The sequence below is a fragment of the Paramisgurnus dabryanus genome, chromosome 8 (assembly GCF_030506205.2).
Source record: "Paramisgurnus dabryanus chromosome 8, PD_genome_1.1, whole genome shotgun sequence".
NCBI lineage: Eukaryota > Metazoa > Chordata > Actinopteri > Cypriniformes > Cobitidae > Paramisgurnus > Paramisgurnus dabryanus.
In genome coordinates this window covers 27011823-27128566 of record NC_133344.1, presented here as the reverse complement: position 1 = coordinate 27128566, position 116744 = coordinate 27011823, and the positions used below count along the sequence as shown (strand labels likewise).

At 38.0% G+C, this 116744-nt stretch overlaps 3 protein-coding genes across 11 annotated transcripts; 2 read left to right on the top strand and 1 right to left on the bottom strand.

Annotated features, from left to right (window-relative positions):
* Nucleotides 1-588: 588 nt before the first annotated feature.
* On the top strand, nt 589-3581 carry tnfaip1 (tumor necrosis factor, alpha-induced protein 1 (endothelial)). 3 transcript variants are annotated; one of them, XM_065281302.1, is made up of 7 exons: nt 589-780; nt 1506-1857; nt 1962-2131; nt 2223-2306; nt 2441-2493; nt 2572-2767; nt 2847-3581. In XM_065281302.1, exons 2-7 carry the CDS (start codon nt 1617-1619, stop codon nt 3063-3065), a joined length of 963 nt encoding a protein of 320 aa, XP_065137374.1. In that variant the 5' UTR covers nt 589-780; nt 1506-1616; the 3' UTR covers nt 3066-3581. The 3 variants fall into 3 exon arrangements, with proteins under 3 accessions (XP_065137374.1, XP_065137376.1, XP_065137375.1); XM_065281304.2 differs by having other exon boundaries at nt 590-637; XM_065281303.1 differs by having other exon boundaries at nt 591-680.
* Nucleotides 3582-4936: 1355 nt separating this feature from the next.
* On the top strand, nt 4937-65395 carry sgsm2 (small G protein signaling modulator 2). Of its 6 annotated transcripts, none has more exons than XM_065281299.2 (24): nt 4937-5180; nt 8132-8207; nt 28295-28463; nt 39162-39329; nt 39504-39571; nt 39772-39920; nt 40029-40163; nt 45040-45164; nt 46555-46622; nt 47916-48079; nt 48795-48927; nt 49587-49721; nt 55046-55205; nt 55881-55945; nt 56052-56197; nt 56310-56438; nt 56519-56701; nt 58447-58812; nt 59164-59288; nt 59527-59609; nt 60532-60641; nt 60749-60845; nt 61403-61570; nt 61686-65395. In XM_065281299.2, the coding sequence occupies exons 1-24, from the start codon at nt 5121-5123 to the stop codon at nt 61772-61774; spliced, it is 3171 nt and encodes a 1056-aa protein (XP_065137371.1). In that variant the 5' UTR covers nt 4937-5120; the 3' UTR covers nt 61775-65395. The 6 variants fall into 6 exon arrangements, with proteins under 6 accessions (XP_065137371.1, XP_065137370.1, XP_065137369.1 ...); XM_065281298.2 differs by having other exon boundaries at nt 55043-55205; XM_065281297.2 differs by having other exon boundaries at nt 49584-49721.
* A 1219-nt stretch (nt 65396-66614) lies between these two features.
* Nucleotides 66615-109238, bottom strand: tpst1 (tyrosylprotein sulfotransferase 1). 2 transcript variants are annotated; one of them, XM_065281294.2, is made up of 6 exons: nt 109046-109238; nt 99280-100270; nt 81377-81575; nt 70912-70962; nt 70222-70284; nt 66615-67340 (listed from the first exon to the last, which is right to left on the bottom strand). In XM_065281294.2, exons 2-5 carry the CDS (start codon nt 100110-100112, stop codon nt 70249-70251), a joined length of 1119 nt encoding a protein of 372 aa, XP_065137366.1. In that variant the 5' UTR covers nt 100113-100270; nt 109046-109238; the 3' UTR covers nt 66615-67340; nt 70222-70248. The 2 variants fall into 2 exon arrangements, with proteins under 2 accessions (XP_065137366.1, XP_065137367.1); XM_065281295.2 differs by lacking the exon at nt 70912-70962.
* Nucleotides 109239-116744: the final 7506 nt, after the last annotated feature.

The window sequence follows — 116744 nt, the reverse complement described above, 5'->3', positions numbered from 1 at the left end:
TATCCTACGCTTTATTCTAAAATAATACTAATAGATATTTATAACACTTTACATTGGGGTTGTATTTGTTAACTTCAGTAAATGCGTACTAATGAGCAATATAATTTATCAGCATTTATTAATCTTTGTTTATGTTAGTTGATGGTAAAACAATTAGTCATGTTAGGTTGTAGTGCATTAACTTGTAAAATGTTAACAGTTAACAGTATGAAATGCTAGTAAATGCTGAAATTAACATCAAGAACTAAGATCAATAAATCCTATAGCATTATTGTTTATTGATAGTTTATGCTACCTAATGAATTAACCAATGTAAACAAATACGTCAACAAAAAGTTACGGTTTTTACCAAACAAATATCGAAACCAAAAACAATCCAACTTCCCGCCACTCTCTGTAAAATTATCAAGCTGCTTATCTTAATTTATAATATTATTTTTTTTTATATATTTTAATTAGTGCTATCTATATTTATATGGTTATCAATATGTTATTACAACACTTATTATGGCCTCGGGCAACCTAACTGTACTAAACTAGTATAAGCATCTACAAGCCAATGGGTGGCAGTAAAATCTTGTCATGTTTCAACCTGTTGCATGTGCTTTCCAAGAAGAAGAAACGAAAGCTCAGATGGGTGTGTATCGCTACTAAAAATACGAGTTTTGTTTTTAAATTAGGTAAGATATTTTTACTAGTCAAATGTGATCGAAGTAAAATTGTTTAACTGATCAAGTCTTTGGGTTTGGATAAACTCCCACAAGTTACGGGAGAAGATTGGTAAGTTGTTGATTACTGGAAAGTTTCTTTTTGTTACAACTTTTACATTTTACTGTGTTAGACGTAAAATCCAGCGATGTTCACATTTTAAATTCAGTTTTCATAACCAAAGTCTATAGTAAGGTTCAAAAATACTATAGTAAACTGTAATACTAGAGTATTTTATTTATAGTATAATTACAACTATAGCCCATAGTATTTACTATACTAAGGTTCAAAAACTGTAACATTATACAGTAGTATTTAGGAATTTATTTACTTTATTACAGTTTACTATATTAAAGTATTTTTCATGTAGGTTTATAAACCTCCGTTAACAGAAGTATTTAAAGCTCTGTTATAAGCTTTTTTCTGAATTAATTTTTGTAAAAACCAGGCTAAAGTCTCATAAGTCATAATCTAATTAGTTTGATTTCAACCATTTTAATTTCAGTATTGGACATGGCCTTACTCTGTCAGTTTTAAAGATATCAAGGATATTCTTTACAGATTATTCTTCATGTTATGTAGGATGATTTTATGTAAAAAAAAAACAGTAAATCACAAATAAACGACTTAAGCTGGGTTTAACAGGCAGGGTCACATTTATATATCCATCACATTTATATATCCATACAAAAGTATCCTTTTTATTTTAAATTATATGAGAGTAAAGCATAGTAATATTAATGATACCAGTCTTGAAGTTTAGAATAATTAAAGTAATATTAACATGCTTTTTTAAGGTTATGTGGTACAGGAAGGTTTGGCATCACTAGTCCTGCCAAGCAGCATTCACCACGGCGGGGGAAATTAGACCCATTGTGTGCAGGGTGGTTATCTACCTACAGCGGGATATGTCAGGGGAGAGCTGCCTGCACCAGCTTCAACCACAAACCGGGCCCATCGTGTCAGTGTCCTCCGTGGCCTGTCCCAAGACAAAAACTTGCACCTATCGTGGAGTGACCGGCAGCAAATACGTGCAGCTCAATGTCGGTGGAAATTTGTACTATTCCACTCTTCAAGTGCTCACCCGGCAGGACACCCTGCTGAGGTCCATGTTTAGCGGCAAGATGGAGGTACTCACTGATAAGGAAGGTGAGCTATTTATCCAGTGCAGTCACTTTCAGATAAGATGTAACCTCTTTACCCTTGGCCTGTGTGGTGTCTGTGCAGTTACACTGAGTCCTGTGATCTTTTAGGTTGGATTCTAATCGATCGCTGTGGGAAACACTTTGGTTCAATTCTCAGCTATCTCCGTGATGGATTAGTGACTTTGCCCAAAAGCAGACAAAGTATCATGGAGCTCCAGGCGGAGGCCAAGTATTACCAGATCAAGGGGTTGATAGACTTGTGCCAGAGGGCCCTGCAGGTTAGTAGAGACTTATGATGAAATTGCTTGGTTTTTTTTCAAAAGAAAAATGAGTTAACTCATTTGATGGTTTGCTGCTGGATTTTTTCAGGATAATAAAGAAAAAGCACTGTGTGTTATCCCAGTCATAACATCTCCTAAAGAGGAGGAGAGACTTGTACAAGGCTGTAAGAGAGTAAGGGTTTGACTGCAATGTAACTCTACCCTGATAGTGCTTTGTTGGTTTTTAGGTTTCTTTAAAATTATTTAAGCACAAGATCATCTTTAACTCTAAATGTCTCATGTCAGCTGTTTTGTTTTTACTTGCAGCCAGTCGTGAAACTACTCTACAACCGAGGGAACAACAAATATTCCTATACAAGGTAAATATGAGTTATTTTATGTCGCAGTTGAGATGTTTGACTGTCTATATAGTTTGATCTTAATTCTTGTTTCTAAAGCAACTCGGATGACAACTTACTCAAGAACATTGAGTTGTTCGAGAAGCTGTCACTGAGCTACAGCGGTCGTGTACTCTTCATCAAAGATGTTATTGGAGACGAGATCTGCTGCTGGTCCTTTTACGGTCAGGGTCGCAAGCTAGCGGAAGTCTGCTGCACATCTATCGTTTATGCTACTGAGAAGAAACAGACAAAGGTAAGTGATGCACTTTCATAGGCAGATATAGTCGTCATCTACTAAAATGTATAAAGCAAAACTCTTGTTACGCTCTCAGGTTGAGTTTCCAGAGGCACGGATCTACGAGGAGACGCTAAATGCATTGCTTTACGAGACTCTTCCGGTCCCAGATAACTCTCTGTTGGAGGCCACTCGCAGACGTAACAAATGTTGCTCGCACAGTGAAGAGGAGGAGGCTGTGGAGCTGAGGGAGCGTGTGCGTCGAATTCACATCAAAAGATACAGTACTTATGATGACAGACCACTTGGACATTAGCCTGTAAATTGAGGCTTCCTGTGTGTAAATATAGGGAACACTAAGATACCCGCACAAATCACTGAGAGAACATATCACCACTTTATAATTATTTACCGAAAGAGGTAAAACTGCAAGAGGAAGCTTGACAATCTATGGTTTTGATGAAATGCTATCTTGAGAGTTTTTATATTAATGTGAAGATAACAAACGGTTGACTTAGCATTGCTGTCAGTTCTTTCATTTAATTTACCTCATCTTTTTATGCTTATTTTTTAGAGGAAAACACTTTAGAAATGACTTAACCTAATCAAAGAACTTTTACATTTCATAACGTTTTGCCAAAATGAATCTGTGAAATTAATTAGTGTTTCTAGTAACCTAGAAACTAGATTTATACCTTATGCCTTGCTGAATCACTTATACTGTGATTTAAAATTAAATGGATTGTATATGAAATTGATTTGATAAAATTTAGTTATGCGTAATAAGTGATAATGACTACAAATGTTCGAATTAAATTGACTTGAAATTTTAGTTTGGGACGAGTTGCTCATTCTCCTTTAAAACAGCCAACAGCATTTAGTTTACCTCATGCTCAAACAGCCTGGAAGCCTCGAATGAGAAGCTGAAGTGCAAAGTAATTTTATAAAAAAATAATTAATCTGTGTTGACAGAAGTTAAAAGTTGTTTTAAATGCTTACATCTTCTAAATGTGATTTTTGTCAATAGTTTATAGATATCCTTAAAGGAAAACACCACAGTTTTTTCAATATTTTACTATATTCTTACCTCAACTTGGACAAATTAATACATACCTATCTTTTTTCAATGCGTGCACTTAATTTTTGTACAGCGCATCGTGAATGTGTTAGCATTTAGCCTAGCCCCATTCATTCCTTAGGATCCAAACAGGGATGAATATAGAAGCCAGCAAACACTTCCACGAGTAAGTGTGGTGGCACAAAACAAAACGTGGCGATTTTTTTAAGCGGATAAAAGATAAGAAGAATATTGTTTGGCGGAAGAGCACTTAGTTTGCAGCATTTCGACCTCGGCGTGCATTAACATCATCACTCCTGTGAACTCCCCCTCTTACTCAAACTTCCATTAATATTACTGCGCCAGAGGTCACAGTAATTTTGGATCCTAAAGAATTAATGGGGTTAGGCTAAATGCTAACACATTCACGACGCGCTGTACAAAGATTAAGTGCATGCATTGAAAAAAGATGTATTAATTTGTCTAAGTTGAAATAAGAACATAGTAAATTATTGAAAAACTGTGGTGTTTTCCTTAAAGGCTAACATATTCATACTAAAAGCCAAAAACTTTTGCATTTTAAAGCCTTGTAATGATCTATTGGTTCACTTTTTGTTGTTTACAGAAAAATATATTTTCTTTAACAAAAATGTGTTAGGATCTATAGCAGCTTTGTTTTGTATCTAGCTACCATTAGAGGTAATAGTCTAATTATTATAGACATTTTAAGCTCTATCTATGGTATACCAAAATGGTGCTTTGAAATGTGCTGAGATTTCCTTTTTAGTCTGTGCTATTTTTGTTCAGAAAACATTTTGCACCTTGCATCTGTGCCATTTTTAGATAACAACACACCTTTGTTTTCCTTATATCATGATGTCATTCCCATTTTATGCATCACATATCTTTTGAATCCAATAGTACATACATCATGAAATGCTGAACGTCTGACAATGCACTGATTTCTTAAACCATCACAAGCGCCTCCATATGAGCTGTCAAACGTGGAGAGGAGCTATAAATAAATCCCCGTCACAGCCTGAACAGCCTGTGGCATACGGCGCGTGAAGCGCCCATTGATCAACAATGACGAGGGGGCGGGGCCAGCGGTGATTGCGTCATAAAGGAGCTGAAGATGGCTTCGCGATGCGCTACGGCGGTGCATAGATGCGTCAACGCTCAGCTGTCAGGACACACGTTTATATGAAAAGGAAGGTGGGATAAAGAAATATTTGGAAGAAGACACGCGAACCGTTTAGATTTATGTCTCGCAACGGTGCACAGTGCTCTTTGGTTGTTTAACAGTCAGGGACAATGAGTTCGACCACAGATGAAGAATTTAAAGAGAAATTACTATGGAACGTGAAAAGAGAGGTAAGTGTCATTTATTTCATATGCATTGAGTTTTTATTTTGTTCTGATGTTTGTATGCTGAAACATGAGGGGTTGTACGATTAGTCAACAGTGAGGTAACGTTAATGGCTGCAGATGTGAAGAATGCGTTTTATTTCATGTAACTCACTGTTATATATAAGTTTGTAGTGGTTTGTCAATTTGTAACCAGTTGCAATGACCAGGCGATCCAGTTACACCACAGTTTTCATCTCTTACATTCGTTCACCTGTAGAGCTGATCGGACTCTGAAATTTTCATCCTTATCCGCCTATGTACTGTATCGTGTAGTGGTTTCTGTTGTGATCAATATCTTGCATCCTGTAAACATGACGAAATATAACAAAACGCTTGACCATTAATAAAAATAATAACGTGTTTTTGTCAAGTAATCGTCCTGCTTGTTGTAGTGTAAACGTGACTAATTGACGGCAACATTTCCTTCCCAAGATCCTGGTTGATAAGCCACCAAGAGACCTTTAGGGATCCCACCGACCATGCAAACTTTATAACGTTATTTTAAGAGAGAGGTATAAAAACTTTATAATGCTGAAACACTATACAGTATATTGAGCTTTTAGCCTACATGTCCATATCAAAGAGCTTGTTTTAATTTTGTGTAAATGATACCATTTACAGTATCATACATTTTGAGCATCCCTGCATTAAACAGTGCTAGCTACTGTAGTTTATCGACACTGTTTTTTCACATTACATAGAACTTGTCAGGGCATACTGCATTACACACAACCATAACCAAATTTACACAATTTGACTATTTTTTGAAAAGAATTATACCTGCAAAACATTTTGTTATTATCATACAATGCACGAGAGGAGGAATTAATACTATAGGCTACTTTTCTGTTATAACTAAAAATGTAATGGGTTGATGTTTTTGTCACTAACCCCTTTATAGCTCTAGTTAATAAACAGGGTTGTTGTTGTTTTTGTGCAAAATACACTGATAAGTCAGTGATTGTTTGGTAAGACGTCACATTCACGAAGTTTGGCTGGTTTTCAGTTCAGGAGCTGTGAAATGAAAGAAGCTATTACATTCTTTATCATCACTATAATTAATATCTTTTGCCTCACTTTGTGGAAAAAGGCTATTTTTAAATTTGGTCTCGATGAATAATAGAAATCTTGAATGAATTTGCAGGAAAGAATAGTGACTTTAAATTAGTAGCAGGATGTCTCATCTGTTAGAGCAGACTGCGTCCACATAGATTACCCAGCCTTTTGAACTTTATGCGCATAGTCATGGCAGATGTCATTTCTCGCAATGGTAAAGGCCATCAGAAATAATTTTGAGGAATACAATAATATTTGGCTTAAGTTCTTTACGTTTTAAAAATCATCGTCATTAGCTTCAGTCTTCTCTTTTACCTCCAAACGGAGTCTAACTTCCCCGTTCTTTACTTATTTCACCTAAATAGGGTTCATTGTGGATTATATTTTGTTTGCCCTGGAGACAATTGTACATTATGAATAATTGTTTGTTCCTTAAATGTAGAATGAGAGTTTATTGATATATTCAACAAACTATTTAAATATATACTACACAACACATGAGGTAGGTTTGTCCATTTCTTCACATTAAACTGTTGCGCTCATAGCGAGAAACTAAAAACAAATAAATCTGAAAAATGACTGAATAAGAGCCCCACTGTTTCCACAGAATTAGATTTTTTTGTCCACCATTGACTTTCTTTGTATTACAGCCCAGGTCTCTGTCACTTAAGGCTGCAGTCAGCCTCCTTCTGGTTGCCTAGCAACTGAAAGCATCAGCAGCTACCTAAGAAGTTAAATTGCATCAGTGGACGATTAATACAGCTGCATGAAGCAGGGATGGCTCCAACAAAAGCAAAACAACTTAGTTTCATTTTTTCATTCCTTACTTTTTTTAACCTCAATTTTTATTGGCCATATAATGACATCAATGTGCCACCATCTTGCAATGGTCTATTTAATATTTATGAATCATTTATTTTTATAGCAAAATGCATCCCGTTTATAGGATCCTTTTTTCAGTAAAAACAAGAGCTTTAGGGCTGCTTTTATAGCCGTATCTGTGTGACTGAGTGTTGCATTTCCCAGATGTCCGCTTTGAGAAGCATTAAGAGAATAACACCGCATTTTGCATTGAGTGATAGACAGTAAATTAACTGAGCATCTGAGATATCTGTCTTGTAACGGCCACATATTGCATATATGTGTGTGTGTTTACCCTGACAAGCTCCTCGTCGTCCTCTTTTCAGCTGTAAATGGCCTTGAGTGATGACTTCATTAGTGCCATTGTTAACGCTGTCAGCTTGGCTGGAAACGGGTTTTAATGCCATTGTGTTCGTATGAATACAGTGCATGGCTTACATTAAGCATTTACAATTTTCTGTGTAATATTTCACCATCCAACTGTACTCAATCATTCCAGGCTCATTATGTAACGTGACAGATGTAGACTACTACGGTGTACTCACTCCCAACCGTTTTAATTCCCCCCTTCCGGCCATTGGAAATACATCAGCTTTTCAATATTGCGTCTTGCACTGTATATTGGCCTTGTGTCAAATCTCGTAGCGTAGGGTGCAAACAACTCGGTAATCAGCAGATGCCCGTAATTTGCTGCCTCTCAATGCTACAATTACCCTTCTGCTGTTCTTCAAATTACACAAACAGCCTAAAACAGCCTGCAAGGATTGTTATTAATTAGTCTGGGATTTGCTCTACTACCGACAGCTAGGAGAATTTGACGAAGCCTCATTTGACACAGGTCTATACACTTTTTACTTATCAGTTAATGTCCAATTAAAGCAATTGTGCTCACATTGCCGTGAACAATTAGTTGCTTTTCTGTGCCAGGTTCGAATGTGCCAAAAGATTTTGGCCATTATGTCTTGCCAGATCCTAATTACTTGTCTTTCCATGTTTAGGTGAAGCAGATTATGGAGGAGGCTGTGACCAAGAAGTTTGTGCACGAGGACAGCAGCCACGTCATTGCACTTTGCAGTGAGTACAAAATCAAGAGCTCTTTTGGATATCACATGTACAAAATCTGATAGATTAGGTTGTCAGGCACATCTCATGACATTTGTGACCATGAACATGATTTTACCGCCAGATAATCGATGGGAGACCCTCATCAGGTTCAGCAAAAGGATAGCGGGGCTTAACTGGCATGATAGTTCCGGCTTTGAATCACTGCCAGAAATAGGGTTGATTTGTCCGGTACGGGTGACTGGTAATGGGTGTGTGTGTGTGACTCACTCTCTTTGCTCCAGTAAAACAGAGGCAGGAACATTAGTGCAGGCATGAGTTTGTTACGTCAGCTACTGTGGGATACACCAATGCAGCGTGGCATCATAAAAACACAGATATTGCCATCCATCCATCCATCTAGTACAGTAGTACAGATCCAAAATCCCCTAAAGGGCACCTTTGAAAAAAATAATAATATGTTAATAATGATATTAACAGAATTCGCTCGGCACCTATTATATTCATCAAAAACTTTCACTTCGAATCCACTAACTCCAAGCCTCAAGCCATTCAGAATTATCAGTTTGACAGAATCAGTTTTTCAGCAAAGTCCTCTAAGTACAAATTGGATGAACAGTACCGCATGTCCTTTAACCCGGTTAAAGGTGGTATATCGAATATATTAGAATATTGACATACAGACGCACTTACAGGGTGCATCTCTAAGCTCTTCATATGTTCTTTCCAAATGTTGTTTGATTAATGTTTAAATGCAGCGATTTGCGTACAGAGCTATGTGTGAATGCAAATATGACTTTGCAATGAATTTCTGTTTCACACATAGCAGATTCTTGCACGTTGATATTTACAGTTTATGCGTCTCCGTCAATATGGCGTGTCAGCTTCTGCGCTGAGACTCGGCTGTTGTGTTGTGTGAAGATCAGGACAGCACAAAACATGAGCATGTCACTATAAATACAAAAATTACTGTTTGCCTGCGTAACCTAAACTCTTAATAAACCATGCCATTTTGTCATGTTTGTGCAAAAATGCATATTAATCAGAATGCGTAATATTTTCCCAGTCAGCTCTTGTTAAATAACTAAAATGGAACGGCTTCAATTAGTTAAGGTTAAAGGTCAAATGATGACAAGCAGTGATGTCAGAGTCTGGACTGCACCATGAATCACTCATTTTCTCTCTCTCTCTCTCTCTCTCTCTCTCTCTCTCTCTCTCTCTCTCTCTCTCTCTCTCTCTCTCTCTCTCTCTCTCTCTCTCTCTCTCTCTCTCTCTCTCTCTCTCTCTCTCTCCAGTTTCTTCTGCGCATGTTCAGACTTTTTAATTGTGCAACACATGTTAATAGATTTGAGTTATTGCTTGTTTTTGCTGTGTGGAAATCTTTCTTCTAACCCCTTTTAATAGTTGTTCATTACATTTAGTTTGAATATGACATTTCAGCACCTGCTAATCAACTTCACAGCACGACCAGATCAAATCTTGTCTATGCCATGATATTAATCTGGCTGTGTATTACACTAAGCTTAACTGTAAAGAAGTGTGTTGAGGCAATCAGTGTCTGTGGTTCCATACGATGCATGCTGGGAACCATTTAAGATTTTAATCAGCTGATCATTGCTTTTATGCATTTGCACATTGCTGCTCCTATTCACAGCAGTGATATAAAGATATACGATTTAATATAGCCATATAATATTAAACAGACCACGTAGCAGTCGGTTATAAGATGAGACAAGGCATTCAAATGTCACAAACACACTTACTGTGTGTTTTTAGTTTTGAGCAGTTGTTATCTGGGAATAACAAACCTGCAAGTGTCACGACTGGCCAATCAGAATCAAGCATTCCAACGAGCTGCCCTGTTTACAAGTCTAGTTAAATATTCAGTATATGTTATTTCTTGTAAAATCTTATATCATGTTAAATATTCAGCATATCTTCTCACATATTGTTAAATTAAAGCCAGTGGGTAATTTCACCACGAAATTACGAATGCTAATAGTCGGGACAGTCAAATAAAAAGAGACACATGTTAATGAAAGCACAGAGTCACAGTTTTGACACTTAATAGTAAATTTTGTTTATGTATTGCTTAGTTTTAGTCATTTCTGCATATTAAGCTGGGAAAGAACAAAATATTTTAACAAAAAGATTGCACATATTACACTTAATGTTTGTTTTCTGTCTCTGATAATGTGCTTTTAGATTTGGATGGAGAATTTAGATGTGTGCTACAGTAATAAGAATACAATGTATGAATTCCTTTTGCACATTTTGTTTCCTAGTTTGTATTTTTCTGTCTCCTGATTAGGGACAATAGAGGTATAAAGTGCATGACTGATTTAAAGCGTTTGGGGTGTTAAAGGGTACGAGTGTCCTATAGTCGTGACTGGATGTTTTGAGGATTCATTGTAAATGCTATTCTTCAGAGGAGTTTGTGTGTGTGTGTGTATGTGGGTAGGGATGGGTGGTCTGGGAGCTTTGCCAATCCGTTGTCACCACCGAAAAGCAGAGCAGCTTCCCTCTATTACAGACGAGAGTCTTCAGTCACGGATTCCCCACGCATCCTATCACCCCCTCAATTTCATCCTGGAGCTCTCACGCTCTCGCCCACGTCACGCCAGCGTACGACAGTGCACTTCTCAGCTAAATTATGTTTCAGGCAATGTTTGATCACAAAGAATTGTGCCAGTGAACAAGGATGATGCTTGTTGTTTAGGGTGTGGGATGCTGGTGTATGAAGATGCATTTGAGCGATGTAAAGGCTTTGTACAGACTAAGGTAATCTGGAGGAAACGTTCTGTTAGCATTCCCATTCATTTCAATGGCAGTAGTACACTCCTTTGTGACTAAGGCGGCTATCGGATATATACTAGAAAAGCCTACACTGTCTAAACAAACCAGTCTAATTTCATTACTTTGCAAAATGACCAACATAATGATCAGATGTGAAAACTAATTTGATTTATGTGCAGTGAGAAAAAGCGAAAGTTTCGGAGCATTTGCCATTAGAAAGAAGATGGCAGTAACATTTTATACTGATAGATATTTGCTTTTTAAACTAGTCACTCAGTGGCCTTTCTTCAAAAGTTTCAAAACGCAGTGTTTCCCAGAATTGTAGCATCTGTCAGATGACTCATTTCACTGCTTTCCTTTTTGGTGTGTTTTGATATTGGTGTTTCTTTCGGATCATGTGCCTGTACTGGTACCTGCTGCCTTTCCATAATGCCAAGCACACGCTGTACAGACATGCCCATTCAGATATCGAGCCATTAGGCACATCAGTGCTGATGTCATAATACAGTAGTCTCTGTGTTACTGCCACACCAAAAATGCTTGTTTTAGAATTACACGGCTAAGTGCCTTTACCGATCTCTGTGTAGTGTAGCATACAGAAATTGCACTTTATCTCGTTTTCAATCAGAATAAGGACGTTTCAGTCGTAGTAGGTTGGAAACTAGACATTGGACGATAGCTATACCCTCAAGGATTTCTTTCTTACAAAGATGCAATTAGGATGTTAATTGATTTTGGTTAATTTGATTCCATGTGTCTTTTTTCATTCTGTCAAAGATGTTCATTAGGCGTATAACTGATGCACAATGACTATGCTATGAATCTACGTTTTTATATAAGGGCTCCTGCATGATACTTTAATTCAAACGCCCCCAAAACACCAAGTGGGAGCAATGAGAACCCTGCTCATTTCCCACTTGCAATTATGCCTTTCGTGTGCATTCATCTTGTATATTTGATCATTTTGACATGATTTGATGTCCTAACTGTGTACTGATTCGACTCTTTAAAAATGGTTTGGCCTTTGTGCTCTGACAGCTTCTTCCTCCTTGCATATTTAAAATGAACGAGTAGTGGGTTGTGTAAGGGGTCAGCATGTAGCCTAAGCTGTTAGCCCACTAGCAAATCAATGGGAATCAAATAACAGACCTTGGTTTATCATGTTATTTTTGTTTTTTTGGCTTTACTGTTTTAAAATAAGACAAAAGAGACTAACAGGAAGGGATACGTATGAAGAGAGAGGGTAGGATCGGAAAGGGATTTCACTTTGGCAAAACACTATTGCACTATATTAGAAGACCTACCATGCGGCCAAGGCTTTAATTTGTATGCAATATTAAGCAAAAAAAGGTAATTGGCGAAAATCTAGTCAATATGTGCAATATGAGAAGCTTAGATTTAAAATCTGTTAAATGCTATCTCTGCCAATATTGACCGAATGATCTCGGCATGTATTTTATGTTCATCAAATACATGCGCTTGAATTAAACTTAATCCCGGCTTCAGGCCATTCAGAAATGACAGGGATGACTGCGCATGTCCTTTTTTCAGTGACTTACACTGAAAAAAAAAACAACTTCTGGACATCGGTTGCACATGATTAAATTAGGTTTTCTTAAAATTTAATTAACATTAATTAAAATGAATTTCATTTTGAGAAAAGTTGATTCAATCATGTTGAACTGGTGTACATAATTAAATTACATAGATCCTACAATTTTTTTACGTAAAACTAAATTCAATCATGTGCAACCAGTTTTTTTTAAGTGTAGAGTCATTCATATATTTCTTTTATCAGCTTATGAGTTCCCCGGGATCGAATTCATAACTTTTCCACGGCAAACGCAATGCTCTGCTGGTTGAAGAAAAAGAAGTACACTTTGCTACCACAAAGACCTAAAGGAGATGTTAGATTTGAAATGATGGAGAGCTGTGAGTCGGGCAGATCATTATAGGTTTCCAAAAGTTGTTCCTTATGTTTAAATAGTACTTTATTGTAATTAGTATGTTATTAAAACGTCATAGTTCATACAAAGGGCAATGCCATAATAGCAGCAGGTGTAGTACTGTACAGTATGTGCCTGAATATATTTATACTACACCTGCATACCTACACACACTGTGCTTCATCAGTGTTCCTATTTAAATGTATGATCTCTGAAAGCCAATGGTGACATTTGAAAGCATTCTAAATATAATCTGGACCTTCTTTTGATTGACCCGCCCCACACATATGCAACCCAGGCAACGATGTTGGTTAGTAGACAAGGCCCCTTACTGTTGATTGGCAACAAGTGTGTTTTGGTACTCGGCCCGACTCTCTTTTCCAAAGTGTTTTTCAAAATTCATGCACCCCGCCTTTAAATTAAGATACTGTCCATGAACGCGAATTTGGGCACAATGTCACATCATGTGACATCCGATACTTCCTGAATCCTGGAATGCAAACAAAACTAGAAAGCAAAATATGGGTCTTGTTTTTCCCGTCTTCTTGTACAAATAGCAAACACTTTGGTCTGCAGTTTTAAATCGCTAAGCATCATATTGAGCCGTGATGAAAATTTACAGTTTTTCTCTCCAACACCTGCAACACTGTGAGCTAATTATAAACTAATGAGTGAATGAATAGAGTTATGAGTCATTTCTGTTTACCCAGCGTTCCTCAGCTGATTCTCAAGATGAAACATCTTGTGAATGAGTCTTGCGTGAGATCCACATTCAAATTAGACAGAGCGCAGACTTTATTTGTGAAACACGCAGCTGTTCGCTCTGATGTGGCCAAGACAAATGTGGAATAGTTCGAGTACATTTTCAAGCTTCATTTACCCATTGACTACAATTAGTTTTAATATTTTTGCTACAGACAAGAATTTAACATTTTATTTGGGGCAGGAGCAGATATGGGACACATACTTTTGAAACTAAGGGTTGGTCACACAAGAAAACAATTACAATTTCAACGGCCCATCATCAATTTTTCCTTATGTGGGACATTTATATTTACAAATGATTAAACCAAATAGCGTACTTGTGACATTTGAACATCTTATCTTAAAATCGAAGTAAACGGCAAAATTTGCAGTATCCATTTTTTGTTTTTTACGTTATTGGTCATATGAATATCACACAGAGGGGCGGTAACAGTAATCTTATAATCTGATCACCTCATCTCATATATAGCTGCACCAGTGTCTAATTGCATTGAGTTATTTTTGACAGGCAGTGTTGTGGGCATCATTTAGGGAGACCAGAGAGCCTGCATGAGACCCTGGTGTACCACTGATTAAAGTCTGTCACCATGACAACCCACTGTTTCTATACAGGGATTTGTCCATGTCATAGGCTATTACGTACAAATTTGCTGAAACACAAACACAAATACACACGGTTATGTAACCATTAGCTGCTGAATCTTTTTTAGGTTTACCAAATTTGGTAATATCTGAGCATCGTACTCCTTCAGTTTTGGCCTAAAGTGGCTCCTGGCATATCAGCTGGCAACGTGCTTGATCCCTGACAGCTTTACGCAGGTGCGATTCGCATGAATGACATCACGTGCACTTACAATCCATGTGATTATTCCTGTTATGGAACTGAGGAGCACACAAGACCCCTGCAGTTTCTCTTGTACAATTCGTTCTTCTCGCAAGGACAGGATCAACGCCATATTCTCATTGATTTCATCAGCCTGGAGACTACGCAGAGAGCCGCTCGGTGTTAAATGACAAGGGCCTAGCGGAGTCATCCACGGGGATGATGAGAAGTACTGTCTCAGGTGTCTTTGTAGGTGTTTTTGTTGTTTTTGACTGACAATCTAGATGTTATTTTTGTGTTGTCATTTGGGATTTGTGGCTGATTTTCTGCACCAGGGAATGCAGTCATGTTCAGTGCACCTATCGGAATGATGCGTGTGTGTGTGTGTGCTGGTGTGTGATTGGCTTTATAGAGTGTACAAAATTAACACTTGCAATTAAGTGTTAATTGCAAACTAAAATTAGTAGACTAAATAAAAATCAGTTCATACAGTTGTTTGTCAGAGGATGGTAACTAAGTTCAACAAAACAAATGGATGCCTAACGATTAATCACGATTAATCTATAGCAGAATAAAAGTTTTTGTTTACATCATGTATGTGTGTGAACTGTGTATAATAATTATGTATATATAAATATGCACACATGCATGTATCATTTTAAGATTTTTTTTATATATATAAAGTATTTACATATATATATATATTATACATATATACACTCACCTAAAGGATTATTAGGAACACCATACTAATACTGTGTTTGACCCCGTTTCGCCTTCAGAACTGCTTTAATTCTACATGGCATTGATTCAACAAGGTGCTGAAAGCATTCTTTAGAAATGTTGGCCCATATTGATAGGATAGCATCTTGCAGTTGATGGAGACTTGTTGGATGCACATCTAGGGCACAAAGCTCCCATTCCACCACATCCCAAAGATGCTCTTTTGGGTTGAGATCTGGTGACTGTGGGGGCCATTTTAGTACAGTGAACTCATTATGTTCAAGAAACCATTTGAAATGATTCAAGCTTTGTGCCATGGTGCATTATCCTGCTGGAAGTAGCCAACAGAGGATGGGTACATGGTGGTCATAAAAAGATGGACATGGTCAGAAACAATGCTCAGGTAGGCTACGGCATTTAAACAATGTCCAATTGGCACTAAGGGGCCTAAAGTGTGCCAAGAAAACATCCCCCACACCATTACACCACCAGCAGCCTGCAAAGTGGTAACAAGGCATGATGGATCCATGTTCTCATTCTGTTTACACCAAATTCTGACTCTACCATCTGAATGTCTCAACAGAAATTGAGACTCATCAGACCAGGCAACATTTTTCCAGTCTTCAACTGTCCAATTTTGGTAAGCTTGTGCAAATTGTATCCTCTTTTTTCTATTTGTAGTGGAGATGTGTGGGGTCTTCTGCCGTTGTAGCCCATCCGCCTCAAGGTTGTGCGTGTTGTGGCTTTACAAATACTTTGCTGCATACCTCAGTTGTAACGAGTGGTTATTTCAGTCAAAGTTGCCCTTCTATCAGCTTGAATAAGTCGGCCCATTCTCCTCGGACCTCTAGCATCAACAAGGCATTTTCGCCCACAGTACTGCCGCATATTGGATGTGTTTCCCTTTTTACACCATTCTTTGTAAACCCTAGAAATGGTTGTGCGTGAAAATCCCAGTAACTAAGCATATTATGAAATACTCAGACCGGCCGTCTGGCACCAACAACCATGCCACATTCAAAATTGCTTATATTACCTTTCTAAAATATAAATTACACATACATTTACAAATGTATATACACATATAAACATTTCATAAATGTATACATGCATGTGTGCATATTTATATATACATAATTATTATACACAGTTCACACACATATGTGATGTAAACAAAACTTTTATTCTGCTATAGATTAATTGTGATTAATCGTTAATGCATCCCTACAATCGAATTCATCTCACTGATGGTCTTGTATGTGTGACAAATTACAAAATCATTTGAACTGTTTTGGATGGAGCGCGTTTTGTCACTACATTGCCTGCGTATGAAACCGCATACTGTGACAGTACGTACTGAATGAGATGAAGTACCTACTTACTGACTGTTAAAAAAGTAAGTACTGTATAGTATGAATCCTGGTAGTATGAATGAGATACGGACGTACATCCGCCGTGTTGATACATTACGTGACATACGTCATCATCATGTCATTCCAGTGCGAATACAGCCGCATCGCCGCTTTCCGCCATTTCCTAATATGACGACGCCTCTTCATCTTAGTTGGATAACTCCTCTCTCGGGGCATCATGGTATAGTGAAGGATCCATCGTATGCACACTGCAAAATCTAACTGGAGTAATAGGTCATCCAGGTACTTTCCGCTTATTGTTTTTGGACATACTACTCACCTCACCTACAGCTTTTCGCCTGCTTTATAGTATGGAAGTAGGCGGTTTCGGACGCAGCCATTGTCTCATTCGATAACATGTTTGTCCTGTGTTGGCTACCGTAGCTTCTCTATGCATTTCGAAAGGGAGGGGCAAGCTGTTGTAAATATACAATCTCACCACTGGATGCCGCTAAAAATCTACATGGACCTTTAATAGATAAATATCTAAAAGAAATATCAGCTTAATAATTTTATTGTTTATTATATTTGGCATTATTCATTTTAAATGTTATGTAGAATTATAAAATGATTAGTTCCAGTCCTTGATTCTGATTGGTCAATAGCTGTGTCGTCTTTACGATTAAACGCAGCTGACTGCTGCACCCTGTGATGTTGTGTATCACTGCTGCTCAGCACCCTTAGCAACCACCCTTAGCAACATAATCAAAGTGAAGCATTCTGTTGCCGTTCACAGTCGGTCAGGGACTATTTTTAAGTGGAACGAACATTTTTGGTGATCTTACTTCATGAAAATTGCGTTGATAGCTATTTTTGCTTTACTATTTGTAATGTGTAGCTTTTTATTTAAGCATGTCAACTCCTTCATAACTTATAGCTTATCTATATGGTGTCATGGCACACCCTGCCTGGTAAGAGTTCTTGTAGCTCAGTTGGAAGAGCATTGTGTTAGCAGCACAAAAGTTGTGTTCGAAAGCAAATACTGATACAAAATATTACTATGTAGAAAAATATAGCAAAAAAATAGAAAAAACTATTTAACAACTCTTCAATCTTATTGACACGCATGCTTGCAAATAATTAATTTCTCAAACTATATGGCTCTATCAAAGTTGATCCTGTCTCTCTCTGCTTCTGGAGATGTGATGCTCCCATCCCTCCTCAAATCTCACGTTCCCTCACACCAGCTGCGCACGAGTCTGGATGCTCCTCTGCATCTTTTAGGATTTCAACTCTTTATTCTACTGCTATTCTTGTTCTTTTACTGGTTCTGTACTGCTGGACTAGTTGATGTTGTTTCCCTTAATTAGAGGAGCATGTTAGAGAGGTAAAGCGTAGGATTGATTCCCTGCTGGGAGAGGGGCTTTTTTGGAAGTGAGAAGATGTTGCACATGTATGCCTCCTGTGGAGTGTTAAAAAGAGGGTGCACGAAAATCTCCAGTCTTGTGATCAGGAACATACAGGAGGAAAGAAAATGGAAAAGGTGTTTAATTAAGACACTTATTTAAAACTCAAAACACTGAATCATAGGCTTCACACAAATGCAATTTAATGTATTAACCTGTATTTCCTTTGCTCTAATAATGATGTCACATCATTCCAAAACAGTGACTCCAAAGCAAGTCAAACTCACATGGCTAAATTTAGTAACAGCATTTTTGATTCCCAGATTTCGAATGTGGAAACTGTATGTGTATGCATATTAACATGTTTTACGACCTCAAAAGGTCACTTACTGTTAAATATGCACTTATTTCATCTCGCAATTGGTGATTAAATATTGATTTACTCTAAGGGTCCATCAAACCAGCAATCTTTTCTCTGAAAGGCACAGCGGTGATGGCAGGCTGGAGTTTATCTAATCTTTTTGGACTAAGTCGGACAAGTTGAATGGAAATCAATCTCCTTAAGGCTTCCTCCATCAGCTTTATGAAAGTTTATCTGATCAACAGTTTCTTTGTTTTAGCTATTCGGAAACATACAGATGGTTGGATCTGCTCGGCCACAGTTGCTGAGACTATGAGTTGAGCGGACCAGTCATCAAACATCTGTTTAAGAGAAAAGGAAATGTCAACCATGACAATATTGACATTTATGTGACAGAAACACTTAATGAGATAGACTGGTACCCTATTTTTGTTCTTTTTTTAATATCAGTACTCAGTTTTGTAGTAATGGTGAAGCCTGCATTAGTTTTACAGGTCACTTTATTGGGGCTAAAAGATCTCAGCTTTGCTGGTGCTACTAAAATCTACACATTAAGAGAATAGGTCAACCAAAAATAAAAATGCTCTCAAAGTTTACTCGCCCTTATGCCGATCCAGTTGTATGTGACCTTTCTTTAGCTCAATGGGAAAATGGTTTTTATTTAAAAAAAAATCTATGGTTTAATGTCAATGTAAAGGTCCCAACTTGTTGAAGCTCCAAAAAGCACATACTGTACATGCATCATAAAAGCCATCATTAAAGAAATTCAGATATCTTCAGTGGGTTAATAAATGTCTTCTGAAGAGAAACAATACAGGTGTGGAAAAAGACCACTTTAAGATTATGTTCAGTTTTTTTTTTTTTTTGCTAAGATCATAATTAAAAATATGTTTTTATTTGCATTAAATGTTTTAGATTCAGATATGACAACACATAAGTAATTAAATCTCACTGTTTCTCATGGGCTATAATAAAATACAGTATATTAATGAGTCTCAAACATAATAAGAAACAATGAGATTTAAAATAATATATATATAATATATAAAATAATTAATGTTGTGCCATATTTGGTTTCATTTTCGCTAAATATACATATTTGTTGTTCTTACACATACCATCCCACAAATCTTATACTTTTATTAGTTTTTATTCACTGTTATTAACTTTTAAATTACTTTTATGATGGGTGTTGGTGCTTTTTGGAGCTTTAACATTTTGTGACATATTGTATTTGGATGTAAAGTGACAGATATTTAACAGATATATAACCAAATTTACATTTATCCAAAGCAACGTACAATGTAGAGATGCACTGATAAAAATTTTACCGATGCTGATCGTTTAGTGGTCATATTAACTAAATTCCGAAGATTAATTTTTCATAATATTCACATGATGACCATTAATATTGAACAACTAGGGATGCTTCTTTACCTTTTCTATACACAGAGTTCAAATTCATTGAATTTTCTTGTTCTATTTTGATTGAGAGGAAATATTTGCCATTACAAATTGCTTTATCGTTCAATAGCGATTATTGGCCAATATATCGGTGCAACTCCAGTACAATGTATTGAAATTTGTCTACCTTGTGATGTCAGAAGGGGATAATATTGCCCCTTAACCAGCACCATCCAACCATGGCACTGCCATTTAGTGCAGAGATCAGCTCATTTGCATTTTAAAGGACACACCCAAAAACGGCACATTTTTTGCTCATACCTACAAAGTGGCAATTGCAAATGTTGAGCTAAAACTTCATGTAAATACTCTGGGTACACCAAAGATTTATTTTACTAAAAAAGTCTTGTAAAATGTCCCCAATCCAAGTTTAAGTCCTGGCTCAGCATCCCCTTCTGTTCCTTCCCCTCTCTCCACCCTGTACTTTCCTGTCCTCTCCTTGTCAATAAAAGGCAAAATGCTCCCAAAATTAACCTTAGGGATATTTCACCCAAAAATGAAAATTCTGTCATTGTTTACTCCCATGTTGTTACAAACCTGTATACATTTCGTTGTTCTGATGAACACAAAAGGAAGATATTTTGAGAAGCCCAATTGACTTCCATAGTAGGATAAAAAATACAATGAAAGTGAATGGTGCTTTGTTTGTTTTGGTTACAAACATTTCTTAAAAATATCTTCCCTTTGTGTTCATCAGAACAAAGAAACGTATACAGGTTTGTAACAAAATGAGAGTGAGTAAATGATGAGAGAATTTTAATTTTTAGGGGAACTATCTCTTTAACACAACAAAATGGTTTGACATCACAGTATTGCTTCTGCAGCCAACTTGTTTAGCTTTGTATCCTCAAGGCTTCTTGCCCTGAATAGCATCTGGATTAACATGAACTGAACTGTAAACCTACAGTACATACTGTACAAATATACATATTCATTTTAACCTGTTGACATTGACTAAGTGGACATGATATTCCCATGAGATAAGGACAGTGTCCACACAATGGGACAAAGATCATGCCGTTCATTAAGTACAGCGCTGCTAAGCCTCTCTTGTCTTTGCTCCCAAACCAGCACATGTGCCAGAGACGGATGACTCACCGTAAGTCTCCTTTTCTCTCCCCTTTTCTTTCTACTCTATTAATCCCTTGTTTTGCTTCTGTCATTTCTCTCTCCGCTCATTTCCTCACTCTTCATCACTTCAGCTCCGTCTTTCTTCTGCTCCTCCTTTCACTTCTTGTCTAATCTTCTCTATAGTCTCTTTCTCAAGAACCTCCAGTCCACCACCCACACGCTCTCCACAGCTGCCGAGTCCCTCTGTAATGCAGTTCATTACTGTCTATTACTGTGACTCATAGCTTGACTGCACAGTCACAGGTGGGTCTCCCCCCCAGGCGCAGTGTACAGACGGCAGCAGACCCCCACTAGAGAGTTGATAGTAGCATTGATTACAGCCATCGATCAACGTGTGTCGCTGCAGGTGTGAGCATGTTTACATGTTTGTCATGTCATATGCTCTCGAAAGCCAGCAGTATAAGCAAAGTGCCATTTAAAGAAAGTCGCCATATTTGCAACACCTCTGGGGAGCTATTTCAGTCAAGCAAGACCTACTTGAATTGGGGAATCACTTGCTAAGGTCAAAATAAAACAACACGTTAAACTGGACATCAACTGTACCGTACATTTTGTATTTTCTATTGCGCAATTATTATTATAAAAATAAAATTGCAGTGGGTTTTTATTTCTTATATTGAATCAATATTTTCTGTTGATATATTTTACTAGACGTGTAATCAGTAGGATGATGTACATCCAACCAGTTAAATGTAAATTAATTCCTTCAGGGTGTTGCAGTTAGATTAACACATCTTCCACTTTCATGGGTTATGCCTTAACAGAACTGAGACTCATAAAACACCACACCTGGGTAATGTGCTCTGCTTTGCTCTGTAAACACAATCTCAGTCTGATCCTGAAAGATTACGCTTAATTGTGCTATAGCCTAATAAGATCTTCTGAAAGCTCAGCAGAAAGCTCAAGCAGACTCTTCCTCTTTCTTCTAATGACTTAACAGAGTCTTACACTCTTGAAAAACGTGCTAGGACTTCAGTCATTAATGCTCCGTTATGACTCGCAAAGATGCTAAACTGCAGCAGATGATTTATAAGAGGTAATATTTTGTTCATTAAAAGGGGGCTGTTGTGTGTCAGATGCACTTTTCCTGTGTTAATTCATACTTGCTAAGTAGAGGTTATTAAAGTTAAATCAAATGAATGTTTCTAATGCCTCTGTGATAAAATATTGGTCTTTTGTGATAATAGATACAAATGCAAATGGCATCACACTAATGTCTTAACCAGATATGAAATAATAATGCAACCGGCAACAGGAGGACAAAAAAGTTTTTTATTTGGTTTCTAGTCTTGCTTTCACATTGAGAACTGTTCCAGAGTTATTTTGCACAAAACTGTATATACACTAGTGCGCACAAATATTTTCAGATTGATTGTGATTGTGTTTTTGTTGTGCAGGGTTTTATGCTTTCAGTAAGAACAGACAACTTATTTAATGTTGGTTGAGTTGTTTGAACAAGAATTCATATCATTTTTCAGCTGTGCAAATTCAAAACTTTTTATTCACGTCTGCAGGGACGTGCACAGGAATTTTTAGGGGCAGTTGCTCTGACCTAAAAAAGTGCACCCCCTAAAATTTTTTTTTTAACTTACGGCCTATATGAAGGACTGAGAATAACAGGGTCTTTATTAAAATCAGCAAACGTGTTTGCCTAATGCCTACCAAAAAAATAGTAGCCTAGGCTGCTTGTCTGCAAGCTATGATAGCTAGCTGCTATCTGTCTGATTATTTAGGCTTAAACGTGATAAACTCGGCCTAGATTCATGAAGATTTTAACAGAGGTGGAAAGAGTAGCCAAAAACTTTACTTAAGTAAAAGTACAAGTAACTAAATAAATAATTACTCAAGTAGAAGTAAAAAGTATGCAATGAAAATAATACTCAAGTAGCGAGTTACTAGTTACTCATGAAAAAATAAATCTAGATATACACGCACACACGCACGCACGCACGCACGCACACACACACACAAATTGGTAAGATAAATATAAGTATGAAGTTTAGAATGTAACATTTTATTAACCTTTGTTTATGTTTCAGAATACAAACACAGAATAGACAAGCATTACAAATTAACTCTAGTCTCAATGTTGACGTAGCTTATAGCTGAAATATCAGACAAGTTAACTGACAAGAGTTTCGCATTCACTATGTATAAATTAGAATCTCCTAAGATTGTCTGAGGACATCGACAGTTTACACTTACATAATACAAAATGATTTTAGACAAAACTCATGTTTTCTTATGTTGTCATGTCACGTGTGTTTTGTGAGAATCACTTACATCATACAGTACAGTATACAGCGAATCAGACGTCAATCATCAATGGATTTTCTTCAATCTGTGCTAGAGTGTTTCTGGAGGTTTCACACATTTAACTGTGTCTGACGACGAACAGGTCGCGCGTATGTAATGGCGGGTACATGTGTGAAGTTTTGCTTTAAGTTAAAAGATTGGTAAATTCATTTCCACGTCACCCAACACTGGTTATATTCTGCGTGTTTCTACATAGGTTACGAGTAAAACAGCTTCGGACGATTCCGTTTTTGCAGCGATCTGAAAAATTCATTCAAACTGATTCGCGAACCAATTTAAAACGTTTGGCCCATTTGCTTTGTAAAGAATCGACTCAAAAGACTAATTTATTTGCAACACTTTGTAAGGAATCAACTCAAATGCGTCATTAATTCGCGAATGCCCCAGAAACACGAGACAGCAATTTAAAAATAAAATACAAATTTCGTAATTAATTACAAGATACACTTTGGGATAGTCTTGCTCTGCGTTTTCTCTGTTCAGTGAGCGGCAGGGAGAAACAGCGCATTTAATTTAATGACTCTGACTGTGCTATAGCATTTCCCTAAACCATCCGCTGACTGTTTAGATATAACATGAATATACTTCTGTAAAAATATGCACATAGTTTGTTATTCAGTCGCTGGATGCGCTGCATTATATAAATACAGTAGGCTAATACTGCCGATATCTGTGTATAATGATGATGCTAGACGCTTAAGTTTAGTCAGTTTGTGGAAGTTAATGACGGTTAATATATAGAATAAATATGCAGGGAACTACACTGCGACCAAAATGGTCGCATATGCGACCTTTTGAACTGCCGTTGCGACCCTAATTTTTAATGGGTCGCAAATGTGCTACCTAATGTTTTAGACAATATGCTATGATTTACTATGAGCATTTATTAAAACAGAAATGTGGATTTTAAGAATACGTTTTATAACGTGCTCTGAGCCTTCAACACGTTGGCTTCATTTTGCGTGAAAGCACGTCGTGTCTCTCCCTATGAGTGTGCGTTCGCGTGCTCTCTGTTTCTCAATGAATTGGATGGGACGCGAAGCAAGCGCAGTGTCTTCCATGTTTCTGAACTTGAGCAGAGGTCTTTCTTCACTGAGGACGCGGGACCCGTATGGTTCCGGGTTTATATTTTAAATGGTCTGTCGGGTCCGGTTAGGTCCTAGTTTAATTACTTTGGGTCCCAAGTCTGATTAATATTGTGTTTATAACCCAAGTCGATTGAAAAACGCTAAAGCTCGGCTGCAGTTTCAGCGTGCCTCCGGTTTCTATGGCGATGGTTCTTGTTACGACCACGCGCTGCATTTTCTTTCTCACATTTTTTTTATAATCCTATTATTAATAAACCATATCTTTTCTAAAACCATATCCATATTAAGTTTGCACAGAGATTGTAGCAAAAAAGCAGTGCTAATGTCAAGCCCATTGCACTGAACGAGCAAAGCAATGTAAAGTCTGTCACCGGGACAGCAAGTAGACTTTTAAATCTGAAATAATGAGTGGATTAAGTTTTTTTAATCGGCAAGAGAGAATTAGAAAGAAAGAGCACAAGCAGTAAAAGTGCCTATCTAATAGAAATTATAACCATTATAACATCAGTCACATTTATAATCTATAGACCTGCACTGTCTATTAATATACTATACATAGTATTGTATATAATTGAGTTTGATAAAAGGGGTCTTATTGCTTCATATATCAGTGCAATAACAGTGTTTTCGTGGTGCTTTGACAAACAGTGTCAGCTTTGTTAATGGCAAAGAAAGTTTGGGGTGGTTAGATTACTAAAATATAATGTGAAATTAATATTAATTTTCAATAAATCAAAGTATTGTGTTGTGTCACACATTATTAGTTCTACGTCACATGCATAGTAGACCATTATGTCGTCAGTGGGTATTGATTGCCCTTTTCACCGGCTACCACCACAAGTAAATTTCAGATCTGTGGGAAACACTGCAACGTTTAAGAAAACAAGAAGGCATGTGGTTTAAAAGATGGCAAGTAAAATAAAAAGCATATATATGCAATACAGTTTCATTATTGTTCATTATTATCCAGGGCACCTTAATATAACTTGAAAAAAATATGTGCGACCAAATCATATTTTGCGCCAGTAACTGAAAAAGTTTGTAGCGCAAGTGCCATCAGTCGAAAAGGTTAGTGTAGTTCCCTGATATGTCACGTTTAATTACTATTTTTACTGGTTTTAATGTCTTACAACAGAAACAGGACATATATGTATATAAGAATGACATTATTTATCCCTTAGTTGCATTAAAGCACAGTATATGACAGTTCAGAGACTAGTAGCAAAAGCAGAAACATTAACCTGGCTGTGAGAGCAAATGTGACGTAATGACGTCACAGATATGCAAATTAGTACGTCAAGAATCGATTCTGAATCGAATCGGGACCCTAAGAATCGATTCTGGATCGATTCACGAGGGTCCAAGCGATTCCCACCCCTAATATATATATATATATATATATATATATATATATATATATATATATATATATATATATATATATATATATATTAGCAAATCTTGGGGTGTGTACACACCAAAAGTGAAGCAAATATGCGCATTGCATTACTTGTTCTAGATTACGCACGGGGTTACTTGTTTTTCTCGTCACTTATGCAAATGTAAACAGTGATTTCCTAAATTTTCTGATACAGCCAGTTGTGTCATTAAGTTCTATACTGATTGGCACAAAAGTTTTAAAAATTTGCGTGAAATGTTTGTAAATTCGCAAAAAAAATCTAAATCCGCATGAAATTGTATATCAATAAGTTCTGTGCTGATTGGCATGACATTTTTCAAAATTTGCGTGAAATTTCTAAATTTGCGTGAAATGTTCTATATTTGTGTAAAATTTTCTACATTTGTGTGAAATTGTATAAATCTGCGTGCAATTTTCTAAATTTGGGTGAAAATTTCTCAAATTGCGTGAAAGTTTCTACATTCGCGTGAAATTTTTCTACATTCGCGTGAAATAGTTATACATCCGCGCAAAATTTTTCAACTTGCAAGATGCAACTTTGAGGCAAGAATCGTACTTTTGCGGCAATCATGATGCCATATTCGTGTCATTTGCATCACCTGGCGCAAATTCACATCTGTTCGGTTCTTTGTTGTTGACTATGTATGTAATCAACTTGGGCAAATTATTGAATTTGCTTTTTTGTGCACACACCACGACTGTGTCAATTATCTGCAGGTTTGTAATCATAAAGTAATATTTTTTTTGTAAGATGTATCTTAGCAATTAACTGTAAATTTATTGGTCTGTAAGAATGTAATCGGTTTCTTAATAAAAAGATGACTGAAAGGATGACAACTACAATATATTTATACCATTTCAAGAATCAGATGTGTCAGAAATACCTGTCGGTCCATCTGAAGGCTCGTACCTCGATGCTTTATGAAGGGACATCAAGATAGCATACTGAAACAGTATATACTTTTTCTGGGACTATGAGACATTTAGTCAATTATCAGATAGGTGACAGATATCATAATAAACTAGATATGCCATCCAGCTATGATGAAAATAGGAAACATTGTAACATGCAGTAAACCAGTCTTTTTCCTTAATATGACTAGTTTAAAGGTTTATTATAAAACTAGTTTTATGTAAGTGCGTGTGAAGGACAGAATTGCTTGTGGGTGTTTGCATGCAGTATGGATACACAAGGGCATTCAAACCAGCATGCACAAAGAGCTTATGCAAACACATCTTTAAGCATGTTCAGCAAGAGCATCTTTTTGTTGTTGCTTTCTATATGGTGGCTTGGGGGAACACAGGAAGTGCCACATCTAAAAGTGCCACTTGGGACACAAGCTTTTTAGGAGAGGATCGGTTACGTTCTCCAGGGTGAAGCGCTCGGCCTGCACTTAGTTGATTCAGAAGTGGGCGTGGACATTTTACACACTGAAAGTGGAGGTGTGAATTGTGAAGGGATATTCACTGGTTCTTCAAGTAGAAAGTTGGATGTCCCTCTTGAGTTCACTTTATACTCATATTCGCAGCTCATTGATCATATACCTGGCTGGCCTCTGTGGATAATCTGTTTGCATTTTCCCTTTATGAATTTTGTGTGCTTTCTTTGAAAGTGTCAGACTGGCTCTCGAATGCAGTAGTGTGTTTACGCTGCATCTCCCGGTGGCGCAAGCGAAGCAATAAAGGCGCTATTACCGCCATAAACATTTGATTGCTTTCTCAAATGCAGTCGATTATGTGCCTGCGATGGGACCTCGATTCCACTGAGATATTGATAGCATCAATCACGCGTCGTGTCGGCAGGTAGATTTCACTCTCTCTCCGCTTTTAGAGCGGATGCAAATCTCACTGCTGGCCTTTCATTTCAATCATGTAAAAAATAAACTTTTATTTCATTTGCCAGGCGCAAGTCTTCTCATGCTTCTTGATTTATGTCAGTCTTGGTGCATGAGCAGTTGGGTAATTGTCAAGAGAGACAGATAGACCCATTAGTTATGTTTTGTGTTACAATGAACATCTGTTCAATCCTTCATTGTTGAGATTGAGGTGATTTGGGCAGGGAAACCATTGGCTTTGTTTATTTGTTTTTGAAGGGAGCCCATAGCGCTTCAGGGGCTGTAGTTTAGCAAAGCAGTCGCATTAGCAGGCAGTTTGCTGTCTTACTAAAATATTTAACTTTGCTCCAGGTAACAATAGTCAATTTTATTACACGCTTCAATATGCTTTACCTCCTGTCATGAGTAAATAAGTATTTCGATTGCCTCATAAAAGAATTTTAGTACTCTTAAAAAAAACTTTTTATCTCGGAGCTGGTTTGGTTTATGGCTTATATTTCTTTATTTTAAGAATTGATTTAAGTCCTGATAAGGTTAAAGTAAAAAGGTGAAAAAATTGATATGCTGCAGTTGTAAATGTGATGCTAATGTACCTTCAAATCCATTTTTATGTGATCTCTCCCTGCATATCCCTCCATACTAACACCTCTCTGTGTGTTTCCCACACATGCAGGCTCCATCGAGGCTTGCTTAAGCCACCTGCTAAAGCGTCGTGCCGCAGGGTTCCTCCGCAGTGACAAGATCGCTGCTCTCTTCACTAAGATCGGCAAGGTGAACACCACAGCAAGCGACATTTGTCGCAAGGTGCAGGAGCAGCTTCAGCAGCAGGCCGAAATCTCCAGGTATTACTTCTCACTTTTAACTTTCCATTTCAATGGTTCGAGCCCCAGGTAGGTCAGGTGGCCCTTCTGAGTGGATTGTGCATGTTCTCCCTATGCCAGCATGGGTTTACTCTGGGTACTCCGATTTCCTCCCACAGGCCAAAAACATACAAGTTAGGTGAACTCTGAACTGACCCTTTGCTTAGCCCCACCCTCCTTAGTTAACTTGATATGCCGGTCAAGCTTTTGTGCCTGGCAAGTCTATTACAGTATGTATGCACCATGTCAGACCTTTCCAAGGAGATAATTAGTCGTTTTTGTCAAACAGGTAAAATAAATATCTGAGAGAGCTAGCTGAAAGGGACTGCAGTATGCATTCGAGGGATATATCCACGACATAAAATTAGAATAATTAGAGAATTATTTGATCAAAATTGAAGCTAAAGCCTGTAACGTTAGGTCTCAGCGCAAGCAGCAGCCGCCTCATACGCTGACCATTCAAATGGAAAACGCACAAATTGAGGAACAGCTTTGTTCATGCACAGCAGGGTAAGTGAAATTTGTGAAAATAATCAAATAATTATAGATCAAACACAAGACACCAGCTTGACCACTTTGCAATGATAACGTTCTTCCATTTATAGAACTAACCACGGGAGAGCCACGGACTATTAACAAAATGCTAAAATATATTTTAAAGTAAGTCAGTCAAGTCAGCCTTCATCTTGCCTTTAATCATCTTATTTTACGTTTAAATATATGCATTATGAACCAGTGGCGGCTCGAGTGTTCTGTCCCTCGAGAGATCCTGTGTGCATCAGGTGTTTTGTCAAAATAAGTGCCTGCTGCACACGCGTCAAAACCGTTTATGATAAAAGAGATGCTCACGTTCACAAAATACACGCAAGACACTCCCTTAACAGTAAACTTTGATTGCGCATGAGATTATGCGAGTATCTGGCAAATGCGAGCAACTCTTTTCTCATAAACCCTTTAGACGCATCTGCAGCAGGCACTTATTTTGACAAAACATCTGATGCACACAGGATCTCTCGAGGTGCAGAACACATATTTTGAAAAAAGTACCAACCCACATGACAGGCTACATACATGTTGTGATCAACTTCGCATCGAGCGCCCTCGAAAAAAGAAGTTACCGGCCACTACTGTTATAAACAAAGAACAGTCATTATTTGCAAGCAAGGATGTGAGTTAGCTAGCCAGCTAACATTAGCGTGCTCTTACATTGAAGCAAACGTATGTGTTTTTGTTAATCCTGTCGATGTTTAGTTGTGAATTCCACACTGCTTGACCCACGTCGGACATTTCTCCACTTGGGTTTTAAGTTTCAGGAAGGGAAAAAATCCACCACCCCATCCAAACTCTTAAGGTACCTGCCGGGTATCAGATCATTTACTGTACACAATCCATTTTCACAACGCTTCGGCATGTTTCCCTTGCTCGAGAAGAAATTATGTTTTTTGAGGAAAACATTGCAGGATTTTTCTCATTTTAATGGACTTTAATGGACACCAACACTTAACTCAACACGTAACAGTTTTTTTTCAACGGAGTTTCAAAGGACTATAAACGATCCCAAACGAGGCATAAGGGTCTTATCTAGCGAAACGATTGTCATTTTTGACAATAAAAATAAAAAATATGCACTTTTAAACCACAACTTCTCGTCTATCTCCGGTCCGCTTGACCTAACGTAAATGCGTATTGACGTAGGGAGGTCACGTGTTACATATATAAAACGCACATTTGCCGACCATTGTAAACAATAAACTGACACAAAGACATTAATTAGTATCAGTTGACATACAACAACGTCGAAATGGTCCTCTTCCAACACACTTGTAAACACTGGGGCGGAGTTTCGCGTTCGTCCTTTGTGACCTCTTGACGTCATGATGTATTGCATGAGGTCACGCTGGTGCATCACGACCGGATCTAGACGAGAAGTTGTGGTTTAAAAGTGTATATTTGTTATTTTTCTTGTCAAAATTCAAAATCGTTTTGCTAGATAAGACCCTTATGCCTCGTTTGGGATCGTTTATAGTCCTTCGAAACCCCGTTAAAAAAAACTGTTGCGTGTTGAGTTAAGTGTTAAGTCCATTAAAATTAGAAAAATCCTGCAATGTTTTCCTCAAAAAACATAATTTCTTCTCGACTGAACAAACAAAAACATCAACATTTTGGATGACATGGTGGTGAGTAAATTATCTGGATTTTTCCTTTAATAGAATCAACTTGATATCTACTGAAACATTCACAAACCTACTTGCCTCTAGATGGTTTCAATGGCAATAACATAAACAATCGGCTTTCGTGGCGCAAACGTAACTTATTGTAAACTTCTGCAAATTATCAATAACAACAGAGTCCCTGTTGAGTAGATTATTTCTGATGACAAGCAAGATAAATAACAAGTAATTACCTTAGTTCAAATCATAGCTAAAGCGTATCAACTACTACACTGAGCTAACGTTATTGTAAAGTATTGTATACAATGTTAGCTACAGATCCTTAAATTCTTGCCTGGCTGCCAAACCTCTTTTCGCACAGCAGGAAACCAAAACATTTTTATTTTCGACAAGGCATTTGTTCCAGAGGTTAGTTTAGTCACTAGCCAGACCAAAAAACCATGGTTACTGTAGTAAAACCATGGTTACCACAAAACAACCATGGTTTTGTAAACCATTGGCTTTCAATAACCATAGTTGAACCATGCTTATAATAATCAATACCCCCAAAAACCATGGTTACTACACGTTTACCATGGTTAATTCTCGTAAGGGAGAAACGGTCTATGCACATGAAATTGGAAATAAAAATATTTTAATAATTGCACAGATATTTGATTCTGCCTATTACTGTGCACTGTAAGTAGATAAGTGGGAAAATAGAGGAAAGAAAGGCAATTTTAGGACATAATCATATTAGCAATTGCTTCACGACTGATAAGACGTTCAGGCGACGGTGCAAGAAGGAATCGCATTATAACTGGTGTTTGCAGAGAGATTTGCTGCTTTGTCAGACTTTAAACAGCTGACTTGCTCTTTAGCACTATAAATATGGGATGGTTTGAGCTAATGCTCTACGGCTTTAGCTCCTTATTTTCCCATTATCTCTCCATTAGCAAAACTACGTGGCCAATGTGCCACTCAAGAGATGAACGTTCCTACCTAATAACCACAAATGTTAGGTGACTCAAAATCCATGTTGTGGTCTGAGATTAGTCAAAGCTTTTTTTGTGGCTTCGTACAGTAGCTAATAACACACACACACACACACACACACACACACACACACACACACACACACACACACACACACACACACACACACACACACACACACACACATTCTGGTTTCCATGTTTTGTGGGGACATTCCATAGACGTAATGCATTTTATACCATACAAACTGTATATTCTATTACCCTTACCTGCCCCATTCCCTAACCCCAACCATCACAAAAACCTTTCTTGTACCTTAGATTTTCAATAAACATCATCTTGTTAGATTTATAAGCTTGTTTCCTCATGGGGACATCAAAATGTCCCCACAAGGTCACAAAAACACTGGTATTCCTATCTTTGTGGGGACAATTGGTCCCCACAACGTGATAATTACCAGGTACACACACACACACACACACACACACACATTATTTTGTGGTGTTTCCCCGCCTGTCCATTTTAATCACTCCTCCCCCATTACAGCACACTTGGTTACTCATGTTGCCACAGCAACACCATGGTGTCACCATCACTAGAGCAACACGATGCTTGCTGGTTATTGACTACACTCAACTGCATCGATTCAAAGCTCAGACTGATTTCTAAATGAAAAATATTACAAACATTATCACGGGTCTAATAAAGAAAACGCATAAGATTACTCTCTTGTTCAAGGGGGCTATTGCACTGGAAATGCATTTGTACTTCATTGATTTTATTGATTTAGTCATTTTCCACTGCATGCAGAAACTCAGTACCAAGCATTATGTTTTAAATTCCTTTCTATAGCATGGGTCTGGATTTTATTTACTGCAGTAAAGACACCAAAAATGCTTATAGTGCATTTCTTTTTGCTATGAAGCTATCTATATGCTAGTGTGCTCGTAAAAATTATTTTCCTTCTTTCTTTCTTTCTTTCTTTCTTTCTTTCTTTTATTATTATATAGCAAACAGGCGTTGCCCAAGGTGCTTCACAAACAGTATAAAAACACTAAATTAAAACTTTCATACATACAAGCAATGCAATATAAGAAAACGTAATAAACAAAAAGACATTAGGACAGGAGACAACAACATAATGTAGCACTTTCACATAAAGGCCAAGCCACCTCAAACCGACCCCCATGCTATATCTAATAAGTGGGTTTTTAACAACAAATTAAACACAGCCAACGACTTTACTGATCTGACCATATGTGGGAGGTCATTCCACAGTATAGGATCGATTCGCGAAAACGCTATGTATCCTTTACGTTTAAAATTTGTTCTGACAGTGTGCAAGAGATTTAGATTTTCCAATCTCAATGACCTGGGCGCGATGTACACAGACAGAAAGATGTGGTGGTGCCAAATTTTGTAGTGCTTTAAAAACCAGAACAATGATCTTGTAATGTACTCTATACTGGACTGGTAACCAATTTAAGGAAATTTGAAACAAAAATTAACTATCTTTTATCCACACTATTCCTACACCCCATGACGCTTTGCGCGAATTATGGGTGCGACTTCCAGCGTGTACCGTCAATGAACCGGAGCCGTTTTCCATGATGAATACGGTCATAATTTCATGTATGAGCCAGTGTGAGGATGAAATTAAGAAGTGTCCTGATACATGAAGATATATTCAATCATTTCATGTTGTTCTACAGGGGTGACCGGTCTTCAATGCGCAAATAGAAAGCACAGAGACATACCAGTATCTTTACAGTGATACAGTCAGTTGAGTGTTTAATACATGGAATATACAGAGACTTCTTGTTTTTAACCTTTTCAGGTGATGCTTTAAAATGTCACAACTGTGAGTTTTTTTTAAACGGCAATTTTTAATCGACTTTAATCGTTTGAGTTTTTATGGCGACACATCAAGCTTCACGCCATCCGACAGCAGCAGTAACTTATGCTTCTCATTCAACATTGTAAGTTATTAAACAAACCTTAATAAACATATTAAACTACTATTACATGTTTTCAGTATTGTTTTCGTTTTATGGAAAATTATTATGCAGTAGATAAGACATGAGCTTATGAAATAATTCGCATGTTTAAAAAAAATAATTTAAAACATAACTAAAGTAAAATTACGCGCAAACACATCACACACTATTATAAACACTAATAAGCAGTTTATGTCGTAGGCTATATATTCTATATTCTTCACCAGAAGTTTTACCCATATGAGCTCAAAGATGGCAGTGCCCGCATTTACATCAGGGATAGTGTGGATATTTATAGGTTTATTTCCCTACTGGAAAAAGTTTGTTTTTTATAACAGGACTACCTACCAAACAGGGAGATTCTGTGAAGATAAAATATGACACTGCCATACAAAAGTCTCATAATCTACAGTAAAATGAGATTCAGACTGAGCATCAAAGTTTGACTGCAATCTTTGACACGATCTTCTTCAGTCAATATTTAAGATATCAATGTTGTTTTCACAGAATGTAGAAAACCGTAAATCACAAAACATGACTTTTGCTGGGTTTTCACATTATTATTGTTTTATTTTACTAGTAAATTAGCTTAAAGCTTCCATAAATAAACACAGAAACTGTAAGTAAAACAAGAAGCACTGTAAAGATATTACAGTATTTGTTTTATTATATTGTTTGTATCTACAACCCAAGCATTTTTTATGATATTTTCAATTCGCTTGTAACTGTAGACTTTAGGGCTTCCAACCATCTATCAATCGATTTATGCTTGCCATAAAATGAAGTACACAGAGGCCATTTTTACTTTAGTTGCTATGCTTTGCTATAATAAAAAAAGAAAAAGAAAACCTTAGACATGAAAGGATCATGGTGCTATGGACAACAGTCAAGTATAGACAGTTTAATCAGACGCATGTGCGCTGTCGCGGTTACCTGTCTGGATGGAACTTAACTTCCGGTCTCTGTTTGTTTAATGGTCTGACTAGTGGCTAAACTTAACTCTGGAACAAATACCTCATCAAAAATAACTAATGTTTTGGTTTCCTTAAGACGAAGGGAGAAGGCGATCATGGATTTTTAAACATTAATTTTACACAGTAACGTTAGCTCAGTGTAGTTTGGATACACTTTAGCTATGATTTAAAGTAAGGTAATCTACTTATGTACTTTGCTTGGTATTAGAAATATATTACTCTAAAATGACTCTATTGTTATTAATTATTTGCATAAGTTAAGTTTGTTCCACAAAAGCCGTTTGTTTATGTTGTTACTACTGAAACAGTCTATACGAATTAACTATTTCCCCGCCATTGAGTTAACTCTTCAATTAAGGGAAAACGCTTCCCTGCTAGTGACAAGTTTTTCTGGCAAATCAAATTTCCACTATTATCCACCAGGTGGCGCTCTAACCCACTTATAAAACCTGGAAGCAACCCCTTAGGGCAAACAGTAAGAACTCTGTGTAGGTTTTGATCATCGCTCTGAATTTGATCTCTTTTAAAAGTCCTTCACAAAAATGCAAAAAAAATGCAGCTTTTTGTTCAGAATTTTGTATTTTTAAAGAAATCTACCCATATTTGAGAGGTGACAAAAGAGAACAAATGAAGGTAGGATGAAACTTTTTTTGTTTGAAAGCAGAGGGTCTGTTTTTTAATTTGTATGTTTATATATTTAAACAAGGACGTTTTCTGGAAGGCATTAAACTTTTGTGAAAAATCATAAAAAATACTGGCGCTGGCTGGTAACTTTTTTTTAAATGCTGGCGGAAAAAGAGTTAAGGTTAGCATGATTCAAATATATGATCACTCGAGGCAGAGATTAACCAATCAGAATCTAGTATACTGGCACCAATAACAGCACATATGGTGTCAGAGGCAAACGTGCTGTTTGTGGTGATCTCACTATTAACCGCAGTCTGAAGCTTCTTTGAATGCTCTGCAATATTGCTCTGCCTGCAGAAGTTCACCGCTTTATCTCCATGGCATCTGCGTAGCTCATGCAGCTCATCTCGGATTCAAGGATTTATGTCCTTGTTTACAACGAATGTCCACTACTGTGGCTAACAAACACACACAGGCTCAGAGGTAGGCCACTATTAGATCAATGCTTATGTAAATCAGAGGAGATGAGGACCGGTGTGGTGCAGACAGCAGGTTCATCCATCTCTCAGTTCATCTGCAGCTGTGCTGTGTGTTGTGTGATATGAGATGATGTGGTGTCTGGACTGAAGAGAGATTGATGGGCATGTGATATTATTGGTTTAGGCTCGAGATGGAGTCCCTCATCTGTGCACTTAACATTGGATCAGTTCAAACTGCTTTCGACAGCCTCCAAAATGAACCTTGATAAGTCCGGATGTTTTCACATTTTTAAGGTTGTGCTGTTTTTAGTCTTTGTCTGTTAACTTTGAGGCCAACTGTATTTCATACTCTGAGTATACAACCTTTACAACCAAGTGTGCAACTTTTGTTTTTAGGTAATAATGTTTACAGATTTTTGCCTATAGTAAATCCTACAGTACAAAACCAGAGCGTTTAAAGAAAGCAGTATATCTGGAGCTACAAAAATGTACGGTATGTGGAAAATAATGTGTTTTTTGAACCATAAACCACACAAACACATTGTTTTATACCAAATACACAAAATAACATTGTTTTTAGATTGTACTTAAAGGTGCAGTGTGTAAATTTTAGTGGCTTCTAGTGGTGAGGTTGCAAATTGCAACCAACTGCTCAGTCCACTTCTCACCCCTCGCTTTTGAAACGCACAGAGAAGCTACGGTAGCCGCCACCGGAAAAACATGTCATCGATAGAGACAACGTAGTAAACAAAGTTTGTCCATTAAGGGCTTCTGTAGAAACATGACGGCACAACATAGCGACTTCTACGTAAGGGGACCCTGGTGTATGTAGTTAAAAACATCTCATTCTAAGGTAATAAAAACATAGCGGTTCACATGTGCGTCGGAAGCAAATGAAAAGTGGGTGGGTCCCCACATTTTTTTCTTCTGTGTCTTGAACTTGGGGCTCGAGTCCGACCTAAGGTTTGAGCTGCCTTTAAGAACACCAAGCTAAGTTCGTTTACCGTTAATTATTAAGACTAAATGGGCAGGCAAACTCGTGAAACAATGAAAGTAAAATAATCCGCTATAATATGGTTTTACACGTCTATAGAAATTATACTATAAATAAAGCAGTTATTAATTTTCCTAATGCATGGTTGTTTGACATTTACTTCTGTTTAAAACATTTGGCAAAGGAGGTTTTTCAGCACTATGTTCGAACAGCAACTCAGCGTCCACTCACCCCCGCGAATTATGTTTAAAAGCTGAAACGGGTCCGCGGTGTAAAAAAAGCAAAGGTTAGGGATCCCTGCTCTAGTGGAATGGATTTGGACTAACAGCGCTTTGATAAGTGAACAGACAAATGCGCTAAACTAGAGAAAAAGTGGGTGGGTCCATTATCATTGGTCTTAAAAAGTGGGTGGGTCCTGTCCCACCCACGTATAATGGTTCCGACGCCCATGGCGGTTCATTATAAAAAGGTCTTTATACACCCCTGATAATAAAGTTTTGTATTTTATTTTGCATTTCTATCAAGAGATCCTTCTAAAAATTATACACTGCACCTTTAAGATGCACCTTTACTTTCAGAAAGATATACACTAACATTTGAAGTGGATCAAAAAAGTTCCTCAAAGTTGTCCTAAAAACGGGTATTGTTCAAAACACAAAGTCAAATTTTATAAAAAGTTTTGATCCACTTCAAATTTTGACTGTATTTGAAGAACTGACATGCGAAAGCCGCTAAACCCCACTTCCGTCAAATATGACATGATGATATTAATGCTCTCTGCACTTTTTAAATGTTCATCAAATACTTTAACTTCAAATTCAGGCCATTCAGAAATACCGGTTTATTGCCAGAATTCGTTGAAAACAGCATGGAGATTTTTCAGCAAAGTCCTTTAAATGCATGGAAGACGAATTGTATAAACGATGGCACACGTACATTGGATTTCAGTTGTTGACCTGCAAGTTACCCGGTTAATGAAGGTTTAACGAATACACTAGGATATTGACTGATTTTATTAGCCTTTCACCTTTATGTAGAAAGGGCATTGTAGAGTGATTGGAGACGTATTTTAGAAGTTGTTGTTTTTTTGCCAAAAAACATGCATACACTAAAGGGGGTCGCACACCAGACGTGCAGCTCAGCGCCGTGCAGCGGCGTTCTAAAAAAATCGAACATATTGTTTTCTATGAGTATACGCACACCGGCGCCGACAGGTGGCCCCGGGCCGCGGCACCCAGCTACGACTCAGGAAGTTGCTAAAATCCCACAGAGAGCCACTCACATACTTTAACTTTAAATAACATCTTATTTGTCCCAAATCATTAACGATTAACATTGGCTGCTAACGAACATTTTGCATTTTGAAGTAGATGCTATCTGACTAATCTCAAGCTATTTAATGTGCACTTCCGGTGTATGATACCTCCGAGTTGTCCTAGATGCGACTCAAAGTGGTGCGGGGCTGAGCTGCGCGTCCGGTGTGCGACCCCCTTTAGAGTGTTTTGCAGCAAAGGATTTTTATTAATAAAATGGCTAAAGTGCAGAACCTAAATATAAGCTAATTTACAAGAAAACATGTCAGACTTTACCAGAAATATTCATTTTAACTCTCTCATTCATGACAGTCTATACCAGTCTGTTCTATTTTTGTCATTGCAAAGGCTTTGTTCAGGCTTGTTTTTCTTCACTTTAGGCTTGTGGCCGTGTCCTATAAAGCAAAAATATATATTTTTAACTCTAATTGGATCTTCTGCGTTTTCCTGTGTGCTGCAAGCCTAAAACTACCATCTATATCTCAGGAAACATCAGTAATAACTGGCTGTTACTGAGTGTTGTTATCTTGACTAAAACATAATTGCATGGATTTTATTGCAAAATGGTTTTCCGGTATCAGACTGATAGCTTTTTTTAATGGGTTGAGTGGCCCCTATGACTGATGTACTGGCTCTTGCATTACTCATCTTTTATCTGTACGATTTATCTCTATTAATACTCTTCAAGTCTTCTGGTGTGACACATGCTCTGTCCATGTCATTGTGTGAATATGTGTGTTTTGTGGACGTTTGCTGAAGAGCCCAGCGGGTTCGAGTGGGCTTTGCACCTTTGCACCTCATGCACTGTTGTAGATGAGTATTCAGCTCGTCCTGTTGAGATGCTTTATAGAAAAGTACAGGATTTTTCAAAAGAGAAATAACCTATAAAGAGCCACTATGTCAAAACCTTTCTGTGAAAATATCACTTTAATATCTTTAATGTTGATATCAGATTAAGGCCATGTCAAAGTTGAAATGAATGTGAAATCTGTGATTGAAATCCAACTTTGATGCTCGTATCTCATACAGTAATTCGATTATGAGACTTTAGCCTGGATTTCAGAGACTGGTCACATTTTTTAAATGACACACTTTCATGTTGTTTATGATAGCTTGGTAAACCGGTTTGTTATTGTGTTTTGTCTCTCAGGAGAAGTCAAAGCACAGCGCAGGAGCCGCTCAGGAGACAGGGCTCTTCTTCTGCCGGGCGAGCACCTCAACCTCTCTCTGCCCAGGCCATCAAGCACATATGGGTCCGCACGGCCGTCTTCGAAAAAGTCCTGGACAAAATTGTGCAGTATATTGTGGATAACGCAAGGTATTTGGTGCTTCGACAGCGCCTCTGTTTCAGTTAATTTTATTAATGAGACAGCACAACGTTTATTTGTTAGTATTAATCAAAATTATTGGTTTATCTTTCAGCATTTTTGAAATAGGTGTCTGGCTCTTGACATTCACATTGTGTTTGGTTGTTATTTGTGTGTCTCTGTAGTAAGTATTATGAAAAGGAGGCTCTCATGCACGATACAGTGTTTGGCCCTATACTGGCGGCACTTCTGGGTGAGTCTTTCAAACACCCTTCATCTTCTCATGTAATTATAAAGATTGATAGGTCACTGAATTACGAGGTGCACATAAAACATTCAAATGGTGTTAACGCTGCGTTATTGTATTATATTTCACACTGAGATCCTTTTTGTCACTTTATAAATATTTGCAAAGCATTTATTTTGTGCCAAATCAATACTTGTTATTCGTAGTGGGACCTTGCGCACTGGAGTACACCAAGCTCAAGACATCAGATCATTTCTGGACGGACCCATCAGCCAACGAGCTGGTGCAGAGGCACAGAATCCACGGGGCCCACAGGAGCCAAGAGGTCTCGCCGGGACGCAGGCCTGCCCTTGGGGTGAGAAAATCTTGCACTTAGAACCTAAAGGAGTTGTTTTTGTTATACTTTTGTTATTTGTATTATTGCTAAATTATTAAATATATACATGTTTCTGATACGTTTAAGATTCGGAAGCGGCAGTCCAGTGTCAGCGTGTCTGAGGACAAGTTTGCAGCCTCAGCGAGAGAGTACGTTGAATCTCTCCATCAAAATTCACGCGTTCACCTGCTCTACGGAAAAAACAACGTAATTGTTCAACCGGTAAGGCACATAAACTTTCTATCACACACTTGCAAATGCACTTACTGGGAAAATGGTTATGATTATTTGCGTGAAATGTGTCTCTTAATGGTTGTAACAAATTTAATTGATTGGGGATCAAAGACTTTCATGTAATCAATAGGGACTCCTGAGAACAGCTGAAAACTCAAAGGCTGCTTGTTATGGGAAGTGAGTCAGTTAGCATCTTTCACACAGTATTTTCGGTAAATTATCATGAATTTACCAGAATTAATTTACCAGTAAATACAAAAATGTGCTGTTCATACACAAAGTGAGGTTTCGTCTTTTTACCAGTAAGTAATCATACACAAAATCAGCATCAAAATACCGGTAAACTCGGAGAGAAAGCGGAAGTTACCTTTGGCGTGCTGCATGCTCAGTGTTGTATTTGTAAACAATGGTGGGTTATGACTTCATATCCACGGTCCGTATTTTGTTGTTTTCACATCAGTGGCAAACGCTGACGATCGTGAAGTTGCTCGTGACCAAACAACATTTCATTAGGCGACGTCAAACGAAACCTGTGTCTTAAACAGTAATGTTTGCACATTAGGCTTCACAAAGGGGGTGTTAAGGACGTAGGCGATTCAACAAATAGATGGTAAGCTGTTTTAAACAACTTCGGTTGTGGATGCTAACTTCAGGTTTGCTATACTTTTAACCTCTTACACTCTGAGGCTATTTTGGGGATTTCTGCCTGGATTTGACCTACCCAAGCTTCCCATACCCACATGCAGAGGTTTACATACAAAAGTTTGTTATCATTTTACAGGAAACCCTTTGAAATGGCATAAAACTCTGTTGAAAGTGCTAAACATGGTTGTATGTGTTGTCAGTACTCTAATAAACACAAAAATAAATAGGCGCTTTTTGATGTTTTTTTCTTAAGTCTGTATTTAAGCAGCGTGTGTATGGAGACGTCCGTAAACAGTGCGGGGGTAAACGTGTCATCTGTATTAAAACGTTATGATTGGCCCTAAGCTTTCAGTGCGGTCTGACGTCGTCCATTCTAAATGTCTGTAATCTATATTTTTTGTTCACACCTAGCGCCTACCGGTACATTACTGGTAATTTTACATCCTCTCTTATTGATAAATTGGCAGCACATATGACCTGTTAACTGCAACTTACCAGTATATTTGGCAGGATCCTGTCAGAATCATGTCTTGAATTATTTCTAATCTGTGTGACGGGGTCCTGGCAGTATCGTGTTTTATGTGGGAAATGCGTGGTTTTAGTATTGGTTTATTCTGACGACGCATTTCCCGGGTCTCGTCACTTTTTCCCCGATCCCTTACTTGTGATGATTTCCAGGTGTATGTAATTTATTTTGTCCCTATTTAAAGTCCTTGTGTTTGATGTTCTTTACATGTGCGTTTTGTCTCTCTCTTGTTCCAGTACTGTTTCCTGTAAGTTTATATCAAATAGTATTTTTGTGCCTTGTGTAATCTTGTCTTGTTAATTGTGTAGTTTAGTGTATTTATATCTTGTCTAATTTAGTGTCAGTTTAGTGTCTTGTTCATTTGTTCTGTTTTGCCCCCTCGTGGATTTTTGTTTTCTTGTTTATTAGTTTAATAAATTATCTATCAACTTCATCCGCTGTCTGCATCTGGGTTCGTCCTTTACAAAATCCTCACAATATTATGTGTGACTAGTGGGACTAGTGTTAATATTAACATTTCTTACTAGGGGGCATTTTTTTGGACCTAGAATTTATTTATGAGGTGCACTGGGTAAAAACTCTTGCACCCTGATACATGCACACTGTTGTTTTTTCAATTCTTTTTCTGTGCACTTGGAGGACTTTGCAGAAAAATCAATGTGGAATTTAATGGATCCTGCCGACAAACCAGTATTTCTGAATGGCCAGGATTAAGTGGATTTGAAGTAAAGTATTTAATAATCGTATAATACATTAGGAGAGAATTCGATCAATATCATATATCATTTATGACGGAGGTGGCATTTTGCATCTAAGTTCTTCATTTGTCTAACCATATAAAAAACACAAATATTGAATTTCTTAATAAGAATAATAATAATAAGAAAAATTTTCAGGTTTAAATTATGAAAAGTTTAAACATTAAACACAAACAGAATAATATTTCTCAAGATACCATAATACTGCAATAGTTGTAAAATATATTGCTCAGTGTTTGTTAATGTTAGCATTAACCAATGTTGATGAATGGAAACTTATTATAAAGCGTTACCCTTTATATGTACAACAGATATGTTTGGTTATACCAGACATCACTGATACCCTGCAAAAATGACTTTCTTACTTAGTAAGTAGTGTTGTCTTATTTAAAGTACAAATATCTAAAAAATTCTTAAATCAAGATGCATTTTCTGCATTTAATCAAAATGACCTTAGAAAATAAGTCAAATTTTTAGACAAATAATATAACATTTAAGTGAATTTGTGCTTACAACAAGCAAAAAAAAAAAAAAACTGCGAATGGTGTAAGCTAATTTTTCTTGAATACAGGGCTCTATCTTACACCTGGCGCAATGCGCGACGCAAGTGTCTTTTGCTAGTTTCCAACCTGCGCAATTATCGTTTTCACGTTCAGCGCCATGTTGTTTAAATAGCAAATGCATTTGCGCCCCCTTTTGCGCCCATGGACGTTCTGGTCTGAAAACGAGGTGTGTTCAGGCACATTGTTGGCGCGTTGCTATTTTTGAGGCGCAATATGTTTTTTGTTATTTAAAGAGCGCATTAGTAATATGCGCCTATAAACGGGACGACAACGCGGGTTTGCTTATCACATACATGAATGCGCAGCAGCACAAAAACGCTTTTAAATATGAAAGATTAAAAGATTGAATGTAAAAGATTATTATTGAGTCTCTTGGATATAAATGAGGACCGATTATGAGACGTGAGAAGGCACAAAGAGCTGCTTCACCTGTAGCCTGGTAAGTAAATAAATGCTTTGCTTTAAACAAATGCATCTGTTTTTAAATGTTTTTTTTTTTTAATGCTACATCACGGATTTATTGTATATGATGACTCTGTACCTGTGGATATGGTGGGATGAGAAATATTTTTAAGTAATGCTAAAAAAAAAAAAAACTGACGCTGTCCAAGTGGTGAAACATGCAAGAGCCGTTTGTAAATTCTTTATCTCCTGTTTGTTACAAATAAAGTATTTTTAAAGTAAATACCTTTTCTTACAAACTTGTAAATTATTTTTTGATGATATTGGAAAATCATATCTTTTTTACTTCCATGACTAAAAGAAAACAGGTTTTAAAGGTTTTAATAAAAAATAACAATTTCAGTACAAGTGAAAAACAACACAATTATTTAACATTAATCTTAAAGTGGGGATCTTCTTCCTCCGCTTAGTTTTTCAGTTTACAAAGTCTGTCATCTAAATAGGGATTAGACATAGTGCCAGCGCAACTGGCTTTTAAAGGGGATGAGAGCTGAGACTCTCATTGGTTTATTGCATGTTATGCCCAAAACACACCCATTACTCATTAAGAAAATATGTACAACCCTTTTTGACCCTGCGTTTGGCGCACAAACCATTTTTCCGGTCCTTTAATTAGCAAAAGTGGCATCGGACACGCTCATTTAGACCGTGCGCCATGCGCTTTAGACGATGCGCTTAGATCGTTAAAATAGGGCCCTAAATGTTTTAGAAAAAAGTTCAAGATTTTTTGTTTAGCCCATTGGCAGATTTTTGCTTGTTTTAAGCAGAAATTTTCTTAAATGTGATATTTTTTTTTTTTTTGTCTAAAAACTAGACTTTTTTCTAAAGTAATTTTGCTCATTAAGTAAATGCATCTTGATTTAAGAATTGTTTTATTTTTTTATTTTTTTTATTTTTTTTTATTTGTAAGACAAAAATACTAAGTAAGAAAGTCATTGCAGTGTATGTTAGGTAATACACTATAGGGCATTTCTGCCTGCCGTTTTAAATATTTGAGTCATTTTTTCCCATGTTGGTGCCATTTTTGTATAAAGCCCTGATTAATTTCCTCTCATGGTTAACACAAGTGGAGGTGGCGAAGATCACTAGTCTAATTTTTCTGCCCTAGTATTCATCCTTGTCCACATTTTTGTCCTCTCCATCAGTGAGCTCTCAGCCATCTGAGTCACGCTCTTTGTCCAAACAGCCTCTGACATTTCCAGCTCCCTGGCGTATGAACCAGATCACTGATGCCCATGTGGACTTCCTGACTGACAATTGGCTTCTCTTTTGAACTGGAAAAGGCACACAGTGGATTAGCCATTACAGCACATTAGATTTATCATCAACTATGAGTCAAGGATGGGGTGTCTGAGTGTGTTTGCATGTGTGTCTGTAAGATTCGCAACAGTGACTGATGTAACTGGCACAGAGAGTGCTGCGTCTGGCAAGGATTTGTAGAAATCAATAGTGTAAACGACCCATGCCAATGGGATCACAGTGATTCAGGTCTAATTGGATTTCTGTGTGAAACATGATGTATCTTGCAACTATCGTGATCTTGGTAAATCATAAGAAACTTTATTCATGCCACTATGTTGCAGTATCCCCTGCTTTTATTATGTAATCTAACATCTCTTTTTTCTCGTTTTGGTCTCATTGTCTCTACCTAGATTACAGTTTTTGACAATTGTTCAATACAACAGTAATTGTTTCTTCCTAAATTCACTAAGATCATCAAAACAGGGTGACAAATTATTTTATGATTCTTGGCAGATCAGTCTGGTCACTTAATGCATTAAATACCCATTAGTTATTTGTGGACAGCAGCTAGCTACAGTATTAGTAGGAATAGGGGAGCCCTTGTGATTTGTTATTATGATACACAACTGTAATCATGGCTTGCATAACAAAGTCTTTGTTGTTTGCAGAAGAAGGACATGGAGGTTTTGCGTGGTTACCTGTCCCTTCATCAAACGACAGAAAACCTCACGCTAAAGTGGACGCCCAATCAGCTTATCAACGGCACTTTGGGCGACTGTGACCTGGAGAAGAGGTAAAATATATACATACAGAGGGTGAATTCGGGAAATAGTGGTCGTCTGGTTAGATGGTCCGGAAAATGTTGGAGTGTCGGATCCCCCTTTGAGTTGGCAAATCACTGTTAATTATTTTAAACTTTGTGACCCTGTCCCTGGTGTGAAATCTTGGCTAAAGTCTCATATTTGAGAATTGAAGCATCAAAGTTTGATTTTTGATGCTTTAACATGACCTTACTTAGTTAAAGGAATAGTCAATTTTCTTAAAAAAAATTCAGATAATTTACTCACCACCATGTCATCCAAAATATTGATGTCTTCCTTTGTTCAGTCGAGAAGAAATTATGTTTTTTGAGGAAAACATTGCAGGATTTTTCTCATTTTAATGGACTTTAATAGAACCCAACATTTAACACTTAACTCAACACTTAACAGTTTTTTTCAACGGAGTTTCAAAGGACTCTAAACGATCCCAAACGAGGCATAAGGGTCTTATCTAGCAAAACAATTGTCATTTTTGACAAGAAAAATAAAAAATATGCACTTTTAAACCACAACTTCTCGTCTAGATCCGGTCGTGATGCGTGACCCCACACAATACGTCATGACGTCAAGAGGTCACAGAGGACGAACGCGAAACTACGCCCCAGTGTTTACAAGTGTGTTGGAAGAGGACCATTCCGACGTTGTTGTATGTCAACTGATACTAATTAATGTCTTTGTGTCAGTTTATTGTTTACAAGGGTACGCAAATGTGCGTTTCATATATGTAACACATGACCTCTCTATGTCACTACGCATTTACGTAAGGTCACGATAGACGAGAAGTTGTGGTTTAAAAGTGCATATTTTTATTTTTCTTGTCAAAAATGACAATCGTTTCGCTAGATAAGACCCTTATGCCTCGTTTGGGATCGCTTATAGTCCTTTGAAACTCCGTTGAAAAAAACTGTTAAGTGTTGAGTTAAGTATTAAATGTTGGGCTCTATTAAAGTCCATTAAAATGAGAAAAATCCTGGAATGTTTTCCTCAAAAAACATAATTTATTTCCGACTGAACAAAGAAAGACATCAACATTTTGGATGACATGGTGGTGAGTAAATTATCTGGATTTTTCTTTTAAGAAAATGGAATATTCCTTTAATAAGAAAGCTATCAGACTTATATTTTCACAAAATGTTCTTAACATTATGATGAAAGAACAGTACAGTAAACCACAAAAATGATGGGTTTTCACGTAGGGTCACATTTTGTTAAGATCAAATGAACTTTCTCATGTCAAAAAGTGGACCAATTTTCACTCTTCAAGGCTTCACCCTCCCTTGTACTTTACAATCATACACTTGACCACTGTTGCTAAATGAATCTTTCTCTCTCTCACTTTTATTTCCTCTAACCTGCATCTAGTATTTATTGGGATTACGCATTGACTGTGCCTTTAAGACAGATCGTCTGCATTCATTGTCACCAGCGGCGTGAGTCTTCTCTCTTTACTCTTCTGACAAACAGTTCAATTGCTTTCCTAATGTAATCTCCACTCTATTATTGAATAATAATAATAAAGTAGAACACTAACGGCATTCATTGTTATTATCACAAATATCCATCAGGCCCGTCGCGATAATTACTTTATCGACTTATTGCACGATTAATGAACATGACCTCTGTGATTTTCGAAGAGGCGATATATTGCCATAGTGTTAACATGTGTGTTTGTTCACATGAAATGAATGTCATTAACATCCACTGCCTGTCTTTTCTGTATGCTGTCTTGAAAGAGTGGCATGCACAGTTTAGGTTCCGTGCGCACACACAGAGCGGACAGTGACAGGCAAAGAGAAAGCATTAATTTAGCTGTAATTTATTTATTAATATATTTGATGAATACACACAGTTTGAAAGACTACATCCGACGGGTTTCAAAGCTACAACCCTCAACTCCAACGCAAATGAGACACGAGGAGAGGAAATTAACTTAAACGCGCAGGCATTTTGACTTTGTTTAAAAACAGAGGCAACGAAAAGAGCAATACAAATAAAAAGTCATATGATACATAACCGAAACACCCAGTATTTAGATCTGAGGTTTTATTAGCTATTACAAACATGACTGCGCATAATGGCGCATGCTCACAGATGCAATAAGAGTAACACCTGTATTAAAGCAATAAACCCTGTGATGCTTTGATTTACATTCAACAACGACCTTTAGCTGTTTAAAATTTAAATGCAGCTCAACCAATGACTGGTACTATACCTTTTAAAATATTTATACATGTTTTAATTGTTTGGAATATTTTTTTTCTTACATTACAATTTTAACATCTTTAATATTCTTAAACATAGGGGCGGTTTTCCAGACAGGGTCTATCCTAGTCACAGACTAAAAAGCATGGTTGATCTTCCTTAATTTAAAAACTTCTTGCCCTTAACATATAACAGTGCCATTGTTTTGTCTCATGATGCACACAAGTATTGTTTTTTGTAAGGTTTGTTTGTAAAAACGACTTAAATGTCTTAATATAACTAAGGCCTAGTCCTGGATTAATCTAAACCCTGTCTGGGAAATGCCCCAAAAAGTTGTTTTTAGAAAAGGTGTTGGCCTACTTATTGCATTATTATGCTATTTTATTATATAATCAGTGACATATAATGGTCTTTGATTATCGCTATTATTTCTGGGGCAATTAATTGACTTATGAATAGTAGCTATCGTGACAAGCCTAATATCCATATTTTAGTTTTTGTGTTATTTTATTTTTTTGTAGCGGACTGTGGTGGTACTCTGGTGTTAGTAAGTCAGGATGGGATCCAGCGGCCTCCTCTACACTTTCCACCTGGTGGCCACCTATTAGCTTTCCTGTCGTGTTTAGAGACAGGTCTGCTGCCCCGGGGTCAGCTGGAGCCGCCCCTCTGGTCACAGAGGGGTAAGGTATGTGTTTTTAGCTGTGACTTTAGATCAGCTTCAACTTATAGGGGACATATCATGAAAATCTGACTTTTTCTATGTTTAAGTGCTATAATTGGGTCCCCGGTGCTTCTATCAACCCACAAAATGTGATAAAGGTCAACCCAGTAACTTAGTTTTGGGAAACCATTTTCTGAATGCATGTGAAAAATGGTCATTGAAATTTGTCTCCCCTTGTGATGTCAGTAGGGGATAATACCGCCCCTTAATCTGCACTATCCAACCACAGCACTGCCATTTAGTGCAGATATTAACTCATTCGCATTTAAAAGGACACACCCAAAAACGGCACATTTTTGCTCACACCTACAAAGTGGCAATTTTAACATGCTATAATAAATTATCTACATGATATTTTAAGCTAAAACTTCACATACGGACTCTGAAGACACCAAAGATTTATTTTACATGTTTAAAAAAGTCTTGTGAAATGTCCCCTTTAATACAAATAATTTTAAGTCAACATGGCTTGAGAATAAATAGATTAAGCTTTCTCAATAATCATCCGCATCTTTTATTATTTCTTCTAATCACTTAATAATTCATTTTCCTTTTGCTTGTTAACACATTGTCATGTTATGTTTATTACTTCATTATTGCAAAATGTTATTAATTTTGGAAATGTACCTGTCTTCTGTTTAACTATGATTGTGTGTGGGTGCGTGTGTTTAACCAACAGGGCAAAGTCTTCCCCAAGCTGCGTAAAAGGAACAGCACGGCCCGTTTAGTAGATCAGGATGGAGATGGCGAGGAACAGATTGCTGCAGACTACGTGTTTCGTATCGTTTATCCAGGACAGCGTCCCGACTCAAGTGAGTTTGGGCAGATTCATGCCTTTGCTTTTCACATCCACCTCATCGTCATCTGTCCATCCCTTCGCACATTTCATATACACCTTTAAAGCTGCTATTGGTTGAGATGGTGAGATAAGATAACTAATGAGATGCATTGCTGATAAAAAATTTGTTCAGATGTATTTTAATTTCTAAGTAATCAGTTTTCTTGCTTAGTTGTGGGTTCGATCCCAGGGAACACAAAGTGTATAGCTTAAATGTAAAAATGTAAAACTATTGATTGATTGGTCACTTAACGTCAGCAGGGCGGTCTTGTCTAAGTGGGCGATTTTTGGCTCCAGTAAGAAATTAATTTTTGAGTCAGTTAAGCAAGTTGCCCCAAGCTTGTACACCCATAACTCGTGATCCACCCATCGCTTAGTTTCCTGAATACCAAATAGGGATCATACACCACCTCTGCACATCATTGTTGTCCATGCGTTTGGTTCTCTCATTTTTGTGGAACATAACAGCCGTTGTGGAGGATGCAGGGAAGGACGCGAGTATGAAGACGCAGCATTTTGTTCACACTGGGTTGACTGCACCTTTTTATATCTGTGTTTGTGTGTGTGAGTGGAGTGTGACTTTGTCTGGTAGGCGGGTGCTAAACTGTGTTTTTTTTTTTATTGCCCAAGCAGTCACTATAAACTACCACCACACCACGGGCAGTCGTGCGCCCTCTCTGGACGATGACGAGGAGGAGGAAGATAGACTTCACGCAATGATCTCAATGATCTGCTCACGGAACCTCACAGACCCTAATGTCATGAAAGGTTTTTATCACCAGTGGCCCACTTCATAAACCTTTCTTGCCACCCGACTGTTACCTGGTCCCCACAGCAGTGACCCAGCAGTGCGGTTGTCGGTCAGTGAGGGCAGGTTGAGGCACGGTTGGCACCTTGGGCGCTGTGGTGCCTGCGTCACTCATTAGGTCTTCAGCTAGAAGATCCTAGCAACAAGCATAACAACGCTTTAGGAACTGCCATAGATATATACACTAGATGTCGCCATCTTGGAACAGCGGTCTTGTCATAGGAAGTAGCTAGGTATCTCCGCTGTACTTCGAATTCATGGACGATGCCAGACTTTTGTGCTGCGTATTGATGTAAGGCCTACTAGCACTATGCATTATAGTTAGAAAAAGTAGATTTTTATAATATCAAAACTAAAATTTTTTCTGGACTCAATGCTAAATACATGTCTGACTGTTGAAACGAACCAAAAGAAAACCAAGAAAATCGCATTCATGACCATTTATGATGATTTTATTTCCGTTACACCATTGCCTACAATGACGCTAATGCGAGGTTCCCCTGTTTCAAGATGGCGGCTCTATTTGACGCATTCGGTCCAATGAACTGCCGTAGCCAAGGCAACACCCTGGCAGTCACCATTTCAGTTTTTTAATTCATTTTTATTTCTATATTGCTTTTTACAATTAAAAGAGTAAGAATAAATAGTAAAGCGACTATAAGGTTATATTTGCAAACACCTTAAAGGGATAGTTCACCCAAAAATGAAAATAATGTCATTAATGACTCACCCTCATGTCTTTCCAAACTCGTAAGACCTCCGTTCATCTTCAGAACACAGTTTAGATGTTTTATATTTAGTCCGAGAGCTTGTTGACCCTTCATTGAAAATCTAGTAACAGTATACTGTCCTAGTCCAGAAAGGTAATAAAAACATCATCAAAGTAGTCCATGTGACATCAGTGGGTCAGTTAGAATGTGTTGAAGCATCGGAAATACATTTTCGTCCAAAAATAACAAAAATTACAAGTGCTTGCGTGAGACTAAAGTCACGTGACTGCAGTGACGCGGATGATGTGTTATCCTCAGACATGTTTGCAAAGTTTTTTTTCAAACTTACAGTGTGCGTCTCCCTCAGACTATAAACGAAGCCCGCGCGCACAAAAATACTAACCAAAAAAAAAAAAACTGCTGGGGCACACCACATAACACGTCAGCCACGTCACTGCAGTCATGTGACTTTAGTCTCGCGCATGCGCTTCAGAACAAAACCGGAAGAGAAGACAATGCTAAATAAAGTCGTAATTTTTGTTATTTTTGGACCAGAATACTGACCCACTGATGTCATATGGACTACTTTGATAAAGTTCTTATTACCTTTCTGGACATGGACACTATACCGTACGTAGATTTTCAATGAAGTGACCCTCTCGGACTAAATATAAAACATCTCAAACTGTGGTCCGAAGATGAACGGAGGTCTTATGAGTTTGGAACAACATGAGGATGAGTCATTAATGACATTATTTTAATTTTTGGGTGAACTATCCCTTTAATCCGAAACTTAAAAGTCTAAAATATACTAGTATCATGCAAGTTTTGCATTGGAATGGATCAATCACATTTTTTCTTTAGAAAAAGTAAAACAAATTTATAAATGTATATAGTAAAACCCTTCAGGCACAGAAAACCTGTTTCTACCATACATTAGTATTTGGGATTGCACTAAATGGTGTGCGTGCGTGCATGTGTGTGTGAGGTCAGTACAGTGCATCTGATTCATTTCCCCTCACTGTCGTCACACAGTTACCTCCGTTGCCGGGGGTTACCTGCGTTAACCTTTCTCACAGTTGGTAGAGCTTTAACCAGACTGCCACGTTGTCACGCTACTACACTGCCTTTGTCCTTTATCCCTCTTACACACTCACTGACTCGACTGCGGAAGATGTTAAAGGATTATGGGATTGAATGATAATGATGTCACTCCTCCTCTCTGCACTGTTGGGCAGGACTGTGGTGGCCAGGCAGCAATGCTTCCAATTATTTGCTCTATTTTACTTTTGCACTCTTTAGTTGATATGAATAAGAGAGGTCTTGGTTATTTTTGATTTTTGTCTGTTTCTTTGGTTTCGCTGCCAAATGCTTGTGGGCTTTGCATGTCAAATTTGCACAAGTTGTGTATTATATTTTTAAGCACCACTGTGTCTCCTTTCCCTTTATGAATTCTCTCAGTTTTTTTTTTTTTCATTTCGTTTCGAGTTGTTTGTTTCGATGCTCCTCCTGTGTTGAGCCGGTTTTCTGCAATGCTGTTCACTGTAATTCTTCACAAACTGCAGTCACCTTTCATTATATCAGTTAGGTCCTGTGGGGTTCTGGTGTAGTAGATACATGAATTGTTCCGTGAATGCGTCGCCCATTCGGTCATAGACTTCCCAAAGTCCCATAGACCAGATTTTCAGTACATGCTCTCCATTCATTTTGTTATTTTGGTTAACCCAAGTTACGATGTATAGCAGGTCACCAGCTCCAACCTGAAGAATTAAGGTGAAGAGCATTTATCAGTTTACTATCGAGTCTTTTGGTCCAGTATCTTCACACTTTATAAACTATACACATTATACTTATTTTCTTCTTTAATTTTTCTTTATTTTTGTCATGGTTCAATCTGGTGCATCCAGCATGGTAGGAATGGTTCCTGTTTGTCCTTCTCTATTCCTCTCCAAGCTCTACCAGTGCCTGGCTTGATTTGTGACACTCTGTGGTGGGTGGATGGATTGATTGGCAGGTCTCCTGGCATGGCATCCCTGCATCATTTTACACCTTTTCCTGCTGTTCATTCACAGATGCATGTTTTTATATCCTTACCTTAGGTTTGCTTTGATTTCAATGTGTATTTTCGAGGACATCTGCTTAACAATATTTTAAAGACATTTCAGATATCTGTGCAAAAATCACCAGACAAAATAACAAATCAATAATATGATCCAAAAGTCTATAACCACTTTCAAAAATTGACATATATTATTATTCTAATCCAAGTAATATGATTTTAGGATGTTGTCATGATATTGGAAATATTTTAAAGAAACGTTATCTAAAATTAATACGAATATTTACAATTCTGCACTATTTTTTTTTTTTTAAATAATGACTCAAATATCTGACCCGGCCTTTACATAAAATCATCCTTTTTTTGTGAAAATATCAACTTGATATATTTAATATTGACTGAGTAAGACCATGTCAAAGATTGAAATTAAAGTTAAATCAATGATAGAAATCAAACTTTATGATACTTCAGCCTGGATTTGGTCACAAATAGGCATTTTTGCACATTGACCATCTTAATTCCTAGGATCAAAGGTTAGGTTTCCAGGCTTACATCCAGTACACAAGTTGCTTTTTGGTCTCAAATCATACTGGGTTTTGCCCACACTAGTTCACACCAGCTCAAGTACATGCTGTCATTAAAGCTAAAGGAGGAGATGCTGTACTTACAGCACAAAGACATTTATGAAATCTTTGATAAAGGGACAATTCATCTAAAAATACTTCCATAGTACAAATTTCATAAAACAAACGCTGTGGCAGTCAACTGTGTTCACATAAACTATAAAAATATTTTCTTTTGTGTTTAAGAAAATGTTTAGATCAACATAGGAGTGAGTAAATGATGAGAGAATTTTCATTTATAGGTGAACTATCCCTTTAAAGGGGACATATCATGAAAATCTTGACTTTTTTCATATTTAAGTGATATAATTGGGTCCATAGTAGCCTGGTTAGCCAGACCTACATCAAGATGTAAGGTCTGGCAACTCTTCACACAAACGGCTCAATGCAAGGGGCGGGATATAAGATTGTCCCTCAAAATGCCTCTGCACGCAATAGGATAGCGCTATGACGGATCAGAGCAACGAAGAAGGTGACGTAGTTACCGTAACCATTCGGCAAAACTCCAAACACATCTTTCTTGCTTAAAAAGGACTTCAGTAGGGTTTATTTGCTCTTCTCTCAAAGAAAAACATAAGTCTTAAGTCCTCCAGAGTCGCGGCCAAAGCCGCTTCAAAAGATAGCTGTTCGCCAGCAGCAGCAGCCATTCTCTGTTTTCAAGTAGGAACCGTTGCAGCTCTGTCGTCATCATGTTAAGCCCGCCCCACAGACGCTACACACGATGTGATTGGCCTGACCAAATTTTGGTTTTTGGAGCTGTTAAGTGTATTGTGAGTGCCTAGACTAAACCCTGGCAGCAAATATATTTTGCGGCCGCTAGGGTGCGTCTAGATTTCTAGGCTAGGTCCATAGTGCTTTTATTAATCTAGAAAATATGAAAAAGATCAACCCAGTAACATAGTTTTGGTAAACCATTCTCTGCAAGCATGTGAAAAAATAGGTCATTGAAATTTGGCTCCCCTTGTGATGTCAGAAAGGGATAATACCGCCCTTTAATCCGCACCAACCACGGCACATTTTTGCTAAGACCTACTAAAGTGGCAATTTTCACATGCTATAATAAATTATCTATATGCTATTTTGAGCTAAAACCTTACACAAACACTCTGTGAACACCAAAGATTTATTTGACATATTAAAAAGGTTTTGTGAAATGTCACCTTTACTACTAATGTGTCCGTTTTTTTCCTCATAATATAATTATATTATAGTCAATTAGAAAAATAGAAGCATTTTTACTGCTGGTCTTAGACTTTTGGATATCACTATTTAAAAAAAAAAAATCATGTCAGAGGAATTTATTTAGCTTATTTTACCTTAATTATGTCATGGTTGAGCTGAGGCCTGTAGCGTTCAAATCACAATCTCTGAATGAATCTGGTTCATATGGTTGAATATGATGTTTTGTGCTCATCTGAGTGTAATTTCCCCTAGACATTTATAAAATGTCACAGGGATGACGTATTTTTGTAGGCTAACCCGGAAGTTAGTGGGAGTCTGGTTCCCTCGCAAAAAAGCCCATTAATTTGTCCCATAGACTTTTGGATTATCGCAAAAAACCTCTGTGTTTAACAAACATTTGACACTTTGACAGAGAACCAGTGTCCCGCTAACTTCCGGGTTGGCCTACAAAAATACGTCATCCCTGCAGCACTCTATAAGGGTGTTGAATCCATGTTTGGTAGCCTCCAGCGTTTCCTACCTATAGCTTAAAGAGGCAGAAATTGATTATCCTCCTAATAATTTGTGTACATCTATGGCGATGCCTCCCAAATATTTTCTTCAAATTCAGGTTGCTAGAACAAGTTTCAAATTAGCTTTTTCATCTTTATTTCTTTTCTTTTTCTGTCTCTCTCTCTTTTTGTGTTTTCTCCTCTACTATGCCCTAGTAGACCATGGGGACATGATGGATATGCAAGGCTTTGGCGGCAGCCCATTGTCATGGCAGCAGGGCGAGTACACCAGTCATATGTCATCTTGTCAGTCCTGCTCCACTGGGGGCAGCAGCGCTTCAGTCGAGCTTCCCGCAGGCTGCACCTGCGTGCATGACCGGTGAGAGATCTGTGTATAAATATATATTAGACAGTACTGTATGACTGTTTCTCTAACTGTTAGCACTTTCACCCTAAACGCAAAGCATTTATGCATTTGTCTGATGCAAAATCCTAAGGGACTTACAGTTTATTCAAGCTATACATTTATAATAGTGTATCTGTTCCCTGGGAAATAAACCTATGGCCTTTGTGCTTCAAATGCAATGCTCTTATTATCTATTATCTGTCCAATGGGAGAGTTCTTCAGGAGATGTCACTTCATGTAAACTTTAATCAGAAAATATGTTTCTGAATCAACAAATGTAATATCCAATATATGGTAAATGATGCGTTTAATAACGTGAGGTTAAAATGGTATCTGGGACAGGGGTAAACCATTAGTTTGAAGTAGCAAAATGAAATAATAAATACTGTACATGGGGAAAAGTGTTCCTGTAATTCAATTCAAGTTTGAGCATTGCATTACCAGTCCCAAAGGTGTTCGGGATTAATCCTCAGGAAACACACACACACACACACACACACACATTGATAAAAAGTATATTAATCACACAAAAATGCCTGTAGTTTACTAAAACATCTATATGTTAATGAGTATTTACACGACTCTTATTTTCACGACTAAAGCAGCTGACCAGTGTCCATCTAACGGATGTTTCCCTTCTGTCCGCAGTATTCCACTGAAGATGTTGTGCCAAAATATGAAGAGACAGATTGTGTCTCGAGCATTTTATGGCTGTAAGTCAAAATACGCTGTTTGTTCGTAAATTCATTCGAATGACAGTATGCATGAATAAACGCTCAGCTGAATACACTGAAGTGCTCTTTTGCAACCTGTTTGTAGGGCTTGCCTACTGTCGGCACCTGTCTACTGTAAGGACTCACCTCTCAGAGCTGGTCAACCATAATATTGTCTCTCCCGACAAACCGTGCGAAGCTTCCGGAGGGCTTAGTAAAGATGTCTGGAGTAAATATCAAAAGGACTGTAAGGTCAGCGCAGCACTCTTCACTTACTTTGGTCACTAGAGGGCACTAGTGCTTAAGAGAAAGTCATGTAGGTTGCTGAATTCTCACTGGTTGTACCTTATTGCATTTTTGTCAGAATTATAAGGAACTGGAGCTGCTGCGATTGGTTTACTATGGAGGGGTGGAGCATGAAATCAGAAAAGAGGTGTGGCCATTTTTGCTGGGTCACTATAAATTTGGAATGGACAAGAAAAACATGGCCCAGGTAAAGATGCTTTGTGTTTAAAGGGGTAGTTTATTTTAGGGTGTTCTCGCTGATACTTGAGTACGTGTCATATTTTGTAGATTGATGAGAAGATCACTGCCAGGTATCAGCAGGTGATGCGGGAGTGGAAGGCGTGTGAGGTCATCGTGAAACAACGGGAGAAAGAGATGCAGTCGGTCATCTTTGCCAAGCTTTCATCGGGCAGCAGTATAGACAGTCACGTCCTCAGACTCATTCATAGAGACTCAACTATGAGCAATGAGGTCAGTCACTATGTCAAACCCTGCATCGCTGGTCACCAGCATGTTATACTTTTAAAAATAACTTTATTAAGTGCAAAAATGATCCAGAAACGTTTTACATGTCTGTTTACAATTAGAGGATTTGTTCTTTGAATAAAATGGTCTATATTTGCCCTATTTGGAAGAGTCATGAATAATAATGTTGAGCTCTGCTGCTCTGATTGCTCTGCGGCTCATGTCAGTAGCCCACATTAATAAACAGACCTTATATCTTTGAGTCTGTATCAGATGAAAATACAGATTTTGAGAAACAACTAATTGTTTGGAGATGCATGTAGCGCTAACTCAACAGTCACAACTTTGTGTTTAGCATTTTAACAACTTTGTAATTAGTTTAATCTCGACTGTAACGTCACAGTCAGTGTTATGTTGAGATTGGCCTGTCTTTTGCATGCATGAGGTTTACAATGAGGAAACAAACGCTTTTAGGGCTCATAATATGTCATTACCACCCTACTGAGCACTTATTATTCATCTATGCCTCTGTAAATACAGTTTTTTATTCAATGGCACCTTTAAAACATGATAGAATTGAAGACCTCAGCTGCAAATGCCACTAAGCGCGACCTCTGTCAAAAATAAGATGATGATATTGATCAAATGCTCTCAGCACTTATTATATCAAATAATACAGCAAACACCTTCACTTGTTGGTAGATTCTGCTATATACTACGTCAATTTTTCGTCAAAGTCCTCTAAGTGAACGGAAGATGGATTGGATGAATGAATGTGTGTAAAAGGACCGTGTATCACGTTAAACAAGTGTCCCTTGTGAGAACTAGAATCTAAATGCAACCGCGATGTAGCAGTGTCATGGATCACAGCGCCCCCTATGGTGTGGTTTCGTTTTTTATTATTACATTTTGACTTTCATTATTCAATTTCATCTTTTGTGATTTAGCAACTGTTTACAATGCATTCCTGTCAACCCTCCCGTTTTTCCAGCAATTCTCCCTTATTTTGCCATTCATTCCCGCCATCATAATTTCCCGTATTTTTAGTCTTTCTATAAAAAATCGCACGCTCCGTATTTGATGTTTGCAACATTCGGCTCCGGTAAAGCACGCGGCAGTATATCTGTAACATATCACTCAAACGACACCCACCAATGAAACAAGAAGAAGAAAAGCTTCCCGATGATGGGTGGAGGATGATAAGCCGCACGCAAAGCTACAAACATCACGCGCATTAGCGCGCACGTCCGCCCGCCAGCTTACACAAATTAAGCATCACATTTAAATTACTCACTAATAGCCTTTTCAATGCCATTTAAAGAGAAATTACTGAAACCTGATAAAACATGTCAGATGCACTTGAAGGGTTTTGCATCTGAACTCCTCAATTATTAATTAATTACAGTTTTCAGAGTTTTTAGTTACAGTTTGTTTTTATTTACAATGTTTATTTTTTTACCCAAATGACAAATAGTTTTTGGATTGTTTTTTTTTTTGAAATTACAAACATTTAGTTTAATTTAATAAAAAATGGTCATTGGTGTAAGAAAAATAAGCCTAATTAAAGTCTTCTCGTACACAGTTTTGGCTCTCAAGTAAATATATAAATATTACATTTATATTGAATTTCAGGATTTTTTTATATTTAAGTACTTAAACGAAGTGCTTTTTTGCAGTGATGTCTTTAAAGAAGGGAAAACATCAATAGGGTACTGTATCCACATGTGATTAATACATGTCTCTCTTCTCAGGTATTCATGTCAGTGGAAGAACCTGATGCTGGGGGTCACGACACCTCATGTGAGGGAGGAAGCACACCCACCTTAACCACTGTAGTGACCCCGGCTGTGTTAGCTCCAGACGAGAGACCTCTAGTGGAGTTTGACTCTCCAGATTCAGGTCTGCCCTCCTCGAGAAACTATTCTGTGACGTCTGGACATTCCCAAATCATGTCTAGCATCGATGATGGACAGAGCATGGAGGAGGACACCACGCCCCCTGGAGGACTAGAGGAGCAGGGTGGGCAGGACTCTCTGTGCGAGGACAAACTCTGTAGTCAACTGGACAAACTCACAACCACCAATGAGGGCAGCGCTCCGTCCTTTTCGTCATATACGGTACATTAGCTTACATTTAGTAGTAGTGCCTCTTAACTAAATTTGTAGCATAATTTTACAAAGAGTAGAAAGAGATTAAGATTAAAATTGCAACTAATATGTTTGTACACAATTATTGATGGACCTTTTAGGAGTTTAAATAATTTTTTTATTTCTTGTGAATGACTTATGAAGAATTGATAAACCGATCGATCGATCGATCCACACTGTTTTTCTGCAGGATCATTTCAGCTTTTAAAATGAAAGCAGAGTAGTTTCCCCAGTGTAAAGGGAAAAATCATTGTGTTTGATTTGTCTGAAGGCCAGTATCTCCATATTGTTGGTTTTCTGAAAAGAAATGATTATGTGCAGATTGAGCTGTTGGACACGGTGGCATTGAATTTGCACAGAATAGATAAAGACGTCCAGCGCTGTGATCGCAACTACTATTACTTCACTACCAGCAACCTGGAGAAACTGCGCAACATCATGTGCAGGTTGGCAAAGCACAGATTGGATCATTTATGTTCTTATTAAGTTTTTACATTTACATTACGTGCATTTTGCAGATGCTTTCATCCAAAGTAACTTACTGTGACCTTTGCATTGTTAACTCTCCCAAGTGAGCTCCAGGGAATATACATTTGTTATACTAACACATCAAATATAAATCTTCAGTTACATTATTGAATCATAAATGCAGTATGTCCATGTCTCTCATGTGTTATGAATCAGTTACGTGTGGGAACATTTGGAGATTGGCTATGTGCAAGGCATGTGTGACCTTCTAGCCCCTTTGATGGTCATTTTGGATGATGGTAAGTCTGATACTTCAACATGCAACACAAACCTGGTTTGTTTCTGGCTTTGCCTGTCTGACAATATTTGTTTTATTCACCATACTTAATAATTCACAACTAAACCACTTATTAATGAAGCGGATTTTGTTGTTACAAACCTGTATGCAGTGGCGGCTTGTGAATATACGTGTTCGGAGTGTCATGTGTGTTGCTTGCGTTTTCAAAATATGTGTTTGTTGCGTCATGTGAGCCGTGTGCATCAAGTGTTTTGTCAAAATAAGTGCCTGCTGCACACGCATCAAATATGATAAAAGAGACGCTCAGGTTCACTAAATACACGCAAGACACTCCCTTAACAGTAAACTCTGATTATGCATGAGATTATGCGAGTATCTGGCAAACGTGAGCGCCTCTTTTATCATAAACCATTTAGACGCATCTGCAGCAGGCACTTATTTTGACAAGACACGTGATGCAGAAAGGATCCCTATGCCAAACACATATTTTGAAATTACGAACCACACACATGACGGGCTACATACATGTTGTGACGAACTTCGCATTGTGCAACCTCGAAAAGAAGAAGTCACCGGCCGCCACTGCCTGTATGTTTTTTTTTGTTCTGATGAACACAAATTAAGATATTTTGAGGAATGTTTGTAACCAAATCGAAGAGAGGTCCCATTGACTTCTATAGGAATAAAGAATACTATGGAAGTCAATGGGGCCTCTGTTCGGTTTTGATTACAACAAACATTCCTCAAAATATCTTCCTTTGTGTTTATCAGAACAAAAACTTATACAGGTTTATAACAACATAAAAAGGTCAACTATCCCTTTAAGTCATTCAGAATTAAATTTTAGTTCTCTAATTCTCAGCATCTAAATGTCATAACTATCGTCTTTATTAACATTGTATCTTTCTTTTCCCTTGTTAAAGAGTGCTTGGCCTACGGCTGTTTCACTCAGCTCATGAAAAGGATGAGTCAGAATTTCCCTACCGGAGGAGCTATGGACACTCATTTTGCCAACATGAGGTCACTGATACAGGTAATGACATGATCTGTATTCTTTATTACCAATTTCTGAGTCAGTGCCACGATTGGTCCATGCCTCTGATGTGACATGATTTGATTTGAACATTGATGTTTTTCTAGATCCTTGACTCGGAGTTGTTTGAGCTCATGCATCAGAACGGCGATTACACACATTTCTACTTCTGTTATCGCTGGTTCCTTTTAGACTTCAAAAGAGGTAACACTGACTTGATGTCATTTCAGACCTGTATCTTCATTTCTTATAGCTGCAAACTTAATTTGGAAAAAAATAATTTCTTCAGCAAGAACATGTAAAAATTCAGTGTATCCGTACCTTACCCTGATTCACAGTAGTACACTTGAAAAAAAAGATTTATAATTTAAGCTGTCAGGTTGGATTTTGCAGTTGTTTTTTAACAAATAAAAAGATTTCAATACAAAAACCATTTCACCAAAAGTTAAAAATTTTCAACTCTGGGTGCTCAGTGCTAAATGTCGAAAAAATGTTGAGCGTCACCATCAGCTACTTTTTTTATTTTTTAAAAGCGTGCCTCTTCCATTGGAAACAATAAAAAAAACATATGGTACCGCCAGACCCGGAGATCAGCTGAATGGATTCCAAATTGGCAAAAATCGAATGTTTAATGAGCATATTTTCAAAAAAGTGAGGTGTCCCTTTAAGAAAAAGTCAGAAAATGTAGTTATTTACCATTGTAAACTGTACATCTGTGTCCAAATAATGGCACGTCAGCATCATTGATTTCCTCTCTGTAGAGCTTCTCTATGAGGATGTGTTTGCCGTATGGGAGGTTATCTGGGTCGCCCCCCGTATCTCTTCCAAGCACTTTGGACTCTTCATTGCCCTGGCCTTGGTTGAGGTATACAGGGACATCATTCTAGACAACAACATGGATTTTACTGACATCATCAAATTTTTTAACGGTGAGTGAATGCTTAAACGTGATCGTAAGTTTTTAAACAAGTATGGCGTGCCTGGCATGCAGCCATGTAAAAATGCCATGCTATTAAATCGCTGTTTTGTGTTGATCCCTAATAGAGATGGCAGAGCGTCATGACGTGCAGCACATCCTCCGAATAGCGCGCGAGCTGGTACACAAGGTGCAGACCCTCATCGAGAACAAGTGAGGGTGGAAGAAACAGAAGACTAACGCCTACCGAGCCCTGCCTTGCCACTTCTGATCTTCTCCCAGACTTTGGACCAGCCAGTTTTTACGTCTTCGGCCACAAGGCCCTCGACTTCTGACTTCTCTTAATATTGTTTGCCTGCCACAGAATGCCGTTGTGTCAGACCCTGGCGTTGTCTGCATGCTCGTGGAGTTTTGAGCACACTGTGACTGAGGTTTTCTTTCATTTCTTGCCGTACACGCCTCCAGCACACACTGCACATATCAGGTCCCTTTAGTCTTAATAAGAAACGATGAGCCTCGTGCATCGGGCCACAGCTGTTTCTGTTACCCAGTAGTCGAATCGAAGACTTAGTGGTGACTTACTGGAGGGCTGTGGTGGTTACCATTCGGTTTACTCATAATAAAAGCTGCATTAGATCGGTGCCCCTGAATAATAACTAAGCCACGAAGAAGTTGCTAAAACGGTGTGTGACCAAAAGGACTGTGCCAATGAAATTGTTATAGTATTTATTGTTTGGTTTTTTTTGCCTTTGATTGCTTCTTCTGTACGATTCCCTTACTATTTTGGCCTTCGTGAAACGCTTCACAAACTTCATCCATACTTTTGCACTTTGAATCTGTCGCTCCGTGACACCGATGATGCTCCTTTAGCCTTAAACGGGAAGAAAAAGGGGTTGAGGTGTGACTCAGGATTCACTCCACTTCCTTTGATGTTGTTAAAGGTCTTTGAGAAGATGCCACCAGACTCTTCCATTGGTCACCAAGCTGCTTCCACATATGAGAGGAGTGCAATGTTACAAGACCAATATGCTCTAGTACGTCCAATTATGGATGCCGGTTGCTATTTTAACATTTAGGCTTCTTTACATGGCAAATAAACCTAAAACAAGGTTTTTACTGCCTGTGAAAAAAGGCTTTGTTTATTTAATTAAACATCACAACTGAAGCTTGACTATAGTTACTATGTTGGCCCAGCTGAATTTCATGACTGTGTATCATCATTTGTTAAAAAAAAAACAGATTGCATACTGGTTGCACATTTTTAGAAAGACTCATAAGTGTAATTCACTTCCATACTGTCTTCCCATTTTTCAAGTATTTGATGCCTAAGGTTATGTTCAGAATACTGGTTTACTGTGAGTGCAGTGCAGTATACTACAGTATACACTTGTGTACTCATTTGTACATGTAACTTACTCAACAGTTTTATACTATAGCTAACTATTGTTCTTACAACATAACTCTTACTCAGCCATTAGCAATGGTTATATTGGATTTTTAAAATAGTTATGTGTGTAAATATCAACTTTGTACATTCGGATTCAATGAGTCAAGAATGCTTTTTAAAAATTGTAGAAATACCACACTGGAAAATGTGAGGTTGAGCACATTGCATTGTGGGGTACAGTGTTCTAGAATGCAGAATGCAGCAGGGATGACGTGTTTTAGTAGGCTTACCCGGAAGTTAGCGGTAGACTGGTTCTCTCGCAAAAAATACCATACATTTGCAGACAAAATTCAGCTTTTATACACTCACCTAAAGGATTATTAGGAACACCTGCTCAATTTCTCATTAATGCAATTATCTAATCAACCAATCATATGGCAGTTGCTTCAATGCATTTAGGGGTGTGGTCCTGGTCAAGACAATCTCATGAACTCCAAACTGAATGTCAGAATGGGAAAGAAAGGTGATTTAAGCTATTTTGAGCGTTGCATGGTTGTTGGTGCCAGACGGGCCTGTCTGAGTATTTCACACTCTGCTCAGTTACTGGGATTTTCACGCACAACTGTTTCTAGGGTTAACAAAGAATGGTGTGAAAAGAGGTAAAAACATCCAGTATGCGGCAGTCCTGTGGGCGAAAATGCCTTGTTGATGCTAGAGGTCAGAGGAGAATTGGCCGACTGATTCAAGAAGAGCAACTTTGACTGAAATATCCACTCGTTACAACCGAGGTATGCAGCAAAGCATTTGTGAAGCCACAACAGCAAAAGACCCCACCGGGTACCACTCATCTCCACTACAAATAGGAAAAAGAGGCTAGAATTTGCATGAACTCGCCAAAATTGGACAGTTGAAGACTGGAAAAATGTTGCCTGGTCTGATGGGTCTCGATTTCTGTTGAGACATTCAGATGGTAGAGTCAGACTTTGGCGTAAACAGAATGAAAACATGGATCCATCATGCCTTGTTACCACTGTGCAGGCTGGTGGTGATGTAATGGTGTGGGGGATGTTTTTTTGGCACACTTTAGGTCCCTTAGTGCCAATTGGGCATCGTTTAAATGCCACAGCCTACCTGAGCATTGTTTCTGACCATGTTCATCCCTTTATGACCACCATGTACCCATCCTCTGTTTGCTACTTCCAGCAGGATAATGCACCATGTCACAAAGCTTGAATGATTTCAAATTGTTTTCTTGAACATGAAAATGATTTAACTGTACTGAAATGGCCCCACAGTCACCAGATCTCAACCCAATAGAGCATGTTTGGGATGTGGTGGACGGGAGCTTGATGCCCTGGAAGTGCATCCCACAAATCTCCGTCAACTGCAAAATACTATCCTATCAATATGAGCCAATATTTCAAAAGAATGCTTTCAAAATATTCTTTAGTAAATGCATTTAAACTTCAAAATTCATCAAATTTGTAAAGATGAACTTGTTGAACAAAACGCGCGAGTGTCATAAACTTTTGTTAAACACACAGCTTATTTTTTTGCGATAATCCAAAAGTATATGGGAAAAATAAATGGTGTTTTTTGCGAGGGAACCAGTGTCCCGCTAAATGGGTTTGTCTACATACGTCATCCCTGCGGCACTCTATTAGTTACAGTAGCACAATAGATTGAAGTATTGCATACAGAAAATGAACATACTGTTTACAGTAAGCATACTACAGTACTGCATAAAGAGAATGAGTAGTTTGGTTGTAAGCTATTCTGAACATAGCCCATGATAATAGCCCAAGAAAAAATCTTTAGTTTTATAAAAGCTGATAGAGATTTTGGGAAAAACAGTCAAATGCAAATAGTGCAAACTTCTTTTGTCTTGTTGAGAATATGTGAGGGATCTTTTAAATCCTCCTTAAAGGTTTACTTTTGACAGGAGCTTGCGTACCAAAGCCTCTAAAATATCATCCTTGTCATTCAAATGTGCAATCTTAATCCATAACTCGAAGACTGTTTAAAAGTGCATGAGACAAATCGTTTGTTTTTATTTCTACTGTGAAACGATTCATTTGTTAACCTCCTTTCCACGTGTACTATTGCACTGTAAATATAAAGAGAAAAGCCCTGGATTTCTATGAGGACAGTAGTGTCAACTGTATTTTAGATTATATTTTTTACTTTGGTTTTAGAGACTGTGCTTCTATAAAATAAGATATATAAAACTGGAGAGCTGTAAATTTTGAATGTGGGAAACCTTTGTTACTTGTTGACTGTTACGTCCCTTATCAACGTTGTGCACTGGTTTCTATTAGTTTCAATATATGTACATTTTGTTTGGACGTCAGAATGAAGTACTGTATGTATTGTAACGGATGTATCATTTACCTTGAATGTATATGTATTCTGAAAACAAGTTGTTCCTTAATAATATTAAAACATTTTCATATTCAGAAATTACAGCCTTTACCTCTTATAATGCAAAATCGACATGGATTCAATGTATTAATTTCTGTCACACGTTTAGTTTATGGAGTGGTGGTGATAAGTTATTAATCTATTTTTAATTGTAAATCTAATTTTATGTAATTAAAAAAAAACATTTATTATTCTTAGTTTGACAGTCCTGTCAAAAGTGTCGTGACATGTCGAGACACGTACGAACCAATCAGATTCGATTGACCTGCCACCACACGCTCATCTGTACTGTATGGATACGCGGCGTATCGTGGTTCTGGCTAGAAGGAATACAGCTACGGTCAAATCTCGCGAGATGTTGAGTTTAGGGTTAGGTTTGGTGGTATGATTATGATAAAACGGCAGTTCTAAATAGATACATCCAGTTCTAAATAGATCATACAGATACGAACAAATTCCCGATAAATGTTGTGTTTAGGTTTGAGGGTAGGATTAGTATGAACAACGCTCATCCAACGAGATTTCACGAGATTTGGGCCGCAGCTGTATCCCTTCTAGCTATAAACATTTCTCGATCAGCATAAAATATACATCGTTTCCTCTCACAAATATATCGTTTCACTTCAGAAAACATTTTGATGACCGATAAACGCCCTTTTAGCCACATAAAGGATTATGGTAATTAAGGCAAATTATTTATGTTGGTAAACTAAAGACATTAAGTCATTAAGGATGACATACGGGTGAGTAAATTATAAATATTTTCATTTTGGGTGAACTAGCCAAACCACTTCAATTTCAACATCATAGGGACTACATTTTAACAGGCAGGGACACAGAACATATGCAGTGTACTAAAGTAACCACAAGGGGGAGGTAAAGTTATTTCAATAAAGTACTGCGGTTCTCAAACTGTGGGGCTTGAGATGGTGCCAGGGGGTCCCAGTTTTATGATTATTAAAAATACATTACTGTATAATAAATTTTGTGTAATTAAACCCTTAGAAAAATAAGGTTAGTAACAAACACCACTACATTGTATCATTTAACATTTTTTGTTTAATTTAAATTCTACGTTTGACATTGTTTTATGTCATGAATTTTCAAGTTTGAGAACCACTGCAGTAATGAAAGACAAACATAAAAAGCTATACGGTCCTGCTTTAAACTACCCTGTTCATGAGATTAATTTGATCCAAAGACATTAATAAGAATCTCCTAATAAAAATGATAGATGTCAGCAAATTGCTGCCAACAGCGCTGATGGGTTTTTTATTTTAATGAAAGAAATAAGATTACATAATTATTTATACTCAAGTACAAAAATAACATCATAAAAACAAAAAGAAATCCACATAGAATCACTAATGTTGTGAGATTTCTGCCAATGGAGAAATGTCAATGAGCCTCTTGTGTTAAACACTGACAGCTTCTTTATTATAGCTACCAATGTACATAAGGTCACTCCACTGTGAATGCAGAAAACAAAATGCATTTCAGCTGTATTCCTACACACTCAATAATTCAAGATTAAAATCTTGCACATCATTCAGTACCCAAGGAATTGCACATTACAAAGGCATGAAAACAGAAAACATCAATAAAACCGAGATTGTGTCTTCAAAAGCTAACATTCCTCCATAAATACATCCTTTAGCTAATTAAATACACTGTATTTTCTTATAACAGAATCACAGGTTTATGTAGCCAGAAAAAAATAACAAAAAATTAAAAGTGTACAGTGTAAAAAAAAAATCTAAATAGAAATGCAAAAATAAAGAGAAGAAATGACATTCTTAGGCCACAATTGTTACAGTACAACATCAAAGGCCAAAATTGTCCTCCAATAAGTGGTCCGGGCCCAGAGGCCTGTGTGAGTTTGTGTGTGTTTAAGTGTTTCCATGCATGGAGGTCCCAGCATAGCGGGGGTGACGCAAGTCCATCATGGTCCCACAACATCTGCTTCTGCTCAGCCCTAAAACACAGTAACAGCAGCTTAGTAAGCACCCAGCTGTGAGAGACGTGAAGCTATTTTTAGATTACAATGTCATACGTTAAGAAAGGTGAATGTATTGAAATGCAGGCTGTCTGATGTACTAAAAAGCATTTCTACCTTAACTTGCTAAAATGGCACATATAAAATGTACAAATACGGTACATGTCATTCTCAAGTCATTTGTGTGCTTTTGTGACTTAACATTTGTCACTTTTACGTATTTTGTAATATGATACAATATTACTATCATTTAGAAATGTAAAAATATAGTTTGTGACATTGCAAAAGTCAGAACTCTTACTCAGTATTAAATAGAGTGCCACAGGGGTGACGTATTTTTATACAGTTTATTTGACTTGTACGTGTACACAGATGTTCAACGCATGACAAAATGCAATGCATCTCCTGGGCTACTACTATCTTCTGATGACGAAAATGTGCACTGTACACGGACTCTCGCATACACGTTAAACAGGCCATACTTTGGCTCTAAGGTTAGCTTTTTGTTTCTAGTAAATGCATTTTGACTAAAAATCATAAATGATGTGTTTATCTGTGAAGATAATCTTGTTGGACAAAATGTGTAAGTGTCATGTGTGACAATGAATCAGTATTCAAACTAATAACCAGTGGCAGCCGGTGACTCTTTTTTTTTTCGAGGGTGCTCGATGCAAAGTTCGTCACAACATGTATGTAGCCCGTCATGTGTGTGATTTGTCATTTCAAAATATGTGTTCTGCGCGTCACGTGAACCTGTGTGCATCTTGTGTCTTGTCAAAATAAGTGCCTGCTGCAGATGTGTCTAAAGAGTTTATGATAAAAGAGAAGCTTGCGTGTGCCAGATACTTGTATAATCTCATGCATAATCAGAGTTTAGTGTTAAGGGAGTGTCTTGCGTGTATTTAGTGAACCTGAGCGTCTCTTTTATCATAAACGGTTTTGACGCGTGTGCAGCAGGCACTTATTTTGACAAAACACGTGATGCACATGGTTCACATGACGCAACAAACACATATTTTAAAAACACAAGCAACACACATGACACTCCGAACACATATTTTGAATTTGGGCCCCTTGGAAGAGTAGTCATGGGCCCTACTGCTAATAATGCCTGATAAGTAGGGTTGGGTTTCGAGAACCATTTCCATTGAATAACCTACTACATACTTTTGTAAGATAAGGTGACCAGACGTCCCCATTTTCCGGAGACAGTCCCGTTTTTTGGTGTTCTGTCCCCGGAAATGTCCCCGTTTTACAGCACGTCCAAAACAACCAGCAAATACAATGAAAAACCCGATCAATAGGCTTTAGAGTCCCAGACCAGACCGGAGTAATCATGTAATGATTATTTTCACCAGCAGAGGGGGGTCGCAAGCTACACTGATTACTTAATTGCACGTCACTGCTTTAGCGAAGAAGAATTTACTACAAGACATGAGAAAGCGTCATCAATCAAGTTATCATAAGATAGCAAAACAGTCAAAGTTATCGAGGTTAAGGTAAAGTAACCACTCATGTTAAATTACAGTAATAAACCATGAAGTGAACTGAGGGTACAGCATGGTACTGAGCATTTGTTATTATTCCTTCTGTTCTTCATGTTTACAATGCTATTAAATCAGCTAAAGTAGTAATTTTGAAGTAAATTTGATGAGGTATGTCATGTCTGTGCATTGTATAAAAAAAATTGATTTAGGCTACAGAAATTGTTCAATTAATTGAATTAGAAACACTGCAAAAAATGAATCTTTTACTTACTGTTTTATCTATGAATTAAAAATGGGGACAAAACCTTTTTTGAATGTTTTTGTCTTTTTATTGTTGTGTTCATTGCAAAAAATTACTTTCGTATTTTTTTCTTGTTTTCAGTCAAATATAAAAATATAAAGAAAAAAAAATCATAATCAAGATGCATTTTCTTGATGAGCAAAATGACAAAAGATACCCCATTGCCAATGAACCCACAACAATAAAAAGACAAAAACATTCAAATAAGTTTTGTCCCCATTTTTAATTCTTAGATAACAACAAATAAGATTTTAATCATATTTTGACAATTGAACTAGGAAAAGTTCCCGGTTTTCATTTGAAAAATCTGGTCACCTTATTGTAAGACTGATCACTTTAGTTTACTTGTTTTTTTTAAATAGCAATTATGAAAAAATTAGGCAGCTACTGTACAGAACAACATACCCTCGTTTATTTAAAATGATATCAATTTGTAATTTTTTTAAATTTAATTTTTAGCAAATTGTTACAGTTAACAGTTACAGCCAACAGGTTAAATGTGGCAAAAATTAAATAAAAAAATTATTTCACAAAAAATATTGGAATTGGAACCAGGAAGCGATAAGAAACAGATTTGTTAAGCGGAATTGGCATCGTAATCGCTAAAATTAAAACGATACCCAACCCTATTGATAAGTTAATGAAATGGTACTTCTTCTGCGTTGCATATTGAGTTTCTGCACAAAAGCGCCCTCTGGCTTTTGGATGTAGCAGCGTACATCATATTCATAAGAAGCATATCAAGCAGATTTGCACGATTTATCATCCCAGCCTATTTGTGATCATCCAACATTCTATGGGAAAAATGAATGGGCTTTTGGCGAGGGAGTTGGCCTATTTCCGAGTTGGCCTACAAAAATATGTCATATCCCTGTGGTACTCTATTACAGACACATTAAAAGAAAAATCATACGGAACCAAAAATTTTCACAGGAAATAAATATTCTTGGCAAAAGACTTGATAGTAAATATCGTGGTGTGATACATTTACATTTGGTAGCCAAGACAAACACAAACAGCATTTTCTAAGAATGACCCTTCATGAGACCATTTAAAAATAAAAATAACTCACTTCTATTGATAAATTCCTCCTCTTCTTCTAACTTGGGTTTGGCTTTTCTGGGGACTTCTGAATCTGTGTATAAGAGAGACATCTGTTACACATCCAAAAGTGCATCCCTCCATGTGTAAACACAATATTGCACAGTTCAGTAAAATGAATAAGTACAGTTTACAGTGCAGAAAAAAACATGTTTGCGATGTGAGTTGTTGAGAGAAACGATTCATTTATTCATTGCTATTCATTAGTCACACTGATATCAAACCAGATCTCTAATCCGGCTCAACCGCAATGTGAACCCAAAAGTGATCATTACCCAGCAAAGTCCCCGATAACACAAGCTCAATGATGTTATGAAATCATCAGAAAGACCATGATTTGTTAGAAATCCTGAAATGATGGCATTCGTACAAGAGGGGGCAGTGTAAACCTTTCAGCTGTGAGAGAGCCAGGTGCTAACTTGTGTGTTAGAAATGAGGCCAAAGACAAAACTAACTCCTAATGTGATCCGATGCATTCCCAAAAAAATAATAAGGCTGGAGCAGATCGCCAAAAGAACCAGCATTATGACAAAAAAATATGTTAGGAAGTGATCGGTGTGAGAGGAAACAGATGGAATTAGAAAGTCTAATGAAAATAGAGAGAATAGTCAATGGACAAAAAGGCTATTTGTGAAGAGAGCTGGCAGATTATCTATCATACCTGTGTCTGCTCTTTAAGAAAATCAGGTAGTTGAAATTCACCCTTAAAGACCTGGAAAAACAGAGAGCTTATTTTAGAAGCCGTTACACTTCTCAAACAGGAACTATAACACTGCCAGTCTTTCCAAAGAAATAAATGGCACACTGCTCATACTTTATACAGTTATACGTTATACAGAATTCTTCTTACTCTACCATGAAACCCTTTACTTTCTCTACCCCAAGTTGTCTTTTCAATTGCGAGTCTTAAAAAACATTTTTTCTAAATTGCATCGATACAAAGGTGTTTATATGCCTCGAAGCAGCGTGAATGGCCAAATGAAAAGCCTTGCATAAAACGCAAGAGTCTTCCTGTGTGAAACACTCTCTCCGGCTGCTAAGAGGATATTGTGTATCAATTCCCAGAGTGTCCAATTCACAAAATTCACAAGCCCAACCCGGGTATCAGAGCCAGGGATGAAAGGAAGTCTGATAGATTGCGAGGGAATGAAAAGAAGGAGAGAAGAACAGAAAGTTGTTCACTGTTGATATGAGAAGCAGCCAGCATGTCTGCTTCACTGAGCATTTCAGCAGAACCGAAGGGGGCTGGAAAGACACGACTTACCAATCTCCAATTAAGACAAATCCAGCTGGTTTTACCTTCTGGCTTTCTACTGTTAATGAGGAACTGGTTGAGAAACGTGCAGCAGGAAAGAAGCGGTGACCTGAGGAGCCGGACGGCTTACTGGTGAAGCCCCTGTTGTGAGAAACCTGAAGCTCTCGGGTGCCACTGTACAGACTGACTGTCACTTATTGAAGCTCTACAAGTGACTTTTTCCTCATGCCCCATTTTTTTGCAGAATATATTAGAATATAGTCTAAAACTTGACGTAAAGACTGCATCTTGGACTCGCGCAATTCACGAGAGTCCATAGATATATAAACTAGATGTCGCCTTGGCTATGGCAGTTCATTGGAACTAATGCGTCAAATAGAGCTGCCATCTTGAAACGGGGGAGCCCCTCCTCTTTAATGCATCATCGTTAAAGTAGGCAAAGGTGTAACGTAAATCAAAATCACCATAAATGGTCATGAATGCGATTTTCAAGGTTTTTTTGTTCATTCCAACAGTCAGACATGTATTTAGCATTGAGTCCAGAGAAAATTAAAATTTTTGATATTAAAGGCTCTGTATGTAGCGTTTCTACTTAAACAAATCCCTTTTCAATTGCCTGTGTGTGAAGGGGTTGTAATCTCACATTAAAATGATCAACTTTGCGGGTTTTGCTATTACTTTTGAAAAAAATGTTATTATTTTTATGTGAAAGTGCCGGGTCGGATTTGGTGCGAAATCCAGTGACGTCACATGCATGCTCGCTCCCGAGCCTCTCGCCTTGTCTACTGACTTTGCACTCAACAGCGACGACACTGCAACATGTCTGATAACATTAAGAAATGACCTGCTCCCAGCACAAAACTCCAACACAAACTCCACATATTGTTAAGAAAAAAAATTATCTGCTGAAGCTGAAGCTCGTAAGGCCAAACGTGAATCGGATCAACTTCAGACAAAAACACGGATTAACATCGGCAGAGCATTTGAATTATGGAAAAACCTCCGCTTTGTTTTGGGTATAAAAACGGATCCGGAGTTGGCTTTCATCCTATTGGACAGGTCAGCTAACATTACTACAAAGCATGTAAAATATATTTTGATTTTGTGCTTTAGTTTTTTAGATGTTGTTTCGGTTTGCTAGCCTTCGCTTTAGCGTGTTTTCGCACAGCCGTCATAGATTGTTGACGTAAAACTGCGGACGTGTTTGTATGCGTGCGTCCGATTTTTAAAAGTCTTTAAACTCGTAAAGTCTGACATTGATGGAAACTGAGATTATACAGTGTGACAAGGCAACATCTACTGTATATATCTATGACGAGAGTTGCCTATGGCAACCAACAATCACTACGCTAAAACTCTCTCGTAAATGCAGAAGACAAGATGTCACCTTTATCGGCAGCTAGTTATTATAGTTTATAAAGTTTGAAATAATATGGATATTTTTCTTACAAAATCACATCAATTACCTGCAAAATACTTTTATTAACCCATTAGAGCTGTGTTGATTACCTCTGTGAAGAATGAAAGTTGGAAGTTGTTCCCTGATCCCTGTTCTCTACCATTATAAAGCTTGGAAGAGCAAGAAGATTTACTTGAAAAAAATGTGTTTGTCTGATGGACATGTGTATCTCGGATTGCTTGAGGGTGAGTAAATCATGGGGTAAATTTGAAATTTGGCTGGAGTATCGCTTAGGAGTGGTCTGCACGTTCCCCTCCAAGAGTAAGAACTATCAAAGTGATTAAGTGAAAGGGACATACTGGCCAATGCATTTAACTTATCCCAGTTAGTGACACAAGTCATGAACACACACCCACAGTGGGCAGCTATGACAGCAGCGACACCCAGAAAGGAATTGAGGAAAAGATGCCTACGCAACCCACAATTTTTAACCACTAGGCCACGACTGCCCCTAAAGGTGATATGAACGAATCAAGCCAAACCTTTCACTTTCAATTTCCTTTCCATTTATTGTTCATTTGTTCAGGATAACTTCTTTGACCAACTGCAAATTGCATAAACTTTCCTCACATAAAACACATTCATTGGAGCTGCAAGAATGCAAACTGTAGACAACTCTGAATATATAAGGATTTTTTTGGAGAGAGGATCTCAGAGGATTTGCATCATAGGGAGCTTGATTGTTATGCAAGACTTCATGTCTAATTATCATGAGGAAACTCCAGGCCGCTTGTTAAACAGCTTGTATCAATGGTGAGGTTCAGCCGGAGGTGGGATTCTTTTGGGTTGAGTTGGCTGGCCTGGTTTGTGGTTAGGAGCCAGAGTGGAATTTGTTTGCAACACGAAAAGGCACGCATGTTTCACATTTTGTAACAATCAATCAAACCTACAAGACTGCTGTGCTCGTTAAATTCTATTCCTTCTGCTTCAGAGACCTCAGAAGAAAAGAAAAATAGTTTTCATCTATATCACCATGGTTAAAGGAAAAACAATCAAGACTCTCGTTGCTCACATGCTAATGATTAACGTCTTAAGGACTACCTCATACCCATATCTGCAGCCATTGTGTTTGCCGAAGGAGCATCGCTGAACACAGTTCAAAAGGATTTGTAGAAAACAAGAATCTAAATGGCAGTTCATATTTTATAATACGTTTCGCCATCTCTCCATTAAATGACAACCAGGCCTGTGTTGGCTGTTAGTGGCATATCTGCTCTCTTTGAGGGATATAACAGCAGTGACAAACACCCTGAGATGTCAAAAGATATCTTTTCTGCTATTTTCCATCGCTGATGTAACAGGATACATTTATTCTGCAAGCAAGAACTTTGATTGGTGAGAATAATCTGCAGAATCTTGCGGGTAACCGAGGCTATGTGTGATTCAGATCTTCATAGGAGCAAAATTCTTCATCTCCTTACAGAGATCCAGGGAGGCGTCTCGTATGGAAAAACTGACTGTGCAGCTCGGCTGGGGAATTCTGTACTGGAATGTTTACATTGAGCTCTGCCCTTGTGCAGCTATAAGTGCGGTTACTGAACAGTAGGTTGACATTTAGAAACACCATAATATATGGACTGATGGCTTTAATAGAAGTATATATCATTCACTACCAAACCTTAAAGTATATAAATTATAGCTATATTTATTTAATTATTATAATTTATAGTTGCAACACAACAATAAGGCTGTTAACATACTAGTTAACTACATAAAAATGAACTTACAATAAAAAATACATTTAAAGGTGCAATGTGGGACTTTTAAAAGGATCTCTTGACAGAAATGCAATTAAATATATATAACTATATTATCAGTGGTGTATAAGACCTTACATAATGAACTGTATTGTTTTAGTACCTTTTAGTTACCAAAATGAGCTGCTTTTATCTACATACACCACGGTTCCCTTTACATGAAAGTCGCCGTCATTTTCCTACAGTAGCCCTAAACAGACAAACTTTCGAAGTTGAGGTTAGTTGCAATTCACAATCTCGCCACTAAAACCCCCCACTGGACCTTTAACCTTTTTACTGTATTAAAAACGGACTGATGTCTTCCTTGTTCTATGAAGTCACTCCTTTAGAAATACGTATCAAGATCTGATGGTTTAGTTTGTTTAGTGTGTTGTGATTTAACAGCAGCTTAGCTTAGCAGAGCCGTTTCAGCTTAGCTGGCAACTGATGTATTCCTGTGGGCGGAGTTTAGTCAAAAACTTTTTTATTTAAGTCATTAAAGCAGGAAGTAGAGGTCTGTAGTCCAAACCGGCCGTTCGGTGTAGGCTTTGAAAAGGGAAATTCTGTTAAAGAAAATATATCGCCTGACAGTGAACTTTGAGCTTTATCATTTTGCAAATATTATTTATGCTCTAACAGCAACATTACACACTAACTAAAGATTGAAAAATGGGATCAGGAAAAACGTGACCTTTAAGACGTGTATCATTAGATTATTACAATATTATTTACATTAAACATTTATATTACTTATATCAATTATTATACATTTAGGGGCATGGGTTAGATCCATCTGGGACTAGGCTTTAGTTAGCTTAGGGCATTTAAAGTAGTTTATACAAACATACCTTACAAAAACATTACTTGTGTGCATTTTAAGAAAAAACAATGGCACTGATGTATGTTAAAATATGTCCGTGCAAGATGTTTTCAAATGAATGCAGCTCAAACATGCGTTTTACTCTGGGACTAGATTAAGCCCTGTTTATCACCCTTAAAAGATGCTAAAGAGGTAATAATACCAAAGGAAAGTAGTTTCTTCCTTCCCTCTAATGTAAAGGCATGTTTGAAGAGTTTAGTATAATAGCTAAATCACAGCAGGGTGCTTAATCCCTAATGATAATGTTGAGCTGCTGTCAACAGTATGCTGTACATGAGAGGTGGACAGTGATGTTGACAGATGTGTGCAGTTGACTGCATCTCAGCCTCCGGTGGTGGAACCACAGCCTGTGATCTGACAGCACCACCTGCTGCAGTCTTACATGAGAGATGTAGGAGAGCAAGGAGAAAAACTTAAGAACTGGAGCTCACTGTTCCGGATCACAGAAAAGCCATTTTAAAGATAAATAAAACTGTGGTGGTACTATTATACAACAGCTCTGCTAATGCAAAACGACACTGCACATTTAAAATGTTAGCAGAGACATCAAAAGGATCTTCTGAAGAAAGGACTTTATAATATTCACGTTTATGTTGGACTGCTTTGTATCGCTGCTGAAAAGTGCAGTATTAACTATTACAGAGTAGATAATAAAACTGTCACTTTAAATAATAAAATATAGAATGATGACTTATTATTTCACCTAACAATTAACATTGTTATAAATATGACAAAAACATTTATGCCTATGGCAAAATATTAAATATTTTAATGCTATAATAAAGGTTACCCAATGCTGAATCAAACATTTCATGCATTTTGTATAAACAATCTCTCAAACCTTTGCTAATTTTTCTGCTAAATGAATTAAACATCCAACCCAGTTAAACAGAATCACTTTTACATTATTTCACTCACATCGCTGTTGAGACCAAGACCGTATTGATCTTAATATCAATTTCCCAACATGAATCATGATTCTGCAAAGCCACTTAATAGGTATCGATTGTGGCTTTGGAAAGGATTCAAACTGTACTAATTCACAGAAGACCTACAATAGACAATTAAAGGGTGGAGAGTTAAAACATCAGCAGGCTTTCTTTGCAGTATACAATGTGTAGAAACCTTTCTGATAAGGCAATTCTTTAATTACAAACGCAAAACTGAAACTTTTGAGATGTTATGGCAAGATAATTTTGCTCTCAACTATTGTACATGGGGGCAGCAAATACACACATCCTTTCTCATATTACAACCACCCTACATAGTTGGGATCACCTTGAAATCAACGGTTTTGATCTGCACAACAAACTAGAAAGATAAGCGAGCAAAGAAAAAGTTCCAATAAGGTTTTTAAACGGGACAATACATGTGATGACTGCGTTAAAAGGAAACAGATAAGTCTGTGTACTGCATTTTTGTTTACTTACGACAAGAACGCAAAGCTCCAGATTACTGTGACCTGGTAAACATTTCAACCAAATCATAAAATGACTCAGTCTGACTGTTTCATTGCTCCTTGTACCCTGCCAGCATTAAATTGTGCTAATCAGCCTAATTTTCACTAACAGTAAGACACTGGACATGTGATAGTGGTACCTTAATTATACTAAATTAGTCTGGAGTGCTCAGATCAATATTAACATCTAGTACAGCCACCATACCTAATTGTAGAAATGGTGCACTAACGCCATGCGAAATTAGCTCCAAGTCGAATTACAGCAGGACACAAGCATTTAAAATGTCATTGAGCCCGAGTGGCGTCTCTTTGCAAAAAGCATTGGACTTTTAAAACGGTTAGTGCAATTCGAATACAGAAAAGGGGCTTTTAGGACCCCATAAAAATCATGCAATATATTGACTAACCTTGGACAAAAACTAGCATAGTGCAAAAACTAGAAGATAAATGTTTATATGTGCTACGAGTGAAAAAAGCTATTGTAGCAATAGCCAACAATACACTGGATGGATCAAAATGATAGATTTTTCTTTTATGCCAAAAAATATTCGGATAATAAGTTAAGATCATGTTCCATAAAAATATTTTGTAACTTCTTTACCGTAATATATAAAAACTTTATGAGAGTGGAAGCAGATGCTAAAGACTTCACTTGGACAACTTTCAATGCATATTTCTTAATACTTTGATTTTTTTGCACCCTCAGATTTAAAATACTTGTAACCACACATAAATAAAAAGCTTGTTTATTCAAATTTGTTGAATATAAATCTCAATTTAAAAAAGACCCTTATGACTGGTTTTGTGGTCCAGGGTCACATTTGTTAATATTTCAGAGGGACTTGTATCTTTATGAAGAAAGGGCCCTTATTCAAGCAATAAAGTGTGTGTAAACATCTCTGAAGCAATGCAAAAAATTCTTCAAGCATAACGAAACACAAATACATGTTCTTTGGACGAAAAGATGGACAAAGGGGGACATGTTAGGACATCTGCAAAAGCTATCAGGCCTTACCCAGACCTCATCTGCACCAACACTTATGAGGTCTCGCATACAGACCATCACTATGACTGCGCAACACGACTGCTCTCTGATGCGCTTCAGTCTTGCAGTTCAGCCCTGTTACCAAGGAAACCTTTGAATGCAAGTCTTCCTGTACAGTATCTCAATAGATTTGAAAATCTCTCAAAGCCAAAAGCATTAAGGGTGTATAAAATAATCCCACCATGGCCTGCGTACACAAACATCTAGAAAGAGAGTGTATATAATGCTGAATCAATTAAAGGGATAGTTTACCCAAAATTATGTCATCATTTACTCTCTCTCATGTTGTTTCAAACCTGTATACAATTCTTTGTTCTAATGAACACAAAGGAAGATATTTGTATAATGTTTGTAACCAAACCGATCATTGACGCATAGTATTTTTTCCTACTATGGAAATCAATGGTGCCTCTGATCCGTTTGGTTGCAAATTTATACTGGTTTGGCGATTTAGAAACACATTTACTTTAATTCATCATGATTTTAATGTATTTCTCGACTTGGATGGATACAGTTAGGCTAAATAACATATATTCATATTCATATTCATTGTTCAGTTTTATGACTCATGCTTAGTGTTGTTGGCTTGTCTACATCACACACCTTGTGAGCAGATCTTAGATCTTTGCTGCTGTGTATGTTGTACTTCATGTCACATAAGTGAGGGAGGGGGCTTTATGAGTGATCTATGCAGCTGTGTTTGATCCACAGGAAATACACATTAACTCAATGCAGATGTGCCTCTCTCTCTCTCACACATAGCCCACTCACAAAGAAGAATCTGGCTCAAGAAGAAGACAAAAACTGCAACCAAAGCTTTTGTAGAAACGCAGAGAATGCACAAAACAGGCCATAATGTTTGCCAAACACATAAACAAATACATGGATAGTTGGACATTACAGGAAATACTACAAAACAATATGGCAAATACGTTTAGGGAGGTCCAAGACTCCTGGGTTTAATTTTGAAAGCCTACTCTGCCCCATTTGTGAGCGAAACATTAAACATTCATGATTTACCTCGTGTGTTGAAAGCTTTTTAGAATTAGCTATTCCAATATTCAGTCTTTCCAAACTCAGATCACAGGGCTTGGCCGAGATGAACTGTTTTTCTGCACGTGGAACTGAGTGAGATAGTTGAATAGCTGAAGGTGATCATATGCCAAGAATAGTCGCAATATCTCAACTAAAAGGAATCTGCTATGCGTGGGAAAGATGGAAAACTATCAAGCAGAGTGTGACATTCACATATCTCTTTGAGGTTCTTAAGTTCAAGGTTGACAAGAACCCAAAGTCAGTTTCCCATTATCCAGGCTTTCATCCAAACATAGCAAAAAAGGCATTAGAGAAACTCGGTCACATTTAAAAATGGAATTTTTTGAGACATTCCATGTAGCTACACTGCCTGGCCATGTCAACATTTTTCCAAGGATAAGAAATTTATCCCAGACACTGACACAGCTTTTTCCTCAATCCCTCTAAGCCAGAATGATGACAAAATGATGGAAGTCAACATTAGCCAACCATACAAATTTGTCTGTAGACAAAATGCCATGACTTTTTATTATGCTCAAGTAGCATAAAACTTGCTTTCCACCACAGTCAGCGTTTTATCCCATCATGCCACAAATAAGTTTTGTGTTTTGGAGTCCTTTAAAAGTGTTCACCCAGATAATGTCTGTCTATCAGAACGTCGAGATGAACAGAGAAAGCAGACTGAGTGATGTGCTATCGATTACTGAGGAGGATGCTTTATGTCCAAAAATGCTCCTCTCTCAGGCCCAACTCTGCACTTTAAATTAAAAATAACACAAGTACTGTTAGCTCTTCATGAACCTAAAGCCTAGTGTCAATTTGAACAATCTTAAAGCATCACATGGTCCTTTAAACTTTTGTATTATCTTCTTCAATGGTCAACATGTGATTGCAGGTTTAACATTGTAATACTGCTGATGTTAAACAACTTATGTGATACTTTATATTTATGGATGCTGAAACTTCTTACCTACGTTCAGGAAGTAATACTCTAAAGTAATTTTTCAGTTTTTAAAATGCATGTTTTCTGTCAAGTAGCCTATATAACATCAATCCACAACTATTTATAACTAGATTAAATAAGGCCATGAAATTGTCTTAACTTTCTTAATTGTCTTAAAATCAATTAAGAAAAGAATTGTGGAAGTAACAGTTCTGTATATTCAGTATATCCACATTCCATAAGCTTAAGGAAACTGTCCATAACAAAGTGAGATTAAAGGTGCAGTGTGTAGATTTTAGCGGATTGGAAACAAGTCCACTACATACCGTTCACTTTCAAAGCACACAGAGAAGATACGGTAGTCACCACAGGACAAACATGTCGTCGTCTGAGACAACATAGTGACAAAACACGCTCTGTAGAGCAGTTTGTCCTTTTAGGGATACTATAGAAATGCGACTTCCATATAAGGAGACCTGCGGTGTATGTAGATGAAAACAGCTCATTTTAAAGTAATAAATACAATACAGTTTATTATGTAAGGTCTTTCGACACCACTGAAAACAGAGTTATGTTTTTATATTGCATTTTTTTCGATATATCCTCCTTAAAATTTACACACTGCACCTTTAATGGGAAATAACGCTAATGTTGGAATGGCCGGTCAATCGACCAACTCAGTTTCTAATACAGTGAATATTTATTAAGCTTTGGCAGCAATAAACCAACTCTATATAGCCCCAAACATACTATTAATTATTAGCAATCAACATTTAAAAAATATATATAATAGTTGGTTAAATTAAATTAAGTGTCATTCAATTTTTTGTTACTTATAAAGATCACGCAGTTCATCTTTATTAGGGATCTCTCAAATGCAACTTTGCCAAGCGAAAAGTAAAAAGCATTATAGATATAGTAATATATTTTATTGTTTTTATATATTAATGGAGGCAAAGGTTTCTTTTTGAGGTTCAAATCATTTTTGGCCCCAACCCAATATTAGGAAAATAAGAGTGCAGATGTAATAGCTCACGTACAAACACAGATCTAGTTGACCTTGCAAGCCGTATGGAATGTAAATAGATTTCAAAAATAAATCCTCTGATCCTTCATAACCCTTAACATGTCTCCAGATGCCTCCTGGCTTAAGAAACATCATTTAAACTGTACATAACAGATGTGTCAGCGCTAATATGAGTAAAGTTACTTATAAACGGCTGGAAAAAAACGAGGTTGACTGCATGATTGAAGTTACAAAACTTAGCACAGAGGTTCTGATCTTATGTTTTCTTGCTGACAATGCAGACTCACCCTTCTAGTGTTGTCCAGGACGAGGGGATCGGGCCGACCGTAGTTTGGAGGGTTGGCGTGGGGGTCGTATCCAAGCCTGGCCAGCATTGGGGCGATAACGGCCATGTCCCGCAGCACATCCTGGGGGATTTTACCGACCCACTTAGATAAAGCCTCCACGTTGACAGGCTTGATTACCTGGTCTGTGGATCTCTCTACCCTGTGGAGCATCAAGAGAATAATCTCATAAAACTTTAGTCATCTGATTACAATTGGCTAATTGAGTCTAATTAAATGGCAACCATGGCAACCATGCATTAAAGGCTGTGTGAATACTTTAAATAAATGACCTGATATATATCATGGATCAAATTTTACACTTCATACATATTTGATTAAGATATACATAACTGAGATACAAATTTTTCTTGATTTGCCAGCACAGATGCAGAAAATGATCGGGGCACATAGTAGGACAGGCAAGTTAAGCAACGTCAGCCTTATGGTGCAAATGTAAAATATCAAGTATTTACACAATTATTGGCAGACAGTTCTATCTATTTTGGCTATACATTTTATCTCATTGGGGGTATACTCATTGGGGATCAAACCAATGACCTCACCATAGCTAGCACTGTTCTCTACTACAGCTGAGCTATAGCAAAACATAGATTATTTGCTGACCTGTATATTATTAATCACATTTAAAGAAAAAATATACAACAGTGTAGTTGTATACCCGTACCTATTACAAATGTTGTCCCAGCTTTTAAACTGCACACCTGCTTAAAATCCACTTCCATTACCCTGGCATAAAATGCATGTGGCTTCAAATTTGCAGAGATATTTCAAATGAATGAGGCATTATGTCACACCCTGAGTAAATTATTCATATGTCTGAAATAAAATATTTACTAAGCCAGGGATAAACCACTGTACAGATTTTTGTTTATCGACAAAACAGTGTCAACAGTGGACCTTTATAGTCCACATACTACCAATATTTGCATAGGGAGTAAATGAACCATTATCCAGGCAGAGGTGAAATAATTGGTTACCCATTATGGCTCTATTATCACAGCAGACGGGAAGAGCAAATATGCAAATATTAGGTGAATCTTACAAAGCTAGTCATGTTGGGTCTTTTTCAAACATGCATGTTACATATACACATACATACGTCGTACATACATACATTATTATTATAGATTATGTAGTAAGATGCGTATATAAAATAATAAAAATTGTATATAATATTATTATCTATAATATAATAGTATAGATAATAATCTATACTAATGTGGTCACAATATAAATTTAAAGAAAACTATTAGATTCATACTGTACTGTTTGTTGTACTATCAAAAAAGTAAACAATTAAATTTTATCTGGACAAGCAGATTTTCATGAACACACTAATGGGAATAGGAGATTTCTCGCATTACAGAAACTTTCAAATAAAACTTTAATGGCCCTCAAAACATACCTCATCTAAAATACAGCTTATCTTAACATAAATTAAGACCTGGACACGTCTGAGGTGAGATTAGCTCTGTTATTATGAACACAGTCTAAAATCTTTCTCTTTTGTTTGGACTGAGATTACTATATTTTGGAGTCAGATAAAATGAGGCCACATTTCCCCCTTTTTATTATTTTTTTCCCTCACAAAGAGGGCTGCCTCCAGATGGGAAACACATTACACTACACAACCTCCATCTGCAGCCAAGACACAAGGGATGTCCAGCCTTACTGCCGTCAAACATCAGAATACTGTGTGGATCCAGTGAGAAATAGCCCGAGAACACATTTTCTTTTATTTTCGAGGATGTCTTCCCTTTTATCTCTCAATAGAGGAAACGGTGGAGTCGGGTGCAAGACACTGGCACGCGTAAAGAGTGTGTGTTTGTGTATGTGTGCATGTACGACCCAGGAGTCATGCCTTCTCAAACATTACTCACAGGACTGCACACCCTGAGCCATGACTGTGGTCGAGGGAAATGAATCAGCTGGACCTCAATCTGTGCCAGCACTTACTCAAGACCTAACTTCACTCCAGATCATTGATGAAACAAGCCAAATCTGTTATATTAGACTGGTGGTGACCACATATTATTATTCACACTACATATATACAGAAACAGTTGTCACATTTCTTCCGAGTACGTTAAGCAACAGATGATTCACAGATCTCATCTACAGAGATGTTATTATTTAATAACAAAAATGGCTTCAGTCATTAGAGTATTTGTTTTTAATAATATAATTTTTTTTAGTTAAAGATCCCATATTTTCATTTTCATGATTTTACATTTCTTTGTGTGTGTTAGTACATGTGAATGATCTGCAAAGTTACAAATCCCAAAGTCCACAATGACACGAGTTATCATCTCCAAGTTAAAATCTCTTTTCTACAATAAACGCAAGGATTGCAGGAAACAGTTTACTTCTGTAGCCCCTTGACTTGCACTGGATTGCTGGCCAATCGGAGCACACAAATCGATACGTTTCAGAAAGGTGGGGCATAGAGAAACAACAATAATATATGGCATGTCAACAATAATGTGTTTTTTAACCATAAAGCATGCTAACACATTGCAATAAACCAAATACACAAAATACAATTCTTTATAACAACATAATAGGGGTGGTGTAAAAAAACACTAAAACTAAGTCCAAACATGTTTAATGCATTAAAAAAAACTATATATATATATATATTTTTAACTTTACCCTACTCTTAACCTATTTTTGCCTTACTATGTAAGCCATAAAACTGACAATCAACTTTTTCTTACTTTGTTGTAAAAGCTTTAGGGTACTTTAACACATTCTTGTGTAAAGAAATCACATTCTTGTGCTGTAATCTCTACAAAAGGTCTCTATGCACTCTGAATATATAATTTGGCCAGGATGTGTAATTTGGCCTTTGTTTTTGTGGTGTAGACGTGCATGTGTTCGAGCAGCCACACAAGGCCTTCTCTCTGCCTATTAATTTAATCTGAGGAACTGAGCACGATGTTTTACATCTTTTCTGACTTCAGCATGAACACACAGTGTACAGCACTATCTTTAGGCTTTCACTGATAAAACTAAATAGTCTTTTATTAATTTTGCGAGCGTGTGGAAGATGTGCAAGCAAGCTTATTTCATCAATTGCGCTGAAATATCAGAGAAAGCTCTTACACATACAAAAAACTGTGCAGCATGTTTACAAGCAGCGGACCCTGACATGATATTAGTTTGCTGCGATTTAAACCATTCATTACTCCTGCTCGCGTTTAAATGAAAGCAGGGACTCTCCCACAGTCTCCACAGACCACCCCCTCAAAGTAATCAGGACAGAAGCGGTCGAAAGTGGACAAAAGAGACGGATTTAATTTAAATACTAAGTGTAAACTGTTGGCCACGTTTCAGACCAGCCTTCCGTCAAGCGTTTATGTCACTGTACGTTCATACCGCCACCTTGAGCTTCTAAAGTTACCGGAAGTCATTCACTTAAAACAGAAGCTGGCTCCTCTCAGCTGCAAGAAGCGTCAAATCCATCTGCATCACAATTTGGCGTTTTGAGCCACCAGAGCGTCAATCAGAAAGTTGAAAGAAGCTAAAGTTTATGGTAATGAGCTATGACGCGGTTCAGGGGCAAGCAGCGGAAAACCGCTAGCAACCAATCGGAATATAGCCTAGAAGTTGTTCGTTGGCTGATTCCGTTGAAACATACAATGTAAACTTTTGGTCCTACCAAAACATCAGTTCCGAGAAAACAGACTTCAGAGCAGGCAAAGTGTCAACAAGCTTCCCCGTACTTTTTGACAAGCGACCTTGACCGGGCGGCCTGAGCTTCTTTGGAAGCTCAAGTCGGTGACGGTGTGAACGTACAGTCAGAGGGTGTGGTGATATGCACCTGAGATATGATAGAAATTATATAGATGATAATTATATATTAATATAACTATATTTAAATACAGCGGTACTTTGATGTCATATGACAATTGCTCTATGCAAAGTTGAACACGCCTATCGACATGCATCTTGATAGAACGGTTATGGTTTCCAAACAAATTTAGCGTCAGGAGCAGAAAAAACGCATGCCTGCATGATCATATCACCGTATTATTTACTGCCACGCGAGCCACAAATTAAAGCTTGCCGAGCCGCATGCGACTCGCGGGCCGCGTAATGAGTAATGCCTAGCGTACACCAAAGGATTTTCACAGTCCCAGACTAAAGACCGGCAGTCTTTAGGAATCTAACTGGAGTCTCGGCGCGCTCCCGTCGTCTCGATCGTTAACTGTGAGGTGATAATCTGCAGTCGGCGACCCGATTTATGCCAGTCTTTCTTTAGTCTTTCATATCAAACATGTTTGATATTATCGCAAGTCCCAGCGTAGTCTCGTGACGTAAAACAATCAACAACCAATAAATTCGTTCTCCGAAAACCGGAAACAGGAAGCCATCAGTCACAACAAAGAAACATGTAGACGGACGTGGAAACAGAACGAGCGCCAAGTAGGCGAAAATGGACCGTGGATGAGAGGAGCGCCTTGTCGAGCGGTGGGCAGAGCAGCCGTGTCTTTTTGATGTAAACTGCCGTTCATACCACGACAGAGTGGAAAAAGAAAAGAAGTGGAGCGATATTGCCGAAAAGCGTGAGCAACGCGTAAGCGGCGCGTGTTTTTTCGGTGCCCATGTTAACAAGCACGTACACCGCACGCGTGCGGTCATAAATGTGACGCCAAGTGTGTTTCAAACAGTCATGACTTTGAGCAATTCAAAAGAAAGCAATTAAATATTTAAAAACACCAGAAGACTGCGCTGTCATTCACTCTCTGCCCAGCAAATGAGTCCTCATATACCTTAATAGTCTTTAGAGAAACAGATAACGTACATCTATAAATCTAAATCTTATGCTTAAACTGTTGAAGGGAAACACGATCGACTGCTTCATGCTTTCAATCACTGAGTGAATTTTTTATTTTATCGTAAAACTTAAGAGAAACATATTTTTTAATGTGCCATGGGCTTGTTATGTCTAAAATTGTGTATTGTGTCTATATATGTCATTACACGAACCAGAACAGCACGAAAACAATGTGGGTTAAACAAATCACAGTTAAATAAATTACACTGACCGTCAAAAACCGTCTTGAAGAGGTTTTGCTCATTAACGCATATAAAATAAAGTAATGTGAACTTGAGATTTTTATACTGTTATTAAACTGCACAGTATGCGCTGCAAACGCTGTTGAAACCGGTGTACTAATGTTTGATATTGACATTACTGTACAAGAGCACGAATGAAAGACTGAATGAAAAAGAGAAAATCTAGCTTTGCACAAACTGGGAAAATGTAACTAATGCTACCCTATGTAGCCTATGTTCCATTTGCTGAGGTTAAAACACGCAGCATGTCTCTCAGGACACAGTTTGCTGAGACCTCTAAGTGGGAGTGGGGACAAGGCCCTCACTTCTTTTTTCTTTCACTGCAAATGACTGCAATGGCAAAAGCCACAGTAGCTAACTGTAGCTGCTTCTCCTACATTTTACACTATACACTATATATTTTATATATATATATTATATTATATATATTTTATTATACACTGCTGAGCATGATGGAAGGAATTTGGTGGTAATAAAAAGCTAAAATAATCTTGTTGTAGTCTTGTAAATAGTGTCACTACAAGATTCAGTGTTTGTAAAATCTTTTAGTCTGAGACTAAAAACTGTGAACCGAAGTCTTTAGATGTGAGCTGATAATCTTATAGAGTCTTTTCTAAATCTTTTCAAAGTCTTTAGGTGTACACAAAGCATAACACTGGTGTAGACAGACAAATTGCTTGTCGCTGGAATCTTATTGAGTCGGGTAAGTTTAGGACAGTGTGTCAGACTCAGAATTAAAGACCCAACACTCTCCCCAGGCACCACCAAGTCCATTTAAACTGGAAAGCAGCTCTGCTGTACATTTCATTGTTCAAGTCCCTTGCCAACGCAGTGCTTTACTTCAATAATCTATTTACATTGGAATTGCACTTCTGCTCCTACATGATTAATAGATTTACTTTTTTCCCAGGACAGACAGAACTGTTTTCTTTTCTCCTTTCTTTGCTCAAGCATTTTTCTTCAGCGGAAAACTCAAAATCGTTCATTGAAAACCGAACAAACACATATTAGCGTGGACAGCAGGAAAATACATTTTTGACAGCCTGGCAGTCGATGCGTCATGCCATTCTCTAGAAAATAACATCCTCTGTTCTGCAGTTGCTATGGCCAGCACTTGACAAACAGGGAGGCAGTGGGCACTGATGGTAATTGGTATGAATTTCTTTATGATACATTCACACCCTCTGAGGTGAGATTTGCATCTGTATACTTTGTAAAAACACGAGCTGAATGGCAGAGATGTTGCATCATGTAACTAGAAACAAAAAGGCAGAAAAATGCTCCTATCCTATCATCTCCAATTCAAATCTCTTTTCTTGGACTACACTGAACGCAAGGATTGTAGGCAACAGTTTACTTTCACAGCTAGTTGACGTGGCATCAATGCACATTATCATAATGCGGTTTGCTTCTGACTCACCGCCTGTAAGTAGCCTATGTTTTCATATTTAAAAAATTTACTACTGACTATTCAATCCATGATACAAACACAAGTTTTGAGTAAAAATAAGACTATTATCTCCTGTTGAGAGCTGATCTGAGCGTCACATTTCCGTCATACGCTTGAGGTGTTCAGTCAATCACAAAGCACTGAATGTCCGGCCAATCAGAGCACACCGCGCTTTTCCGAACGATGAGCTAACACATTTTAGAAATGCGGGTCATAGAGTAGCAACAATAATGCACACATTGAACACATTACAACCAAATACACAAAGTAACGTTCTGTTTAACAACGTAATTGGGGCTCTTTAAACGTGTGACGCATAGCGGCTTAGAAAATACCACTGGATCTACAAAGTTAAATAGCCCCATTTAAAATTTGTATAATAACAGAAGACTGAAACAAAACTGGGAAATGAACCAGACTCAAACTCAAGTCGCCCACAAGTGTAAAACAGCATGTGCTAACCGCTAGACCATGGATCCAACAAATGAAAGATATTAAATCATAAAAGCCTTCTTATATTTCCCATGGAAGGTGAGTATCTTCAGTCTGTCTTCACCACCCACAGCCCATATGTACAGCAATCGCTCCGAAAGCAACACAAATCACCATGTCGTCTATAAGCAGCCGGGTTGGAGAGATGAAGGAGATATTTTAACTTCGCTACTGCTTGAGACATGCATTATTAAAAGCAAGAGCTATATGACAGAAGACGCTGCATATATCATGATGAGACAAGCGGAGCTCAGTGCACTTGTCTCAGCTGACGGTGGCGACCCATTTAATTTTCCTGGACACAAATGGAGAGATACACACACACACCCCAGTAAGGTCATGTGGAGCTCCCTTCTTCTGGAAGAGCAGCCTAATGGTCTCTGGCCGTTTGTCAATTATTCATAGAGGGTGCTAGTGCTTTTTGCATGGCAGTGTGCTTTTTAAAAGCGAGATAACAAAGCCCTCAGCTACATGGGCCGCTCATCCTAATGGCATCTCAAATCATGCATTTAGAATTGATGTTATTGGTCAGACCTGTGTCTGGAGGGCCGTGTATCGGCCAAATAGAGCTGAGCCTCAACCAGGGTGGTGAGCAACTGGTCAATGAAAAAACTGTTAGGAACCTGGAATCTATGCAACCCCTCTGGGATGAAGGACAAGGTTTAGTGTTTATCACCAGCCATTATCGCCCTACAGGCTCCTTGTGTGTAATATCACATCAGTGCCTTCTCTAAAATGAGCTATGATGGTTTTATTGGTTTATTTCCCCTCTAGGACTGCAGAAAGATCAAGTCTTGAGCTAGCATGTTTGCATGACTGCCTCATAGGACAGCAGAGGCGTCTCTTTGCCCGGCTCCTCCAGGTGAGCTCCGCTGCTGGGTTGCAGCATCAAGTTGGAAAAGTGTTCTTGGAATTGAGGCTAAAATATACATTGGCAATTTAGTGTATGTAAGGCCTTTAGGTTCAATTACAAACAGCATATAAATGTAGTAAAACATATGCTAAAAACATCACATTACCTAATTAATGTATTACTACAATACAAGCTGTAGCTGACAAAGTTTGCAGGCTTGAACCTGTAACCACTGTCCCCTTGAGCAAAACACTGCACTCAAAGTTGCTCAAGGTGGGTCGTATAAAGTTTACCAGATAAATGGCATCTGTTTATTTATGACCTTTTTACTGTATGTAAAGCACTTTGAATTACCTCCGTGTATAAAATTTGCTATGCAAATAAATTTGCCTTGCAGACTGTAAAGCTTTGGAGTGTAATGTGTATCATGAATGTATTACACACTTTGCACATAATGTATATTCTGCAATAAAGAAAGATTTCATGTAAGAAAGAGGAAAAATAAGGATGCACCGAAATTTTGTCCACCGAAAATGGCATTATCAGTTTTTGGCCAAAAGAAAAAAAAACAACCAAAACTATAAACCGAAAATAAATGGCGCTCCGCTTCTTAAATTTCAGTCTCAATGCAAAAGTTATCACAGCACTACACAGCAAAGCGTGATCGTGAGAGCTGTCTGATGCTCCTCTGCCCGTGATTTTGTTTTAAGCTGTCTCTAGCATCGGAGATCATGCGCACTAATTCGTTTTTAAGTTTTAAATTCAATTATTTTTATAATATAAATATATATTTTAGTAATTTTTCCGATTTCGGCCAAAGGCAACCAGAATTTTTGGTAAAAAAAAATATATATTTTCCAGAATGCCTCTGAAACCCTAGCCTGGCTCCGCCCTCCTACGTGCTTCCGCTTAATTTTCATTTCGCTTCAGCGAACAGAGGGGGGTGGCTAAAAATGATGACGTTGAGGTCGTGCGTCAGTTTGAGTTGTAGTTCGGTAATGGCAGCAGAGAAAGACGTGAGAAAAGCTATTCGGTCCGTTGTTGCAAAGCTGCCGAATATACAGAAGTTAAAGCCGGAGCAAGAACCAGGTTTGCTAAGTTTTGTTGGTCTGATTATTCGTACTTGTTGTTTCCGTCCGGTTTCGGCGCATGATATACGTCACGACCACACGTTAGTGACTGCGTATGGCAGATCCTGAGTGACTCATCGCAGATCCAGTAGTTTTAAACTTCAACAGAGGACCCTCCTTAACGGAAGTAACGCTTTGCAATGGAGCGTGGCCAGACTCTCTGTACAAATGAAATGAATGTACGAGAGTCTGGTTGGACCAGGCTACTGAAACCCTAAACAGTGCATGCAATGTGTACTTTATTGATTAAAGGTGGGGTGCAGCATTTTTGAGAAACGCTTTGGAAAAGGGAGTCGGCCCGAGTACCAAAACACACTTCAGCAGCCAATAAGCAGTAAGGGGCTAACCGACATCATTGCCTGGGTTGCCTATGTGTGGGGCGGGTCTATCAAAAGAAGGTCCAAATTCTATTAGGTTAGGGCCGTTTTTGTTTGGGTGATTTCAAATGTCAACATTGGCTTTCCGAGATCGTGTATTTGGTTAGATGGGGGGACCTATAATCTTTCTCAGGCCAAGCACCAAAACATGCATATAATAGTACCATAATATATGTAACAAACTGTGTACGTTAGTGCTATGATCTTGCTTACATTTTAGCTATTCAAAAAAAATATGAAAATGTATGTTCTTAAATGAACAAAGTATTACACTCCATACATTTTTATAAAAACGTTTTCTTTTTTAATCGTTTAGCAAAAACTTAGATAACGTGTCAAAAAATTAGATGAGTTTTCTAATGTCTAGATCAGAGGTTTTCAAGCTGTGGGTCGGGACCCAGTTGTGGGTCGCATGGTTGTTTCAGGTGTGTCACGCAGTCATTGGTTGTTGTAGTGAATCAATGACACAAAAATAATAAAATAATTTGGGTATTTTGGGATTGCAATTAAACTTACATTTAATTCATACAATGGAAATAAAAATATAAACTACTTTCTTCTAAAAGAGAACAAATGTATTAAATGTATTTTTGGTATTTATATAAACATTTTGGTGGGTCCTGAGATAGATTATACATGTCTAAGTGGGTTGCGGAATTAAAAAGTTTGGTAACCACTAATGTAGACAACAAAAACCGAACAGCCCTCTTCGCTATCCATCCCTCAATCTTTCTGAATTTTTCTCTAGAGAACCCAGGTTAGGACCTCCAGCACTCCATCACAGAGACGGCGCAGTAGTGCTCACTTAGTGCTCATTTAGGATTTTTATGGATAACCAAAGCAGTTAGCCAACCTCTCAAAGAAACCACAAAAGCACAGAGATCCCGTCACCAGAGGGCTCTTACTAATTTGACAGAGCCTGGGTGGAACGACTGAGTACTTACTGGAGCAGACACCACAGACGCAAAGAGCACTCAAGTCTCGCCCCAGGACACCTGAGCAATGGGGTAACAACAGTCAAGTACCTGTTGAAGTCACAACAGATCCTCCAGTAAGATTCTTTAGACTGATCTGTACAGCACAGCAATCATATCTTCATAAATCACCCAATAAGATTGAAAAGTCTTATGAAGCAGCTGGTAAAGACATCAACAGCGGAGAGATTCCCAGAAAGGAAAAGGGAGAGCTAAAGCTACTGCAATGAATTTTTTTCCAAATTTGATTATTATGTTTACAGGCAAAATAAGTATTTGGGGTATTGCTGGATTATTCTGATTGGTTGCTAATGTTCTGGGTGCGTTCTAAGCAGAGGCGGACAGAGTACACAGCTTCCTTTATTACTTGAGTAAGAGTACAGTTACCCCTTGCTAAATTTTACACAAGTACAAGTAAAATTACTGCAGTCAGATGTCTACTCAAGTAAAAGTAAAAAGTACTTGTTTTTAAAAGTACTTGAGTATCAAAATTTTTTAAATTTTGCATTACTACGGCCACAGTGCACATTGAACCACGTGAGATGATTGACAGCTGTACAGCAAATGATAGAGCTCTGAGGTCAAATCTGACACAAATCAGGAAGAGGAGACACACATCTCGCTTCGTTTGCTGTTTGAGCTCTTCAGATCGCATAATTCAGTGGAAAATGAATAGAAATCTTATTGTGTAAGACTAAATATTTAACTAACATGTGATAATTACTCATCATTTCTCCAAATATGCGCACCATTGTACTAATAGCCCTTGCGGATTCTGTATATTTTATGTATTTGAATACAAATAAACCGGAGAAGATGAGAATGAATGTTTTATGAGTGATGATTTCTATTCAAAATAACGAACGTTATAGATTAATTGTTTTGCACTCCTGGCATAAATTAAGAAATGAATGTCACTGCAAACCAGTTTAATCACAAATAGTGGTCGAATGTCGAAGCTGGAGTCTTAAACCTGTCTTGTGATGCTGAGTTTGTCCAGATCAAGTAAGAGTGTGATGTTTTGAAGAGTAATGAATTTTGAACAACAATAATCCGGGATCACCAGTGATCCCTGCCGCTCCCAAGGGGTTGAATTTTTGTAGGCAGTGATGAAGCTCTGTTTTGGTAAACACAGCAAACACTTAAAACAAAAACTATTATTAACTTGTTTAGAAAATTAAAATAGTCTGTCGAGGTGGAGCCACAGGTTTGTCACATTCCCAGAGTGGACCTGCTGTGTCTTCATCCATTGTTTCGTCCATGGTTTCTTCTCTTATCTAAATCCGGGACTTTGGCGGAAAGCTGAAGGTGATAGCTGATATGCTGTCCCAATCAGTGGCGCCTGCACAATCCAATCACGTTTGAGAAAAGGGAAACAACAAATCGAGGGTTTCTGAGATTTTTCTTTTTTCCTTTTTTTTTAGAAGAAGTAATGGGTACTCACAGTTATGGATAGAAATATAGTGAAGTAAAGAGTACAATATTTGCCTCTCAAATGTACTTGAGTAAAGTCATGAGTACTCCCCAAAAATAATACCCGAGTAAAGTACAGATCCCTCAAAATTGACTTAAAAGGTGCAGAAGAGGATGTTTGTTTTATACATTTTTGCAATATTACTTGAAACTGTCTTTACTAAATGATAAAAGACTATTTATTAGCTGCAATGAAAGTAATAATATTAATATACGTAATCTGTGCACAAGATAGGGCCTTAAAAACATCAGCCAATTGCTTATGCGGTCATCGCATAAGCAATTGGCCCTCTGGCTTGTCAATCACTGCCATTACGATCCTTGTGAGAGCTGTGCGCGGTCCAGTAACTAAACACAGGCGACGCATGCGCATAGCGCATTAAACTCCGTCCTAAGTTTTGTTTTGTTTTCATTGTCGATCCTGCTTTCCTCCTCGAATTTGCACCACAGTAGAGAAGAAACCCGAAGGAGGACGCAAAAGAAAGACTTTTTTAAGCCGCTGGGAATAGGAGAAAATTGTCAGAAGAACGTAATGTAAACAGAGTCATTATTGGAGAAACATTTCAATGCTGGAGAGCAATGAAGGAACAGAGAGGTGTCAAGACAGATGGGCAGTTCGCAAAATTCTTCCCGAAAGGTAACAGTGATTATTCTTTCTTTGAGGAATAATTATTGTTGTACTGTTATTCAAGTATATTGACGTTGTTCTTGTACTGTAGTTGTAAGGCAGTGACCAGTCTGCTACATGCTAGTTGAAATGGAAGTAGCGTCAACTGATCTAACGTTTTAACGTCTTATTTGTTTATTATCATCATTTAACATAATGAATCCACTGACGCGAGTCACGCGACACAGCATATGCCGGTGTTAAACAAACACTCGTGTTCAAATATTTGTGCACAAGTTTTGGAAGGCGTTCCCTAGAAATGAGCTGTGAAGGAGGGAGGCTGTTCTTACGCATGCGCTCATTTAAAAACTCAGTAACCGTTTTTGGATTCTCAGTCTGAGCTCTTCATATATTGACATCACTTCTGTTTTCTTATGATAATGACCTTAAACATCAGAGGCTTCACTTGGTAAAGAAAAGGCTGATTAAGTCAGATTCACAGAAATGTATTCCTTTTATTTGGCCTTGGAAATGAATCTTTGGCAATTTGGGGCGAGATGTGTCATCATCATCATCACACAAACATTCAGTGTCCATTCAGTATCTGTAATGATACTGTATGTTACTAATAGGGGATTTTAACGCTGATACGTAGAACTTCCGCTTTCAGCAATCTTTGTGCACGGCAGCTTCCGGCACAGTTCAAAAGTGGCTGAAACGAAGGCTAGATGTCACTGCGGTTGGAAGTCGAACAATCCTACTTAGGTTTTCTTGGATTCCCGACTAGAAGTGGATGATGTGGCACTTTTTAACAACATTGCAGTGTTTAAAAGCAGCTTTACAAAAGAAGAAACCATAGAAAATGGGGAAATTATTTATATATAGAATATAAAGCAATAAAATAGAATTGAATATATGGTATTTCTGCAAATTTTGTGTTCTCACAAATAAAAAAATAAAAAAACGGTATTAACGAATAAAATGGTATTAACTTTCCTTCCAGTATTAAGATGTATGAGTCAATATGATTAATGACAGGTATATTTATTTAATGTGTAAATGATTATAATCACGGCATTTTGAGATTTGAATTTTGTGTTAAAATGTTATGCAAGAAAAAATAAACTCAGTTATCATTTGCGTGCTGTTTACTATTTGGTTGTACTGCATGCTCTCTGAAGCCTTAATATGCATGTCGAGCTCGCGGTTGAGGGGTGCGAGCAAACAAAACTTATCAAACAATGTGTGAGTAAAGTATTGAGATCTGTTTCGCATTTTTTTTTGTGCTGTTTTTTGCTGCTAACAACACACACCTTTTAACACGTTTGTAATTATCTTACCAATGAGAAATAAATCAACGTTTTGATGATATTGTAATTATATGACCAGCACCTGTATATAAATTAAAAGGAATAAAATAAAATTTAATATATAGTATTACCATAAACGTTTGTGTTCTTAAAATAAATAAAAATCAGAATGGTATTATAAAATGGGAATACATTTCCTTCGAGTATAAGATGTTTAGTCAATATGATTAATGACAGGCATTATATTTAATTAGACATGACTTTCCATCTTATGTGAAAATGGCCCCTAACAAAAGAATGACGTTATAGCAGGTTTTTATATTACATAAAGAATTTGCAATACTATGACAGCAGTGCAAAAAACATCATTAGGTGCATCTCAGCACCATACGCTTACAAAAGTGAACTAGTGACGTATATAGCAATAAAAGCTATATTAACAGAAATTACTTAACCCTAAATGAATCTGTATTTCTTCAATTGAGTTATTCACCGGAAGCGGCCTTGCACAAAGATCGATGAAAGCGGAAGTTCTACGTATCAGCGTGAAAATCCCCTATTGCTTCATTCTGTGATTCTTTCATAACACAGTGTTCACCTTTTCTTTTTTTAACAGACCATAAAAAGAAGCGCCTCTTTTTATTGACCACACTCCATTTTAAAAGCGCTGCTTTTAACTCGCTGTCCTTTCAGCTTCCTTCCAAATGTTTTTCAGAAGAGCAGAAAACAAATCAGTCGCCAATAACGCTCCATTACTGAAAGCAGTTCTTCTGAATGCTAAAAGCAGTGACAGCGTCACACGTGCAATGAGTTTCAAACCTCAGCCTTTAATTTAACATGTTCCTAATACCACAAAATCACCCAGAAATTGCAGAGATCAAGCTATAATCCTACACTGTAAGAAAGGATGTGTTCATTTTTTACACATTGGTTTGTGTTATGCCATTTAACACATTATGTGTCGATTTTGTGTTTAAATAAATAAAAAGGACAACACAAGATGTGTGGTTCCAATGGCATAACAAAGATGTGTCTAGATGTGTTGTGTAAACACATCCATTTTAAGAGTGTACAATAATCTATAATGTATACTGTAATAATAATAACACTGTATAATACATTTTTACTATCCAGTCCCACTTTAGATAAAAGCTACAGTTATCTAAAGAGGGACTGGATAGTAAAAATGTATTATACAGTATGTGACCAAGCTGTGAAAACCCAAAGTCATTTATTATCCTACCTACATAATGTAAAAAAGATTCTGTGAAAATATATGAGCTTGACATCTTTAATATTGACTGAGTACGGTCATGTCAAAGACTGAAATCAATGATTAAAATAAAAAACTTTGATGCTTCTAATCTCATAATTAGATTATAAAACTTTAGCCTGGATTTTTACAGACAGGGTTGTTTATATTTAAAATATCTTGATGACAATGTGAAAAACCACAATCATGAATATCAAACCGATTTTAATCTTTAACCCTATTAAACCTGATGTAGCGTCCTCAACACATTCTCTCAAGCACTATTCATTTCACCATAACGGTGCATTCACACAAGTGTAAGTGTTTACGCTTCCCATTCACTTTTAATGGATGACGTCATGCATTGCCGAACTGAATTTTGGAATCTGAACATTTTTTCTTGAAAATCATTTTTTGCAGTGCACATCACAAATTTATTTTTTATCCTTCATTTTATGCAGTTTATTCAGGTTTGGCATATGATGTTGGCACTGTTTAAGTTTCTTCCAATGACAGTTTTTCTAATTTTATTACTAAAAACACCTGCATTGTGTTAAGTGGATGGCAAGCCATGGAAAGACAGTTCAGATTAAATGGTTAAGTTGATTTCAGCTCTTTAGTGTTTGTTCACTTTTATTTTCTTATTGACAAAGATAAATTCCCACATATCTGCAATGCCTTTGATTATTTTATCAACTTCTCTGATGGCACACACACGCAAATGCACACACAGACAAGTGCCTAATCATGTGTATATTCCACATTTTATCATAAGTGTTTTAATGCAGTGACTTGCAATGGTCTTGACTTGGTCTCGGCCTGTCTTGGTCTTGGTCTTGACTCGGTCTCGACCCTTTAAAGTCTTGGTCTTGTCTCTGTCTCGGTCAGTCTTGGTCTTGGTCATGACTTGGTCTCGGTTTAGGTGGTCTTGACTACAACACTAGGTTGTACAATGCACCCATTGTTGTGGTATTTTCCAATCCCTCTTCCACTGTGATTGGATGCTGCGTGTTTCACAGAGCAAAAAATGTTTTCAACCGATCGTTGAAAAAAGTTGAGCCCTGGTGCTCAGCACAGACAAAATCCGCCAGCTGCTGGCGTTTTTGAAAAGCGCGCCGCTTCCTCTGGACAAAAACGAAAACATACACTGTACACAAGCGTAAACGTCTTTATGTACATGCCCCCTAACACAAAAAATACTTCCATGTATGTACGGTACTAAAGTATATTTTTGTAGTCTTGTTAGATTCTTTTGTTCACTAGTTTTGATTATTTCTGAATAAAAAAGTAACAATTTATTTCTTTTTATTTTTGATTCAGATTCTAAAGGGTTAAAGCCAAAGAATGTTTATAAGTTATCACTGACAGTAGGGCTTGATTAGTGGTAATTGCCACCACTTGTTTCAGATGAAGCAGCATTTACTCAACAAAGCCGTAGTTCAGTGACAATCGGGGCAATTTCGCATTAATTATTGCGGACACATTGCCTGCGATATGTATATGATAAGGCCCAGCCTGTCAGTGAACTACGGCTTTGTGTAGTAAATGCAGCTCCATCTGAAAGCAGCCGATGATGATTTACTACTAATCAAGGAACCGGCTTTACTGGAGAGATGCGCATGACTATCGCATGCGATTTAGCGTGCAGCCCTAACTGAAAGGCCTAGATGAATAGCAATAAATTTTAGATACATCACCAGCATTAATCTGAAGCGCAACGTAATGTAAAGAAAGGGAGAACAGACGCAGTGAAAGGTCAGACTAAAAATAAGTATTCAGTGCGCACAGCATATCTGAAAAGATGAATGACAGGCCAGACACAATGAGACAGAATAGATCCAAAATAAACAAAGAAAAAAATGTTTGGCGCCCTCGAACCATACGCTTTTCATTAAAAACAGTTATTTCAATTTAAAAATGGCAACCAGAAGTCACATTTCTTAAGGGGATGTAAAGAGGCTCGACTGATTCATGCATTAATGGCGTGTGACCTCTTTTGTGATTTGGACTTCAATGACTTCTGTAGGCCACATGTTACATATCTCACAAGAGTCATGAACCATGCGACCAAAGCTTTGTAGTTAGATTTTGCTTTATTCTAAGTAATAAATGGAAAAGATTAAGGGTGCAAAACATTTGAGTAGGCCTTAACAAAAGAGAGGATAAAAAGCCCTAAACTTAAAAATATTATGAGTAATAAGCTCACGTGGGAGTCTTTGGGAATTATGCATATATTTTTCCTATTGGAAAAAGTAATTGTCACTCAGGTTCCAACTTGCATGAACATGTTTTATTGCAGCAGGAATGCTGCCGGGTAGCCGTGCCCTCAGTTTGGTATATTCAGTGTATAGCACAACATATTAGTGATATGCTAAAGTGTCTAAAAGCTGCTACACAGCACACTGTGGTAAAACTGATGTGGTAAACACAAATGCTCTACATAGATCAAGTTCTTATCTGTCAGAACTGAAAGAAATGAATTATTGAGCAGTGAGAATTTAGTAACAGTATGAAAGAATAAAAAACGCCTGCACACATCTGGACAATTACAAATAAGTACACGTGCATAAACACACTTAGCTGTGATATCGAGAATTTTTAAAACAAGACAAATACAGCTGGTGACATTCACCAGATAAGATAAGTGAACAGAGCTCAAATGACCCAGATGGCTAATAAACACAAGATGTTGATTCTGGAATGAATGGGTAAAATATTCAGAGTTATAAGTGAATATTCCTAGATACTTAAATCATGATCCCATGCAAGTCAATGAAGGAAACTCCCCTGCCCTGTGAACCTCAGATCCATAACCTAAAAGTCTAAAGGTCATTGGCACTTACTTGGAAAGTGATACGCCTCCTGCTTTCCCAATGAGCTCCTCGTGGTGCAGAACTGCATTGTTCCAAGGAATGTTCAGGAATTGCAGAAGCGTCCTCATCCACTTTTCTGGGTGAAGGACAAGCTGTTCGTAGTGCATGGGTAGGCACTTGTCAGCAGCCTCTAGGCATTGTGTGTACATTGTCTCTATGGCCCGATTCCACTTTGTAAGGCAGTCCCGATAGCTGCTCAAGTCAAACCCGGCAATGGTGACCTTACGGGAGATCATGGAGTGAACGGAGGCCCTGCCGTCACGTATCATGAGGATGAACTTAGCGTGGGGGAAAATCTTAGCCAGATAAGTAAGTGATTTAAGGGCAAAAGGGTCTTTATTACACAGATAAGTGGCCGGCTCCCCGTGTTTTACGATGATCTCCAGCAGGAACGCCTGCATGGCCGAGTCTAAGACCTCGTCTGTTACTCCGGCTTCGTCTAGACGCATCTTCTCCCTCCCAGAACGGCTCCACATCTGTTTCATGGCCAGAATGCGAGGGATGACGCGGGTCTCTTCCCCACAGCGTACATCAGGGTGGGCGTCAAGCATGGCCCGCATAAGAGTTGTCCCACTGCGAGGCACGCCACCGATAAATATAAGCGGCATGTCTTTATTGTAGATGAAGGGGTTGCTGAGGTTCTGGCCTGTACGTAGTGTTGTGCGCAAACTGCTCAGCAGCGGCTGGCTGCGTTCCTCAATCCGGTGGTGGCACTCCATGGCGTGTCTACCTAGGTAGAAGACAGTGACTGAGCTGATGACCAGGCAGGCCACTAATAAGTTCTGCTTTAACTTGCCGATCATCTCGAGGGCCAGGGGGACGAAAAAAGGAGAAGGGATTAGAAAAGGGCCAAGGTGTGAGGTAAGTTGAAGACCCGATGCTCAGGACTGGCCACGATGGAGCGAGCAGAGGCTGGGATCTGCTGTGCGCAGCGCTCGTCGGGTACCTAACTCCATCAGGCCTACAAAAAAAACCACACAACAGAAGTCCATTATCCACTTAACATTATATAATTACAGCATTTGTAAAGACTGAACTAAACTATTGATCAAAGACTAACACTGCACAGTTAAAAATCCAAATGAATACCATTAGCTGCAAAAACTAATAAAGCCAGTCAGCAAGATCAAAAAGTATCAGACTTCAACATATTGTACGATAAGCACAATTGGATTTTATATAGAGATTCTTGCGCGAGAGATACAGTCTGAAATCAGAGAGCAATCTGATCAGATATCTTAAGCTTGACTCATGTTTCTTCCCACTCCCTATGTACAAAGAGCTCACCTCCGCCAACAACATGATGTATGACCTTGCAGTCTTTAATCTGCACCAAGCGGCGCACAAGTGGGCGGACAAGTTGACAAAACAAGCACTATACATAAAACTTGACCACACTGTTTTGGCTCTGTCGTGTTGGGTTTGCTGCAAGGTTTTCCCTGCGCTATTCTCTGACCACAGTTCAGTTTAACATCAATGAAATTAAACATACTTGTGAAGAAGAAACAGCAAGACAGAATCTCTGTGCAACACGATGTAAACTATATGTTAACATTTTAAAACACAAATGTGTGTGGGGCTTGCCCGCACAAAACTCGCCATCGCAATGCTGTTGGTGGTTGCCAAGGCGTGCTGCTGTGGGGTTGCCAAAATGTTCTGAGAGGCTTTCACTGTAATGCTATATGGTTGTTTGTTATAATGTTATAAACAGTTGCTAGGTGGGTTTTATGGTGTCCCTGGTAGTTGGTATTGCAATGATGTCTTAGCAACAAATTAAAAAAATATGTTGGAATAATGGCAATATAATAATTTGGCCAAAACAGCACTGGTTTCTAGGTGGTTTCTTGGAATCTAAAAAACGCTGGGTTGTTTCAACCCATAGTTGGGTCAAACATGGACATCATTTAGGTTAATCATGTAAATCATTAGTTTGGTTGCAAGTTATTCCTCATTTTACCAATTTCATTGTAATAAAACATCTTAGCAAGTCACACATTTTAAGGTATAATTCTGTACTGTAGCATCAAAACCAATTACTGTACTTCATTGAAATCCATAACCCTAAGCATTTGCCAGAACGAGCTGTAAGTGTTTCTTTAACTCGATTTACCTCTTGTACTGCAAACCTCTTATAGTGGTATTATAACCTTCAAATACACATAAAAAATATAGCACACAAGGTCATGTCAGTCGTAGTTCTCACTATATTCCTAAATAAGTCTCATCAAGGTAACAAAATGTGTAGAGGTTTAAGCCATACCCCTCAGAGTATGAATACCAAGGGACTCTCTCAAGCTAGACGCTCTCCTAAAGCAGGCCAGTAAGCACAATGACCCACCTGGGAACTCGGCCAATAACGTTTCTCAAGACACCTGAACCTGGTACCACTCGGATTCTATTTCAGGATGCTGGTGATGGTAAAGTGACCCTTAATTGACACAGCTCTTCATCTATGTCCAGATAAAGGAGATTAGATAGGATCCCCATTATTCATTATAGCCAAGAAGTTCTTAAAGAGCCAGCATCACATTACACTGCAACCTTCATTATATAAAACTAACACTTTGTAGATACCCCTGAACATGCACATGCACTTACATGTACCAACAGTCACCTATTCAGGTGGTACTGTGGTGTCTACTGAGGCTGCAGATTACAAATAATGAACTTTAGAAGCACACCTAAAATTTGTGCAACAGGATAAACATTCACATCACATTAAATAGACAAGGACAGAGAAAAAGAGAGAGAGAGATTTCAATTTAGAGGTGGATGACATGTTCAGATGTACTAAAGGACGCCACCTCCGCTAAACACACCATAATTCTTGAGCAAACACACAAACACATTTCATGGCCATTTTAAAATGTATTCGCACCCATAGAAAATATATTGCGCTTCTTCTTCTAAATTTGTTCTCCATGTCATTCCAGCAAGTTAATCCATACATATTGGGAGGGGGGGCAATTGGTCTGTGGGAGGAAACCAGGGATCCTGGAGTAAACCCATGCTGACACAGGGAGAACATGCAAACACAAAAAGGCCACCTGACCTAGCTTTTTCTTTGATTTTCTACACCACAGATTTCCTATTTCGTATCAACTAGTGTTGTCAAAACTGTTGTTAATTCAATACATATCGATACTGAAAATCTAAAACGATTCCAATACTTGTGTCCAACTGAATCGATATTCCAAGACCAGCCTTTTTTTCTCTTTTCTCTCAAACGATGTGCACACACACATTGCACGTGAACGCAGTGCCAACAGAGCCCTCCCACTCGTCTCGTTCGCTCTGGTTTAACAATACTAGAAAGAGGGCCAATGCAGAGTCTCCGCAACTGATTTTAGGTTTATCGGATGCAAGTCAAATGAACATTCATTGTTGTTGTTATTAACATATAATATGTTACTAATCTAATATAATTTTTCCAGGTATAGTATTGAAGTTAGAAATTCCAATATCGTAACAAAACTATTATCAACCATGGACTTCTCTGACTGACTAAAAACAACCTTATTGTCTCGGAATTGCTGAAATCTTTTTTTAAAAATTCTGATCGTGACATCAATAAAATTCCTGTGAAAAACAAATGAATCCCACAATGTCATTCTTGACATCAATCTTACGGCTCAATCATAGGCTGATATACATGTCAGAGCTGTGACATCGCAAGTTTGCGTTGGCCACCCCTGATACGCCTCTCTTTCAAGGTCTGCACAGTTTTATTTTGATGGAGTGAGGCCTTGTTGGTGATGGATTTGTGGGCCACAGTCTGTTAGGGCTGACAGATGGTAAACAGGAATTCCACACCCAGAATCCTCACCGTAATGGATGAAGCGCCACCACAGGATAAGGAATGTCGTCAGTAAAATGTGTCAAAATATGAGTCACGGTTTCGACCTCTTCCCCGTTTGCTTTATATTGAAGCTTCATAATAGATGCTCGTGCGTTAGAGACCCACTATAATTTATTCCATAGAGAAGCAGATCTCAATTGTGGCTAACACATAAGCTGAGTGGGATGTTGTGTAGTTTAGAGGAAATCTCATAGGACGCCTACATCACTAATCATTAGGAACACACTGAACAAATGGATGGCAATGAAAGGTAAGATGCCAGGATATCATACGTGCATTTTAAACTTAAAGTGCATTGATGTATAAGCCAGCATCCTCTAGATGTAAATCAGGCCACATCACAGAACAACAACAGCATCTTTGTTGATTTATTACTGTGGTTAAGCAATGTTTGCTCTCACGTTTCACATTTGTAAAAGTGAAATCAAGAAGGTGTTGGTATTAAATTAATAGAGCTTCCACACTTCTGTTACAGATATCCTCCATTGGATCTGACATTGATCTGTTTGGGAATCCTCAGTAGACCAGTGCTGAAACCAGACGACTGCAACGTTTAATAATGAGAAGTGGGGGCCTCAATGTATTTTAACAATGGGGGGTTGCCTCAGGCACTTTTGGGTTACTGCATGCCAAAGGAATCCCCATATCTGCAATTCACTGCAGCTGACGTTGTGAAACTACACAGCAAGCAATAGCAGTCATTTCACCATCTAGGTTAACTATAGACCCTTATATCAGGGGTACCCGGCCCTGCTCCTGGAGGGCTACCGTCCTGCAGACTTCAGGTTCAGCTCCAACACACCTTTCTGTAATTATGAAGTAAGCCTGAACACCTTGATAAGCTGCTTCAGCTGTGTTTAATTGGGGTTGGAGCTAAAATCTGCAGGACAGTAGCCCTCCAGGAACCGGGTTGTGCACCCCTTCCCTATATGGTCTGGCTATGAGTAACCCACTTCTAGCCAAAATAAACTTGAATTTGGTTACATGACACTTTTGTCAAAACTTGCCAGACGTATGATATTCCATCATGTCAGCAAAGTCAACAGTTATTACAAAGGGTTTGGATTTATTTAGTTAGTTCATTTATTTTTGGGCTATGGTTAAGACGTCTCTTAAATTTTCATTGACAGGCCAAATCTTGCATAGAGACAGAGGGCAGTGCGTCATAACCTGAAAACTACGGCCACCGGGGGGAAAACAATCCAACCGTCTCAATTGACTTTGAATTGCAGAGGCTGCCTCCTTGCCATTTCTGGCTTATAACAAAAACAGAATAATGCCTAAAAGCTGCTGTGTGACAATATGTACAGTAGTGTTGCGCCGATAGACGATAGTATCGTGTATGGACGATCGTCCGACATATCGCCAATGGCAGGCTTTCATGGCGATAGTCATGACGATAGTTGGCGAATGGTTGTTGTTATTATTATCATCATCATAGTTTTGCATGCTTTTCCTCGCATGAGGGTTTGTGCTTCACTTTACGGTAAGAGCTTGTAGAGAGAGAGTTCCTTCTTGCACGCAGATGGACTTAATGTGCGCGTCTCGGACTCGTTCTAGCACCTAAATCCAGCGCGTGGATGGGCAGCTACGCTTCCCTCTGTCTCACATGCACGCGCTCTCGCATCTGTCCGAAGTCTAAACATAAACTAAAGTAGTAATCCTTATGTATTTGTGCGGTTTAATGCGTTTCATGAGAGCTGAGGCAAACTATTCCTTTTGTTTAAAATATAACCCGCTGCATATTGGCGCCACTCTCTCGTACGTGCAGAGAGCTGCGCTCTGTCTGAACTTGAAGTCAGATAGTAATCCTGTTTATGATATGCTTTTCAAGGAGTTTTAGCAATACATCCCTCGTGTTTAAAATATGATCGTGTTCCGCTGGACCAGTGTGTTTAAAAAGCACCTCTGAGAGCACCACTGCTTGACACGTGTAACCTTCTGCAACAGCATTAAACAAATGCATTTAATTATTTTTATGTGCGCTGCGTGTGTCTGCGCAGGTGCATGTTTTTACAGTCATTAAGTAATCGTGTTAAAAAATCAGGATTATGATTTTTCTCATAATTGAGCAGCCCTATCTCTGACATTTCCTTGCACTAGAGAGGTTGTTAGCGCGCAGAGGGTTAAAACCAGCGCGTGTCCTGTTCTCGCTCTCTGGTACGCAAAGAGCGTCTGGCTTTAATGACGCGCTCAGATTAATGCCATTAGTTTTAAGAAAGATGCATTCATGACGGTGTTGCTCTTGATCTTTTTTCCACCAATCAAGTCTTGTCATAAATGAACAAATAAATAAATGAGTAAACTACTGCCCCGCCCCCCGATACTATAGTGTATCGCCGATCTCACAGGCTGACGATAGGACGATCTCAAAATGGGGCATATCGCCCAACACTAATGTACAGCTAACAAGCCAAAGAACCCAGAAATAAGTTTTTATAAGCTGTCGAGCCGTAAAACCCAGCCTTTAAGGAGAAAAAAGTGGATCGCCGACTAAGTTTCCCCCTAGTGGACGCAGTTCTACTAATAGGAGTACTATGAAAAGTTGCCTGTTTCCACTTTTGTGTCTTTAAACGCTCGTTTTTTGGGGTCGACAGCTTATAAAACTTATTTACAGATTAAACTTAAAAACAGAATAATACCTAAAAGCTGCTGTGTGACAAGGTATACAGCTAACAAGCCAAGAAACCCAGAAATAAGTTTTTATAAGCTGTCGACCTCAAAAAACGAGCGTTTAAAGACACAAAAGTGAAAACAGGCAACTTTTCATAGTACTCCTATTAGAAGAACTGTGTCCACTAGGGGGAAACGTAGTTGGCGATCCACTTTTTTCTCCTTAAAGGCTGGGTTTTACGGCTCGACAGCTTATAAAAACTTATTTCTGGGTTCAACCTAGAAGGTGGGTATCACTGACCGCTTTGCTGTCATTGAATTATGTCAATACTAGCAATACATCGGACATACGCCACCCTGCTTGGTTATCAATGGTGGCAATCTACAAACCCACATTAGTCAAAAACGAATTAATAGCTCATCCAACAAAACAACTTATTTTATCCAATTCAAATTAATTATGCCAGCTTTTGACATATGAATTATTATGCCAGAGAAAACTCTTACTTAAGTTACTGTGGTGGCACAGGAAATGGGATAAACAGACGATTTGACAATTCATAGTACAAGCTCAACAGTCTTATCTTTCATACAGTACAACACTGATCCTTCCTAAGGAGTTTCAATCTGGACCACTTCAACAAAACCCTTCATGTACACCTCTGAAAATGAAATCCAGCACCTGTAAGTGAATGAGCAATAGACAAAGTGAGCAGGATACTTTTCATTTTAGACACAAGGGCTTTTTGTTCAAAGGGCGAGATGGGGATGAAAACTGTTGCTGCAAAAAGCACTCAGAGAGCAAAGTCGTACAAGCGTCCCAGGGTTTGACAGTCATGTGTCATTGTCATTTCAGAAAAGACACAAAGGAGGCTCTCGGGTATCGCGTCAACACTTTTGTAACAATCATGCACCTCCACCTACATTCTTCCTGTGGCCTTACTGGTTTGGACTACAGCCATTTCAGCTTTTACACAACGCCTATAGAGGCTGTTTATGCTTGGTATTAGGATGCATTTTGGTCCATCAGATCACAAGTGGACACATTCACGTTTACACCTTTTATATAAATCCATCTCTTTTGTCCACTTTCGACCACTTCTGTCCTGATTACTGAGGGGGTGGTATGTGGGCGAATTTCTTTGCTGTCGTTTAAATGTGAGCTGGAGAAAATATGGCTTTAAATTGACCCAAACTAATATTATATTAGAGTCCGCTGCTTGTGTTGTAAACATGCTGCATAGAGTTTTGCACATAAGAGCTTTCTCTGATTTCTCTGATCAGAGCAATTCATGAAATAAGCTTGTGCAGCTTTCACACGCTCGCAAAGTACACAGTGTGTTCACGCTATAAGTCATGTCCCATGTTAAAACATTGTGCTCGACACATTACACATTAGATCAATAGGCAGAGAGTATGCAGTGTTTTGTGGCTGTTCAAACACATTCGACCACATGTGCGTCTACACCACAAAAGCAATCCAGTCAAATGTGTTTTTTCGACTACAAAGCATTTTAATACCAGGTGTAAACAGGCTAATAGACACTACATCAAACACATCATCTGGTGACCATTAACTAAATATGATTATTTAATTAGGAGTAAAACAAATACTTGCATATTTCTCTCATTCCAACTGGGATTTCAAAAACCAAAGGCTGTAAACTACAGCGCATTACGCTTCTCACTAATCTGCGACAGTCTTATTTCTTGTGACCTCCAACCCCAAGCCATTCTCTAGAAAGCATTTTAAGATCACATTACTTCAAGTTCGTACATCCACATCTTGACAGCAAGATTTTATTTTTCTACAGAGGCTTTTAGGGTCTGAATAAATTTAATGCAGTAGGGCGAACAAATGTAGCTGTTATTGGTCTCTGACAATGTCAGCTTGATATCCACAGGATCTAATCTAACATTCAAATGCACGATTTACTGGGAGCTGTGTCGCACAGCTAAAATAATAACATTTTCTCCATAGTTAACATTCATTTAACAATAACATCATGGATTATCAGATGCTTCAAAGCAAAAGCTATGTGACCCTGTCTGTGAAATCCAGGCTAAAGTCTCATGATCTAATTATGAGATTATGCGCATCAAAGTTTGATTTCAATCACCTATCTCAGTCAATATTTAATATATCAAGCTTATATGTTTACATAATGTTATTAACATTAGAGTGATCGTAAAAAACAGTACAAGAGATCGTAAAAATTATCAAAGGCAGTGAATGTGGTAGGCACTGAAACACAGACAGATCACCACAGGAAGAAGTTTGCATTTCCACATGTTGAAAGTCCATCACACACTTTTCTGTACACATTTGTGATTGCGTAAAAGAACAGATCAATACGAAAGTGCTATGTTGCACCTTCATGAAGCCATTAGGTAGTAAAGTTGTTTTGAAGGGAGGTTAGAAAAAGGTAGTATAATCTTAATCTGTTGATACATTTTCAATAAACAAACAAACATTTTATCAGTATTTGTGTTTCCTAGGAATCAAACACATTGCTAACTCAATGCTCTACCAACTAAGCACCGGGAACACATTATCTCTAGTTTTAAGGAAACATATTTAAATTTAAACCATGTATGTATGTTTGCTTTAAACTACATGGGATGTGTGAGCTTCAGTGGATGATATGGCAAGAAATCACTCAGAAGTCTTTATCATTTGTCTAATGCTTACACAAAGCAGAACCTCATTCCAGTAAAAGGTTTTTCTATTGTCTAAAATAATCTGAAGCTCTTTTGAATCTCAAGCGTCTGTCTTGTCATAAATTATGAATCTGTAGTGACTGGCAGGCCATGAAGGTACAGACACTGACACTTTAATAAATGTAAAGAGAATAATTTGTCAATTGGTAAATAAAGCGCTGGATAGACATTATAACAACTCATTTTTGTTTACATAACCAGGAGAAATAGCACAGAAAGTAAACTAGCTATTTATAAAAACAGTAAAATCGTCTGAAAAAAGACAAAAACAGATTAAAGTCACTGACAGCTTTCATATACACGCGCAGTTCGATTCAAACGATGGCACGTGCCAAGTCTGCATCATTTTTTCCCCAGTCAAAACATGCGAGACGTAATGCAACATTTTTAAAGACTTCATAACTCAAGGTTGATTGACAAAACCGATGAAGGTGTTCTGCTTTTCGGCGGAGTGAAAATGCTCGAGGTACGGTTACCATTAACGTTACCGTTAATGCATATTTATGGCAACACTTTAGGAATACAATGTGTAAAGGAACGTACCTGGCGCGGTGGATCCGTCACAATAGACGAATAACTGATCAGACGAGATCTGTTTGTTGACGATAAACAGCGCAAAGTCGTGCTTTTCGTTCACACGGCTCCATTCAGCGCTTATAAATGCGACACTGTGGATGTCTCGACGCTGCGCTTACCACAACTGTATCAAATCTAAACGCTCGCCACCTTCAGCGGGTTGCCAGATGCCCGCTTTTTTCCTCACGTTACCATTTGTGTTTCCGTTAGAAACCCCCCAATAACACTACTTGGTTTTCGGTGGTTTAAAATTGAGTGCGGGTTAAATTAAAATTCAGCTATTTTGACATGTAATGTTTGCATTAAATCTAACAGAGTATTTTGTTAACCGGAAATCTGTAATTTGTGTAGAACTAATGTAGAAAACAGCTATTCGTGAGAAACGTTTTTCTCAATCTGGCAACACGATCACTGGTTGACGCGCTTAAGAAAAAAATAATAGCAACATTCTGATTGGCCCAGAGCTCTCTTGACGCGTTTGTGTCGACATACAGTATTGGTTAAAGCAAGCAGTGGGCTTTTACTCCCTCCTCCTCAGTTGTGTTTTGCAAGACCGGACCGAGATATTACGCAGCTCTTAAAGGGAACTTGCATATTGCAAATCACAATTGTTGTTTGAGTTTTGCTGTTCATTTTAAGACGGCAGCATAATTTTAGCTTTTTAAATACCTTTTCTATAAAGCTATGTTTGTGAAATAGCAAAATATATACAAATTCTTTTAAATAATAAAGTGTAATCATGAAAGCATTTAATTAAGAAAATGATGAAACATCCTGCAATGCATACTTTTACTAAATGAAGGATTACTTTACAATGTATTTGTTGTATGCATGGACCAAGATTGCTGATTAATGTTTCCTTTCTCTACACACAAAAGTAACCCACTAGCAAAATAAACTTTATGCAAAATAAATTTGATTTCACAGCAGATGTATGCAAAAGCTCAATTTAATCACACACTGTTTTGCTTAGCTTAGTTTCTTGTTAATTCTGTGATTAAATATATTCAAGAACTAATATACTTTCATTATGTTTTTAAAGAGGCAAAAAGCTTATTTGTTATTTTCCATATGTTTACCGCATGTTTACAGTAGGAAGTTCTTAATCATTTCAGAAATTCATTTTCTTCATCCTTATTAGTGAGTTGACAAGCAGACAAAAGTCACGTTGTCCCGTGGGGACGGTTTTTCTTGGTCTGTAACTCCGGCGATTCAAATATCACCTGTGCATTACAATAAAATATGACAGGCTATATGCATTGACTAACAAGCAGGTGGGTCAGCCATGGCATTTTAAACAATATACCCCCAGAGAGTGGAAGAGATGGTGCTGAGAAAGCAAACCAAAGTGTGGGAACAGATGGGTCTTGAAAGAATGGCAGGAAATCACAGCCTGTGTGGTGCAACATAGTGTGTCACCGTATGGGCCTGTTCAAATCTGCAGTGGGACAGTGCAGGGCCAGAGACAAAAAACGCAGCACCAAGTGTGAACACTTCCTTTGGCTTCTGTGTCATTCACTTTGCATGGCTGTTTGCATTTACAGTCATTACATATTGCATGTAAACCAGTAAAGAAAAGATGTTATGATAAAAATAAATTGTTAACTTATTTTTTACAAAGCTAATGACAGCACAACAACATACAATACAGGTCAAAATGTGCATTGAAGTCAACATTAAACAGATTTCATAATATATATTTTCTTTCGATATATGATATCCAATATATATGCAATAAAAAATACATTAAATCAATTTGATTTCATGTTGCCTTGAAAGTAAATACATTAGGAGTTTGCTCACAACCGAATTAAAAATATTATGCTACAATAGTGTTAACTCTGAGGAGCAACTGCTGATTTGTATATTTAAGGAAGACTAATTCTTATCTGTGCAAATACTATGCTATGCTGGAGTTATGGTGGGTGGGAGGTTAACAGCAAGGTTTTAGTCACACATAAATCATGCAATTTTAATGCAATAACATTTTTGCTTTATCACTGCTGTGCAATTAGACATGGCACTTACACAGACGTAAACAGTTAACTGCAGACAGTTAACTTTAGGTTAGCCACAATTTTATTAAAAACATGTTTTGAGAAAGCACAACATTTGAGTTATTCTCTATAACTCAACATACAGTCCTACTTCTTGTAATGTGAGCTGTGTCACAAAATATTTACATTTATTGCATTTGGCAGAAGCTTTCATCCAAAGTGACTTGCAGTGCATTCATTTATATCAGTATGTGTATCAACCCATGACCTTTTCAGTGCTAACACAATGCTCTATCAACTGAGCTACAGGAACACTGAAAAGATGGCTGAAATGTCTGAACTCTGTGTCCTCTGTTACCCCTCCCCAAACTGCAATCAAATTCTTAATCAGTCACACAGTGTCTGGCTTGATTATGTTAAAGCCTTTAAGCTCTGCCAAAAACAAAAGTTTGGGGGGCAGATGGGAGGTTGATAAAGGGCTTAGCCCAGAAAACTCGCCTCTCAATACACAAGAGTATGCATCTATATAGGATTTTGCATTACACCAGAATTTGTACAGTAGCAGTTTCTGTACTTCTAAATTATGAAAGATGATGTAGGTGATGCTTAGCCAAACAACAACAACAAAAAGTAAATAAAAACACTGTCATGCTGCTAGATGTAGCTTTATTACTGTTTTTAGGAACCTCCACTAGTTTATTAAATGCCTGTGTGTCTAATATATAACACAGTTTAGTCGTGGTGTCCAACTGGGCTGATTGTATGCAAGTCTGCAGTCTGTGCATAGCTCTGAGGCAGATGTTGTATACACTGATTTAGCAGGCTGTCCCCCGGTGTTAACTGAGGTGAATCAGGCTTGGCACTGATTTTTGACTAAGCTGATTTTCATCACTCAATGTTTTGGGCTGTGATCCTTAGGCAGAGGGCGATTTAAGTTAAAGCAACATCAGTGAATTTAGTCATGTACAGTTGAGCAGAGTGATTATGTTATGCATATAACTCAAGAGCTCTTATTAGCTGTAAGATGTACAAGATTAAATGTCAAATTTAGTGTGTGTATAGATCAACATGTGCATTAGTTTGGGGACTGAGGAATGAAACTGTAGTACCCAGAATAAACCCATGCTGACACAGGACCTCCTGACCCAGCCATGCAGGGCTTGATCCGAGGACCTGCTTGCTGTGAGACAACAATGTTCTGTTTGGGGTAGCCACTGTGCCGCCCAAAACAACTAGAAAGGGGGGTCCCAGTACTTTTGAACTGTGGTTCAAATCATTTGTCAGTTGATGTGAGAATCGCATCCAAACTGACGCCGTACCTTGAGAAGTGCCTTAAATCATCGTTTCTCAAAGTGTGGGGCGGGTCCCACTGGAGTGGAGGGGAATAGGAACATTACAAGTGGGGCATGACAAACAGGAAGAAATTTGGTCATTTTTTGTGATCTCTAATTCCTTTATTTATTGACCATACACTCAAAATGACACATTTAAATATAAGCCTAACTTAAAACAACATCACACTGTGAAGAGAATATCACACTGAACCATAGCCTACAAGAATGAATTAATATCGGAAGGTTTATTGAAGCGAAACAAAAACTTTAATGTGGAAAGGCGGAAGCGGGTATAAAAGTTAACAATGTGACACAGAATGAAACAGAGTTGAATTTTTATAATTTACTTTTATTTCATGCAAAGTGATAATACATTTGCACGTTTATTGAATGTGTTTAATGTTTTATGTTTTAAAATATGATGTGATTAATTTCTACAGTTAAAGAGTAACTAAACCCTAAACCAACTTTTTTTAGTTAATGATCTGTAAGAATGAGGCTTTATTAGTGCTGTTCATTGATTTTAGTAAGTTTTTTGACATTTGGGTATAAAGTGTTTCAATACTACAATATATGGTGTAAAAACGTCTGAGTGCTGCCCTCTTCAGGTTGAACGGTGGCTATTGCAGTTGAATTTTCCCATTGGATGTTGGGCTCAAAAAATGACTCGTGACGTAAGCAGGTTCAAGCTCACCACGCCCTTGTTACGATCTCACAACACACTTAGTTCGTCCCCTCTATCTCCGTTGGGATCTGCCCACTTTTCTTGCATTTTTCAAATATTGCCAGTGGGCGGAGTCAGGCTCTGACCAGGGGTTTAGTTACGCTTTAAACTTAAATCCTAATTGATTACCATTTTGTTGGGGCGATTGGAGACAGGTTGGGCTTGAAACCCTTCCCTAAAAGTTTGAGAAACACTTCCTTTAATAATGGCGTGCATTTGGGGTGGGACTTTTTGTTTGATCAACCAATGACAGACAGGACCAGTGTTTGAAAGTCACTTTGCAAATACATCTGGTGATCCAGAAATTGCGCCCCTTTGAATGAGCCATATACACTCCCTTAAAGGATTATTAGGAATATCTGTTCAATTTCTCATTAATGCAATTATCTAATCAACCAATCACATGGCAGTTGAATGCATTTAGGGGTGTGGTCCTGGTCAAGACAATCTCCTGAACTCCAGACTGAATGTCAGAATTGGAAAGAAAGGGGATTTAAGCTATTGTTTAAGCGAGTATTTCATAATCTGCTCAGTTACTGGGATTTTCACGCACAACCATTTCTAGGATTTTCAAAGAATGGTGTGAAAAGGGAAAAACATCCAGTATGTGGCAGTCCTGTGGGGGCGAAAATGCCTTGGTGATACTAGAGGTCAGAGGAGAATGGGCCGACTGATTCAAGCTGAACGAAGAGCAACTTTGACTGAAATAACCATTCGTTACAACCGAGGTATGCAGCAAAGCATTTGTGAAGCCACATAACGCACAACCTTGAGGCGAATGGGCTACAACAGCAGAATACCCCACTCAACTCCACTACAAATGGGAAAAGAGGCTACAATTTGCACAAGCTCACCAAAAATTGGACAGTTGAAGACTGGAAAAATGTTGCCTGGTCTGATAAGTCTCGATTTCTGTGGAGACATTCAGATGGTAGATTCAGAATATAGCGTAAACAGAATGAGAACATGGATCCATCATGCCTTGTTACCACTGTACAGGCTGCTGGTGGTGTAATGGTGTGGGGGATGTTTTCTTGGCACACTTTAGGCCCTTTAGTGCCAATTGGGCATTGTTTAAATGCCACGGCCTACCTGAGAATTGTTTCTGACCATGTCCATCCCTTTATGACCACCATGTACCCATCCTCTGATGGCTACTTCCAGCAGGATAATGCACCATGTCATCAAATCATTTCAAATTGGTTTCTTGAACATGAAAATGAGTTCACTGTACTAAAATGGCCCCCACATTTTACCAGATCTCAACCCAATAGAGCATCTTTGGGATGTGGTGGATCGGGAGCTTCGGGCCCTGGATGTGCATCCCACTAATGTCCATCAACTGCAAGATGCTATCCTATCATTATGGCCAACATTTCTAAAGAATGCTTTCAGCACCTTATTGAATCAATGCCATGTAGAATTAAGGCAGTTCTGAAGGCAAAAGGGGGTCAACACAGTATTAGTATGGTGTTTAGAGCTGTAATCGGGCCTTAAAAGTTAGGCCCGAAATGTCCGGAGCCCGACAGAATGCAGCCCGAACCCGAACGTACATTTAGATTGACAGCTATTTAAAAGCCCGAACCCGTTTACAGCCCGACATTATTTAAATGTGCGCACAGCGCACACACACAGCTTTTGTCAAGAATGAGAAATTTACACAGGTTTTAACATTATTTATTCATGACTAATAATCTACACGCCACTTGGAAGTTGAAACAAAGAAATAAAATAAGTCATCTGTAACATTGTAACATCTCATTCTAAATAGGCTTATGCAATACACTATAAATATGCCAATAAAATTATTATTTCTTAACGAATTAAATTAAGATAATACATTCTGAATTAAGATGGGTATTTGGCAATAACGAAATTAAGAGAAAGGCTCCGCGGGATTTGCGTCGGCACTTCTCACCATTACTGTCAACATTAGTCTATATCCTCTGTCTAAATTATGTATTTAAGACTCGATTCATATTTAGTTATACATTGAAAAACCTACTCACCAAGATTAGGCTACATGTTTTTGATGAGGAAAATCATTAAATCCAATCCACTGTAAATGAATTCAGCGCGATCCTGCGCTACTGATTGAACTTGACCGCTCATTTACCTCACAAAGCTGGAGCGCAAGCCCGAGCCCGCCCCGAGCCCGTGTAAAATGTTAGAAAGGAAGCCCGAACCCGCCCGAGCCCGTCGGGTCCCGACGGGTCCCGTCGGGTTCGGGCAAAGATCTTCAGCTCTAATGGTGTTCCTAATAATCCTTTAGGTGAGTGTATTATTTATTGGTTATTAAGTGCACACCACCTAGTTTTTGGAGTCTAGTAAAGACTGTGGTGTCTATGTAATGGAGCACATGCCGGACACCTCTGCAGGAAACGGCCGTATCCGGCCCCTAGAAAAAAGGAAAAAATTAGATCTTCGTTTGTTTAACATTCAGTCAGGCTGAAAAGTGAACAAACAGCTTTGTCTAAGGTCACTGCTTCTAAACACATTCGACATCCGATATGCTGATGTTTAGCAAGAGTTAATTGAGCTGAAATAAGTTTTATAGCAAAATTATGACCCCATTCTCTTTTCAACTTAAAACAGGTTAAAGGTCGTTTTCAATGCTGTATATGTTTTTATCAGCAAACAGACAGGAAAGAAAAGAGGATGTCCAAGAATGTTGCATTATTCAGATTGTGTGGTAATTGTATCTCGCTGCATTGTCATATATCTTAACCAGAGGACAGTGAAACATATCTGAGGGTCACAAGACGTGGCCTTACTGTTGTGTAGTGCATTCCACTGGGTCCTTCAAATACTGAGAGGGCACCTTTTAAGAGACATCCACATAAGAGATCACTGACCTCCTTATAATGTTACAGGGTCAGGAGCAGTTCAAAGGCAATAGACCAAAGATTTATAAGGTTTCATGTTTCTAAAACAGAGAGGACATGAATCTTACCCATAATGACCTGGTTGAAATATCAAAATTATTATTATAAGAAAATGTGTATGCTATCCTTTAAGTTGTATTTCATCCAAATTAGTAGAGAAAAAGCTTAAAATGAATGCTAATCATGGCCTAATGACATCATACATTTTCATAGTTATGTGTGTCTACTGTTGGTTTTATTATTGATAAAAGTGATTTAAGTTGATCTGATCCTCAAAACTTATGACGTTTGACCACTACATGGCCAAAAATATGTGAATAATCTTACCTGTGTGTGATCTGGTTAGCAATGCGATCCTCGCTTATATAGAGACATATTATAACAGCTTATATTCCTCATACAAGGCTTTCCACCGAAGTTGGAAGAGGCAGCAGATTTTTCACCCCATCAAGCATCTCTAAGCAGAACAGTTGACACCTCTGTTATTTTGGCTTTGTGTTTGATTGCCAACCAGCCATTGATACGGTCAATAATTGATTTTGTTGGGTCTTTCGAGTAATAGCTGGAGAGCAACTCTGTTCCTCTATGAAGGAAGAAAAACAACACAATCCAGTAAGGTATGTCAATGCAGAAGTAATAAATCAGTGGAGCTGACAGAAAAAAAACAGAGGACATCCTCTGTGGCTCAAAGTTGATAAAAAGATTCAGTGACCTCACCTCGCAGAG

Bases quoted from the DNA above. Each gene is read 5' to 3' on its own strand.
- tnfaip1 (XM_065281302.1), top strand. From the start codon at position 1,617: ATGTCAGGGGAGAGCTGCCTGCACCAGCTTCAACCACAAACCGGGCCC. The intron at 2,132-2,222 runs GTTAGTAGAGAC...GGATTTTTTCAG, and splicing joins TGTGCCAGAGGGCCCTGCAG to GATAATAAAGAAAAAGCACT. The intron at 2,307-2,440 runs GTAAGGGTTTGA...TTTTACTTGCAG, and splicing joins TTGTACAAGGCTGTAAGAGA to CCAGTCGTGAAACTACTCTA.
- tpst1 (XM_065281294.2), bottom strand. From the start codon at position 100,112: ATGATCGGCAAGTTAAAGCAGAACTTATTAGTGGCCTGCCTGGTCATC. The intron at 81,576-99,279 runs GTAAGTGCCAAT...GATGCTCCACAG, and splicing joins GGAGGCGTATCACTTTCCAA to GGTAGAGAGATCCACAGACC. The intron at 70,285-70,911 runs GTATGATAGATA...TCTTATACACAG, and splicing joins TTCTTAAAGAGCAGACACAG to ATTCAGAAGTCCCCAGAAAA.
- sgsm2 (XM_065281296.2), top strand. From the start codon at position 5,121: ATGAGTTCGACCACAGATGAAGAATTTAAAGAGAAATTACTATGGAAC. The intron at 39,921-40,028 runs GTGAGAAAATCT...GATACGTTTAAG, and splicing joins GACGCAGGCCTGCCCTTGGG to ATTCGGAAGCGGCAGTCCAG. The intron at 48,928-49,583 runs GTGAGTTTGGGC...TTATTGCCCAAG, and splicing joins AGGACAGCGTCCCGACTCAA to CAGTCACTATAAACTACCAC.